This window comes from Ambystoma mexicanum, chromosome 6q, assembly GCF_040938575.1.
Source record: "Ambystoma mexicanum isolate Mex_15411 chromosome 6q, UKY_AmexF1_1, whole genome shotgun sequence".
Taxonomy (NCBI): domain Eukaryota; kingdom Metazoa; phylum Chordata; class Amphibia; order Caudata; family Ambystomatidae; genus Ambystoma; species Ambystoma mexicanum.
This window is the reverse complement of record NC_090937.1, coordinates 823,547,540-823,691,718: the sequence shown is the minus strand read 5'-3', so window position 1 is coordinate 823,691,718 and position 144,179 is coordinate 823,547,540.

Here is a 144,179-nt window from a genome sequence, read left to right as displayed (position 1 = left end):
ATTGATAATATTTACAGTAATTACCTGCTTGTTTTTGTCAATAGCTGTTAAGATTTTTTCCAAGAAAGAGAACAATTCAGTCTTATTTTCATCATAACGGAGAAAATCCTGGCAATTTTTAGGAAATGCGGTTCTTGGTTCAATGTGTTTCTGAACACCCTTCCCCTTTTACTGCGTATAAGCTGTCAGGCCTGTACACATCCCAGATGATATCTAGTCTTGCAACATATTGAAGCTAAGATTTGATGTTGGGTATGAACACGGTACTGGCATAATCGCTGTATGTTTTTGCAAATCCTGGTTGCAGCAAGTTGATAATTGTAGTGCCGTCAAGGATGGTAATTTGGACTATTGGTTTGGAAGTAGTGTTTTTTCTGGGTATGAGTTCTTCAAGGCAAATCAATAATTCAAAATTTGTTCCGATTCTGAGTCTCTCTAACTTCGACAGTGCTAGAGGATGGGCTTGTGACGCAACTTAGATTTTTCAAAATAGTTAGCCGTCATTCCTCAGCGATGTCAGTTTGAACTGTTTACTTGACTTTCAATGAACAGAAGGATGGCAGAAGAGTTGGCGGTTTTTCTGCTTAATAGGATCTGCAATACGTTTAGTTTGATTAATAAGTGTGTCGCTGACATTCAACTCATACTGGTCCATTCCAATTTTTTAAATATTTTGCAATGTGTCTGAAACTGCTGGATGTACTATAATTCTGCTGTCAAGTACGGTTACCAGACATTTGGTCGAAAAAATGTGGTCGACTGGACAAATGGTCGAACCAATTTGGTCAAAAGCCAAATGGTCGAATTTTTATTTTTTATTTTCACCCCTTTTTTTGTGGGGGGTGCCCCCAACCCCCTTTTTTTTCTAAAAAACCCTTTTTTCCCCTAAACGAAAACCAAAAAAATACATATATAAATAAATTAAAAAATTCGACCATTTGGTTTTCCACCAAATTACATCGACTATTGGTCTTTCGACCAATTTACAGTCGACCACTTGTCTGGACAGCATCAAGTACCATTAGATCACATCTGATTTCACTAAATTAGTGTGCCATAAGTGCATGAGCATGAGACTTGATATTGTTTGCAAAAGCCACCTGTGAATGCTTGTTGGCGTTGTGGTGATGCTCATCTTTTTCCCCATCTCTTTGTCTCTGTACAATTAAATTCTTCAACTAAGTGGACCATCTCAGGACCTGAGACAATCCAGCGATGCAGAGCTGTTCTGTTTTCTGTCAGGCCTAAAGCCCCTCCATCACCTTTGACTGATGTGTTATGTTGTTCATGGGCCTGATCAATGGCAATAGCAGAATACGCAAGCTTTGACTTTGCTTTCATGAATTCTGAATAGGTGTTAGGGTAATGCTTTTTTAAGTAAAATCATATCAGATAAGTGGACAGGAATCCATCTTTCATAGTGAGTATGGTCCATTGAAAAGAACCAGGGAACAATCCTGTGTGCCTCTAAATAGAGCTGAAAACCTGCTTCTCATAGTGCTCTTACAAAAGTCATCAAAAGGAGTTCTAGTTTTACAATAATGTAACAGAATCCAAATTGGGACATACATCACTTCTTTCTTTTTACCAGTCTTCATATTAATTAACTTGATTGCTTTCCTCTATATCTTGGCTGTAGTTATTGCAGCACTGCTGAAGAAGTAAAAAGAGACTACTGGTTGTAATTTTATGGCCCTAGATTTACCAGTCACATTAGACCTTTTTATAAACAAATCTGCTTTTCCAGCTGTGATAATATCAGCCTGAACACATGCTCCCGTCCACCAATTTTCATTCAAAAGATTTCACATGTTTTGTTCAGTGCAGATCCAATATCATTATTAAATGTGAGCACTACATGACAGCCTTGCTTATGTGCTTCCATGTTGGAAAGTAAGCACACATCCTGCTTTTCAGTTTTGTGGAATGTTTGCGTCCTGAAAGATCACTGCCAAGTTGCTTCACTCTCATGATGTACAGATTGAATAGGTTTACTGGTCTAAATATGGGTGCAATTTCATTGTCCGTTCCAGCATCTTCGATGTATGATATACGTTCTGCAAATGCAATAACATGGTTAATTTGGCCCATCTCAGTTTCTTGAGTTGTTTATTTTGTCTCTTTCTCTATTATATAATAATTCAAGGCAATGTATATAGTACATGGCATCTTGTGGAATAAGATTGCACTCAATTTAGCAAGCAGCTGTTTGTTTGTCTTCTAGTTTAAGGGCACATTGATGAACGTGAGTATCAAGGCAGAATGTAGATGTTGTACACAATGATCTTCAAGCTGGGTCAGCCGTGTCACAAGTAAAGCATATTGTTTCTGTATTCACTGAGCATTTTTCTTGAACACTCTGGTGAATTTCATAGACCTATCAGCATTATCCACTCTTGATATCTTCGTTTTCTCTTTGCAGTTTTGTTCTATTGAACTGCAATCTACATGATTTGTGAAACAGAGCTTTACGTCGTACCAATGTTGCCTCAATACCTCCACCTTCACCCAGGCGTGATAGATTAATTGTCCTTGGCAACAACCGAACACTACCAAATCCCACAAGCAAATTGGATAGTGTTTTATAACCATATCTCTTTCTATCACGTTTAGTCTCTGCTGAACAGCGAAGAAACTTCAAATTGCCTTCTTGCCAGATGTACCACTTGTTCTGCTCTGTTTCTGTGATTTGTCTAGAAGGATCAGGCTTGAAAAGATTAATTAGCTTGTGTACTTTTTCCATATTTGTATCTTCTTTTTCTTGTTCTTAAATTGTCAAACAAACTTCTTCATCTGTGAACATAACAATGATAACATTACACTACTCTTTTTTCACACCCTTGTTTTGTGTATATATTTCTATTAACTATTGGATAGAAGTAATACCATGAAATAACATATGAAAGAGCAGATTAACAATTTTCTGAGCTTGAGATTTTGAATGGCTGCCATTACTGTTAGGGGGAAATTCTATGATGGCCTCTTAGCCAAAATAAAACCTTCCCACATGTAGTATATGTGCCAAAGGTTTCACGCTTCTATCATAAATAGCACAATTCTTCCAAATATTTCATCTATCTGCTGTGATACTACATCCAATAAAGGATAGGAAATGACTTTAATACAATTATCATGCTCGATGGAAGAGAGTCGGGTGGTGAACTAAATGATGGAGAGGAGCTACAGAGACAACCAGCAGCAGCCTCTGGCCTAAGTGAGATAAAATAACCATACACCCTAACAAGAGTAATAGCCACTGTAACGACTCGTCTTAGAGAGGATGTCCATCCTACAGATGGCTCTGGTGATGCGGCTGCTCAGCATTCCATCACAAATATAAGCAACCCCTTTCAAAATGCTGGAATTTAGTTAATCCTTGACCTAGAGGGTTCCTTCAGAATGTTTCAGGGGCTTGTGGCAGGGGGTGACATGTGTGAAGTCAATGGGCCTGATTCATAGAGTGTTTTCCAATGGAATTTCACCCTAATTGCAAATTTCTGTGAATAAGGCCCAATGTATGACAACCAGGCAGATGAAAGAAAGTTCAGAAAACCTCTGGATTTAGGTACTGACATAGGTTGCTGACATAGTACGAATGCAGAGACCAATGAATCTAGGTCTCAAGGACAGTTTTCTCAGTCTATCATCAGATGACAGATATGCATATGCATATCTATTCCACTCAAGCCAAAACAGTGTGGACAATGTTCAGACAATGTCCTATCCTATTGATAAGTACACGTAGCCAGTGGTTGAATACCAAATCTAAACTTAAGAAAAAACATACGTGCTAGTTTGGGTCTCATATAATCTAAGTATTGTTTATATCCTATTTTGAATTTATGGTCCCAGTAACTTTTGAGTAGTTAGTAGCTCAAACTTTTATCAACAGCACATCCCATGCCAGAATTGTACTTGATTTATTGATTTTAAATTAGATTTGATGGTTACTGGTTTAGTGCAATATTTAGCATGACCAAGGTAGAAGAAAATATCTTTAACATGTTTGGACCATGGCAAACATTTTCTCCCATCGTGGCTTAATACATCCTGTAGTGCTTTCCTATAATTATCAAGAGACGGTACACTCCAAATCTGCATCCAGTTAAGTAAGGGATTGAGTGCGAGAGCAACACAACCAAAATAACTGGTCGCTTAATGTACAGGAACTGTTGGAGCATGCCTGGGCAAGTACAGATTTATTTTTTAAAGGTGTTCTCTGTTCTCTGTAAACACCAACATTTTATCAGTGCAGTGGCCCAATGCTCTAAGCCATGAATCATAGCCTGGAGAGCTTGAAGTTTGTACATTTTAGAGCAGGCCCCAAAACTCCATTGCCATGTTCCATAGCAAACATCTAAGTCACTGTACATTGTCTATATAATGACAAATTATAATTTTCCAGTTGGTATATCAAACTACCTGAGTCCATACACCTTATGCTCAGGTAATCGAAAGATCTTAATTGCTCAATGGAGGAACCATCAATCTGGAAACTTGGCATGATTAACTGAAAGGTCATGTTTATCGCAAAATCAACAAACAATTCAAGTGGCTTTCTGGTGGGGTAAAGGAAATCAATACTGCATCAATACTGCATGATGGATATTTATCCTTATCTATGGAAAGAGCATCAATGGTGGTAGATAACACAGTTTGACGAGTCAGGAATGAGAGATGGACACAAGGTTATCTTATTTTGAAAATCAGACATTTTATTTAACAAAAGTGGATTGGAATAAACGCCTCTCTAAACCTATTCTCCAGGGGAATTTCCCTGCCTAGAAACTAAAACTAAAGATCTGAATGTGTCAAGTAGTCCTTGTGTCCAAACATTCTAAGCTGACCCTCACACCCTCACACTAGAAACAACAAAGGGTGCAAGGAAATGCCTTATGGCTTGGTATTAGCAAAAAGTGTTCTCAATCAATATATATGGACGATTTCAACAAAAATTGTTTCCAAGGAATGACCCTTGGATCCAGAGGGTGGTTCCCTTCTCTGGACTCTTAGGTAGGATGGCAAAAGTGTTTATTCTTCCAACAGTTCTTTTTGGCCTTTACACTGGACTCACAAAGTTCTTGTTCAAATAATAAATTCCCTATTAGTCTTTCTTTAACTTGCACAAACAAAAAATCCCAGGACATTCTATCTTTAGGTCTTCAGGTAACTTTTACGGTTTGCCTAGTATACTCCCCTTCCTGGAATTCTTCTATGGGCTGCTCAGATCCCCTTGTATACTGTTCATTTCACTATATGACAGTAGCATATATCTTGAGGTGCTTAATATATTTACCTATAGTAACATTTGTTTTAGTTTTCCCCCACATTGGCATCTCATGCACCTGTACTTCCTTGTGGTTTGTTGTTGCACTTTATCTCGTCGGCCTTCAAATATTCTGCTTCCTGGATATTTTAAACAGTATTGGGTTTTGTCTGTATTCATCATCATCATATTAACTTTATTCGGCAGTAAGGCCATCACAGTACAACATATCACATAACACAAAGCTCATCAATAATGACAGCAATTCAAATTACAAACCATCCTACCAGAGGGGGAAGACAGTAACAAACTCCTAGATATGTTGTTAGCGTGTCCAGTCCTTATATCAATTAGGATCACATTTGTTGGCCAACTTAGTGAGCTCTTCACTTCCCTTGGTAAATCCTCAGAACCTTTTCCCCAGAGGGAATGCATTGGCTCCTAATAACAATGTGTGTTAGGACCTAATTTCCAAGGGATAAGAGCTGGTAAAGTGGGGATAGGCACCAATTCCAATCGTACGTCGTAGTGATGGGCAGCGTCGCCTGGGAATACCAAGTATTTCATTAACAACTATTTTCTCCCTTAATTCTATTCATATATAGTCATACTTGCACCCCAAATTAAATTGTAATGAAGTCTAGTACAATTCATGATGTCCTCTAGAAACCAGTGAGTACAATTATTCCCTGGATTATGTGTAGTCGGAGGAGATTTTTTTAGATGCACTCTGTGAAGAAATATCAAACCCCCTTTCGACCCTCTCAAGTATTTGCCTTTGGAGCACCATGTCCAGGCTGCTGTCTGCGGGCGCTAAAACTAGTGCCATTAGTATCTGAACTGGGATCTCCACTCGCTAATCCTCTGCCCAAACTGCCACCAGTTTGCAAATATATAGACCCCAGGTTAGCTTCCCCGCATATGGCCACCAATGCTGGCTGAGGAGCAGTGTTTTGAATGTTTAGGGTTGCAGCACAGGCCCTGGATCAGCTGATGTTGAAGGCCCTCCGCTGGAAAACATGGACTCCCTCTGGGCAAATTAGACAATTTAGGTCAGTCACCAAGTTACAATGAGCTTCCTCCTGTGATGACTGGGACTGGGAGGCCCCTGTGCCAGCCTCTGTTGTAGGTTGGTGCACCCCCACTGCAGCTATTTTGCTTTGCTTTGTAATAAGAGACAAAAGTAGTTGTTTTTTTATAGCTGCTGGTTCAGCTAGCACAAGATTACACTTGCATCCTGTTACCCTTGGGGGGTTCCTCCTCATCTTGATGAATGGGAGAGGTTAAAGACATTCCATGGCAGGCAGGGGACCAGGGAGGATTAGCCCACAAACAGGGGTCATGATGAGTCTGCATAGCCCCCTCCTCATCGATGAAGTCTCTTACAACAGTTAGAGAGCTGGGCCTAGGTAACAACATCCTTCCCCCATGCAGTTCTTTTAATATAATACATGATTCAAGGGTCTGAGCTGCATTGATTTCAGTCATGGCAGATTTTTTTGGGACAGGTTGACGAGCAATATCAATGTCAATACCAATGTCATCTGTACAGGTCCCCTGCATCTTGTTTGCAGTAGAGTTGGTGAAATTTGCAGTTCTAAAAGTGGAAACAGTAGGCTTGTGACTCTTGACGTCATCTTTGCTCGGGTTACACCACAATGGAGAACTTAAATGAACCTCGTACAGCATTCTACTGGTTCTACTAGTTGAATCATAATGACAGGTATGTCAGAATTATCAGTTGTTCCCCCGATGGACTATTGGTGGGCCCTTTGTGGATGCTGCTAATTGATCAGGCGAACACAGCATTTTCTGCAGTGTCAATGCCTTCAGCCCCATAACTCTCCATAGTGCCCTGGGTGCCCCCCAGAAATTGGTTGATTTCCTTAATTAACATGTATGCCTTGCCAGTAATCATACTAGGCTTCACTTTGATATTCCTAAGGACTGTGTCTCCGTCTTGATCTGGTGCAGGCAATTTGCAACACAACGTAACTATCTTTCACTTCAAATGGGTAGACGCCACAGAACTTTGTTTTATGGAGGGTTGGGACCCTGGCACCTCCCTAGTGGCTGTTGGTTGCAGTTATCCCACAAATAACTGGACAAGATTGTGTGAGTAGGAGAGCGCAATTAGCAAAGCAAGAAAGTCACAAGTGACTAGACACAGGGCACAGGGTACGGTTTCCTTAACAGCAGTCTGGCCAGCCAACTACTCAGATGGTTATCAGGATACAGTTCATGGCAGCAGCTCCTCTCCTTCTGCGAGCAACACCTGCACTCTTGGTCCCTGAGGGCTTTGGCCCCCAGCATTTCCTGCAGCTCTGCAATCACTCGCCGGCTTTCTCCTGTTAAATGGATCGAGAACACTGTTTCTCGGTACCTCCAGTAACTCTGCTACGGCTCCCAATGCTTCTGCAGTCCTTCAGGTGTGCCTGCGGCACCTCTCCTCCTTTCCCACCATGCCGCTATGTGTACCTCACGTTAGCGTGCCGCCACAACTATTTGAACATCCTCTTGCTCAATGCTTTCTCCTGCACGATCCTCTCTCACTGCCTATGCCATTTTTAAAGGTCCTGTGTACTTTAGGTCTAGTAAAACTAGCCTGCACATCAGGCTTCAGGCTTCTCTTGATCTGCATAGACTCCTTCCTCCTCTTCTTCGTCTCAGTACCTGAGAATTTATGGGCTTGGAAGTCCATAGATGGTAATGGATTTCTTAGATGTTGTTCAAGAGTCTCACATAAAAATACATCAAAACCAGAAGATGTTATGTATGAATTGTGAATGGCTGAGTCATGAATGGGGGCATGACTAGCATTATTCAGAGGAAAGGTTTTCTGACTTTTACCATAGGGTGGAACTGTTAAGTGACAACTATCCATTAAGGACTTAGGTCTTAACTATTTCTTAGTTTTAGTTTCCTAGTCTGGGAACCTCTTTCTTTAGGATAGGGCTAGAGAGGTGATATTGAAACCCATTTTTTGTTAAATAAAATGTCTGACTCTGAAAATATTACAACTTTGTGTCCGCCTCTCAATTCTGACCCCCCTACATGACTCATACCGCACCTACAACTCTGTTGTATTGTGAGCTTAGGCTTAAACTTGGCGCATGGAGGTGTCGTTGTTTGGAACGTGTTGGTGTCATGTTGGTAGTGGAACGTGGGAGTGTTGTATTCCTTGGGTGACGGTTGGGTTTAGCAGTTAGAGAGAGTGTGAGTGGGGTGTGGGGCAAGCCCAGTGTTTCTCCTTCCTGTCTTGTCCATCATGTCCCCTACAATCCTAATGTATTGGTGAAGGTACAAGACATGGACAATAAACCATCTGTAACCTACTTGGAGTTGCCTGATCCTTACTTCACCACACTGGCAATGAGGATGGGATCCTGAGGGGACCGCTGTCTTGCAGGTTTATGCTGCTGGGGGGGTATTCAGCACCTGGAACACCAGAGAACATTGCCCCTGACTGTCTGCCCCACACCTCAAGCAGGGCTTAAGTTGAGTTGGCTCTTCGGAGATTTGCAGACACCATAGCCAGGTCTTCCACGTTTTGATGGCCTTCACCAGAGTAGCGTTGTCCGCAATTGAGGTGGAGTCAGCCCTCGGCTCTCAGAACGGTTTGTGGTAGTACCAGCATGACCGTGGTCTGAGGTGTAGCCGTGTTGGAGGACCGGCCCCTCCGGCGAGTTGTGGTATTGTGTGAAGCGGTCTGCTGTTCTTGAAGTCCAGGGCAGTTGGGCCGAAGCAGTGAGCTGTGTGGGGAGTGGGCAGGTCTGGCCATGGAGCATCAGCCTGAGACCTGCCACATTTCAGTTATGGGTGCCCGGGTTCCCCCCATGTGGCTGCTCTGTGGTTGGGGAGACACGTGTTGGCCACTTGTGGGAGCCTGTAGAAGACGGCTCGGATGCAGCTAGGAACGCTGTGGTGGGCACAGAGCCCGAAGGAAGAATGATGACGTCTTTGGCTGGTGGATTTCTGTGGGCCAATTACCGCCAAGGCTGTTGTTGTTCCTGCGGGCCATGCCTCGCCCACAGTGCCGTTGAGGTGAAAGCAAACAAAATGAGGCAAAGTCAGCCTCAGGTCTCGAGCAACAGGGGTCGTGTGCGATGGAGACACAACGGTGTGGGAAGTGCCTGTGTGGTCCGGTACCAGTTCTTCTGGAGAGCATTGTGGAGGTCGTGGGCTGTCCTGGTCCTGAAAGGGGTCATCAGCAGAGGGCAGTGGATCCCACATAGAGTGTTCCATTTACCAGTGCTGCAAGTCCATATGGGTTCCTGATGGGGCGCTGGGGTGTTTAACGGACCCTGTTGGACTGGAGCCAGGTTAGACGGTGGCTCTTATCAGGTTAGTGTCTCAGGCCAGTGGTGTTGTTGTGTTGTGGCTCACATGCAAGGGGTGCAGGTTGTTGATCCCGGGTGGTATAGGGGTTGATGTCCGTTAAGGCCATTGTCTTTTTCCTGTGAAGTGTTTAGTTGTGGCCTTTTTCACCGGATAGGTCCCTTGTTAAGCTCATACTTTAAGGTGCTCACTGGATCTGGGGATTTGAGGGCTGGGCCTGTTTGGTCTTGGGGGTGGTTTTTCCAAGGACTTGAGGGCCTGTTTGGATTTGAGGGTGGTGTGGTGTTTCCAAATCTTCATGGGAAAGGGTTTGATTTTCTCAATTGGGACTTGAGGGCCTGTTGGACTTGAGGTTGGAGGTTTCTATGTAATGCAACTTTTTGTGGTGTTTTTGTGTTTTGTGTAGGTGTGTGGCATTGAGGTGTTAGTGTGCTTGCCATTTTTTATTGCGGGTGTGTCAATGGATGAGAGTGCGTGTTTGTGTGGGTGAGAGTACGTGTAACGCTCACCTGATTCCCGTAGAGGCGCCGGTCTTGACTGGGCGTATACCGTATCTTCAAAGGTGATGTGCAACACACGGCTGGCTCTTTGGGCTGGACCTCTGTGCACTGTATGTCTGACTTGAAGGGTAAGATGTCTTAGGTAAGTGAACGCCGTGCTCTCCATCTGCCTCGGGGCAGGGTGCTGTAACCAGTTTCTTCACTGGATAAGGGGAGCAGGCCTCTTGACTTCAGAGGACTGCTGTCCGTTGTTTACTGCACGAACGGTAAGTTTCGAGTAACTCTAATGTCTTTAAAGTCTTTAGTAATGATGTTTCTTGTTTTGCAGGATTCCGGTGATGGCGGATGACGGGCTGAAGTGAGTTGAAGATGGAGCCCGTGTGATGAATAGAAGCGCCTAGAAGCACTAAGTAAGCGCTTGTTGCCTGCTTCACGATGCGCTCTAACTGTCTTTTTATTTTGCAGGTACAAGTTCGGAGCGGCTGCCGGAATACCCACTGGGTTAGATGTGGAAAGGAGTAATGGCACGTGAGTATTAAAGTTCCCCAATGTCTTTAAACGCACCTTGTTTTGTCTTTCAGATGCGGGATGCAGCGCCGAAGGCCTCCGGAGCGTGCGAAGAGTTGGTAAGCTTTTGTCTTTCAGATGCCGGAATGCAGTGTGAAGACCTCCGGAGCGCACGAAGAGTAGGTAAGCCTTTGTCTTTCAGATGCCGGAATGCACCGCGAGGCGTTGGTGACAGCCGATGGACCAGGTAAGTGAAGAGCTGTCACTGAAGACCGTAATGCTAACCTGTTCTTTCTTGTCTTTATAGGTGTTGCTGAAGACTGGATTCAGGATGGTAAGCCTTTTTCCTTAGGCCCAGGATCAGATGCAGAAGACACGATGAGCGTTCTGCTGCAGAGGATGCAGAATAACGCAAAGCAAGATTCATCCATCGGGTGTGGTTTAAATAGCCTCCTGTAGTGCTTAGGTGTCTCCTTCCACAGCCACGCCTAGGTAAGAAAAGAGTTCCTGCTTTCCAGAAGAGTTCCAGTGTTCTGAATCTAGGGAGTGGCTCCTGCCCCACCCAACAGGAAAAGTAGTTCCAAACAGAAGAGGATCAGAGGCTCAACTGGCAGGCAAGTAAGCAGCATGGTCTGCTGCAGGTAAGTCCACCCAAGCATTATGAGCCCGGCGCTTCTAGCGCTGGGACTGGGCATATTTATGAGCCTGGTGCCACTGGCGCCAGGACTGGGTCCAAAAGGTCCCAATTGGGACTGGTTGGCACTCGGAACCTGGGTTATGGATCTGCTTCCAAGGGAGTTGGGAAAACCCTGACCTTTTGGAAGCAGAGATCATGACAGTACCCCCCCTCAAGGCCCCTCCCAAACCGGGCTCCTCCGGGGGTTTTGGCTTGTCAGGAAATGTTCGGTGAAATCTTTTGATTAGGCGAGGAGCGTGGACATATTCAGCAGGTTCCCAGGATCTCTCTTGGGGGCCGTAGCCTTTCCAGTCAATTAGGTAAAATAGTTTAGATTTGGAGATCTTGGAGTCCAGAATGCTTTTGACTTCAAACTCGAGTTCTCCATCAACTAGGATAGGTCTAGGAGATTTAGTTAGTCAGGTTTGAGGTTGCACGGGTTTTAATAGAGAGACGTGGAAGACCGGATGTATCTTCATGTGCGGGGGCAAGTCCAACTGGACCGCTACTGGGTTTACTATGGTAGTGATGGAATAGGGACCAAGGTATCTTGGGTTGAATGTGCGTGGCCCTTTTAGAGGTAGATATTTGGTGGATAACCAGACTTGATCCCCTACTTGATATTGAGTGGCTTCCTTCCGATGTTGATCTGCTCCTTTCTTGTATTGTTCTTTAGCCCTTTGAAGGTGAGAAACAGCTTCCTTAAAGGCTTGGGTGATTGTAGAATGCAGGTAGTCTACTGCTGGTGTTTCAAGATCTTGGAGGGGATCCAACTCCGAGGTTCGAGGGTGACTGCCGTACAAAAGAAAAAACGGGGTTTTCCCAGTTCCCGAATGGACAGAGTTATTGTAGGCATATTCGGCTATCCAAAGGATGTCTTTCCAAGTTTTTTCAGTTTGTTGCAGCATGCAGCGTCAATACTGTTCCAGAGTTTGATTGGTCCTCTCGGTTTGTCCGTCGGTCTGAGGGTGGTGACTGGTCGATAGTCTCACATCAATTTGAGCCGACCGACAGCAACTTTGCCAAAAATGAGAAATAAATTGACTACCTCGATCCGAAATTAGAACCGAAGGAAAACCGTGCAGTCGGACGATGTATTCGAGAAATTCTCGGGCCAGAGTTGCTGCTGTTGGCAAGCCTTTGAGCGGAATGAAATGCGCCATCTTGGAGAATAAGTCCACGATTACTAGAATCGTATTGTATCCGGAGCATGGAGGTAGATCGGTGATGAAGTCCATAGAAAGCGTATGCCAAGGGCGAGGTGGGATGTCAATAGGGCGTAAGAGGCCTGCTGGTCTTTCCTTTTGACTCTTGTTTTGGGCGCATACTCCACAGGACATTATAAAGTCTCTGATATCTTTTTTCCAAGACGGCCACCAGAAGTAGCGCTTGATCTTTTCTGAGGTCTTGGCCATACCGGGATGTCCTTCCATTAAAGAATCGTGATAACAAGCGATTACTTTTTTCTGTAAATCTGTGCTGGGTAGGTATAATCGTTCTTGGAAATACAATAAGTTGTCCTTTACTGCAAAGTCCTTTCCCTGCAGATGCCAATTCTGTATGTCTGCTGGAGTTACAAGTTGCCTGGCTTTATCCTTAACTTCCTCTATGGATTCTGTGGCGATTACACCCAGAATTCTTTGTTCGGGAATGATTGGTACAGGTTTAGGGTTGATCAAGTGTTCTTCCACTCCCATCCGAGAAAGGGCATCAGCTTTACCGTTCTTTGTACCAGGTCGATAGGTAATTATGAAGTCAAACTCGGCAAAGAATAATGCCCAACGGAGTTGTCTAGAGGATTGGGCTTTTGCGGTTTTCAAATATTGCAGGTTTCGGTGATCCGTAATCACAGTAACGGTGTGTCGGGCCCCCAGCAGATAATGCCGCCAAGCCTTAAAGGCAGACTTGATAGCCAGAAGTTCCTTGTCAGTAATCGTGTAATTGATTTCAGGAGGCGAGAATTTGCGGGACCAAAATGCCACGGGATGCAACTGATTGGTTACCGGGTTCTTTTGTGATAGAACTGCCCCCATGGCAAGGCTTGAAGCATCAGTTTCCACGATGTAGGGGAGTTCGGGGCGAGGGTGTTTTAAGATTGGTGCAGAGATAAATTTAGTCTTCAAATCCTGGAAAGATTGTTCCGCCTCGGAAGACCATTCAAAACGTTTGTTTTTCTTTAACAAGGCAGTGATGGGCTGGACTATTCGAGAGAATTCGGGGATAAACCTGCGGTAAAAGTTAGCGAAGCCCAACATGCTTTGCACACCTTTTACGGAGGATGGTGATGGCCATTTGAGAACTGCATCGACCTTCTTTGAATCCATACGCACTCCGCCAGGTGATAATATGAATCCCAAGAATTCAACTTCAGTCACGTTGAAAACACATTTTTCCAACTTAGCGAAAAGTTTGTGTTGACGCAATCTTTCGAGGACCATTTTCACGTGTTTCCGATGTTCAGATTCCGATGAAGAATAAACGAGGATGTCGTCAATGTAAACAACAACACACACATCTATGAGCTCTTTGAGGACATCGTTCATAAAATATTGAAAGGCGGCCGGGGCATTGCAAAGTCCGAAGGGCATGACCTGATATTCAAATAGCCCATACTTGGTGCGGAAGGCCGTCTTCCATTCATCGCCCTCTTTTACTCGTACCAAGTGGTAAGCTCCTCTAAGATCCAGCTTTGTATATATGCATGCTTTTCTGACTTGGTCCAGGAGTTCAGGGATCAAAGGTAACGGATATCTATTCTTACCGGTGATCTGGTTCAGGGAGCGATAATCTATACAAGTTCTAAGGTCTCCTTCCTTTTTTGGAACGAAGAACAAAGCTGAAGAAGCAGGGGACTTGGAAGGACGAATAAACCCATTTGCCAGGTATTGATCCAGGTATTGTCGAAGGTGAAGGTTCTCAGGCTCGGTGAGGGCATAAATTCTACTACAAGGAGGAGTAGATCCAGGTATCAGGTCTATCTGGCAGTCATAAGACCTATGAGGAGGTAGAGAGTTAGCCTGATCCTTCCGGAAAACATCTTGGTATTCTAGGTATTCGGGAGGTAACTGGGGAGTCTCTGAAGAAATTGCTGCCAGTGCAACACCAGGTGGAGGGTGACAAGTAGAGACACATTCTGGAAACTGGACCGTTCTTGCTCGCCAATCGATCAGAGGATTGTGTTTCTCTAACCAAGGTATTCCTAGAATAATCTGAAAATGAGGGGCCTTGATCACATCGAACACGAACTTCTCATGGTGTCCATCTTGACTTACTAGCGTCACCTCTTGAGTGGTATGCGTTACTGGCCCGGAGGCTATCTCCGTACCATCCACCGTAGTAATGACGTCCTTTACAGCCTTGGGACAAAGAGTTAGATTCATCCTCAAAACCATTTCATGATCCACATAATTGCCGATGGCACCGCTGTCGACGTAAGCTTCAATTGCATGTAATCGATCCGGATTATCAGGGCTAATGAGGACCATGGGTATCACGAAATGCGAGGTCACGGAACTGGTTTTCACGCTCGGCAAGAGGACCTCTATTCTTGTCGGGCGAGGTCGTTTCCCTGCTCAGAGTTTGTAACTTTGGTAACTGCAGCTCCTACTGCCTTCTTGGCAGGTTTCACCGGACAGTCTCGAAGAAAGTGCCCTGAGTTTCCGCAATAGAGGCATAATTGCAACTGTTTTCTCCTTTCCCGCTCCTTTTGTGTTAGAGGACCTTTCAGACCCCCTATTTGCATGGGTTCCCCGGAGTCTACTCCTTTGGAAGGAGTTGGCGGTTTGGAAAATACTCGAGCATCAAACTTGGAACGATCGCCCTTCCTATTCTGCAGTCTGTGATCTATTTGAACGACTAAGTCTATATAGTCCGAACAATCTTGTGGGGGATTCACTACTTGGGCTAACACATCTTTGAGCTCTCCACGTAGACCTCTATAAAACAGCGTAATCCTTTTGTCCTCAGGCCATTGAGTTTCCACTATAAGTCTGTTGAAAGACGCAATATAAGCCAAAAGGTCTTGATTACCTTGTCGCAACGAAAGAAGCTCATTGTCCAAGGCCTGCCCCTGTGAATGTCTTGCGAACAGTTTTTCCATACTGAGCTGAAAAGCTTGAAAATCATGGAGGACCGGATCATCTTGATTTACTAGAGAGATCGACCAGTCTGCCGCATTGCCACTAAGGTACGAAAGCACGAAAGCTACTTTAGCTTGATCAGTTGGAAAGGCTGCTGGCCGGCATAAGAAATGCAACCGGCACTGATTGATAAATACTGCAAACCTCTTTGGGTCACCAGAAAATCGTTCTGGCGGAGCCAGAGGTACATTCCCAGGTAGGTTGATCTGCACTGGATTCATAGAGGATGTAGAAGGTAGATTTCCCCCAGATGCGGGTAACGGGGTCTGTCCGGCTTGTGACTGTAGCAATTGTCTAGCGAGATCATCTGTTCGCTCCTTGGAAATAATCAGTTCCCTTCTTAGAGCGTTCGTTTCCTGACGGGCTGCATGCACTTCTGCCCTTAGTTCCCCAAGTAACTGGGCTAGCTGGTCGGTATCCGAGGTTTCCATAGCGCCTGGACGGGAGTTTTGTCGTTGGCTTTGCGTTCTGTAACGCTCACCTGATTCCCGTAGAGGCGCCGGTCTTGACTGGGCGTATACCGTATCTTCAAAGGTGATGTGCAACACACGGCTGGCTCTTTGGGCTGGACCTCTGTGCACTGTATGTCTGACTTGAAGGGTAAGATGTCTTAGGTAAGTGAACGCCGTGCTCTCCATCTGCCTCGGGGCAGGGTGCTGTAACCAGTTTCTTCACTGGATAAGGGGAGCAGGCCTCTTGACTTCAGAGGACTGCTGTCCGTCGTTTACTGCACGAACGGTAAGTTTCGAGTAACTCTAATGTCTTTAAAGTCTTTAGTAATGATGTTTCTTGTTTGGCAGGATTCCGGCGATGGCGGATGACGGGCTGAAGTGAGTTGAAGATGGAGCCCGTGTGATGAATAGAAGCGCCTGGAAGCACTAAGTAAGCGCTTGTTGCCTGCTTCACGATGCGCTCTAACTGTCTTTTTATTTTGCAGGTACAAGTTCGGAGCGGCTGCAGGGTGCCGGAATACCCACTGGGTTAGATGTGGAAAAGAGTAATGGCACGTGAGTATTAAAGTTCCCCAATGTCTTTAAACGCACCTTGTTTTGTCTTTGAGATGTGGGATGCAGCGCCGAAGGCCTCCGGAGCGTGCAAAGAGTTGGTAAGCTTTTGTCTTTCAGATGCCGGAATGCAGTGTGAAGACCTCCGGAGCGCACGAAGAGTACGTAAGCCTTTGTCTTTCAGATGCCGGAATGCACCGCGAGGCGTTGGTGACAGCCGATGGACCAGGTAAGTGAAGAGCTGTCACTGAAGACCGTAATGCTAACCTGTTCTTTCTTGTCTTTATAGGTGTTGCTGAAGACTGGATTCAGGATGGTAAGCCTTTTTCCTTAGGCCCAGAATCAGATGCAGAAGACACGATGAGCGTTCTGCTGCAGAGGATGCAGAATAACGCAAAGCAAGATTCATCCATCGGGTGTGGTTTAAATAGCCTCCTGTAGTGCTTAGGTGTCTCCTTCCACAGCCACGCCTAGGTAAGAAAAGAGTTCCTGCTTTCCAGAAGAGTTCCAGTGTTCTGAATCTAGGGAGTGGCTCCTGCCCCACCCAACAGGAAAAGTAGTTCCAAACAGAAGAGGATCAGAGGCTCAACTGGCAGGCAAGTAAGCAGCATGGTCTGCTGCAGGTAAGTCCACCCAAGCATTATGAGCCCGGCGCTTCTAGCGCTGGGACTGGGCATATTTATGAGCCTGGTGCCACTGGCGCCAGGACTGGGTCCAAAAGGTCCCAATTGGGACTGGTTGGCACTCGGAACCTGGGTTATGGATCTGCTTCCAAGGGAGTTGGGAAAACCCTGACCTTTTGGAAGCAGAGATCATGACAGTACCCCCCCTCAAGGCCCCTCCCAAACCGGGCTCCTCCGGGGGTTTTGGCTTGTCAGGAAATGTTCGGTGAAATCTTTTGATTAGGCGAGGAGCGTGGACATATTCAGCAGGTTCCCAGGATCTCTCTTGGGGGCCGTAGCCTTTCCAGTCAATTAGGTAAAATAGTTTAGATTTGGAGATCTTGGAGTCCAGAATGCTTTTGACTTCAAACTCGAGTTCTCCATCAACTAGGATAGGTCTAGGAGATTTAGTTAGTCAGGTTTGAGGTTGCACGGGTTTTAATAGAGAGACGTGGAAGACCGGATGTATCTTCATGTGCGGGGGCAAGTCCAACTGGACCGCTACTGGGTTTACTATGGTAGTGATGGAATAGGGACCAAGGTATCTTGGGTTGAATGTGCGTGGCCCTTTTAGAGGTAGATATTTGGTGGATAACCAGACTTGATCCCCTACTTGATATTGAGTGGCTTCCTTCCGATGTTGATCTGCTCCTTTCTTGTATTGTTCTTTAGCCCTTTGAAGGTGAGAAACAGCTTCCTTAAAGGCTTGGGTGATTGTAGAATGCAGGTAGTCTACTGCTGGTGTTTCAAGATCTTGGAGGGGATCCAACTCCGAGGTTCGAGGGTGACTGCCGTACAAAAGAAAAAACGGGGTTTTCCCAGTTCCCGAATGGACAGAGTTATTGTAGGCATATTCGGCTATCCAAAGGATGTCTTTCCAAGTTTTTTCAGTTTGTTGCAGCATGCAGCGTAAATACTGTTCCAGAGTTTGATTGGTCCTCTCGGTTTGTCCGTCGGTCTGAGGGTGGTGACTGGTCGATAGTCTCACATCAATTTGAGCCGACCGACAGCAACTTTGCCAAAAATGAGAAATAAATTGACTACCTCGATCCGAAATTAGAACCGAAGGAAAACCGTGCAGTCGGACGATGTATTCGAGAAATTCTCGGGCCAGAGTTGCTGCTGTTGGCAAGCCTTTGAGCGGAATGAAATGCGCCATCTTGGAGAATAAGTCCACGATTACTAGAATCGTATTGTATCCGGAGCATGGAGGTAGATCGGTGATGAAGTCCATAGAAAGCGTATGCCAAGGGCGAGGTGGGATGTCAATAGGGCGTAAGAGGCCTGCTGGTCTTTCCTTTTGACTCTTGTTTTGGGCGCATACTCCACAGGACATTATAAAGTCTCTGATATCTTTTTTCCAAGACGGCCACCAGAAGTAGCGCTTGATCTTTTCTGAGGTCTTGGCCATACCGGGATGTCCTTCCATTAAAGAATCGTGATAACAAGCGATTACTTTTTTCTGTAAATCTGTGCTGGGTAGGTATAATCGTTCTTGGAAATACAATAAGTTGTCCTTTACTGCAAAGTCCTTTCCCTGCAGATGCCAATTCTGTATGTCTGCTGGAGTTACAAGTTGCCTGGCTTTATCCTTAACTTCCTCTATGGATTCTGTGGCGATTACACCCAGAATTCTTTGTTCGGGAATGATTGGTACAGGTTTAGGGTTGATCAAGTGTTCTTCCACTCCCATCCGAGAAAGGGCATCAGCTTTACCGTTCTTTGTACCAGGTCGATAGGTAATTATGAAGTCAAACTCGGCAAAGAATAATGCCCAACGGAGTTGTCTAGAGGATTGGGCTTTTGCGGTTTTCAAATATTGCAGGTTTCGGTGATCCGTAATCACAGTAACGGTGTGTCGGGCCCCCAGCAGATAATGCCGCCAAGCCTTAAAGGCAGACTTGATAGCCAGAAGTTCCTTGTCAGTAATCGTGTAATTGATTTCAGGAGGCGAGAATTTGCGGGACCAAAATGCCACGGGATGCAACTGATTGGTTACCGGGTTCTTTTGTGATAGAACTGCCCCCATGGCAAGGCTTGAAGCATCAGTTTCCACGATGTAGGGGAGTTCGGGGCGAGGGTGTTTTAAGATTGGTGCAGAGATAAATTTAGTCTTCAAATCCTGGAAAGATTGTTCCGCCTCGGAAGACCATTCAAAACGTTTGTTTTTCTTTAACAAGGCAGTGATGGGCTGGACTATTCGAGAGAATTCGGGGATAAACCTGCGGTAAAAGTTAGCGAAGCCCAACATGCTTTGCACACCTTTTACGGAGGATGGTGATGGCCATTTGAGAACTGCATCGACCTTCTTTGAATCCATACGCACTCCGCCAGGTGATAATATGAATCCCAAGAATTCAACTTCAGTCACGTTGAAAACACATTTTTCCAACTTAGCGAAAAGTTTGTGTTGACGCAATCTTTCGAGGACCATTTTCACGTGTTTCCGATGTTCAGATTCCGATGAAGAATAAACGAGGATGTCGTCAATGTAAACAACAACACACACATCTATGAGCTCTTTGAGGACATCGTTCATAAAATATTGAAAGGCGGCCGGGGCATTGCAAAGTCCGAAGGGCATGACCTGATATTCAAATAGCCCATACTTGGTGCGGAAGGCCGTCTTCCATTCATCGCCCTCTTTTACTCGTACCAAGTGGTAAGCTCCTCTAAGATCCAGCTTTGTATATATGCATGCTTTTCTGACTTGGTCCAGGAGTTCAGGGATCAAAGGTAACGGATATCTATTCTTAACGGTGATCTGGTTCAGGGAGCGATAATCTATACAAGTTCTAAGGTCTCCTTCCTTTTTTGGAACGAAGAACAAAGCTGAAGAAGCAGGGGACTTGGAAGGACGAATAAACCCATTTGCCAGGTATTGATCCAGGTATTGTCGAAGGTGAAGGTTCTCAGGCTCGGTGAGGGCATAAATTCTACTACAAGGAGGAGTAGATCCAGGTATCAGGTCTATCTGGCAGTCATAAGACCTATGAGGAGGTAGAGAGTTAGCCTGATCCTTCCGGAAAACATCTTGGTATTCTAGGTATTCGGGAGGTAACTGGGGAGTCTCTGAAGAAATTGCTGCCAGTGCAACACCAGGTGGAGGGTGACAAGTAGAGACACATTCTGGAAACTGGACCGTTCTTGCTCGCCAATCGATCAGAGGATTGTGTTTCTCTAACCAAGGTATTCCTAGAATAATCTGAAAATGAGGGGCCTTGATCACATCGAACACGAACTTCTCATGGTGTCCATCTTGACTTACTAGCGTCACCTCTTGAGTGGTATGCGTTACTGGCCCGGAGGCTATCTCCGTACCATCCACCGTAGTAATGACGTCCTTTACAGCCTTGGGACAAAGAGTTAGATTCATCCTCAAAACCATTTCATGATCCACATAATTGCCGATGGCACCGCTGTCGACGTAAGCTTCAATTGCATGTAATCGATCCGGATTATCAGGGCTAATGAGGACCATGGGTATCACGAAATGCGAGGTCACGGAACTGGTTTTCACGCTCGGCAAGAGGACCTCTATTCTTGTCGGGCGAGGTCGTTTCCCTGCTCAGAGTTTGTAACTTTGGTAACTGCAGCTCCTACTGCCTTCTTGGCAGGTTTCACCGGACAGTCTCGAAGAAAGTGCCCTGAGTTTCCGCAATAGAGGCATAATTGCAACTGTTTTCTCCTTTCCCGCTCCTTTTGTGTTAGAGGACCTTTCAGACCCCCTATTTGCATGGGTTCCCCGGAGTCTACTCCTTTGGAAGGAGTTGGCGGTTTGGAAAATACTCGAGCATCAAACTTGGAACAATCGCCCTTCCTATTCTGCAGTCTGTGATCTATTTGAACGACTAAGTCTATATAGTCCGAACAATCTTGTGGGGGATTCACTACTTGGGCTAACACATCTTTGAGCTCTCCACGTAGACCTCTATAAAACAGCGTAATCCTTTTGTCCTCAGGCCATTGAGTTTCCACTATAAGTCTGTTGAAAGACGCAATATAAGCCAAAAGGTCTTGATTACCTTGTCGCAACGAAAGAAGCTCATTGTCCAAGGCCTGCCCCTGTGAATGTCTTGCGAACAGTTTTTCCATACTGAGCTGAAAAGCTTGAAAATCATGGAGGACCGGATCATCTTGATTTACTAGAGAGATCGACCAGTCTGCCGCATTGCCACTAAGGTACGAAAGCACGAAAGCTACTTTAGCTTGATCAGTTGGAAAGGCTGCTGGCCGGCATAAGAAATGCAACCGGCACTGATTGATAAATACTGCAAACCTCTTTGGGTCACCAGAAAATCGTTCTGGCGGAGCCAGAGGTACATTCCCAGGTAGGTTGATCTGCACTGGATTCATAGAGGATGTAGAAGGAAGATTTCCCCCAGATGCGGGTAACGGGGTCTGTCCGGCTTGTGACTGTAGCAATTGTCTAGCGAGATCATCTGTTCGCTCCTTGGAAATAATCAGTTCCCTTCTTAGAGCGTTCGTTTCCTGACGGGCTGCATGCACTTCTGCCCTTAGTTCCCCAAGTAACTGGGCTAGCTGGTCGGTATCCGAGGTTTCCATAGCGCCTGGACGGGAGTTTTGTCGTTGGCTTTGCGTTCTGTAACGCTCACCTGATTCCCGTAGAGGCGCCGGTCTTGACTGGGCGTATACCGTATCTTCAAAGGTGATGTGCAACACACGGCTGGCTCTTTGGGCTGGACCTCTGTGCACTGTATGTCTGACTTGAAGGGTAAGATGTCTTAGGTAAGTGAACGCCGTGCTCTCCATCTGCCTCGGGGCAGGGTGCTGTAACCAGTTTCTTCACTGGATAAGGGGAGCAGGCCTCTTGACTTCAGAGGACTGCTGTCCGTCGTTTACTGCACGAACGGTAAGTTTCGAGTAACTCTAATGTCTTTAAAGTCTTTAGTAATGATGTTTCTTGTTTGGCAGGATTCCGGCGATGGCGGATGACGGGCTGAAGTGAGTTGAAGATGGAGCCCGTGTGATGAATAGAAGCGCCTGGAAGCACTAAGTAAGCGCTTGTTGCCTGCTTCACGATGCGCTCTAACTGTCTTTTTATTTTGCAGGTACAAGTTCGGAGCGGCTGCAGGGTGCCGGAATACCCACTGGGTTAGATGTGGAAAAGAGTAATGGCACGTGAGTATTAAAGTTCCCCAATGTCTTTAAACGCACCTTGTTTTGTCTTTGAGATGTGGGATGCAGCGCCGAAGGCCTCCGGAGCGTGCAAAGAGTTGGTAAGCTTTTGTCTTTCAGATGCCGGAATGCAGTGTGAAGACCTCCGGAGCGCACGAAGAGTACGTAAGCCTTTGTCTTTCAGATGCCGGAATGCACCGCGAGGCGTTGGTGACAGCCGATGGACCAGGTAAGTGAAGAGCTGTCACTGAAGACCGTAATGCTAACCTGTTCTTTCTTGTCTTTATAGGTGTTGCTGAAGACTGGATTCAGGATGGTAAGCCTTTTTCCTTAGGCCCAGGATCAGATGCAGAAGACACGATGAGCGTTCTGCTGCAGAGGATGCAGAATAACGCAAAGCAAGATTCATCCATCGGGTGTGGTTTAAATAGCCTCCTGTAGTGCTTAGGTGTCTCCTTCCACAGCCACGCCTAGGTAAGAAAAGAGTTCCTGCTTTCCAGAAGAGTTCCAGTGTTCTGAATCTAGGGAGTGGCTCCTGCCCCACCCAACAGGAAAAGTAGTTCCAAACAGAAGAGGATCAGAGGCTCAACTGGCAGGCAAGTAAGCAGCATGGTCTGCTGCAGGTAAGTCCACCCAAGCATTATGAGCCCGGCGCTTCTAGCGCTGGGACTGGGCATATTTATGAGCCTGGTGCCACTGGCGCCAGGACATGGTCCAAAAGGTCCCAATTGGGACTGGTTGGCACTCGGAACCTGGGTTATGGATCTGCTTCCAAGGGAGTTGGGAAAACCCTGACCTTTTGGAAGCAGAGATCATGACAGTACGTGTATGCTGACATTTCGGTTCCAATGTTAGTGTTTTGATTTGCAGGGGTTGTCTTGCGGTGTGTTGGTGGTTGTGTATTGCGTGGATGGCCGGATGGGTCCATGTAGCATGCCAACAGTCGTTGGTTTGTCACTATCAGGGATTTTAATGGTGGTGGTTTGTGGTTTGTGTACACTGTGGATGGCCGGGCAGGTCCATGTGTTCTGCTTTTAGAATGCAGCATGTTAGTTGACTCTCAGGTTTTAGTTGACTCTCAGGTTTGCGTTTCTGGATTTCAGTGGTTTGTCTACACTGTGAATGGATGGCCGGGCGGGTCCACGTGTTCTGCTGTTAGAGTCAGTGTGTGTTAGTGGACACTCAGTTTCCGGTGGGATTTCTTGAGTAGTCTTGATTTCAGCAATAGGTGTGTTGGTGTTTACGTATAGTGTGGATGGCAGGGTGGGTCCACATTTCATGCAGCAGCTATTTGCTTGCTAGTCTGGTGTGTAGGGAGTAAGCTGCGTGTAGGGTGTGAAGCATAAGGGGCATCTAGTCTCGCCAGCTGTGTGCTGTGTGTGTGGGTTTTTATTAGGTGCAGTCAAGTAGAGCCAGTGGTTGCTCTGTGTGTTGAGAGCTAGCGGTTGCTCTATGTGTGTGGGTTGTGTACAGGTGCACGGGCGTGTTGCGCGTAGAGAGGGCGGCGTTTTGTTTCCACTGTTATGAGGCGGGCAACGTGAGCAATGTTGGCGTTTTGTTTTTCTGTTATGAGACGGTCAACGCTCAGAGTTGTTGCTCCCTACTAGTGTAGGTCTTCCTGTTGATCTTTTCTTCTGATCATTGATACTTTCTCTAATCCTTTATTTCTTCCTTTCTCTTAGTAGACTTGGAACAGGGACCTGTGTTCGATCTATCAAAATCAACTGTCTTGCACCACTGCACATACTGCCCAAAGAGATCACATGTATTTGAGAGTATACCTCCCATCTCAACTAGGCAGTGCCTATACGTATTAATATTCACTTGTTAATTATCTGCTGAAATGTTTTTCATTGAGAAATGAGGGACGAGTAATCTTCTTCCTCTGAGCCACAGGGTGCAAGCTGGGGGAATTGGACATGTGGGGAATCAAACATGAAAGAGGGATGGAAGTCGTTGGTGCCAAGGGGCCGGTGGGGTTCAGGAGATAGAGATGGGTGGGGTCGTGAGGGGTGAAGGAACTGACAAGTGCTGGTGGGCCCAGGGGAAGGAAGTGCCAAAGGGAGCCAGGGAGGAGGCCTCAGTCTAAGTGCTAGGGCAGATGAAACCCGGGTTGGAATGTGCAGCTGCCAGACATGGAGCCCATGAGGTCAGTGCTGTGGGGGTGGAGGGTGGTGGTGTTAACTGGGTAGAGGGCCTGGAATTCCAAGTGTTTCATGAGGACCAGGCTGCCAGTCTCAGCAGCGGTGGAGTGATTAGCAAGGAAGGGAGGAAGGGAAAGAGATAGCAAAAAGCAGAGTTTTAAGAAGTTTCTGGAAGTTAAGGAGGTCTGGCTCAAGTCTGTGAGGGGCAGGGAGGCTCTTCCAAAGGGAGGCACCAGCCAAAGAGAGAGACCTGCCCCCTACTCTCTACTTGAGGAAGCATTTGACCAGCTGAAAGTTGGAATTCGAGGCGCAGAGGGCTCTAGCAGTGAAGTATTTAGGGAGGGAGAATTGGAGATAACATGGTTCCAGGCCCTTGAGAGCCGTGCAGATGATGTAAAGCTTTTTGAATTTGATCCTTGCGGACACCGGGAGCCAGTGGAGACATTTTAGGCCTGGAGAGATACGGACCCTGGCCTTGAGGTACATGGGTGGGGGCTAAAGACTGACTCTCCTGACTGACCTCTGCAATCAATATTTTAAAGGTGAGACCAGGCATCCACACATTGATCTCCAATAGTTGTCCACATTTTCACTGATGTGGTGCACTCTGTGAACACGATTTTTCAGAAGCCTCCTGTATGCCTGATGTTTTGAGACCATCTGCCACATACAGGATGCCGTGTGTCAGGAAAGCAGGCAGGAAAGTATCAGTTTGGGCAACTCTCCTAGCACCTCCTTCTCCGGTTCCTTATTGAACTGGAGAGCTTTTTGAAGGGCCTACGTCAGAGTATTTGGGCAAATAACAACATGCATGCTCTCCTGCAGCAGAACACTTGCAGAACGTTTCAGAAGAAAGTGCAAGACAGAGAGAACCAGGGGGAACGTGTGTGAGAGAGGGAGCGAGAGGAATAGAAAGAGGGAGAGAGAGAAAAAAAGAAATGGCATAGAGGCCGTGAAAGACAGGCATGTTCTGTGATTGGCATTGTGTGCGGTAATACTCCACAGAACTTACTCTGTTCAATTCCGAGCCCCTTATTCTTCCTTGCTACTTTATCAGGTTTGGCAGACATCATTTTGGTGCACTTGGGCATCAGGGCCCATTGGTACTTCAGGGGCAGGAGTCTGCTCAGCCCTAGATGATCAAAGTGGAGTTTGCATAGCAGGGTAATGGGCATTTTAAACGTTTTTTGCTTCCATGGTTGGTGATCATTCGAATGACAAAAAGAACGATGATACAGTGAAATATTGGCTGGAATTTTAAACTCACTTTGGCCTTTGTCCAGGCCAGGGGCCATTTGTATGCTAAGTAAGGCACTCACTGCAGGTGGGAAAGGCCATAGGTGAGGTGCAGATAGCTGGGGTAATGGGATGTCAAAGCGAGGAATGCCTGTAGCGTGAGCTTTCTTTGTATTTGTTGGTGGGCCAGTGAAGACAGTGGCTGTCTATTCTTACAGAATCCTTTCTGTTCTGTCATGTCTATGTGAGTGAGGGGATGCATTGCATTATTATGTGCTGTAGCTGCTCACCTAATTAATCACAGACATGCCCCCAGTATGATAATGCAGCTGGAATGAATCTTTAACCTCCAACAATCTTTCTTATAGTCAGTTTGGACTAAGAGCAGGGATTCAAGCCCAGTACCTCATGTATGAATGAGACAGTAATCATAGCAATACAAGTTGAGGTCTGCAATCTGAATCTGAATGTTTTGCACTACATCTCCCATGAACCCTCACTATTGACCATGCTGGCTAGTGCTGATAGGCGCTGTATATGTAGAGAGCCAACGATTGTAGATTCATCAGTACTGCACAGGCAAGAGGGTCCCCACTAATGCTACAGTATGATTTTGATGAGTTTAGGTACGCTTTTGCAATCTGTGAATGCTGCTGTGTGATGACTCTGAATAATGTTTTTTTTCTGCTCTGTGGCAACCACAAATCTGCCATTAGACATGATCATCTAATCTTGTCCATTGGCAAACAGAAGCTGTGTGCCCAAGAACTCAGCTTGCCTTAATCACGGACTTTGGGGTTTTCAACTTTTAGTATTACAAAGACCCGTGCACAAATAAAATGCTATCGTACATAATAGTTCACAGTTTAATGCTACAGTGAACATGCATCACGTGTTTTGCCTGACTACTCCCATCCAACTCACTTTGTGAACACAGGAGCTGGCTTGAGCTGCTGCCAAACACAAATTAGAGAGTTGATAGGAGCTGATTGGCAATCATAGCAACTTCAATGTCATTGAGGAAAGAGGCTGAGGGGCACAGCAGTGGCAGAAATGTGAATGCCCCATCTCATGGGACATCAAAGCAAAGGTGCCAGAGGAGAGGAGCAAGTTCTATGGCACCTTGTACTCAATCGTCCACTAACTAGGGTCTTACTAGAGGGCCAATATCAAGTCGATGGCAGAGCAGCAGCACAAAGCCAGGGGTGAATGTGCTGCTATGCTTTAGGAGCAGTCAGAGATGCAAGAGAATTCAAGAGCATGTGGACACGAGGAGGTGGGGGGTGGCAAGAAAGAAGACACAAAACATGTGTTGCGCCTCCTCAGCCGCATCGTAATTACGTATAACATGAAGCACTGAAGTGATTGGCACTTTGCAGATGACAGCATTGTCAGTGTGTAGCAGAGTACATTGTTCTGCATGGGATGTGGTTAAAACTCATCTGAGCTTCTCCAGTGTTCATTGTCACAGAGCTGGTTGTGAAGCGGCGAGAGCGTTCACTTCCGGGTGGCATGGAACACCTTTTTGGAATGGGTCCTTTTTAAGAAACAGTTGTCTCTTTTGTTTAGGTGTCGACAAACAACTACAATGCCGAAAACAGTAAGAGAATAATAATCGCTATATTAATGTTGCTGGCAAGCAACGGCTGGAGGAGGGGAGGTGAGAGTGGGGGAAAGCAGCTCGAGCTAAACACTGCTAATGAGAAATGCATAGTGATGTATTTGAGGAGGGGGCCCATTGAGAAGTCTACTGCACAGTCCACTGCTTCTGCTTGGAATTCAGAAATGAAAATCAATATCATATATCCATGCTTAGTCACGGTGCAAAATGCACAAACAAATCAACACCTGTTTTACATGTATTTGTTCTGCTTTTGTTTTGATGTAATTGGGATATTAAATACAATAAGCAAGAAGACAATGACAATCTCTACAACAAAACACATTTAAAAGGCATGGGGGCAAATTAAAGCATAATTCAAGACATACTTAATAAACGCTGCTGGTGTAAAACGTACAAATCCATGAATACAATTGCAATGTAGAGGTACTCAGGTGGAGTCCTGGGATCTGGTTGATTGTGGGGTCACCCAATTGATGAAGAATTCACCCTATTGGTGAGGCTGACACCAAGGGCGATCCAAGCTGTCCAATTCATCACAGGGACACAAGTTAGGCATTGAAACCCAGCGTCCTCGTTGCTTCGGAGAGCAATGGGTGCCTGGACGCCTTTGTGCTTGAGTGGATTCATATGTAAAACTTTCCTCTCACTCTCAGCGTGCCTGTGGCCAGGAACAGTGCATGAAAGAGCGGATGCTACCCCCCCTGATGACAGGGAACCACTGAATGGTGAAATAACGCAGAGCGTCTGGAAAGGTTGTGCGCAATCAATGAAGATACGTTTGCGCCATACCAGTGATGAGATCTGATAAGTAGAGAATGCGCTGACAAGTTTGCCCTTAGTGCGGCCGTCCGCACTAGTACAAACTAAGTACTATGTCATGATGACTGGAACAATCAAGGACAGAATGGTTAGAGGTGTCCTCGCAAAATGGTAGAAAATTATATTTGTGTTTTCTTTCAGTTTCAAAACAAAGCTATGTTATGTGATCCACTGTGCGGTAGGAAAATGGTGACGAAGTTTAAAAAGCAATGAAGTCAATAGGAAACTATAGTTCCTGTAGCCATTATGGGGCTGATTCATGGAATTTGTGTGCCGAAAAACGGGGATTTGTCTGCCATCCTGCCCGCAAATCCCCATTTGTTAAACAGGGATTTGCGGGCAGAATGGCGCACAAATCCCCGTTTTTTGGCGTACAAAATCCATAAATCAGCCACTATAGTTACTGCAGGTTTGGAATGTGACATATACAATATCTGTTTCATGATTTTAATGCACTACTTGCCCTTCCACTCATCTCTGCGGATTTCCCTATATTCTGCTGTAAAACAAATTGGGTGTTAAATTGAATTCTGTGCTAGTCATTCAAGCAGCGATCAAACATTTCAATTATGTGTAATTTGACAGTTATATTTGCTTGCCATCATGTCTTATTAAATGCTCATTTCGAATTTATATTACGCTTTTTAGTATTATATCTTTTCCAGATAAAAGTGAAGATCATGGGTGGTTATTTAAATCCATGTCGTCGGGAATGTCAAGTACTTTTTACATTCAAATTTCTTAACTCGGTTTTGCTGGACGATTCGGATGTGGCGCTCCCCATCTGCTGTGCCATTCTTCTCAGCACGAGTGAAGTAAGTACATAGGGGCAGATTCATGGAATTGCTTCTGCAGAAAAAAGGGTACTTGCGCCCAATCTGTGAACGCAACAATGCGTGTTGATTCATGGAATCAAATGCGCAGCACTTTTCCTGGACTTGCGTGGATTTCGCGCTGGCCTGGCATGTCTGTGCGAGCCGTCGAGGGCCTTGCGCATAGCTCCAAGCAGAGGGTGGCCGTGGCCTGCACAGAGGGCTGAGAAGGGGGTGGAACGCCAGAAATGGGCACTAACTTTCGAAGAAGTGGGCGCTCCGAGGGACGGTCTGCAGGCAGTCCCTCACACGCAGACTATTGCACAGCAAGAAACGTATTCATGGAATCGAACGCGCAACAGCTCGGCTGTGAAATGCCCATGCCAGTCCTTCATAGGATCCGCCAACCGAAGATTGGCGTAAGTACACTTGCGCATAGGATTTTCAGAGCGCAGGTGGGATTACATGTCGTATTTCAGGTTGTGTGTACTCAAACAGGGTTCCGATGTAACGCAGGGGTGCTCGTACGATGTGTTTTACGTGGGTTTGCATGCACATTTACTGAGTTATTGCTGAGTTAAGATTTTTCATATGCATGTTGTCGGGGTGCAGGATAAAGTTACGGGGGACCTGGTGCATGCTCCCTGAGTCACAGACCTGTGTACGGGTGACCCCACGCACTTTTTGAATGGTGCGTGTATTCGCTTAAGGGGTACCGCGCAAAAGTAGCTGTTCTGGCAGTTTGCTGCTTTACATGTGGGCATGCCGGGGGCTTTCCAGCCGTGACTTGCAAATACGGCTACTTTGCACAAAAAATTCCATCAATACACATTATGTGCTGTTGGGAGGAACTCCCAAGTATGCCAGAACAATGCTGGAAGTCTGCGGACTTGGAGAGCCCAACTCCCTTCCCCAGTATACATGGAGGAAGCAGTCAATGGCAAGTTCAAACTAAACTACAGTTTGTTACAAATAAAACCAACAGGATCATTACTTGGGCTGCCCTCCAAAAACATACTGATGTGTGGGATTGGCTGTCAGGAGTCTAATAACCTATATTGTCACCTATATGTGTTATTCTACTGACTCTTACAAGTCAGATGGCTGGCCTGTCCCATCCCCAATTCACTATCTATAACATTTTGCAGAGTAGCAGGATTGCCATTGGTTCTTGCCCATTCCTACCCACCCCTGGAGTGCTAAACTGTGATTGGCTAGAGCTGATTCCCTGAGATCTGGGACTCGATTAAGTTCTCAACTCATAGGTTACCTCTTCAAAGCAATGTGAACAATTATGTGTCTGTAGTGTAACTTGTGTAGACCACCTTTGCCTTATACGAATATTCTCTGAACGGTAGCAACACTTGTAGGAATCTGCGACTGGCTGCTGGCACTGGCTTCTAATTCCACCCCTGAAGATTGTCCATTGTTCCATTCGGCTGTACCATGTTTTTGGAGACCACAAAACTGAGATCTGCAGCTCCTAATTATGAGGATTTATTCTGTTTTCCTGCAGCTGGTCCCATTGTCGTCTGGGGATTGGAATGTCTTTGCATCTCTTGGCCTTGGCTTTGGACCCTGTCTCTCACGTCCTGCTCTGTGCCCAGCCTGAATCAGCTCAGCTCAGCTCCTGCTCAATGCGTGAGGCCTGCTGTCATTTTTCTAAACCTTATTATGGGGTTTCTACATTGTCCATGTTATAATACATTCCCTATGGGTCAGCTATACGAGGTTTGATCAGGCTCCATACATACTCCTGTATGTCCATGCAGTTATTCGCTTTAAGCATCAGCAAGCTCGCTCAGGATCTCTTGTGCCATGCGGTTTTTGTGTGACTGCATTTGGCTAATGACAAAATAATAAAAGCAATGACAGTATGTATATGCATCTGTCCTTTAATTATATAAATGCGCATTCATGTTCTTCATGTATTCGAGTGTATATTTTGTGTGGTGCAGTGCAGACTGCACATATACTTCATGTCTAACGCTGCTGTGTCGTGATGTCTCTAAAGATGTCAGCAACATGGCTTCTTGGTGCGAAGTCCAGGCTGTCCATATAGGTGTCTCTGAAAATGGTTGTCAGCTCTTCACTTATGCATTGATAGATTTGTAATGTGCTTGGTCTGTATGGCTGGCTCAGAGGGTACCTCTAGGTGTATTTGTCAATCATTGGTGCATTCAGGATATGTCCAAAATAGAATGGGCGGTTGTAGGCTTTTCTGGCCTTCTGTATTGTCATGAAATTGATGTGATGGTGGTGGTCCTAGGATCCGGACTCCCTCTTCAGTCCCCCCACTGTTCGACCTGTCGACCATATCCTTGTACGTCAATCATTTAGCTCTTGGTTGCCATATCTTTGTTATTCCTCTGAGGTGTCAATATTAATTCACTTGATCATCGAAAGTCCAGTTCATATAGCAGCACACTCCTTCAGGGTTGCACCACACCCACTTTCCTTCATGATACTTTGCAACAAATGGGTTGTTCAACCTCATTGCTGCAAGCGGGAACAATTCACATGCCACTATTCTCTCTCTCAGCTTGTTTCTTTCTGTCACCATTTCATTCTTTGCTCCTCCTATGTTCCCATCCATCAGGACCTGCATCCTGATAGTCTCCTCTACCAACTTATTGAACTTGGTGAGGCAGATTTTTATCCCGCACATTGACACTCCTGCCAGTACCAGTGCTCCCATAATTACCTTTAGTTTATCGGACAGCCGTGCCAGCACCCATGACCATTTATACACTATCCAGCTCTGGTCCTTTCCCGTCCCCTTTGCTTCTTCTTCCATTTTAGCATGCATCTGGGACAGCTGTACTATCGCTTCTGACAGGGTACCGTTGTCTTCGTCATTGGCAGGTATGAACGTGCAACAGGAACTCCACATTTTTGCCCAAACTCCTCCTTCCATTGCTATGAGCAGATCCAGAACGTATCTAATCTGCAGCACCAACAACTTTACTGCTTGGAGCTCTTCTTTTATTGTGTTGAACCCATTCACAGTGGTGTTGATCATCACCATCAGCTCCAAACGGGTAATCTGCAGCCACTTCACATTTGCCTATGCCTGCACAGATGGTATGATTGCTGCGAAGAATATATGTGCCCTACTGAACAACTTGTGTTCTGCCGGAACTTCATCTAGTGCTATATCTGATGCTTTCTTCATGGCTGCATGCTTCTCTATGCTCCTGCATCCAACATGCTCGCCAACTTCAACTTCACCATTATTCCAATAACACAGTGCTGGTGTCTTCATGGGTATTATTGGCATTGGTGCCACTTCATTTTCCACCCATGTCAGTAACTTTGCTCTCACATCCCATTCCTTCAGGCACACATTTTCTTCCTGTACCTTGTTCGCTGGTGATTGTGCTAGTGTCAACGCTTTTCTTCCCACCACTCCATCCTTCCATCTGTCCTCTGTGTATACTTGGCCACAGAAAAGCATCTATGGTCTTTCCAAGCATCCACTTTCTCCTCCTGTTTCTTTCACTCTCGTCCATGGACATGGCAATTCCTTCAGCGTTATAGTCTTGGTTTCTCCCTTCTCAGGCCCATCAGTCATGTACTGTAAAGCTTCATCTCATTGGCAATAATTGTTCATCATGTCTAACTTCTTTATATAATTAACTTCATATGGCAACGTTTCTCTGGACATCCATCTCAATGTTGCTGTCTTCCTTGTAACCTTCCTCGAGTTGTCACCATCCAGAGGTACATCAAACATTGTGCTCTGGCTGCTGGTATTTCAGTTGCTATGAATGCACTGTAGGCACTCATGGCATAGGGAATTAATGCACAGACATAGCGGCTCTCACCAGTTGTTTTCCTTACCTAATTTGGTTATGTGTGTGTACCACAAGTTATTAGACACTCGAGCAGTGTCGGTGAGAAACATGTTTGTCCCTTTCATGTCTTTGTCGACACTGCGTTTAACTCTCCTTACCGTGTCTGCAGTGGTCTCCTGTCCACCTGCCATGGTCGTTCAATTTGCTTGGGTTTGGGGAATGTTAGTAGAGGGCACTGCGGTAGCACTTGTGGTAGCACTTGCAACAAAGGAAATACTCCAAAATATAAACACAACAATTCTGCTAGGAATAATGATAAACAACACAAAGATGACATTCTTTATTATTTCACTAATTTTTACCTGTGCTGCTAATCCTCCTACAGCCTTGAGATATAGTTGCCCGCCTGAAATGCGTGAAGAAATGCGTTATTGTATTAGTATTCTTTACTGCTTTAAGTTGTCTAGAGTGGTGATTGCGGCAATCATGCCTTGGATTTGTCCTTCAGGGATGATGGCCACGGGGTCTGGTGTAGTGAATGCCTCTTCTCCCTCAGTCATGCGAGACAGGGCGTCCCCTTTTCCATTGTGTAATCCAAGTCTATAGGTGATGACAAAGTCGTATTCCGCAAAGAAGAGAACCCAGTTACTTTACTCCTTAAGCCCTGCACACTAAATAGTCATTTATAGCAAAGACGAACACATCTTCCCATACTGCCTTTACCGAAGGGTCTCTCAGTGTGGCGAGAATAGGAGGATTTCTGTGTTTGAGTGTGGGTATGTTTTTGCCAAATATTCTATGAGGGCAAGATAATATACTCCAGGAGATTGTGCTCAGAACCTACTGGGTCTTCTCACTGTGTTGACAAACTGATTTCAGAATGTATCAGGGTGGTGGGCCGCAGGCAGCATGAACAATCATAAACAATTACATTGGCTTTCTCGTTGAAGGTGTGTAGAGGATAAAAGAACAAACAGACAGTGGGCCTCATTACGCGTGTGCTGGTCCGGTAACAACGGTGCCAGTAAGCCTGCCTGCACCGTTGTTACCGGACCGGCACACTACGAGTCTACCTGTCAGAGCTGCTGTGCCCAGCAAGTCTGCCCTGCTGGGCACATCGACTACAGTAAGCAGACTGTAACAGAGGCACCGGCACCATTATTTACGGTGCCTGTGCCTCGGTGTTCCCCATTCCCATTAAGTCCTATGGGACTCAAATGGGAACGGGGAATACCATTTTTCCTGCACCTGACTTCCTGGACCGGCAGGGTTAGAATCCCCTGCCGTTACCGGCAAGCCAGGCGCTGGAAAAATTCAGTAATGAGGCCCAGGGTCTCCTTACTCTAAATTGATGGTCAGTCTAGTACCTAACTCAGCTGCTCATGAGTGAGTAACCATTGGGTGTTCTTCACTCAGCAGTGTAAGTTGCCAGGCGAGGCCGCTGCTTTGTAGGGCTTGATGTCCGAGAGGTGGTTCCAGACAGTCTTTCCCTTGAGCTTGACCCTGTCTGCCACCTTCTCCACAGTGTGAGGACCAGTGAACCTTGGTGAGTTCCAGTGGCGTATGAAGTTCCGCAATAGCACTAGGTCCCCCACATTCCCTTGCCTCTGGAGTTCTGAGTCTCTTGGTGTGTTTTCGCATTTGCTCGCTCCACTGTCTTCTGGTCCCTTCCGGTGGCATTGTATCTGGCGAGAGATAAAAGAGGCACTAGCAATCAAGGAAATAATGTATTCGTACATCTCTTGTGCTAATACATCTGCACTACTCTCACAGTCTTTCAGTGCTCTTGTGGGAGAAGAAGTGGGAGTTGCATGCGCCCTCCTGTTACCAACTCATTGGGTGTTAAATGGTGGTCGGACCCAGGATTATTGTGCAATGCAAACAAAGCAAGAGGTAAGCAGTGCAGCCACCTTTTCTTTGTGCTCTGCTGTGTCTTGGCTATGGCTTCCTTCAGGAGGCCGTTCAGGAATTCACACATTCCTTTTGCTTGCAGGTGGTATACACAGGCACATTTGTGTTGAATGCCCATCAACATGGTGATGTGCTGGAACATTTCATTAGTGAAGTAAGGACCATTGTCAGACCGTAGGACCTCACACACACACCCCATCTTGGAAACACTTACCTGACCAAAAATGTGGCTGATCTGAGGGCATCGGCATGTGAACAGGGGACAACCTTAATCCAGTGAATAGGCACACAACCACTATCATGTAGCAGTATCCTTGACACGCTTGAATCATTTAAACATAGTCCAGATGTAAATGCTGGAATGGGCCCACTGGACGAGGTATGGATCCTCTCACAACTCTCAATGTATGCCCTGCTGTATATTGCTTGCAAGTCAGGCAATTACTTACAAATTCATCCACGTGTTCTGCCAAATTAGGACAGGACCATGTTTCTCCAATGCAGGCAGCAATAACCGCCTTTCCAGTATGTGTTGGGTGGTGCAATTATGTCAGTGCATTGTTCAGTAATGCTAGTGGCATGACCACTTTCCCTGTGTTATTCTGCTGCTATAGGGCCTCTGTTGGAGATACTGTACATTATCTTTTGGTCCATAACTCCTTCCTGTGTGCAGCTCCCTGCAACTCCATAATCTGTGTTTCTGGCAATGCATTGTACCCTTCCTTCAATACCATGTTCCTGGCACAATTCTGAGCATTTGAAGATGTCTCCATTTCCAATAGTTCCCCAAAGTATGCTGTGCATTTTGCCTCAAAATCTGCTGCTTCGGTTCCCCTTGAGATGGGGTCTTCCCCACTAGTGTGTGTTTGGCACTTCACTATTGCTAACCGCGTGGGGTACTCAATAAGGTCAATCAATCTGCCCAATAGTAGTACATGTTTTACTGGTGTCCCATCTGCCCTTCTGAAGCCTCTCCTTGCCCATAGTGCCAGCCCTGAGTGTACTGTTGATGTCACATAAGCAGAGTCAGAGATACTGTCACTTCCTTGTTTCTGCTCGGTTGCAATGCTAGCATTAGGGCCACTAGTTCTGCTGCACTTAATAATGGGATGGTAGTCGCCCACTTGCCACTACCTCACTCATCTCATCTTCTTTCAACCTTACTACTGCAGTTCTTGTATGCCTGACCCCATCTGTCTGATCAATAGTTGACAATGGGATGGTAGTCGGCCACTTGCCACTAAATCACTTGTCCCATCTACTTTCAACCTTACTACTGCAGTTCATGTATGCCTGACCCATCTGTCTGATCAATAGTCAACAACCCGTCAATGTGCAGAACATCTCTGCCATCAAGTGTGTCCTCCTGTACTTTGCGAGTGTCACTGAATGCCTGTATGTGTTCTGTGCAATCATGTGCATAGTCTCCTTCTTGTAGAACATCTGCTAGGGAAATTGCAGGGGTGACAAATCTCCACCTCAGTATCTTCAGTGAAGCGTTGCATACCATGACTTTGTACCTGGATGCTCTTTGTTTCGTCAGTGTGCTGTTTGGCTTCTGCAGTATTGCGAAGAAGGTGTGCTCCACGTACAGTGTGGTAGTCCCCATGGTGCTTGCTGCTGACTTCTCGACTGCGAATGCGGCAGCTGCCAAAGCTTGTTCACACTGATAATGCCCTCTCATTTATGGATCAATCTTCCCACTCTAGTAGGCAATGGGTGTGTGTCCCAAGCTTGTCTTCTGTGTCAGTACTGCTTTCATCACCACACTGTCAGTGTGGGAGAATAGGAAAAAATCATTTTTGTTGTCTGGGATCCCTAACATGGGTGCTGTGCATATTTCCTCCTTAAGCATGTCAAATGGGTCAGTCATCTCTGTGGTCCATGTCAGTGTCTTGTGTCCCTTTTGTGCTTCCTTCAGTGCACCCGAGAGAGGCCTTGTGCATGTACTGAAGTAGTAGACCCATGCTCTGCAGTACTTGCACAAACTAAGAATTGCTGCATTTCTCTCACTGTCGTGGGCTTGGCTGTCTTGCTTATTGTCTCTGCCATTTCTGGGGTAATCTGTAGGCCATTTTGTGAGATTGTCTGTCTAATGTACAGCACTTCCTTCTGACAGTACTGTAGCCTGCCCTTGTCCACCTTGTATCCCTTGTCAGCTAACACTGTCAACAGGTGCACTGAGTCCTTCCTACACTGGACTTCTGTCTTGCTGTAAATCAAAATGTCATCTACATACTGTAACACTTTGCTTTCCATCTCCACTTGCACAAGTCCATCTGTATCACTCTGTTAAAGATAGATGTTGACTCGCAGTTCCCTTGAGGAAGCCTTGTATGTTTCCATTTCCGGTTTCTATACATAAAGGAAGTCAAGTATTGTAAGTCTGGGTGTAGTGGTACCGAACAAAATGCATTTTTCAAGTCAATAACCATGAAGCATGCAGCTTACGCCGGAATGCTGCATAGGATTGGTGCTGGAATTGCACCCAGATGATACTCAGCTTCTACAATGTAGTTAAGAGGCCTTCAATCCTGGATAAAACACCACAACTACCATTTGCCTTTCTCACTGGGTACATTGACGTGTTCCATGGGGACTCTGATGTTGCAAAAATGCCTCTCTCTATCAGTGCTGAAATTGTCTCATAAATGCCCTCATCTGCCTCATTTGTGATTGGGTACTGCTTCACTCTTGGTAAAATCGCTCCTGGTTTCAGTTTTATCTTCACTCCCCCATGCTCTTTAAGAGCCCCACTTCATAGGGGCTTGTTGTCTAGAGGGTGCCGGGCCCTTTGGCCAGACACTCCTCACAGAATGGGGGTGGCGCTTCAGGCGTCATTGCCATCCTCTGTGGTACCTTCCTGTAGTATATTCTCAACTAGTAGGTTACACTCATCTCGAACACCCTCTCTGTCTCTAGCCTCTCTACCCTGAATAGTTCCTCATCTGCTGCCCTATGCTACTGCAATATCTGCTCTTTATGCCCATCCTGTGTCATCCATCCCATGCACTGCTATTCAGTCCTCTCTTGCTACCACTGCCTTGATTTCTATGGGCACTATTGTTCCCTCTTCCGCGTCTAATGGCATCTCAGGCCTGAATAGGTTCTCTTTGGAACCCGCCACATTTTTCCTGCGATGCCTGGGAGCCATGCAATAGCAGTGTCAGTTCTTTACTGGAACATCTCCTCATCCGCTGGCAGAACCCTTTGTGCCCTTTGTCCACAATAAGCCTGAACAATCTCTCTTACATTGAGCTTGTGTATTCCTGGTGTGGAGCACATTATCCATGTGTCTGTGAATGAAATTGTCATGTTAAGTGTGCTCATAATGTTGCATCCGAGCATATTCACAGGTGTCTGTCGAGAGTAGAGCAAAGGCAGAGATAGATTGTGTTCTCCTATAGAAAGTGAGATATTGTCTGTGAAAGGAACCCCATCCCGAGCCACAGAGAATCCTTAAGTGTTCATGGCATTGCCTGGCAATTTAAATGCTCCTTCATAAATACAGAACCTAGTCGCCCCTGTATCTACTAGAAAGGAAAACAAGTCTTATCACCAATACCACCCATATGCAAGGTTCCTCCGCAGGGTTGGATGTGCTCGACAGGATGTGACACATCAAGTTCATCTGTCGGTTGTCCAATTGAGGGTAAAAGGACATCCCATTCCCTGTAAAGGGGTTGTTCCCCACCATGGTAACTCCTTCCAGTTGTCTAAAAGGAACCGTTGCATTGGAGTTCATGTGTGCTGCTGCATCATTGCATTATATCTGTGTCAATTGTTGTGTGTTCCCGCGAGCCTGCAGTGCTTCTTGCAAATACTGTGGTACTGGGACTTGCATCTGTTGTGTTTGTGCTTGTGGCATCTGCTGGTGTGTGCCCTGTATCTGTCCTTGCTGCTGTTGGTAGTGTGCAGAGTAGTCCTCCTGGTCCCCTTGATATGGCTGCTAGCCCTGTGCTCCCCAGCTAGGCTGCATCCCCCTGCTCCTACACACTCTTGAAATGTGTCCTATTTCCTACACGTACAAAATTGTGGTTGTTCCCTGACTTGTCCTGCGTAACCCTGCAAAAAAGCCCTGCTGCACCTGCTGCCCATTATCCCCGAAACTCTTCTGGAAATCCCCTTGATTGTGATGCATCTGTGGTCCGAACCCAAAATCCTTTTAGTTGCCCGCTCATCCTCAAAACCCTTGCTGTGTGTTGCACGGACGCATGAATGTCCATCCATGGGCGGTATGAACTGCTGCGGTTGTTGCTGCTGTTGCTGCTGTCCCTGTTGGGCTGGTTAGTACCCCCCCTTCCATTACATACTTCATCAATTTCTTCTGTATTAGTTTTGCCTCATGTATCTTTCTATCTTCCGCCTTCTTTTTGAGTGTCTCCTGCCATGGCCTACAATGATGAACTATCGTAAAATGTATTTCTTGCCACCCCTTTGCTTCCATGGCTACCAACTTCCTCAGGTGTCTTTGAACAGGCTCTGGCAGCTCCTGAACTAGTATGTGATAGAATATTGCTACTGTTTTATCCCAAAGCTATTGAGTTTCAAGGCTCCAAAGCTCTTGAATCTCTTGAATATACTGTAGGTGATCTTCTTCTTCCCAGATTTTCTGTGACATAATTGCTCCAATGTCTGATGTGTCTGGGTATTGTGTCCTTAGTGCTCGGCATACTGCTGCTCTGCAGTTCACAAACAGTGAGCCATTGTGTGCCATGTTTTGGGTTGTCACTCTAAGGAACCTCACCCTCTTCCATAAGTCATGGCAGCATCTCTGAGGATCGCTCGGTGTGGTCCCTTTATGTCACCCACTGCCTGGCTATTTCCCGCTGTCATCCTCTCTATTCCGTAAATTCATTTCCCAGCACCCATGCTCAATGATGGCAGCCTACACTTCACATTCTCCTTGTCAGCGTGTTTCAATGGTCTATACTGAGGTCGCCCACCCATTTCCAGTAGGGACAACTGTGTAAACCCTGCCCCCCCCTGTGCACTCCTAGTCAGTCTAATCTGTTCTAGCTTTCGATACCTGTGTACACATCTATCGGTTCTGTTATGGGCATTTGGATACTGTCGTCAAGTACCCCCATTAACCCTCCCCTCGAGCACACAATGGCTGTTTCCCCCTTCCTTATCCTGGAAGGTCTCTAAGCCTGTCCGCATATGTAGTGATGTCATTGAGGGCGCGTGCGTCAGTGGCCAGCCATGCCTGCTCGTCCAATCCCTCTCCTCCTGATCCCCCTGTATGTGTCATGTGCTCCAATGTCACCCTCTTTTCTGTCCCTGTTCCTGTGGGCTGGAGCCTGTGGAGCTCCCCCCTCTCGTCCCCACTGTTCCGCCGCTCGTTGTCAGAGCCTGAGCCCATGTTACTACAAAACACATCTACAAAGCGCAGCCTTCACGTTGTCATGTCTGTGTTGGGCTTCATGTTACTGTCGATATTCAGCAAGTCATATCTGCTGCCTCCCCCAGGCACCTAGGCCTTGTCTGTATCCTCTTGTGGTACCTGTGTCTTATAAGGTTGTGCTATCTGGCTCTGCTCGCCTACCCTCCTCGAGTTTGTCGTATTCCTGATCCTCTGTCCATTGTGTCCTCACAGTCCTTATTGGCTGCTTGTCGGCCTCCTTGCCCATGCGTTCCCTTGCCAGTTTGTCCACCTGCAACTTCCTATGTTCCCATCAGCCAACTTGTGTTTTTCTCGCTCTACTACTTCCCTCCACCTCTCAAGCTCTTCTACCTCCCTTGTCCTTTTGTCCTGCTGCTCCTTTTATGCTCCTTTCCTCTCTGCAATCCCGTTCAATCCTCTCTTCTCTTTCCCTATACATCTGCTCCTTCTCCTTCCTTCGTTCCCTGTCTTTTCTTTGTAACCTCTCTTCTTTTCTCCTCTCCCTGTCCTCTCGTCCTAGTTTCTTTTCTCGTTCCCTCTCCCTACTATCTGTCTCATCCATTATTTCAGCACAGTCTGATGCTTCTTTGCTTCCCTTCAGACCTTCCATCGCCTTATCTACCCCCTCTGTCTTTCCATCTGTTTTCCCTTCCAGTTTCAGGAGTATCTGTCCTCCTATCCACTCGTTTGTGGCAATTTTCCCTAGTCCCTGCTTCAAGCCCTTCTGTGCCTCACCACTCATCTCATGTAGAGTAGCTGACTACCCTACACACATCGGCCCCTCTTCCTTTGTATATGGTGGTGGCTTATATGTCGGGTTCCTATACCCCGGGCTGCTGTCAATTCACCGTAAGGGTCTTACTTCTTGTAATGGGTACATCCCTTGCTCGTCATCTGTGTCATCGATGCTACACTTGGAGGGACATGTGGGGGCGTGGAAGGCGGGGTCACTAACCCCAGTACCTCCTGCTGCCTCTCCATCCATTGATGCTTTGCTGCATCCCCCTCGCCCTCCTGGAACGTGCGCCACAACTCAAATATAGCCATGCAGCTTGTGAGCTTCTTTCCCTTCTAGGCACCCTGTATGTGTGTCAGTAGTGATTGCTGCACGTCCTTGACTTCCACAAGATGGCCATGGCTTAGTTAACTTTCCCTCTGTGCTTTTGGACCATTCTATGCTATATTTACGTACCTTTTCCCTGTAGGGTGGGAGTGTCTAACACAGGTGCTGGAGGGGCGTGTCACCCCTGCACTTCCCCTGATACATTCTCCTTGCCTTTACCTGACCTCAAGTCGAGGGTTTCAACAATCCGCTGTTTAGGGAGAAAGGTACAATGTAATAACACTACTTTTCAAGTTACTACGAGACAACTTTGGCTGCACAACTTATCAGGCGTTCTCCATGCACCACCCCTTTACAAACTTGCTGTCACTACCTCCACAGGCACACCCACAATTCTGCGTATGCGCCTTCCGCTTACTGCCACTGGTTCACCTCACCTGCCAATCCCAAGTTTCCAAATCTAGCTCCTCAATGTCTCGTGCTCTCTGTGTCCTATGTGCAAACCTATAGGTGAAGTCACCAATTTACTAACCAAGTTAGTGCTGAAAAATCAAATACTGTGTGCACACATTTATAGCTTGTTACTCCAAAATCACACAAAACAACACATCTGTCTTCCCGCCTCCAAGCAGAATATAACAATATTGTCTTGTGATCAAACTGTACCTGCTGCGTCGCCTAGCATGCAAAATGTCTCACTTCAGGATACTTAAAAAATTGACTCACATTCCGCAATCTAGGCCAGTTTCCCTTGCTAACCCTTATGGGGATACTGTCATCTATGACCATAGCTAAAATTCCCAACCAACAGGAAATCCACTATTTACATAATTTCTGTCATCTGCGCCCTTGAGTCAATAGTCTAGTTTATTCACCAGAACCGTTTACCTCTAAACTTCGAATGTGCCCTAGACATAGAAAAGGGACATCTATCTCTGATCCTGTCTCTACTCACTCTGACAATGATAGACAATAGATTGACAATACTCAACAATACTAAACAGCACTCCACAATATTCAATACCCTCCCTCACACCCACAGTTGCCGTTTGACTGGGTCAATACTTACACTCTGTGGTCTGCTGGTGCTCCTCGGCTGTCGTGTCCCCCAGAAGGTGTTCACTTGCCCACCCTGGTCTGCCTGAACTCCTTGCTGACTTTGGGCAGGGAGATTTTGAAGCTAGCTTCCTGACGGCCTTTCCACAGGTATGTGTCCCCATCTTCTCTAAATATGCAAGGGTCCTGCAGCCTCTCAGTTTCCACGGCAGGGCAGATGACCTTGTGCCAGGCAGATGCAGCGAACCATCAACTCTACTACGAACTTGTTGGGATGAACTCCCAGGTATGCCAGAGCGATGCTGGAAGTCCAGGGACTTGGAGAACACAACTCTCTACCCCAGTATACAAGGAGGACTAAGTCAACGGCAATGTCAAACTGCGGTTCTTACAAATAATACCAACAGGGATCGAAACAAGAACACAGGTGGATTCCAGTACGTCTTGGCTTCTCCTTCCAGTTTTAGTGTAAAATTGTGTCACTACTCTGTCATTACTTGGGCTGCTCTCCAAAAACATATTGATGTGTTGGATTGGCCGTCAGGAGTCTAATAACCTATTTTGTCACCTATATGTGTTATTCTACGGGCTCTTACATGTCAGGTGGCTGGCCTGTCCCATCCTCAGTTCACCATCTATAACTTTGTTGCAGAGTGGTGGGCTTACCATTGGTTCTTGCCCGTTGCTGCCCACCTCTGGAGTGTTAAACTGTGATTAGCTAGAGTGGATTCCCCCAGACCTGGGACCCGATCGAGTTCTCAGCTCACAGTGTAACTCTTCAAGGTAATGTGAACGATTATGTGTCTGTATTGTGACTTGTGTACACCACCTTTACCTTATGAGAATATTCTCTGAACAGTAGAAACACTTGTAGCAATCTGTGGCTTGCTGCTGGGACTGGCTTCTTCTTCCCACTCAGGAAGATTGTCCATTGTTCCATTTGGCTGTACCACATTTTTGGAGACCACAAAATCTAGCTCTGCAGCTCTTAATTATGAGGATTTATTCTGCTTTACTGCAGCTGGTCCCTTTGTCGTCTGGTGATTGGAATGTCTTTCTCTTGACCTTGGCTGTGGGCCCTGTCTCATATGACTTTTTCTCTGTCCAGCCTGAATCTGCTCAGCTCGTCTCCTGCTCAATGATTTGAGGTTTGCTGTAATTTTCCTAAACCTTATAATACGGTTCCTACATTGTCTGTGTTATATTACATTCTCTATCAGTTAGCTATATGTGGTTTATCAGGCTCCGTATGTACTCCTGTACGTCCACGTGATTATTGGTTTCTGCGTTACTGCATTTGGCTAATGACACAAACATTAAAGCAACGGCAGTATGTTTATGTATCTGTCCTCTAACTATAGAAGTGTGCATTCATGTTCTTCATGTATTTGAGTGTGTGTTTTGTGTGGTGCAGTGTGGACTGCACATTTACTTAATGCCTATCGCTGCTGTGTTGTGTTGTCCCTAATGACGTCAGCAACATGACTTCTTGGTGCGAAGTCCAGGCTGTCCACATAGGTGTCTGTGACCATGGTTGTCGGCTCTTCACTCACGCATGTATAGATTTGTACCGCACTTGGTCTATATGGCTGGCTGAGAGCGTACCTCTCAGTTTATTTGTAGATCATTGGTGCATTCGGGATTTGTCCGAAATAGAATGGACGGTTGCAAGCTTTTCTGGCCTTCCGTCTTGTCATGAACTTGGGTCGGGGGGTTGGTCCTAGGATCCCGACTCCCTCTTCAGTGCATTTTACTTTCTGTACGTAGGATCACATAATGTCCTTCGCAGCGCGTGGCACTTGCACAATTTCTGCATGAAATTCCATGAATCGGCCCGATATTTCCTATGTTCTCTTAAAGCTATGCAGTACCCAATGCCTGTGTTACCTTGGGTGCCGCCGTGGGCCTGATTTACAAAGTGTTTCACAATGGCACAATACCTTCAAAAACACTGTGTAAATCAGGCCCATGTGTGTTTCATTTAAATGTAAATTATCTTTCATCTTCACAGAATACCAATGAGTGGGGCTAAACCTGTATTGAGAGATGCGCTCATGTTACACAATTCATTATCTTAAAAATGTTGTTGGGAGATAACCCCTACAAGCCCTCCTTGATTGTTTCAGCTTCCACTAATATAGGTCTCTCCTGCTTATTCATGGGAAGCATTCAAGACCCTCTGAATAGAATATATACCACCAGTGCTTAATTTGTAAAACATAAGTGCCAGGGCCCAAATATTTTCTAGCACTCCTGTGACATTGCGGGGGAGGGGGGGAGGCACCACTGCTGCCACCACCCAAAGGTTCTCCCCACGGTGTCAACATATTTGGGGTTACACTACATCTCACGCCTGTTTTAGTGGTTGATGGATACGATGACTATCACCACATAACTAAAGTGTGTTTGAGACAGTGAGGGTCAGGGCTCCAAAATAAGTGCCAGGGCTGAGCCCTGATAAGCACCCCCACCAACGAAGCACTGCTAACCACCACTGCATTTGCATTACTGTTGTGCGGCTGAAGGGAAAACAGTACCTCTCCTAACAAAGCAGGTTCCTTCCAGGGGGTCTGGAAGACATATATGCACATCTCAAGGGAGCCTGCACAACCTGTATGCATGTTAGAACTCCTGCAGTAGTCTCTGTGATTTTGTGATGGCAGCACCTGAGCTACAAAACAATGCAACTGTATGCTCCTTTGTATCCGACAAAAACGAATATGTTTTGTTACACATCTTGACATTTTTATTGCATTAGTATTAAGTATTCAGTCAGTTTGCAATAAATACACTGACCCCAAAGCGAAAATCAAAAGTCGGCACCCAGGAACTTTTTTATTAGAAGAACAAAACCCGCTCTTCTGTAGATATGTCGCTGAAGATGTGCAGTTACCTTTCTGATGTGAGTTACTCCAGTGCCTCTCACATAATGACAATGCCTTTCTTTTAGTGGAAGATCGCATTTTCGGTCCAACTCTAGCAGTCACATTTCTCAGCTAATACCCCTTAAGTGTGACCTTTGGTCCATTAAGCAGCACCATAAAATCTGAAATTCTCCTGATGACCAAAGGACAGGTAAATTATTTCGATGGCCATTGCCAGGAATTGAGCGTCTCTACCTATGAATTTTTCCCAACTGCAGATGTTCGAAGCACTCAGATCGTTTCCGAGTTCTGTGCAGATTCAAGATTTTGCATCATTTATGTGGCAATTAAGTTTGCAGAATGAAAATTGCAGCATGATGGTGCATTCAAGTCTTGATCATGATCAAATAGCCTGTGTCTGCTTGTTACCCTGGAGAATGTAGGAAAAGTGGCATGTGCATGGCTCTGCTACATCACATATCACATTCATGATGAAATAGAGAGTGGGTATTATTGGTGGAGTCCCTGGTTAATCTCAGGATGCAGAGTGGAGTTTATGAGATGTATTGCATCACCAGAATAAAGATTTCATCCATCTATGAGGTGAAAGAGATCACATTCTTTCAGCGCATGAGACACATCTCAAATCCCGCGTAGAATGGAGGCGACACTGCAGCCTAGAAAGTGGCGACCATTTAGGGTCACCGAGAGTGCCTTTGGCATCGCTTCAGCGTGGACATTGTGGGCATTGAGGCTCTCATTAGCCTAGGAAATAGCATCATTGGCGGAAGGGGTGCAACATTTTGGGTACACCATTACACGGGCTTGAAGAGCCAGTGAGCTGCCTCTTTTTGCCGTCTTGCCGCATCTCACAGCAAAGGATGTTTGTCAATTTTGACTATTTACATTAGTATGGTGAATATTGTGCTGCACTGTATGATATTTGCCAAGTGATATTTACTACTAATGCTATGTAAATGTTTACCAGTGTATTCGTCCAATGAAGGATGGAGATATTGTGATGTGTACTGAGATGTGGCAAACTGAGGTTTACAACCAATACTATGGAAATGTTTGCCAGTTTATTGATCTGATGGAAGTATTGTAATTGCTGCTTTTATGGTCTGTTTTGCACGTGCTTATGGGGACCCAAACATTTTGGATTACGTCATAGTGGTATAATTGTGCTGGATTTATAATCTTGATGATTGTGGGTGAGGGTGTGGTCAACTGTCCTGGAGGACAATCGGCAGGACAGCGAGCTGGTACCCTGGGTTGCTCCTGAAGTTGGGGGCATGTTCTGGGGCGCTGGGAACCACCCTCACATGTCAAAGTATTTTGGGGTCTCATATCTGAACAGTATAAGATCTGTCCCCATTAGACCTGCAGGATTTTCAGGGCATAGTAAATCTGTCTGGGTCATGGCAAATACTTCCGGGTCAGGGCCAATGTTTGAGGATGACCTCTGAGGTGGTCACCATCAATGCTACAGAAATTGCATGATTGTGATGGAAAATATAATTCAGATTTTCAACACATTCGTTCCAGAAAGTCATAAGTCTATTAAAGACACGTAGGCAAAGGATTATGCTTCTCGTTCGGTTTTACTACTTCAGCAGCAAAGTACAACCAATAATATAAAGGAGGACAAAGCTAAAAAAACTACAGTAACCATTGAAATAGGGTCTTTGGTAGTCCTGATATTATTGCTCTTCAAACTGATCACGTGACAAACTTAACCAATCAGTAGAGTCCATGTTCATGACCACACTGTCTCTTCTCCTCCACTTCCTCTTTCGTTGCTCGGTCGAAATTGCATCCACTGATATTCAAAATCTCGTCGTGCATACGAAAAACCTTCCTCAATTCCCTGTTTGTTTGGTATCCACCACCGAACCTATTAGAAAACAAATATATACGCTGACTGCAAGTCAAAAGAGGGTGGGGCAATCGTAAAACTACCACATTTTCCATTTGTTATAACGTTATGCATAAAAAACATGGAATACTTTTATCATATTCATCATCGAACCCACTTGAGCATTTAAAGATCAGTACAATACATATTCATCAAATTCACTGATATTACAATTGACAGGGCGGGAGACTCCTTCACCTCTGTGTTTTTAATAGAATTATGACTTTCTGGAAGCAATGTGTTGAAAATCTGAATTCTATGTCAAGACCAGAGGCTCAGATTATGCTTGTTCAAAGCGTACTCACCACTAACGATGCCACACTCTCCTTTGGTGTAAAAGAAAATGTTTTAAAAGTTGATACATTCGACCAATCTGCTGATTTCATAATGTCTTCCACTCGGCCTCCTATGTTAAATGCCTTGGTAGCCATCACTCCCCTCGCTGAGTGAGCACCATATTTTACTACGCCAAAGCCTGCCTGATCCATCACCCATCTAAGCCTTCTGCCATAGTAGCCGGTGTTATGGCCTTGAATGGTTTTCAGACATCTGACCGGGCATAATTTATGTTGACCCAGAAAAGAATGTTTGATATGATATGATATGGCATTTATAACACATCTATACACAAGTGTTTCAAGGCACGACGAGGCAAGGGAGTGGGAACAGAGGGTAGACAGACAAAGATCTTACTAGGACAGGTGACATTGAGATTGCGCAAGTGCAGGGCAACGGGAAGGGTAAAAGTGCAGAGGGGAGGGGTGATGGGGATTACATGGGAGTGCATTACATGGGATCGACCAAAAAATAAATAGAATACATAAAACAATAAATAAAAGGTGTGGCCAGCTGGTGGCAAGTGCAAGGGTAAGTGCAGAAATCAGGTGCCAAGTGCTAGTAGGGGACTGCAGGGATACAGAAAACAGTCCTCAAGTGTGGTGGTTGCCAGGGAGGCAGTGCAGGTGTGCAATTGGTGTTGGACAGAACCTGGGCTTGAAATAGGAGGGTAGCCAGGTGACCAGTGCAGTATCAGTAACGGCCAGGATTTCAGTGGAGGAGAAGAGGAGAGAGAGCAGAAGCAAAGAGGAAGGTTTTGAGGTGCTTCCGGAACTGGAGATGGTTCTCCTCAAGTTTCAGAGAGGCAATGAGGCTGTTCCAGAGGGAGGCCCCAGCAGAGGAAAGAGATCTACCACCAACTCGATGCTTGGAGAAGTGACTAACCCTTAGGGAGTTGGAGGCAGAAAAGCAAAGAGCTTGAGAAGGAAGATATTTAGGAAGAGAGAGTTGAAGGTGTTGAGGTCACAGGCCCCAGAAAGCCTTGTAGACAATGCAGAGGGTTTTGAAACTAATCCTCGCCGCCACTGGGAGCCAGTGCAGAGATTTCAGTCCTGGAGAGATACAATCCCTGGGCTTGAGGCCAAGGACAAGTCTTGCAGTCTGTTTTGGATTATTTGCAATGGGTGGAGAGTAGAGGCAGGAATATTTTGAAAGAGGCTGTTGCAGTAGTCCAGCCTAGAGAGAACCAGAGCTCTGAAGACAGTGAGCTTCTGGGGTCAGGAGAGGAAAGGAAGAAAACCTCTGAGGAGGTGCAGCTGGTAGTCTGACTTCTCAGAGATGTCAGAGATATGAGGAGAGAAGCAAAGTGTGGAATCGAAGCATGGATAGTTTGCCTGAAATGGCTTTACTGAATACATCCTGGTAATCTGGCCATGATAGAACAAGTTTCAATACTGTGTCCACATCCCATAATTGAGTATATTTCTCTCTTGGGGGTAACTAAGCGCAGGCTGTTCACTCTCACCTGTGGAGTTCTGTTGATGCTCTTTGTGCCACCAGCCTCTTCCCCTTCCTCTGCCACTTGAGAGGAAGAAAGGGTCTGCCTTTGGTCTTCTTGGATTCGCCACTGCATCCTATCATTTAGGATCTATTGAATGGGAATCGAGCAGCAGAGCCACCCCTACCCCTACTGGCCCTCCTGAAAGTCTGCCTTCCAAACCTTCTCTTGAGTGGTACTTGTGCTTTATCCAGTGCTGCATAAGAGTTTGCAAACTGTGTTAACTCTTTGATAAGGGAATCTCTGAAGAGCTTCCCCTTCGCTGTCGATGCTGAATCTGATGAAGCTAGTTTGCTTAGTTTTGTATCTATCTTCACTAGTAGTGATCTTCTTCTTTCTGTGGTAATCGCATGATCTGCTTTACTGAGCATACAGATTGCTTTCTGGGCCCACCCGATCAAAATAATTGGGTCCACAGGTTCCCCCTTCTCTCTGGCTTCTCCGTCTATCTGCAATATCTTGGTGAGTGGTCCCACCATATCCAGCATCCTGTCCTGGCATGTTCGCCAGGACCTATCCAGACCTTTCCTTACATCTTTGATATATTTGCTCATGAAAGTGATCATCTTCTCATCAATCTCAGGTGTCTCAGCAGCACCCTTTGGGAGGTGAGGTCTTGGACATTTTGCCCTCATCTTACTCCTAGCCTCTTTTGCTAGGAGTGCTCTCATGCATTTTCTTAGATAGACCGCTATCTTTTTTGGTGGCTCCCATTCGGAAGATCGGGGGTGGATCAGTGCTTCTGGGTCAAAGTAGTCCCTTGCACTGTCCTCCTCTGTATCCTCGTTCTGCTTTTTATTTGGCGCTTTATGGCCTTCTTCCTATGAGGATGAAATTGAGTATACCTTCTCCTCTGAATAGTCATCCCCCATTCCTCATCTCCTTCATCCAAGGTATCAGAGGATTTATCTTGCCACTTGCTAGGCCCCGCCTTGGATCTCACTCTCCGCTTACCACCCTTCTTCATAGGTGGTGTGCCCAGCAGGGTATGGGCTTCATCTGCCCTGCAGGCTGTCTTTCTGCCCCCTTTCACTCTCAGCTGTGCTGTCAGCCCTTTAATCTCTTCAAGACCCTGTGAGAACCTGAGCCAATCCTCCCTCAGAGCTATTTGTTTTTGTCCTTGCCTGAATGAGGATCCCAGGGCTTTTTGAAGGACCTGAGTTATCTCCAAGTGGCTCCTCTGTTGGCTAATACTAGACTTGCCCTCATCACTGGAGGAGCTCATGTCAGCACAGAACACTGGGGATTATATTGTGCCAGGAATATTTACAGTTAATCTCTTGGAGACTGTATACATATATATATTCAGTGAAAAAACTTTGTTAAAAAGACATTATGGTTCAGTTGTCCTAAAAAAAAAAAATTGAATTTAGTGCAAAAACTTCAAGTGATGGTATAGTTACTTTGCACTAATAACAACGTATCCATATTATGGTTATTACAAGTAAAACCAAAAACCCACAGCAATTCACCAGCTATGGTAAGCTAACCAACCATAACTCGCGCCACCACCGTGCACTGCTAAGACTAACACCCATGACATGAAAGATTATTTATATATATATTTATTTATTTATTACATTTGTAAAGAGCACAAACAGCCCGTGGGCATCGAGGCGCTGTTGCTTGCAGGGAGCTTAGTTACAGTGTGGCAATCACAAGATGACATCACAAATATAATTGATGACATCATTGTGGAACGAGGACATGCCAACGTCTCTCAAAAAGGCACAAACAGCCTTGTTGACATTGCACCTCGTTTCCTCCATTTGTAGACCAAATGAAGAAGACCGCAGCCGCATCTGTCTCTGGGCAATGTGAGAGAAAATGACTCGGGAGTTTGGAAACATGTCCATGACTTTCCCAAGTTCATCCTTCATCGCAAACTGCAATGAGATTCTGGTAACATGTCCTAAACTGTTCCCTTCACAATGAACGATAATAATGTCTGGATGATGCTGTGTCACCAAAGTGGCACAAAGAGGAGGCAAATCCATCCACCTCATTCCACACACTCCATACTAGTGCACATCCACATGAGAAATCCAAGAGGTGCAGCCACTCCACAGTGCTCTGCATGCACCTCCAACCAATGTATCCAGGAGTCCCCCAAAATCCATACACTCTGCCTCCTGAAAGACACAGCCGTAGCCATGGCCATCTGCTCTCCTCTCAGCAAACAGGCCTCTACCACACTCTCTCCTTGCACACAAGACCCAGGAAACCTTATTAACCAATCTCCTGGCCTCTACAGTCCCGTTTCCATGCTTGCATCCTCAAAAGCACTGGATATGACAAGTGCGGTCCGCAAACTACAGCAGTGTGCGTGTACATATCACACAATGCACGGGGTGGGGAAAGAAATTTCAACCAGGGTAGGAGATTTCCTCTTTAGTGGTGGCTCTTAAAAAAGCTTTTTAATGTTTTTAATTGTTTTAAATGTGCTTAAAAAACACCATTTTTTTATCTTCCTTTTCTCCTTATATCAACCTCTCAACCTCTCAACAGCATCCCTCAGATTCCGGAAAAAAATGAGCATTCCCCAGAATGGACAAAGAAACTCCATCGGCCCTAAAATACAGCACACTGAGGGAGTGAATATTTTCATTGGAGAAAACAAACTTATTCACCCGCCGCAGAGCTACACCCATGCCTTTATTCACAAAACGCCTTGCTGCATTTCGCTGGGGATTAAACACATTTGGTTGGTTCCATTGTGCTCTTGGTGAAATTGGAGAAAACACCACTTTTGCAAATGGGATTATTTTCATTAGTCTCTCCACGAAGGACTGCAACACAGGAATCAAACTTGGGCCACTGATGTACCACAAATACTCTCCTCCACAGTGCACAAACAAGATATCAGAACTACCAAAAGTAAACATGTTTGTACAAAAAGAAACCAGCTCCTCCAAATTGTGTTCACACTCACTCCACAACAAAACCTCCATGCCCGGAAACCCACAATCTGTAGAAACACCTCTTGATTTTGCATATCTCTCCAGATTAGCAACAAACCTATCTCCAAGCACCCAGACACAAATTCCTGCCATCTTCACCAAACAACCAACACAGCAATGACAAAAAGTATAACCTTCCCTTCCTATAAAGCACACCCTTAACACCTGATTGGATAATCCCCACAGTACATTCCCATTTCCATGCCAAGCATGCTGACAAGCCCCGGATGTGGGATGTGCGATCCGCGAACTACTGCGGTGTCCGCGGACCCCAGGGGCTGCCTTTCTTCCCTTTCCACTTCACTCTTTGCAGCACTCCATCATTGGCTATTGTTAAGCAGTCACACACCCATCCACTAATCACATCCAATATCTCTACATCTAACTCTGTCATCTCAGTTCAACACTGCAGATTTACTGTTCAACACTCAGAGTACACATCTCCTGTGAAACTCACTCATCTGCAACCAAAAGTACTGTAAAACTCTCCAAGATTTCTACTTCCAGATTCATCCACATCTACACCCATCAACACAAACTACAGGCACGCATATATTGTATGATGCACACAGAAAACAAAAACTGCATGTATGTTACCAAAGCATAGCAAGTACATAGATTGCATGCATTTGAACAGGCCGCCTAACCTAATCAATAATCATACCGTCATTTGTCCTATCTCCTGGCATCAAGTGGCAGTTACCTACAATGCTGTGTGCTTTCAAAGGTTTCTGTTAATGCCCACTTGCATAACAGCTGCACACCACATGTTTTAATTTTACCAGCACCCTCTGATTTGTTTGTAAAAAAAACACATTGGCAACATTTGCACAGCAAGTTCACATGCCAGATCCTATGTGAAACTTCAATATATTACCACAAACATGCATGCTTGTCCATAGCACCCATTGCAATGTGCAAATTGTTTTCTTCTTTTCATTTTGATGCCTAAGATCAACCCTCATTACCTGAGTAACCCTGACACTTCTTTCAAAGTGACTCTCAACCGCCCACCAAACTGAGCCTATTTGTTTATTGTTTGTTTGTCCTTGTGAGCGCTCTTCGGCCTTCTTTGAGTGATGCACTATACAAACATTCATTTATTTAGTTAGGTAGTCCGTCTGTCACTTTTACAATCACTTCTCCCACTAACACACCTACTGTAAAATGCCCAGAATGCACACAAAAAAGGAAAACTGCATGTATATTAGAAAACACGCCAAGCACATGCATTGCACAATTGACAATATGCACCTTTGGAAAGAAAGCAAAGAAATGCATATGTACACTGGAAACACTGCTATCTGTAAATTTGCATACATTAATGCAATAACTGAATCTAATTTCTGCATTCATATAGAAAGCATCTATGTGTCAGAAACTTAACACAATTCCTCACACAGTAACATTCTCCTTTCCAATGTCTACATCTTTCTGCCCTTTTTCTCACTCTACTATGACTTCCACTAATCCATTTCCAAAACAAATAGTGTAAAAACATCTCGCACACTTCAATAATGCAGCCCCATAGGCCACAGTTATCACTGCAGCACTGGCTCCCATGCCAAAAATGTGAATACTCCCAAGTGCCCTGTCATATGCAGTGCTGTACAATTGCACACACACTACCTCTTCCTGGCAACACATCCTCCTACAATCTAAAGCAATGTGTTCTACTACTGCAGTTAGTGTACCATTAACACACATACCAACTAACTTCCTTCTTTTTGCAATTGCAGTTAGGAAATGCCTGCTGAAAGCCAGTGACGTCTCTGCTAGAAGATACAACCCAGAAGAAACCTACTCTTCACATCCAAACAAGTAAGTGCAGTACTGTTGTAGTGTTCTGCCTGTTACTCAGACAGTGCAATGTTGTTGTAGACTATGTTATGTAAGCCCACAACAGTCGTTTCACCCTTACTCATTGCACCTTGGCATGTGCACTGTTTCTATTGTCATACGAACACCATGCACACTGAAGCAAACCTTTCCTACAAGAACACACAGCACTACAACCTTCCCAACCAAAACTAACAACCTTATGCACAATTACACTCTTCTATATATATTTATCCTCATATTCAAACACTCATCCACAGTACACACTTTCCTTTTTTCTCCAACAGGCACAAGACAATACCTACCAAAAAGCAACTCTGAAGAAAACAACGCAGAAATAGAGTAGATAAAACTCAAGCCATGCAAAATGCCCATCCACCTCTAACAGACCTTGTACAAAAAGTTCAAACAAAACAGCTAATACAGTCACTAAGCAAAACGGAACCAGGTAGCAGAACAAAATGGTGACTTTGCTTTCAAAATCTAAAAATAAAACTAAACTTATTACCAAGAATGTAACTACCAGTAGTGCAAATGCTACATCTAACAACAGAAACATAGCCACAAGTAAGAATTCCCAAAAATTAATTTTAAAAATAATTGTCCACCATAGAATCCTTCAGAACCTTATAAAAACAGAGGAGAAATCATGCTCCACACTTAAAACTTACCACAGGAAACTGATCCTGGAAGCTTGCATAGACAGTGCAATGTTCCTCAAAAGGAAAATATTTATATTAGTTTTAAACAGAATTTAACCACTAATAAAATGAATTAGTAAACTACAAAAAAATACTTCGCAACAGAGGCAATATCATCATAGATACCTTTGCAAACATCTGTGCAGGTGAGTGGATTGACACCACCAACACTGAGCCACATTTAAATGAAGAGGCATACAAACAATAGCAAACAAACCCAATTGCTATACATAGCACTGGGCAAGGGTATGAAAACGTAGAAAATACCATTATGGAAAAAGCAATGCTGCTTGCAAGAATATGCCCAGCAAACTTACAATTAACTCTCCATTCCACTGAACCAATACTTCCCATCTACAAATGGACGTGCGCATCAATGTGTATCATGTGCAAACAATCCTTCAAATCTTTGCAGCAGTTCCTCAATCAGAATGCGAAAGCCAAGGACAAATTAAAAATTAAAATATTACAAACTATGGACTCCTGTACAGTGCGCAAATACACAGGACTATGAGGACATTCATTAGCCTGCATTTCTGGACCTGCTTGCAAAAGCACCATCCACCACATCAAAATGTTAGCAACACACCATTCTACTCTACAAAATCTCATTCACTGACTGTACTATCCAAAAAGTCCTGCTTTAGCACTAGAGCATTAATGACATTCTCCTACATGGTGCAGCCAAAGAACTGCTTGCAGAAATAGCCCAGATCCAAAACAAATATTTTAGAACCGAAGAGCTCTTACAAAATCCAGTAACTTTAGAAAAGAGTACTGACAACCTTGCAGGTGTCAACCTTCTGTTACATATGTACAAAAAAGAAACAGCAAAGTTTAAAAGCACATCTGCTGATGTACCAAACCAAATCTGTGTGTGTTACCACAGAACTGTTTAGATGAAGAGCACCAAAACTGCAGATATAACATACAAAATGGAAGGCAATTAGCAATCCCAATGGTTCAAATTAGCTCTCTATCTTATAGCAGAAAACAAATACAACAGGATTAACCCCTCAATACTTTGCACATACTGCACTGAAAAACTTGACGATAACCAAATGCCTTCACGGCTATCACTCACAACTTGGAAATATTCCCACTGTCAAAACCGCTCCAACAGGTTAATTTGTATGAGAGCATTATAATCCAAACAGTGCACCCATTTCAAGCGATAATATGCCTTCAACCAAAAACAGCGAAACTGACTCCCTCTGAATTACTGAAAGGCATTTGTGGCAAAGTAGTTTATTTGCCATTAGATCTCAAAGAAAATATAAACACTAAGAGTGCAATGGCCAATAGATCAATCTTTGATTTTCCTAGTGAATGGTGTACCTTCAAAAGACAAAAGAAATTGAAGCAACTAGTAGACAAAAATGAATACTACAGAGAAATAAACATTGAAGAAAACCTGAGAGAAACCAGCAAAATAATTCAGGATTCCTCATCAACTGGCCAATTCGAAACTTCAAGATCATACTACAGCCTCAAATAATTTATACCAGTATACAATTCACCCACTTCTCTCCAAAAACACTATAGACGATGCACTAGAAACATCAAATGCGGCAAGACAAAGGATCTCCAATCAGCATATGAGAAAAAAGTGTAGAAGCAAGCCCCTTTCCTCTTCTCTTTCCTACTGGAAAAGGTGGAAGATACGATGAAAGATGCACACAAAATAGCACCAGAAAACCGCTCTTTACGAATGTATTCTGAAGACCCCAGATTCAACCAAATCGTGGAATATGTATTCCACTGCCTCTTTGAAAGCAAACTAGCAACTCTACGTTACGGAGTTGCACACACATTGAAAACAGGCTCCAATTTTCTAAACATGTCTGCTACACAGCTACTTCAAAAGGTACAAGAGAAAGATGAAGTTTTACAGTCCAGTACTCCAAATTTCTTGGCAAACATGCAAGATAATAAAGAATATTGGTTAAGACGTTACGCAGACGTATGGTGTATGCTACGTAACCTTAGCCCACCCACATGGTATGTCACTTTAAGTTGTACAGAATATGCATGGGAACACTTGAACGATTTCCTACACTTAGCAAATGAAAACAAAGCAGGGATAGACATGAAAATACCAGTAGAACTCTGCTCTCTTGACCCTGTAAATGTGCCAAGGTACTTCCATCATTGCTTTATTGCCATGCTGCACTTCATTTGTAATAAAACAATTCATCCCCTCAGTGAAGTGGAACACTTCTTTTGGAGAAAATAATATCAAGCCATAGGAGCACCACACATCCACATGCTTTTGTGGATTAAAGATGCTCCTAAATTTGGTCAGGAGAGTGATGCCAATGTTTTTCATTTCATTCATAAATATGCCACTTGCAAAATCCCTTCAGAAAGTACACATAGTGCCCTACATGCGCACATTTTGCAGTTTCAAAGACACAAGTGTGGCAAGTATTGTCGGCGCAAATATAAAAAGAAAGGCAAATACTACACCAAATGCCACTTTGGTTTCCCTAGACCTGTTTCAGAAAAAGGACAAGTAAACAGCTTCATTGCAAATTGCCTATTAACACACACTACATAAAAAGCACCAAAGCATCAAAGTACATCAATGATTACAATGCAATGATTGCCCTCCTATGGAATGCAAACATAGATGTGCAGTACATTGCAGCCAATTCCACTGCAGTTACACGGTATATCACAGCCTACTTAACATATCAACTGACAAAACACTGTGACAGAAAATTGTACAGCTTTGGCATAAACATGCTCTCCCATAGAGAATGTGGCTGCTATGAAACTGCAAACCGTTTAATCGGCACTGCCTTGTTGGAAAATCTGAAAACATAGCCTGGCTAAGCCTTGGTCCTGCTGCATCCAGAAAAAGAGTTATGAAATCATAGCAAGACATAGAAACAATAGCCAAAAATGATCCCAACAGTCAGGACATTTTGAAAACTAACTTAGTGGACACAAACTACCCAAACAGGAGCACTGCTTTGAAAACAATGTGCCTATACCACAAAGCCCAAAACTGCTCATACAAAAATAATATTAAACCAGATGAGAAAAAAGGTAAATACATAGTCAAAGGTTGTGATGACAGCCTGGTTAAACTTACCAAATGCAGCTGATTAATCATATGAAGCTATCATTAACAACTCCTCAACATAGAGAACTGTACTACATGTCCCTGCTGCAACTTTTTAAACCATGGAGAACAGAAGAAGATTTATTGGACGTCCATGTCTCCTATGAAGATGCTTTCAATGCAACTGAAAGCACTATAACAGATAAAAACTTTACACAGTACAAACACATGTTGGACAACGAACGCCAACAAGAAGAAGAACTTCAAGCACAACTAAATGGAGACACTCCTGAGAGCAGTCAGCTTTCTCTTACAGGAAGCCAAGTACAAAATGGACAGCCACTCATAGCAAATGAGGCAGAATTAGCCATAAGTGAAGTAGAAAACACCATGTGCCATTATGAGAAATCTGCAGAAAAATTGCTATACTGAAATCGCAACTGAACAATGAGCAGCATAGCATGTTCCTAGAAGTAACTAAAGAAATTGAACATGGTGTGCAACACAAAACTAAAACTTGTACCTGTCAAACTATACATCTATACTCATTTATGTATGTGGTCAAGCTGGTTCAGGCAAAACATTCTTGATAAAAATGATCAGCAAATTCCTCCAACAATTGACAAACAACAAGCTTTCAGCTGTTGTAACTGCCCCCACAGGTTTAGCTGCCTACAACATGGGTGGTGTTACTTTACACCGATTGCTACTCCTTTCAGTAGAACACCGAAACAAATGAGACTACTACAAACGTTCGGCAGAAGCTGCTATGGAGCTACACAGAGTTTTGAAACAAATGAAAATGCTCCTAATAGATGAGGTGAGCATGGTCTCCAACCTAATGTTGGCTTTAATTCACCTTAGATTGCAAGAGGTCCTTTAAACAGACTACAAAGAACTCTTTGAAGGAAAACACATTACTGTTTTTGGCGATCTTCTTCAATTAACACCAGTGAAAGGTGAACCTATGTTTAAAACCATAGGACATAAATGGTGCCGTAAAACACTTGCCGCTGCATAGGAAATGTAAATCTCTGGCAAGATTTCCAAAACGAGAACTAACTAAAAACATGGGTCAGTCTACAGACCTCACATGTGCCAACATTTTTAGAAGCATTTGCATTGATGTGCTTTCTAAGGAAGCACAGTCTATCAGAAATACCAGAGGCATCCATGAGGTATATGTGCATAACACATGTGCTACTGATATCATGGAACAATTAGCACACACAAATGTAAACTGTACGTCATTAATGCCAAGCTGTGCACAATTCAATGAAACAATGTTGAAAAAATAAATACAACCACTAGTGCAAATTTACTCCACAGACAAACTGGACGTGCACGATATAACAGTACCAATATGTCCACACTTTCCTTCTCAGCCCACATCTCTGAGGTCTCTAAAAGGTCAAACCTCCTACTGCACCTCCTCAGAGGTACTCTGCCTTTCCTCTCCTTCCCCCAGAAGCTCATGGTATCCCAAGCTCTGGTTCTCTCTAGGTTGGACTATTGTAATAGCCTCTTTCTAAATCTACCTGTCTCTACTCTTCACCCTCTGCAACTAATCCAGAACAGGATTGCAAGACTTGTCTTTGGCCTCAAGCCCTGGGATCGTATCCCTCCAGCTCTGAAATCTCTCCATTGGCTCCCAGTGGATGCAAGGATTAAATTCAAAACCGAAACAAGCTGGGGGTAGATCTCTGTCTTAGGCTGGGGCCTCCCTCTGGAACAGCCTCCCTGCAACTCTAAAACCTGAGGAGAACCATCTCTGGAAGCACCTCAAGACCTTCCTCTTTTCTTCTGTCTTTGTTCCCCCTCTCCCCTGCTGATCTGTTCTCTCTTGGCACTGTGCACCTGCCCACACTCTGTCCTCTGGGCTCAGGTACCTACTCAAGCACTGCCTCCATGCCACCCCTTCCACTGGGGTCTGTATCTGTACCCATACAGCCCCCCTTTTTCTTCCTGCACTTATCAGACCTACCCTGTCTGCTGCCTTAAACCTAGCAAGTGCAAATTGCTGGCTGCACTACCACTGTTTGTTGCCTTTATTATTTATTTATGTATTATTATTTATCCGTTTCTCCTCTGCTTCGCACTTTCCACTTCTCCCCCCTTCCATGCACTTTTCCCCTCCCCCTCTCCCATGCACGTGCGCGTTCTCAATGTCACTGGGCCTAGTAAGATCGCTGTTTCGTCCTCCCCTGTTCGCCTCCCTTGCCTTGTTGCACTCTGAAACACTTGTGTACGACCACGATAGAAATAAAATATCAATATCAATATCAACAAGCCACAGCATGACTAAATACTTCAGAGAAATATATCTCTAACACAGCTGCTTTGGAAAAATGTTAACATTGTGTTTAAACTGTAGAGTAATGCTAAAGCGTAACCTTGACTTGGAACAAGGTTTGGTTAATGGAGCACTTGTTACCGTTGTTGGCTTCCAGACATACCCACATGACAACAGCATTCAGTTTATCAATATTCATTTTGACAGACGTTTAGAAGTTAAAAGGATAGGACACTCAAAACCCTTATTCCTTCTTTTCAAAGACATGTATGTACGCAGAGAACAGTTTTCTCTGTCTCTAGCATACATATCCACTATTCATAAATCACAAGTTGTAACCCTATATCAAGCATTGATTGACATTGGCAGCACAGTCTTTAAAGAAGGCATGAGTTACGTAGCACTGTCATGCCTACGTACACATAAAGGACTATTTCTAGTCAATTTTGATGCAAGTAAAGTCAAAGCTGACATTCCTTGCATCGTAGAGTACAACATACTACATGCACTCTACACACCCCATCTCAAAATGTACCCTGTTCCTCCATAAGGTAAACTTTGTAAAAGGATACTAGAGCAAACACAACTTATGCATGTTCTCCCAAATGCACCACCAAAGAAATTAAAAACAGCTGGTACTCCATCAATTACCACAACCACTGAAGAATGTAGTGAAAAAGCAAATGCATACGCAACTGCACAATCAAAGAGAACTACCTCTACAAACAAACCACATAGACCTCCATCAAATGAGCCAGACACAGAAGTGTCCGGTCCATTCAAATTTTCCAATAGAACTGGTGTAAATTGCTATGCAAATGTAGCAATCAATGTTCTGTTCCAATTGCCACCAATTGTTTGAAAACATTTACTTAAACGGCACAGACCAGTTGTTTATTCAAATGTTACTCCTTCACAGAAATGCAACAAACGATTCTGAGGACCGTTAGGCAGAATCATATGCAGTACCCTTTGGGAACACCAAACACAATTAAGACTACAAGTGACAGTACAAATTCACCTTTGGTACAAGCCTGTACTACACAGTAAAGTGGTAGCAATGACTGAGCAGCCAGACTTATCTCAAAAGTAAAGTGAGCAGTATCAATAGTTACACAAAGGACAGCAATTACTATGGTTCAAACAAACACTGAATCAAGGTTTCTGAGTAAAAGAATATACATTTATTTACACATCAGTTGTAAACCAATTCACTAAAGTAAAGTAGTAGAAAAAACACACTCTTAATACACTACACCCCACCCAATAGATTCTGGACAAGTTAAGCTCAAAATGAAGTGTGAGCAAAATGGCACTCCAGCAATTTAAAAGGGAGGGAAAGATAAGGTTAGACAAAAATTGAGCAGCGCCAACAGGTAAGTAAGCAGGGAAATCTAGAGAAGGCTACTACGGTGAGAGAATCAAATCAAGAGGACTGAGCCAAAGTCAATGGACCAGAGTCTTTGCAGAGGATCACACAGTTCAGAGTATTTCGTGGTTAAGTCTTTGCCAAGAGTTCAGAACGAAGTTGGTCAGAAGAAAAGTAACTTTAAATATTAGAGAAGGACAAGCCCTCAGATTGGCAAAAGATTTCAAACACTTTCACCGCGGTCAGACGTAACGAACAACCGGATTAGAACAGTACCTTAAATGAAGATGAAGGTTGTAAATGAGGCAGACGTTCCTGGCAGGTCCTGCAGGCTCACGGTTCCTGAAGCATCTGTTGGACTGACACGAAGTAGGAAGACTGGAGGGTCCTGCACTGCCCAGGGAAGAAACCAGCAGCAGAGCAAAGCAACAAATAAAAGGTGCGCTGCTTAAAACCCCAAGCAGGGTCCGGTCCTCCTGACTATCCGCTTCACTGTAGCTGTGCACAGCAAATTCGACCAGAGGAGGGAGGCCTGGCTTGCAGTTTGGTGAACTGGCTGGTCCCACCAGCTCAAGGGGAGAAGATTCCTTGCAGATCTTCCCTGTCATCGAAGTTTGGAGAATTGGACCCGCAGCAGGGCTTCACCGGGCGGTTCAGTCGTGGTAGAGGCCCTCTTCTGTCAGCTTCTCCTCGGTTCTCTCAATCCAATGGCGACTCTCCTTCTCAGTCCCAGAGTCCTGCTTTTTATGCAGTTTTCCCCCATTCAAACAGCCTGGCTGTCATTCACACAGCACGGTGGCTCTGCCAGAGGGACAGTCACCACAGCCAATCATACATAGTGCGACATGGGTCAACAAGGAGACCCTGTGCAGGGAGTCTCAAACCCCTCCCTCACATCCTGTCCCCCTCAGACATTCAAGCACCTAAGGAGGGTTTCTGTGCAGACGCCTGCCAAAGAACGGTGAACAAAGGAAACAAACCTGGTTTGGTGCGCAGAGTAACACACGAGAAAGACCTTTACAAAAATGAAATGGTGAATAAATCCAGCTGGAACCAAATAAAAGTAAATGGGGCCAGCGGATTTAAGTTCAAAGCTACTAACTTAGCCTAAAACAGTACCAAGGCTACTTAAATAGATCATGGTAGGAAAAATAGGGTAGATACCACTGCAACCAGCCAAATCTTAAAGAAAGGGGAACAAAATAATGTTCCACGAGAAACAGACAAAAAGGGATAACTATAAACCTTTCCAGAATTCTATGTAAAATAGCTTGTACTGAGTCTGTGAATTGAAAAGGGCTAATAAAGTCAATGGTAACTTTACATGTTCTGGGAGACAGTAGTCAGTCCCAGAAAATGGAGTTGAAAGTGGGAAGTGTGAAAAAGACAACCCTGTGTCACTGCACTAAAGGTGCTGTGTAACACACAGTAAACAGATGATGCCTATGGAGTAGGTGAGGCTCCACAGTCTATGAACACAAAAATGTTAAACAAACACAGCTAAACACATGTAAGAGTTGGAAAAAAAGGCTCACACTCTTACCAGGTGAAACAATAAATCCTAGAAATCCAGCAAAGCTGCTGAGGGACACAGTAGGTGAGGGAAATTATCGATTCTGGAGAATTCTCCCTAACAAGGACAGTTACAGTGTCTCAGGAATAAGGCAGGAATTGGACTACTGTGCAGGAATGGTGAGATTCACCATAAACACACAAGAAGACCCACAATGTACTTACTGCAAGTACTGGAAAGCAAAAACATACCTATACATGAAATGTTCCAGATTTCATACATGTGGAAACATACATGCAGTCTCTGAAGCCATGTGTTGCAGGAACAAATCCCTAAAAAGCACTTTGTGTATGGATCAATACCTAACTGTGAATCCATTCCAGTTCAGCAGCTTGCACAAAATGCAAACCATGGCATATTATGTACTACTTTGTCAAGGATTCCAATCAGGCATCACACACCGGACCAGGACCCTTGGTCTCAGCCTAGGATGTAGCGCTCAATGAGAATACTTTTTCTTTATTTTCTATGAATTCAAATTGAGCCGATACCCAAACCGTCTCACACTCCCTTTTACAAATACCCCGGGTCACAATGGACCATGAACCAGACTGGTGGTTGGTAATACAATATTTATTTATTTTATTTTTAAAGGAAATCACAATTTGTTTTTATATTGGGCAGCAATCACCAATGGGGTGATAATTACAATGAAAACCACTGAAATACACTTGGGTAACCTTCTAAAATAACATATCCAAAGCACACATGAATAGGAACACTTTGTCTATTCGGGTAAATAGCACCAGACTTAAGGTTTCCCCCTACAATGTTCCCTCACACCCCAAGTAATCAAATTATGAGTGGATAGAAAGAAGCAGTAGGGAGCCAGGGATTTGAGGCAGCAAACCGAATCAAAATCCGACCTTCCCTCACAAAATAAGAGGCAAACACAGATTGTAAAACCCTTTGCAATGGCAAAAAATGACACTTCAAATTTGAAAAATAATTAATTATCAGGCCGATTCATGGAATAAATGTGCGCCGAAAATTCCGGCGCAGAGGGGCCAATACATGGAAGTCCGTGCGCAAGAAAAGCAGAGGACGTGCGCTGAAAAAGCGCGCGGCGCAGGCCGGCGCACAGGTCAACCAACGTCGTGCGCCACGGCCACTGCGCTATCACTCCGAGCGCAGCGCACAGCTCTAAAGTAGGCGGAACACAGGGCGGGACACTCGGAATGGGGAATAAAATGGGGCACAACACTCGGAATGGGGAAGAATGTGGGCGGCACGGGGAAAGTATAGGAGGCAAGTGCGCGGAACGCCCACACGCTCGCATACAACACATATTCATGGAATAGAATAGGGCAAAAAAGCGCACGCTCAAAGCAGCGCACAGGCACAAACAGGCACAAACACGACCGCCACAAGAAAGCAGGCGGTAGCGTCTCTGCGCCTGCAAGAAATGTGCGCTAAAAGGTGCGCCAACAAATAGCACCTATATACAGACATGATCAATGTCCAATACTGTGGCCCTCCAGGACAAATGACGTACAAAGGGGTACCCACAAACACAGACACGCGCTGAGAGAAAAAATAAACGTGTGCGTGCATACCGGGGTGCGCGGGAAGTTGCACACGCGATATGGCCGGGTACGTGGATTACAGGGGTGCGCGGGAAGTTCCACACGCGATTAGTCAGGGTACGTGGATTGCAGGGGTGCGCGGGAAGTTCCACACGCGATATGGCCGGGTACGTGGATTTCAGGGGTGCGCGGGAAGTTCCACACGCGATATGTCCGGGTACGTGGATTTCAGGGGTGCGCGGGAAGTTCCACACGCGATATGGCCGGGTACGTGGATTGCAGGGGTGCGCGGGAAGTTCCACACGCGATATGGCCGGGTACGTGGATTGCAGGGGTGCGCGGGAAGTTCCACACGCGATATGGCAGGGTACGTGGATTTCAGGGGTGCGCGGGAAGTTCCACACGCGATATGGCCGTGTACGTGGATTTCAGGGGTGCGCGGGAAGTTCCACACGTGATATGGCCGGGTACGTGGATTGCAGGGGTGCGCGGGAAGTTCCACACGCGATTAGTCAGGGTACGTGGATTTCAGGGGTGCGCGGGAAGTACCACACGCGATATGGCAGGGTACGTGGATTTCAGGGGTGCGCGGGAAGTCCCACACGCGATATGGCCGGGTACGTTGATTTCAGGGGTGCGCGGGAAGTCCCACACGCGATATGGCCGGGTACGTGGATTTCAGGGGTGCGCGGGAAGTTCCACGCGCGATATGGCCGTGTACGTGGATTTCAGGGGTGCGCGGGAAGTTCCACACGCGATATGGCCGGGTACGTGGATTTCAGGGGTGCGCGGGAAGTTCCACACGCGATATGGCCGTGTACGTGGATTTCAGGGGTGCGCGGGAAGTTCCACACGCGATATGGCCGGGTACGTGGATTGCAGGGGTGCGCGGGAAGTTCCACACGCGATTAGTCAGGGTACGTGGATTTCAGGGGTGCGCGGGAAGTACCACACGCGATATGGCAGGGTACGTGGATTTCAGGGGTGCGCGGGAAGTCCCACACGCGACATGGCCGGGTACGTGGATTTCAGGGGTGCGCGGGAAGTTCCACACGCGATATGGCTGTGTGCTCCCAGGCATTACCTGTACACCCTCCACGGCCCCTGCAGGCAGCACACACCACAGGGAACTACCCTGCACACCTGCTCATGTCTCCCACCACCCCCACCCCCCATCCACCAGGGACACCCTCCACCAGGCCCCCACCCATGTCTCCCACCACCCCCACCCCCCATCCACCAGGGACACCCTCCACCAGGCCCCCACCCATGTCTCCCACCACCCCCAGCACTGTGGGGAACCTGCCAGCAGGCCCCCACCCATGTCCAACCCATGTCTCCCACCACCCCCACCCCCCATCCACCAGGGACACCCTCCACCAGGCCCCCACCCATGTCTCCCACCACCCCCAGCACTGTGGGGAACCTGCCAGCAGGCCCCCACCCATGTCCAACCCATGTCTCCCACCACCCCCACCCCCAGCACTGTGGGGAACCTGCCAGCAGGCCCCCACCCATGTCCAACCCATGTCTCCCACCACCCCCACCCCCCATCCACCAGGGACACCCTCCACCAGGCCCCCACCCATGTCTCCCACCATCCCCACCCCCCATCCACCAGGGACACCCTCCACCAGGCCCCCACCCATGTCTCCCACCACCCCCAGCACTGTGGGGAACCTGCCAGCAGGCCCCCACCCATGTCCAACCCATGTCTCCCACCACCCCCACCCCCAGCACTGTGGGGAACCTGCCAGCAGGCCCCCACCCATGTCCAACCCATGTCTCCCACCACCCCCACCCCCAGCACTGTGGGGAACCTGCCAGCAGGCCCCCACCCATGTCCAACCCATGTCTCCCACCACCCCCACCCCCCATCCACCAGGGACACCCTCCACCAGGCCCCCACCCATGTCTCCCACCACCCCCAGCACTGTGGGGAACCTGCCAGCAGGCCCCCACCCATGTCCAACCCATGTCTCCCACCACCCCCACCCCCCATCCACCAGGGACACCCTCCACCAGGCCCCCACCCATGTCTCCCACCACCCCCAGCACTGTGGGGAACCTGCCAGCAGGCCCCCACCCATGTCCCCCTGGCCCCAGGTCCTGACGATACACAATCATGGCAGTAATGGCCAGCATACCCAGCACAAACACCCAGGCAAGGATTGCATGCACCCACATAGTGAATGCAATCACATGACACAACCCCAAAGGCAAGTATGCAAAAGAACACATGTCTGTCACACACACATACACAATGGGTGCAAGTGAATGTCAAAACCCATATCATGACATGTAAGAAACCAAAGAGAAAATAACACAAGTGTAAGATAATATAAAAATGTATTAAAAACACAAATCAAGTAAACCAATAAAACATACAACTATGTGGCAAAGTAAATAAAAGGTCCATGTCCGAGAACAAAAATGATAAACCAAAAAACAAAGGATTAAAAAATCAATATAATTTGTCCAAAGCAAAACCATGTAGTAGGAAATCAAAGAAAAACCATTACGTCATGGTGTAAACAATAAAAAAATTAAAAAATGTATCTCCCAAAATATAACAATATATACAGGAATGTTCCAGGGTCCATGAGCCCAACAGCACAAATGAAACCTAATACTAACTAATAAAATAAATATGTACAAAAAAGTGGCCATTGTCCGAGCGGTCCAAAATAATAAAAATAAATAAAGGAAACCTAGCACTAACTAACTAAAAAACTATATACAAAGGCAGCGGGCTAGTCCTGCGGCTCACTTGGTGATGCTGGCCAGGGCATCCTCGAACTCCATGTCAATGTCCTGGAGGCGGGACTCTGTCCTGGCCCCGAGGTCTCGCAGGGACAACCCCATGTGCTCACCAAAATCCTTGCGAGCCTCCTCGAGGCACTCAGCCCGCCTCAATGCCCGATGCATGGAGATCTCCGCCCTGGCCATGGCGAGCCGCTCCTCTTCCGCCCGCTGCCGCTCCGCACCTATCCGCTGGCCAAACTCCTCCCACACGGAACACACCGCCATGCCAGGGTTGCCCTGCCCTCCGGCCGATGCCTGCCCCTCTGATCTTGATGGCCCTGAGCCATGATGCCTCCCACGTCGAGCCCGCTGCTGCCTCCGACGCCACTGCCTCTGCCAGCACGACGGCATCCAGGCTGATGGTAACCACCGACGCCGTCGTGCACGTGCCCTGCCCGATGATGCCGGCACATCTTCCATCTGCTGGGGTCCACTTGCTGTGTCGTCCACCCCTGCTGGACCTCCGACTCCCAACTGTGGCAGGGATGGGATCCCCACCGAGCTGGCTGCATTGGTCGGGGCAGGTCCACAGGGGGCCATGGTGGCATCTGGGCCGGAAGACGGCAAGGAGAACGACCGTTGGATAGCCTGCACAGAGGAGGAGAGGGCCGTCAGATTGGCCAACACATGCAGGAACCCCCCGAACATGGCCGATCCCAATTGGGCCACGTCGGCACGGTGCACTTCGTGATGACGTGCGTGCTCCTCCCGGGAAGCACGCACGTCATCACGAATCACAGCCGTGCGCATCGCGACCCCAATCAGGACCTGCTCCACGCGGCCAGGGGTTCCCACGGCCGCAGGTGGAGGGGAGTCAGTTGACATGGACATCCCCACTACCTGCGGACGGGCCTGGGACGGGGCATCCCTGCTGGTGCATGGTGGTGCACTCACAGGGTCAGGGACAGCGACATGCACAGGCACCTCCACTGTGACCTGTGCTGCCTCCTGCCCCTGGCCCTGGACTGCACCACTTGCACCAGCAGGGATGCTCCCACCAGGCCCCATGTGTGCACCAGTGTCGGCCTCCTCCTCCTCTGTGCAAACCACCAACCTGGATGGCTCCTCACCGTCTCCCGCCGTAGCAGGCCCCTGTGGGGGCTCACCCACCCCTTCCGCTGCAGCCGTGGGGGCATCCCCGCCGCCTTGCTCCACAGCGCCGTCTCCGCCCTCTTCTTCACTAGCCGCTGCGTAGAGGGAGACAAAGGACACAAGCATCAGGCTACTGTAAAATGGTCCCCTAGACAGGAAGCAATAGCAGATGAGCACCCCTGTCAAAGTACACTTCCATCATGTCCCTCCACAACACATGGGTCAGTCCAGGCAAAACACACACAGTAACAGGCATGGTGCATGCCATGCACATTTCTATGCATGTCCAATTGACTCTTGAAACATTCAATGATATGTGACTCACATGCATCATGGCTCATGCATATCACATGCACACACTTCACCTCAGTCACATCCATCTGGCCCCAAACACAACGAACACAGGCGAAACAAGGGTTAGTTGGGTGCGTCACAGAATCTGTGCATTGTCACACACATGTGTCATGCATCCATGGCATGCACAAGTCACAGACACGCAGGTCAGGCACACAGACATGGCTACCATATATGTACCTGGCATCAGCACCCATCCTTCACCCCCATCCATGTCCAGGTACAGAGACTGGCATGCTCTCATGTCCTAAATCTGCATAGGGCTCCCCATGCCACATTTCAACACATGCAACAACCATGTGGGTCACACATCACTGGTCGCACATGCATTACCATGATGTCCCTGCACACATACATGCATACATGGCCCATGGCACACATACAGGCAAGTATCATAGAACCAGCACACCGCAACATGCCCTGTCTCACACAGTAATGCTTGCACACTTACCGCTCAACTCCAGACGGGCCTCCCTCTCAAGGACCTGGGCGTGGAGCGCTGGGCGTACGCGTTCCAGGACCCTCTTCTGGATGGAACGCATGCGGCCCCGGCCCCCCTCCACGAGGCGCCGGGCCTTCACAAGGGTCCTGGACCTCAAGTCCTCCCAGCGCTTCTTGATCTTCTGGACGTTGCGGGTTGCCACCCCCTCCGCGTTGATGGCAACCACACAGTCGGCCCAGATCCTCTCCCGTCCTTCCTTGCTGGCGCGGGACGATCCAAAGAGGGCATCATACTGCCCCAGGACATGCTCCACCAGGACACCAACTTCGGTGGCAGTGAAGCTGGTGCCCCTCTGCCCCTCTGGCCTGGGGTTGCCACTGGTGCCAGATGTCGAAGTGCCCGACATGGCAACCCCAGAGGCAGGTGTGGGTGGGCAACTGGGTCCTGGGGCTGGGCTGTGGAGCGATGTAATCCCAGTTGGGAGTCTTCAGTACCAGCAGGGGTGGACACAGCAACTGGACCCCTGCAGATGGCTGATGTGCAGGCACCAAATGGCAGGGCACGGTGGCAGCAGGCAGGCAGGCAGCAGCAGATAGCACGTGGGAGGCTGCTCAGGGCACTGGGGGGGCAGTAACTCGGCCTTCTGGGCAGGAGCGTGGTGTTCCGTGTGTTTTCGGGTGGCCAGCTTGATACGGAGTGATTTGGCACGTGAAATTCCTGCACGTCAGCGTGAAATCCGAGGAAAGGGCCCTAGCGCGTAAGTGCATCAGCACGCATACGCGATTCTATTGGACCAGAGTCCCTCACCGCGTAAGCGCGTCTGACGTGATCCGCACGGGCGTTCCCCACTCAGCACGTGATGACGGAGCACACGTGGAAATACTGCACGTCAGAGTGTCATTGCGTGTAATTGGCCAAAAGTGCGCGTACACGTGATTGGCCAATGTACGTGTATTACATCGCGTGTAATTGGCCAAAAGTGCGCGTACACGCGATTGGCCAATGTACGTGTATTACATCGCGTGTAATTGGCCAAAAGTGCGCGTACACGCCATTGGCCTATGTACGTGTATTACATCGCGTGTAATTGGCCAAAAGTGCGCGTACACGCCATTGGCCTATGTACGTGTATTACAGGGGTGCGCGGGCACTTACACACGCAAGTACGTCAGCGCACCTGTATGCCTGCTGCGTGGGAATTTCCACACGCTATTGGAGTGGGAACTAGATTCCAGGGGTGCGAGGGTCACACGCTCCCCTAGAACACGCGCAAGGCATTAATTTGCGCACTTATCAATAAACAAGCCAGATGCCAGGATGAACATACCGTTCCTAGCAGCAGTGGCAGTGGGCTACCAAAGGAGGAGGAGGAGGAGAGTCAGGGCCAGAATATTCACACCCAGAACCAGCCTATTCGGGATGCCTGATGACCAGGTGTATGGGAGGTACAGGTTTCCAGCACACATCATACTGGACCTGGTCAGTGAGTGGGAGGATGACCTCACATCACCCACCCTGTGCTCCCAAGCACTCAGCCCCCTGCAGAAGGTCCTGAATGTACTGCACTTCTTGGCCACTGGATCCTTTCAGCGGACAAGTGCCATAGTGGGTGGTGTGTCACAGGCCACGCAGTCACGCTGCCTACACCAGGTCTTGAACATCATCACTGCACGGCCATCAGTCCGCAGGCACATATATCTCCCCAGGACTCATGCAGAAAGGCGGACGTGCATCCAGGAATTCTATGGTGTGGCTCAATTCCCCAAAGTGCTTGGTGCAATTGACTGCACACATGTGGCTCTACGTCCACCCAGGGCAACAGAGCACATCTATAGAAACCGCAAGCACTGGCATTCCATCAACGTGCAAGTTGTATGCAATGCCAAGGGAATAATCACATCAGTATATGCCAACTATCCCGGGTCCACCCACGACAGCTTCATCTACAGAATGTCTACACTATGCCGGGACCTGGAGGCTGGCCAGCATGGAGATACATGGCTGCTTGGTGAGCATGAATGCCACTGCACATGCATGCATGTCAGATACTGGGTCATGACACAACACCACTAATGATACCCATCACCACCTCCGCAGGGGACAGTGCCTACCCTATCAGCCCCCACATGATGACCCCAATCCGGAGAACCCCACCACGCCACCCGAGGTAAGGTACAACACAGCCCACATTGCAATACGGGGCATAGTGGAGCGCACATTCGGAGTGCTGAAGTCACGCTTTCGCTCCCTTGACCGTTCTGGCGGGCAGCTGTTATATGCTCCCCGAATAGTGTGCAGGATCATAGTGGCAGCATGTGTCCTGCACAACGTTGCAACACGCCGGGGCCTGCCCGTGGACATGGTGGTGCCCCCACATCCACAACCACATGCACGCCCGCTGCGCATGGGAGGGGAAAGGGCACGGGGGGTGGCAGCCCGTACGCAACTGGTGGCCAACTTCTTCACCTAGGAATCACAGTGCTGGCTAGTGCACACTGCTCTGGCACATACCATTTGACAATCAATGATGACACTACCTGACAATGTCACAAAATTACTTGACAATAAACTGTCAGATACACATCAGCCTGAGATTGTTAACATGGAAGTGTCACTATGTGTGCACCCCTACCTACACATACACCAGCAATGCATCACAACGAGAAGACACAACTCCATCAATCAAATATGCATTGCCACAGGCGATTCACTACATGACAACATTGCCATGTCACCCATTCCCTTCACAGTCCCGCCACTGAGGACACCATGTCATGGTATGTGAGAGCAAACAAACTGGCCATCACAACATGACACCGGTGTCACAAATAGCAGTGCCCCAAATGGAACATAGCCGCACTTGAACAGCTAACCGCGCTGGAGCCACTACTACACACCTGTGTAAGAGTAATTTCAATCAAATTACACACCAACCCACCCTGAAGCCCACCCAAACAAGACACAATGCATGTAATCAATGGTAGTCTCATTACCTGATTCTGCTGGTATGTCCTCACCGTCCAGATGTACAGTGATGGCGCCACGCAAAAGTGTCAGTGCACATCTACCGACATGTAGTCTGACTCCAGAGAGTATGCCCGTGTGAAGAACTGTGTGAAATACCTGCAAAACATGAGCAACATATGTAAGTAGAGGCACATATCAAACCATCATGCATAGTTAGGTGCAACAACAATGTACACTATGAATGTCTACACAGTATTGACTATGGACTGGCCAACAGCTCATGGGAGTCCAATGTCACCGTGTAATTTGCTGTCACTTGGGCACACCCTTTGCAAGCCCATGGAAACGGAAGCAGGAGGGGTGTGGATGTCTGCTACCCAAGCATCTAAACCAAACTCAGGACAAGCCTGCATGTGCCCAGCCACAATACAGTGTATGCCCAGGTACCCACACAAGGCAACACTCTTGGAAAAGAAAAAAGAAAATTGAGAAAAAATGGCCATGAAAGGGCCGGCGGGGGGGGGGGCACCTATGAGGTCCGAGGACAGGATGCACGCCACAATCCACCTGTGTGGATCATGGGAAACTAAAACACCCCATAGGCTCGTGGCCCACACGGCTACTCTGTTGTGGGAGATGAGTCGCTATCGCTCTGGCCAGACCCTGCAGCTGACTCAGGAGGTGGGGGAGCTGCCTCAGAAGATGGTGTGACAATGGGAGGCAGCCCACGCAAAGCACGAGTTTGCTCCTCCATGGCTGCAAGCAGGCGGGTCTGGTAGTTCTGGTTCTGGGTTATAATCATGCGGAGGTCCCCATGCAGTAACTCCCGGGATGACCTGACCTCCGCACGAGTTGCCTGCATCTCGGCCGAGAGCGTCCGTGTCAGACGCTCCAGCTGCTCCTCTGTCCTTCTATGGGATGAAGCCTCAAGCTCTAACAGGGTCGACCTGAGGTGATGGAATTCTTCCCTCAGGCCTTCCCTGTGGTGCTGGGACTCCATGGAAAGTGATTCCCGCAGAGTCGCCAGTGCCGCCCGCCTGTCCTTGTTGGACGCCAACATATCCTCCCTGTGTGCCTGGCAGATGGACTCTGTAGCCTGCTCCAGTCGCTCCATCAGCCTTTCTGGGGGGACAATGGAAGTGGCCACCCTATCCATGGCCTGTGCAATCATCTCGGATGATGCTGCCTGTTGGTTGGCCATACCGTAGATGGATTGCTCCCAAGCGGTATTGCCAGGTGGCATACGGCCACCACGTTGACGGGCACCACACCTGCCTGGAGCAAGGTGGACTGCGCCTTGCTGTGCCGGCAAGGCCTCAGGTTGCAGGACTGCATTCCCTCTCTGATCTGCAGCCCCAGGAACAGGATCAGAGATTGTGTGGTGTGGCCCTGCATCCGTAACCACTGGAGGCTGAGCTGCCGACACTGACATCCCCATTGAGGGCAATGGCCCGGCTGCAGGTGGGTCGGACAGAGGAGATTCTCTCCCAAGAACACTCACCTGCGACTGCACATAGGTGTCATCCTCCGAGTCTACACCTGAATACTGCTCGGGGGAGGAACCCCCAGAGACACCCCTCGACAGCACGACCTGCAGCACTTGTGGGTTTTCACCCACAAACACACCACGTCCCTCACTTGTGGAAGGTCGGCCCGGGTTGCCCTCCTGGGACGGCTCAACCACCACATCCCCAGCATCAACAAGTGCTTCGTCCCCTGCAAAGACATGAAAGAGAAAAATGGAAACAGGCATTAGCACCATGGCATGCAACAAGGGCTGATGAACAACAGAGGCAGTAGTTCTACGACACATGTCCCACATGACTGGGAGACCTCCTATGCATTCACCATCACTGGGTCTGTAGGGGAGGCTCAGGGCATACAATGTACAGATTGGAGAGCAACGCCTGCTCACCATGCTGCCTAGCACTGCCATCACACATTGGCCGGTGATTGCCATGTCAAAGGCACATGCCATCACACACATGGCATGTGACATAGCCACCAAGTGAAGAGGGAGAGGAGGGCAACTTTTTAGGATTTCTACCACTCTGGTCCTGACATTGCATCATCACATCAATAAGTTGACATGTTGTACATGGATCTGCTAGTCCAAATTGGCCACGATGCACAGTGCCTTGTCTACATCAACTAAATGCAGTAAACAATGAGATTCCACCTCCCCATCACCTGTAAAGGAATCATATAGCATTCGTGAAGCACCGGTCCAGAAATGTATGAAGGTACAGCGGAGCACTGAGGGGTGGTGGGGCAGTAGGGGATGCCAGTCAACAATCCTACTGGTGCTGGTGTCATTCATGTCACGCAAGTGCAGGGGTGGGTGGCACAATGAAGTGCAAGGGGAAGTGGCGGCTGGAAGTGCTGTACAAGGTAAGTAGGACTTAACGTCAAGGGCAGATGGTGTTAGGTGCAGACAAGTGCTGGGGGGGGTGGCCTATAGGGGTACAGAGACAATCATGCAGTGCTGTGGGCTCGGAGGGGACAGGGGAGGTACACACTGCATCTGGCTCGGCAAGGTCCTTGCAGATTTCTATGTGTCCTGCAGAGTTGTCACATGCCGCAGATATGTGCCCTTGGATTGGGGATCTCATCTTGGTGAAAAGGGTGAGGCGCTATTGCCTTTGGAGCATGTGGCAGGCCAGTTTGCCAGAGGATGAGCATGATGCAGGACATTCCCTCTCTGCCACCCGGCACCTGTGGTCTGGGTTCACAAGATCCGAGTCATGCCAGGACTCTGCATTGGCATGGGGCTTCAGACAGGTGGTCATGACCGTGGCAAAGACATCCAGTGTACCTGAGATAGAGTGGAGCATGGAGTGGGCCCTGTCAGGATGGGAGTGAGCCTAAGGGGGAGCTGGATGGGGGGGAGATTTTGGCAGCATGAGACTCGACTGACACACACTTCATGGGTTGGAATACCAAGAAGGTGTGTGACAGTGGTGAGGGTGGCTTTGCCTGTGGTGTGGTGAGGGTGAGCTGGGAGGGGAGGAGAATGTGATCACTCCAGGAGAGAGGAGTGCAGAGATGGACGGAGAGGGGAAAGTCAGATGAGATCAGAGCATCAAGAGTGTGCCCTGCAGAATGAGTAGGGACAGACGGGAGTCTAGAGGGTGAGAGGGAGTTGCTGAGGTCACAGAAAGGTCACGTGGGGGGGTCAACAAGCATGCAGGTGGATGCGTACAGCAACAAGGAAGAGGATTTCTGTGTCTGGGGACATGAGTGAGGAGGAGAGGTGAGGACACTCAGAAAGGAAGTAGTACATTTGACCAGTTTTCCCAGACACAGTACGCACAGTTTGTGAATGTCAAGGTGTGGTAGAGAGAGACGTCACACAAGCCATTCCAGAGTGGAGTAGGTCTAAGTAGGAGTGACAGTGGCAGGAATACCCTCAGGGAAGCCAAGGGCACACCCCCCCTGCACAGTAGTGGCGGGCCAAGGAGAGGGTCTCCTGAACATCAGGTAGGAGTGTGTGAAGGATGCAGACAGAGCTGGCCGTCAGACATGTTTCCATGAGACCAAGGATGTCAAGGTGCATAACCTCATGTAAGTGACAGATATCGGAGGAATGCCTGATGCAGCCGCAGTGAAAGGAGTGTAATTGTGGAGGAGGTTGACAGCCTTGGAGGACTTACGGGGAGTGCTAGAGATCAGAGGTGCAGCATGTGTAGGAGTTGGAGTGGGAGGCGGAGAAGGATCATGGGAGGGTGCAGGGAGGCAGTGCAGGATTGATGAGGAGAGAGGAGGGGGGACAGCAGGAGAGGAAAGGAAGTTGATGAGATGTGGCTAGCATTTCTCAAGGAGAATGAGGTTGGCCTAAGGGCCTTGGACTGAGATGCTCCCATTACCATGCACATCAATTGTGGCCTCTGAGGATTGGAAGGAGGCCAGGAGTACACCCCAACGGGTCCCACCATTGATGGTGGAAGAGGAGCAAGGAGAGAGGACAGGGACCATGTGAAGGGTCTATGGGACAGGCAAAGGCATGTATGAGCAGATGTCAGTGAGAGTTGGCTTTGAGTAGGCTCAGATGCACTTGTCAGCAATAGGGTGGGTCGCATTGGAGGGCAGGGTGCCCTCATTTGACTGTTAGCAAGCAGGTGTCGTGAGTAGGGCACGATGGTCTGAACTGTAGAAGTCAGGGAAGATAGACCATGAAGAGCAGCATGGAGTGTGAGGGAATGGGGCTCGAAACCAGACGGTACCAAAGCACACAGGTAGGAGGTGGATGTCAAGGCAACATCCACAGTATGACAGCATGTTGGTTGGCATTTATATACAGAGGACGCATTAGCATGTGGTATCATTGCATGTCAGGCATGTGAAGATGTAACTTGATTGGCTGGGGGAAAGTATAGGAATGGTATGTAAGACATCAGATGAATAGACAGGGGAGTATGAGCAACAATGTAGTGACAAAATGACAATTCAAGGGCAACTTCCATGGTGTAGGGCCATATGTGCACTGTTGCCAGTTGGGATAGTGCTGTGGGCAGATGGTGTTGCACTGAACATACTGGATGAGGCACATGGGTGCCACTATCTACTCTGCCACACACCCCCTTGACAGGCACCCAACATGAATGCTTCACACACACACCATGCACATGGATAATACACACATGCATGTGCACTCACCGGATGATGCCTCGTAATCAGGGAGATCTCCCACACCTTGGAGTTGTCCCTCGGTGACGTAGGATCCAGCTACGGACTCGTGTGGTGTGAGTTCTATTTCCTGTGCTGGGGACCCACCTCCAGTCACCAAGGTTGCGGCATGACTTGAGGCCAGCTTATCCTTTGCCCTGCGCTTAAGGTCATTCCAGCGCTTCTGGCAATCACTAGCTGTGCGCCTCACTACTCCAAGGGCACTTATTCTGTCAGCAATGGTCTGCCAGTGTGCCTGGCGTCTGGCATGTGTGGTCTTGGACCCTGCAACGATGACCATTTCCCTATCATGATCTGACACATACTGAACAAGTGCATTCAGTTCGGCGTCTGTGAAGCTTGGCTTCCTTGATGGGCCGGACTGTGCAGCCGTGCCTGGGGAATCAGCCTGTGCCGGACGTGCACTCTTCCTCTTGCGCTTGGAAGGGGGTGGGGATCCAGAGTGTCCTACGCCGCTGTGGACACTAGGGGCAGGAGCCGTGGTGGACTCAGTACTGGGTGTGTGGGATTGCACACTCAGCATGGGAGTAGGTGCAGGCATTGGGGGTAGTGGGATGGGGTCAGGCCTGATCTGAGGTGCATGAACTAGGACCGACACAGTCTTGGCAGGGTGTATGAGAGGTGGGGTGGATGGAGCCACACCCTGGCTACGGGGGCCAGCAGATGACCTATCTGGCATAGATGCGCGTGCCCTGATGACACCAATGTGCACCGGTGCACGTGCAGTGGACCTGCTGACCTGGATGTCAGCGATGGGATCACCCTCGGACAGGTCTGCTGCCACAATGGGCTGGTCCAACAAGGGCTGATCAGGGTTGGTATCAGCCACATGACCCTCAACTGGGGGGGGGGCATGGGTGTCCCTGACTGGTCCTCCAGACTGGGGGGGACAGGGGCACCCTGCAAGTCACAACCACGTCCCCTAGTGGATCCTCCACGGCCACCACGTGTGGCTCGGCCACCTTTGCCACCCTTACGGCTTGCACCCCTCCCAACCATGGCACTGATGTTATTGTGCGTATGGGAGTCGGTGTGCACAATTGTCCTGGGCAATTGGGTGTCAAAGGGGTTGGGTACCAGATGGTATTCGTACCCTAGTGCAGTGGCAAGGCTATATGACACCCCTGGGGAAAGATGACGGGTCACGCAACGCACAGGCACCCCAGAAAAGTTAAGGAACGTGCACAATACCCCTCCTAGACCACGTGTGCTGATGGAAAACCCTGCACTACGCTGTGGCATCCAGTAACACAATGAACGTATGCGTGTCACACGCAGCCTAGAATGACCTCTGAAGGGGTAGGCTACACACGGGGCAAGCACAGAAGTTAGATACGTGCGTGACTCACCGTCTGCCAGGTAAAAGAGCGTGAAAAATGAGCGCGTTTGGTTGGCAACACCCCCGCCAAAAGAAGATGTGTACGCTGTCTGAGGAGACAGGACAACAGTAGAAGGGGACACTGTTTGAGGGAACAGGCCCAGGTAAACCAGTACAAGAGGAAAAAGAGAAAAAGCTGTCAGAGGTAACAGGGAGTACGAACTGGAAACGCCGTGAAGTAAATCGCGTGTGAAACGACAAGAAGAACAGAATTCACCCACTCGCTCTCCACGAAAAGCACGTACAAGGAAATGGTGTTCAACACTACCTTATATACAGGCCCACACGTACAGCGTCACTTACGGCGTGTACGTGCTTGGCCCATGTTCACCAATCACACGCTTTGTCACTTCTGCGTGTGGATCCTTTTTCACCAATCACACGCTTTGACACTACTGCGTGTAGCTCACTTTTCACCAATCACACGCTTTGTCACTCCTGCGTGTAGATCCATTTTCACCAATCACACGCTTTGTCACTCCTGCGTGTAGATCCATTTTCACCAATCACACGCTTTGACACTGCACGTGCAGGTAACTATAGACGCACATATGCTGGTGACGGGTTTTCGCGCGATTCGCTGAGTGTGGGGTTTTCACGTGCAAAATCACTCCCTATCAGGCTGTCCACGCGTTCAAACACGAAAGACCACGCTCCTGGCCAGGAGGCCAAATTACAGTCCCCCAGAGCCCTGAGCACGCTCCCACCTGCCATCTGCTGCTGCCTTACTGCCTGCTGGCCACGTGCCCCACAGTGCTGGTGGGTGGGGGTGGTGGGAGACATGGGTGGGGGCCTGGTGGAGGGTGCCCCTGGTGGATGGGGGGTGGGGGTGGTGGGAGACATGGGTGGGGGCCTGATGGCAGGTGCCCCTGCACTGCTGGGGGGTGGGGGTGGTGGGAGACATGGGTGGGGGCCTGGTGGAGGGTGCCCCTGGTGGATGGGGGTGCAGGGGGACATGATCAGGTGTGCAGGGTAGTCCCCTGTTTTGTGGGCTGCCTGCAGGGGCCGTGGAGGGTGTACAGGGTACACCTGTGAGGGCCCACCCAGCCTATTCGCGTGTGATAATTCCCACGCACCCCTGTGATACACGTACCCTGGCCAATCGCGTGTTGAACTTCCCGCTACCCCTGTAATACACGCACCCTGGCTGTTCGCGTGTGATAATTCCCGCGTACCCCTGTGATACACGTTCCCTGGCCTATCGCGTGTTCTACTTCACGCGTACCCCTGTAATACACGTTCCCTGGCCAATCGCGTGTTGAACTTCCCGCTACCCCTGTAATACACGCACCCTGGCTGTTCGCGTGTGATAATTCCCGCGTACCCCTGTAATACACGTTCCCTGGCCTATCGCGTGTTCTACTTCACGCGTACCCCTGTAATACACGTACCCTGGCCAATCGCGTGTTGAACTTCCCGCTACCCCTGTAATACACGCACCCTGGCTGTTCGCGTGTGATGATTCCCGCGTACCCCTGTAATACACGTTCCCTGGCCTATCGCGTGTTCTACTTCACGCGTACCCCTGTAATACACGTTCCCTGGCCTATCGCGTGTTCTACTTCACGCGTACCCCTGTAATACGCGTTCCCTGGCTGTTCGCGTGTGATAATTCCCGCGTACCCCTGTAATTCACGTTCCCTGCCTAGTCGCGTGTAGTACTTCCCGCGTACTCATGATTTGAAGATTGCCCGCTTTGCTTTCCTTGTTTGCCTGCCCTGTGAAGTGGTCCAGGGTTAGCGCAGCCCTTAGCGATGATTTAGCGATTTTGATGGCTTTTCCTTGCGCGAGGGCGTTCTTGGGGGCGTTACTGGCGCTGCTGCAGGCTCGCTGCGATTCTCTGCGCCACGGCTGGTTTGGGAGCATGAAATCCATGAATACGCTGTGCGCGGAAATCAGTTTTAGCGCACGTGCCTGGCGCAGACTATCGCAGGCGCACGCTGTGCGCCAGCCGCGTGCGCTACTTGTGCGCTGGATTCTATGAATTACCCTGTATATGTGTGATTAAATAATGATGTACATATGTTTTATCACAGTATCAGGGATGTTATATCACTAGAAACTATAAGGTAAGGTATGACAAAAGGCATATAGTTCAAAACCAACTTAAAATGGAGAACATAGTGCAGTCAAAATCACACGTGGAAAAGTTGCAATTCACACTTTTTGCAGTTTTTAATGGCAAAATGTTTATTTTTAAAATGGGTGAAATATACAGAATCGGAATGCAGTTTTTAGGCTGGGAAATAGATGCACATCACTGGGACAATATAGAAGTGAAGGAGTGACTATTGCTGAATACTTGGATGAGATTTTCAAGTAGATGAAACAGGTTAAACGGCCATTTTAACGCTGCGTGTCTCTTTATGTGGAAATGTATTAAATTATTAAAAATATTTCAAAGGAGTTACAAAATGGGGGGATGAAAGGATGGCGCTAACACTAGGAAATCAAGGACAGGATGCACAGAGAATTCTAACAGTTTTAAACAATTTACCAGGGTATGAACAAGATTACTTAGAACATAGGATAAAGGCAAAGGGTCAAGGTGGGCTAGGCTATGTATTGCTATGGGATGGGGAAATACTCACAATCCGCATTTGAGTTTGGAATTTGGGACAGCCAACCGGGTTCTGGACTCAAAGGGCTCTAGTCATAGCATGGCAGGCACTCCTTACAGCAAACAGCTGGGCATGTCTGGTCACTGGATGGCAAGGGTACAGCGGGCAAGCAGGTAGAGGGCAAAAAGCTGGCTGGTCACAGGATACTCCCAAAAGGATACCACAATGTTTTCCCCTTTGTTATTGGGATTTTTAGTGGGGTTTCTGGATCAATGGCCTTGCTGGGATAGGATTAGCTATGCTTTGGCCTGGCAGTAGAGTCTGGAATCTTGCAAAGGTGGCTCTGGAATGTCTGGATACGCAGGCGCTGGAAATTCAGGAGAGAGTGTCCTGTCCCTGTGAGCTCCCACCCCTTATATAAAGCGGATGACATCACCGGGTTTATTGTTGGGCAGAACTAAGCTAGACCTACCCTCAAGAACCAGATAGATCAGCCTAAGTTGGTCACCTCCTCTAGGAGGGGACTCAGTTTATGGGTTTATATTTTATGAGGTGCAAAGCCATTCCCCAGTCCTTTTTTGCCAAAAATCAATCTTAACATAAATCACACATTTAGACAGTTGTGGCACTTTGGCTAATTAAAAAGCAGATTGCATATTTCACACCGAGCATGGCAGTCCAATTCTCATGTTTGTAGGACTTTGTTTTGTCCGTCTAATAATTTTTCGTCATTTTCAATGAAATTATTTTACCGACAATTCTATAACTTTATACATGTGTATATATTATCATAAGGCATGCGAGTATTGAATTTCAAAGTGGCATCATATACACTTTCCTCAGAATATCCACTTCTCTGCCATTTCTGTCCCCAATATGCCAGTGAACGTTACCATGTCTTAAATTAAAGCCACCAAAATGGCATCTAAATTGTGAAACATTCGCATTACTGCGTTGTCCAATTTCAGAGATAAAAAGTCTTTAAATGCATTAATAAAATAGTTGGCTTTGAAGCTCCCCAGTAGAAGATGAGGGGAGGTGATTTGACAAAAGTCACACATAGGCGTCCCAGAATCTATTGTGTCAACCTGGAACACAGACAGAAGTCTGACGAGCATGTGATATTCTGCCTCCTGGTCCATTCAGAGTTTCAAAGGGCACAATTAACACAGAGGTGTCCCAGAAATCCCTTGTGGCTTTCTTTGGGGGTAGGCAACTCCTGCTATCAACACCCACATGTCCCTTGAGCCGTGGCAGAAAACCTGTTTGGGCTGATTTCCCAGTACAGCCAATACATTTATTTCTTTATTTTATTTTATTTTGTTCTGAATCAAAAGAAAGCCTGTTGAAATAAAACATCCCATATATGTTTCCCAGCAAAACCCCCTTTACATTGCTAGGCAAGGACAGGGCCTTATTCAACATTACACTTTTAAAACAAAAAATTTTCTTATTGGAAAAGCACATTTTAACACGTTGTAAAGTCTGCTGGGATGTCCCTTTTAAAAGGTTTTCTCTTCCATCTCAATTCCCAACATTATTTTGAAGCCCTAGTCAGTGGGCCTCATTACAAGTAGGGCACAAAGGGATACCGGGCAGCAGTAATGACACCGGTGCCGGTAATCCCTTTGTGCCCTACTACGAGTTCCCTTTGTGGGTCCTACCGCAATTTGCGGTACCATTATTGTCGCCTCCCCCCTTCCCATTGAGCCCTATGGGGGCTCAAATGGGAATGGGGAATGGCCCTGGTGAATGGCGAATTACCGGTCCCTTCGACCACGGAATGGACCTGTAATTACTTCATTCACCAGGCCGGAGTCGGAACGATTTTGGAGGCAGCCATGCCACAAATAGCGGCGTGGTTACCTCCAAAGTCGGAAGGAGGGTCAGTTTCTCTTATACAGCAGTTTGTTCAAGACACAGGCCCACTGAAATTGACATATGCTCAGAGAGCTAGGGTTTCTTTTGAAGCATTGATTTTTGACAATTTGAATCCCAAAAGTCAAGCGTTTTCTGTGCGGCTGAAAGCAAAGTTTCTGTGGATTTCCCAGATCTGGTCTGACACAGCCTGTCATTCAGGGATAATGCTCTCTTGTGCTAGAGCACAATCTGAATATGGATGGGCAGGGCAGGGTCTCACTGATAAAAGCAGTCTGATGTTTGACAGATGAAAAGAGCGTCAGGGAAGCATCCTTTTCAATATAAAATATTCCCTATTCAATGGGCACTTTTGAGCAAGCGGCAGAGCAGCGCTGCTTTTCAATTAGCTTCTTTGGTGCGCACAAGAACACACACTGGCAGCTTTTCGCTGTGTACTCCCTCTTCCAAATTGCCCTGCAGGGGCTTGGCAAGACAGTATTTTGTAGCTGCAAAGAGCCATTTTGATGCAAGGCAATGGTGCTCCAAGGAGCCAGAGCAGCCATTTTGCTGTTAACTGCTGAAGTGCAGCTTGGTTATGGATGGGAATTCTGCTGAGTGGGTCAATCTATCCCACAAATCCCCCGACTGTTCTTAAACTTCTTGTCGAGGGAGAGTAGGGCAAAGCGGGGTTCATCAGTAGGGCAAAGTGGGGTTTATCAGCAAGGGCAAAGTGGGGTTCATCGGGTAGAGTCCTTCCTCCATAAGGGAGCGGTATGCCACCATACTCTGGTTGTCTCTCACTGGAGTGTGGAGCAACTCCCCCAGATTTTTCTTTGATCTTTCCTTTCCAGGTCCCCTTTGGAGGTCCTCCTTGGTCTCTGAAGAGGCGGAACTAGTATGAATCTAGTGAATAAATAAGAACCAGTTACTACATTTTCCCACTGACTGCCTTCCCGGAAGGTTGACAGCAGTGGGACACACATTCATTGTGATCATTAAAGTACTTAGAAGATAAAAAGCAAATAATAACTAACAAAACACATAACTATTGATTTTACAAAAACTTTTGGGGATCCCTTTCATACTGACAATGAAGAAAAATATTCCCTGTTAAATAATTATACATATAAACCTACCTGTTCCTTCCTGGTTCTTCTTTTGATTGTTCTTATTCTTCAGATGTCCCCTCTCTTTGACTTTCTTTTGGCTCCCCAATCTGCTGCAAAGTATGTCTGGGGTGACAACTCTTTAACTGATTATTATGGACCCATTTCTCTTCTGTCAACTATCCTTTGGGGATGATGGCAGGTGAAATTTTATCTACAATTTCAAAAGTACTGCACCAGCTGGGAAGAAATGTCTGCTCCTTGGTCTGTTTCCTTTGGGAATTGTACAAGTAGACCCCTTGGTATTCCTTTTTTGGTTGTTTTTAAGTCATATTGAATCTTCATCCCCTCTACAGATTTTTCCAGATTCCGCTGAGCGTAAGCAAAAGCATTTTAAGGTGTTTTCTTAGATTCTCAACATACTCATGAGTTGTGGAGGCGTTTATCAGTGTCTGCTCTTGTGTTCTGTAGAGAAGATGCTGAGGTAGCACCATCTTTCATCCATTCATTAGCTCAAATGGAGACATCTTGGTTGCAGAAGAAGGTGTAGATCTGATGGCCATCAGGATATGCAGTAATCGGATGTCCCAACTTGGCCCAGAATCTGCCACACACTTTTTTAGAATGCTCACAATGGTTTTATTGTACCTCTCCCTCCCCCAGTAGAGGACTGGCGGTATGCAATGTGAAGTTTCCTTTTTAATTTTACCCCGAGTATCTCCCTCATCTTTGTCATCACTTCACTGGTGAAGTGACTACCTCAGTCTGACTCAATCCTTTGGGGTAGGTCAAAACGCGAGAAGATGTGGTTGATCATCAGGGCAGCTGCTGTTTCTGCCTTGCAATTTGGAGCCGGGAGACATTCCACCCATTTGGTAAACAAGCATGTTACGGTTAACAAGTACTTGTTCCGCCTAGAGGAGCAAATTACGGGCCCGATGAAATCTACTTGTAAATCTGACCAAGGCAGTGTCATCCCCCTCTTCTGGAGGGCAGCTTGGTGTGTGAGTGAAGTTGGCTGAGATTGTGCACACACAAGACACTCCTTCAAATATTGGTCGAGGTCCTGCCCCATGTGTGGCCAGTATGCAACCTGCCGCAAGATTTCTAGAGTAGTGTGAAACCCCCGATGACCGGCTGTGGCCACGTCATGGGCGTGACTATGCATCAGGCTTCGGAATGAGGTAGACTGGTCAAAGCCAGATATGGATCTCCTTATCAACTAACCGCTTTGCATTCAAAACATTTTTGGACACTTCATCAACACCCTGAGTTCCTCTTTCCCAATGTAATCATTATCCGTCAGAGGAAAGTTCTCAGGTCCTCAATGTGTTGATAACATTTTCCAATAATCGGATCCTCTTTATGTTCCATGATTAAATCAGCATCTAGGGTCTCCTTACTCCACTTGGCAGTTGGAGTTCATTGTGAGCATTTGTCTGGGACCTAGTGACAGCAGTGACATGGATTTCCCCCAACAGGGACTCTACCTCAAGGAGATCCCCCTGGATGGCTCTGGTTTTGGCCATCTGATCAGGTAGGCCATTTCCAGTTTTGTCTGGCTCCTCTATTCTGGAATGACCCTTAATCTTCTTCCAATAGATGGTCATCCCATTAGAGGTGACCAGATCATCAATATTTTAGATTAGTTTGCCATGTTTAAGCGGTTTGTTTAGCACATAGCATGACTCTGGTTTTCCAATTAACCAGGTGCTCCACAAACCGTTCCAGACATAATCTGAGTTGATGATTATGACCAGTTCATGGAGTTGGTGTTGTACAGCATTGAGGATGGCCTGATGAACTGCCATCAACTCTGCCACCTGCCTACTACGGGGACCGATTGTGTACCCAGCGGATGGCTCCGGGGCATCATTCACCCAGGAATTCCCAACGCTGGCCACAAGTTCCTTTTCCCCGTTGTCAACATGGTAGGAGATCCTGTCCACATAAATTGTGGGCATTTCCTGACACTTGTCTTCTTCATAGACTTTGTGGGGGGAATTCAGGTACGCCTCCATGTTGTCCTGGGTTTTGAGACTTTCGTCCTCTAGACAGTTTCTCTGGCACAATCATGCAAGTCAGCCAGACCATGCCCGAGGGGACCCTTCTTGTTTTGGCCATATCTGATCCCCACAGGAAAGCCTTGCATGGACAGAATCCAGGAAGTAATTCTGGAATTACTCACATATCTGGCCTGGATTCTGTCACTTTGGAGGTATTGCAAAGGCTGGTGTGGAGTCTCCATTACAACGTGTTCCGCCTGGATGAACGGGCGGTAATTCTTCAATGCCCACACCGTTGCCAGGAGTGCCTTCTCACAATCACATTGGTTGCTGAGTGTTTTCTTGCATCCAATCAGGGACCAGCAGGCTTTAGCCGTCCCTCTCAGCAAGGCCCCCTGGCTGGAACTGGTTTCTTTCATCTGCTTTTCACTGAGAGTAGGGTCCTGTTTCCACCCTCCTGGCCATCTGTTGTTTTCCTGCACATGTGGAGTTTATGGCTGGCTGATTGTCATTCCTTTAGGTAGGTAGACTTTCTGTGCATTACTGCACCTCCAGGGGAATTATTGAACCTGAGAAATAAAAAAAATTGAAAGAAAAAAAAGAAGAAAAAAAACAACAACATTTGCATAAAGTTGTTGGAAAGGACTGTTTTATTTGGCATTTTCATTGTGCTGCCATTTTGTGAGCTTTTTAATACCTGGAGCTACCTTGCTATTTTGAAAGCACAAGTTTTCCGACTATTGCCTGCTTATTTGACTGATTTTTTGCCCTTCCAAGAATGCCGCCATGGTTTTCTTTGTTGTGTAGGCGGGCTGGGCTGACCAACTCTCTCTGTGCAGCACTCCCATTGTTTGCTGAGTGTTTTCTTGCATCCAGTCAGGGACGGGCAGGCTTTAGCCAGCCCTCTCAGCAACCACTTCTAAGGCCCCTGTCTGCTCCCTGTCCACATCGGAAACGCTAATTAGGGTCCTTCCTGCACCTTAACCACAATGATGCTGCCACCTCACTCCTCTAAGAAATCTGGACTGCCTTGAATTTGCCTGCTCCAGAACTATGGGTTAGTTCCCTCCTTATAGACTCACTCCTACCACCTTTGACTATCACCTTTTCTTTCTGTTTGTTACTCCCATGTTGTCATCCTGATGCGCAGTGCTTCCTAAAACCTTTTGCTAACATCTGAATCCAAGATTGAAAAGTCAAATCTTGCTGTGTTTGCTTTGTGCTAAAAAGTCAAATCTTGCTGGTTTTGCTTTGTGCTAAAAAGTCAAATCTTGTGTTTGCTTTCTGCTAAAAAGTCAAATCTTGCTGTGTTTGCTTTCTGCTAAAAAGTCAAATCTTGCTGTTTTTGCTTTGTGCTAAAAAGTCGAATTTTGCTGGTTTTGCTTTGTGCTAAAAAGTCAAATCTTGCTGTGTTTGCGTTGTGCTAAAAGTCAAATCTTGCTGTTTTTGCTTTGTGCTAAAACGTCAGCTCTTGCTGTTTTTGTTTTGTGCTAAAAAGTCAAATCTGCTGTTTTTGCTTTGTGCTAAAAAGTCAAATCTTGCTGCCCATTGCAAAATTCTCTGTATTTTGCTTGTATACTGAAGCGTCTCTGTAACTTGCCAGCCCAGTGACCTCACCACTCTCTTTTGTCTGACACCTACCTGCCTTAGCCCTCCCAGTTTTGCCATCATCTCCTCACTTCCACCGCCATTGCGCTTTCTGTTTCTCCCATCTTTACCAACTGCTTCTCCATTGACTATCCTTCCCTTCTCACTAAGTCTGGTAGGAAGAAGTTCAAAAAGGATATCTTGGCCTCTAACCCTGGTCTTCCTATCGCCGACACCTACTCCAATGTATTCCTCCAGACAGACCCTCACTGACATCCTCTTTGTTGTTCCTTCGCCAGATCTATGACCTCCCCATATGATCTCTGTGCTCTGTCCTATCTCCTCCTTTCCCATTAATGGTGGTACTCGCTGGGAAGTTCTCATGGCTTCCTTCAACTCCTCTAAAGTCATCATTAATGTCTACCTAAATGTCACTGTCATGATCCACTCCTCCTCTTTGATAGGCGCTTCCCTCGCCTCATCAATTTCCTCTCATCTCCCGCTCACCCCTCCACACCCCCTTTGGCTACCTTGCCCTCTCTCTCCTCCTCCTCTGCACCTCCTAGGGCTCTTTCTCCTACGCAGGGCATACCTCTGATCTGTACCCCTCCCCAGAAGTTCTTTAAGGCTAGCAAACTTCTTCATATTGCCACTCTCAACTCTCGCTCTGCTGTCAAACACTCCTCTGACATCTGCCACCTCCTTGAAGAACTAGACCTTGATGTCCTTGGACTTACTGAGACATGGTTTATGGCCAGCTCTGTCACAAGCTTTGACACTCTCCTCCATGATGGCTACAAGATCCTCTCCACACCCAGATCCTCCCGGTCCGGAGGGGGGTAGCCCTGATCTTTCCTGAGTGGATTCCTGCCTCTGTCATTCCCACTCAGACCTACTCCTCTTTTGAATGCCTTGTCTGTAGGCTTTCTCTCTCGCCTACCCATTCTCTTACTGTTGCTACCATCTACCGGCCCCCTGGTCAAATTACCTAATTTCTCTCTGAGTGGGCGGACCTCTCCTCCTCCCTCCTGGCCTCTACAACTCAACTCCTCCTCCTTGGTGACCTTAATATACATTTAGACTCTCCTTGTTCCTTCTCTGTGCTCTTCCGTGACTTCTGCAACTCCCTCTCCCTGTCCATACTCCCCTCTGGCCCGACTCACTCTGCAGAGCACACACTTGATGCCTTGATCTCCTCTGACCTCCCCCTCTCTATCCCTCTGACCACTCCACTCTCCTGGAGCGATCACTCCCTTCTCTCCTCTCATCTCTCCCTCTCTTCACCGCAAGCCAAGCCTAACCCAACACTGCCACCTTCTTGGACATACGGCCCGTGAAGCGTGTGTCAGTTGAGGCTTTTGCTGCAAATTTCTCCCCCCCTCCACCTCTGGCTGTCTCACATCCTGACACAGCCCTGTCTCTGCTCTACTCTTCAAATTCTGATACTCTTGATGCTCTTGCCCCTGTCATGAAGATCCATTTGAAGTCCAAAGTCAAGTGCAATTCCTGGTATGACTCTGACCTAGCTACTTTTAAACGTAAGTGTAGGTCGGCTGAGAGGAAATAGAGGGCTTCCTGTTCATCCATTGACAAACTGGCCTGTTGCCTGCTACAAAGGCGGAAGAGAGTCCACATTCAAGCTCGTGTCTCTGTGGCGTCTAGCAACTCGGCCAAACTCTTTAAAATCTGCAAAGAGCTGGCCAACTCTGCTGCAGTCTTTACCCCTCCTGTTGCCTCCCAGCCTCTTTGCAATGCCCTTGCCTCTACTTCATTTAAAAAACCCAGGACATCCAGTCCACCCTTTCCACTGCCACCCCTCTACTTCCCTCTCCATCTGTGCTTGCTGACCCTCCTTTAGCCACCCCCCACCATCCTTCTCGTCTTTTCCTCTTTACCCCCCCTGACAAGGTCACTAGACAAGTCCGATCTATGAAAGCCTCATCAAAACAGGTTCATCCCTGTTCCTCTAAAACCATCAAGGACCACATTGACATCCTCGCTCCGGCCCTTGCTGATTTTTGCAACCACTCCTTTGCATCAGGATACTTCCCCTCCCTTCTGAAGCACTCCCTTGTGCATCCTCTTCTCAAGAAACACACAGCTTAACCTTCTTCTCCAGTTAACTATTGCTCAAATTCCATTACTCACTTTCTGGGCAAACTCCTGGAAAAGTTTCAACTGTGAAGATTCTACTTTCTCTGCACAGTTACCACCGCCGAAACTCACTTTCTTGATCATAGGATATTGGAGGCTCTTCACTAACACGCCTCACCCACTTTGGGTTTCGAACCCTGCCCCTTGTGCTTTATTTGCTAAGGACACGCAGTAGTGGCATTTATTACTTTGGGTTCTTAAAACTCCCCTCTGATGCGTTGGCAGACCCAATCCCAGCTTCCTAATATTTTCAACCTGGGATTTCATTTTCAAAGGAATATGTATTCTAGAAAAACTGAATGCCCATATATGAGTAGGAACTTTTGTTTTTGTTAAGTAATATTGTAAGCCTAAAAACAATTTAGGAACTCCTGCTTATGTCCGGCTTTGGTCCGGAATTTTCCTTTTTCTTTTTGCTTTGTATTTTTACTCTTTGGCCTTGTTTGGTTAAAAGTGTTGATTTGACAGTTAATATATGGTTTCAATGATTTCACCTATTGTTATATATGTGTAATATATGGCTTCAACCAGTTAATATATGGTTTCAATGATTTCACTTATTGTTATGTATGTGTATTACATGTTTGACTTAATTGTATGTCCAAATATTTCGTATTAAATATGTTTTTTATTTACACAAAATCCAATTGTAATGTGAGGTTATGACTTTGAAATATACAAATGGGTGTAGTGTTTTATATAACCAATGAGGTTATTTCGGGAATAGGACCCATATAGGACTTAACTCCCTAAGAGTTTTCATGGGCCCTCCCCTGCGTTACCAGTACCCTTTTTGTTGTGTATATAAGTCCTGGAAAAGTTGGCCATCTCTGGGCTGTCTCCATGACCACCAGTCTGGCTTCAGAGCTACCAGAAGCACGGAAACTGCTCTCCTGAACATCCGTGAAGATCTGCTCTCCAACCTTGACTCTAACATTCCCTCTGTCTTCATCCTCTGTGATCTCTCTTCTGCCTTCGACACAGTCAACCATACCATCCTGCTCAACCGTCTCCGTGAAAACCTGGGTATCAATGATCAGGCTCTGGCCTGGATGACCTCTTTCCTCTCTGATCGACCCTCCCAGGTCCAACTTGGGTCCTTCCTATCATCTATCTTCCTGTCTACCTGTGGTGTTCCCCAGGGTATAACCTCTCACCCTGGCTTTTCAACCAATACCTGGCAACTCTCGCCCACTGCATTGGATTTTCTGCTCAAATTTCCAGCGCTACACTGATGACACTCAACTCATTTTCAGGCTGCCTTCGGCCACCTCCTCGCCCTCTCTCATCTCTGATTGCCTAACTGCCATTCAAGTTTTGTGTGCTGCCAATGATCTTTGTCTGAATGCCAGCAAGACTGAGATCCTCCTCATCGGCACACCTTCACCATCCTTTCCCCTCACTCTCTGGCCGGCTTCCCTTGGCCCTCCTCCTACCTCCACCTGCGAGGCTAAGAACCTCGGGGTCATCTTTGACTCCACCCTTTCCTTCTCCGCCCACATCTCTGAGGTCTCTAAAAAGTCAAACTTCCTACTGTACCTCCTCAGAGGTACTCGGCCTTTCCTCTCCTTCCCCCAGAAGCTCATGGTATCCCAAGCTCTGGTTCTCTCAAGGTTGGACTATTGTAACAGCCTTTTTCTAAATCTACCTGCCTATACTCTCTACCCTCTGCAACTAATCCAGAACAGGACTGCAAGACTTGTCTTTGGCCACAAGCCCTGGATTCGTATCTCTCCAGCTCTGGCATCTCTCCATTGGCTCCCAGTGGATGCAAGGATTAAATTCAAAACCCTCTGCATTGTCCACAAGGCTTTCTGTATGCCCTTAACAATGCTCTTGACACGTGCTTGGACCCTATCATCTTAGCTGACACGTATAACCAGTCAGTGCTTGCAGCCATCAACTCTATTGCCCCGCTTAAACTCAGGAGATCCAAACAGCGCGCTCACCTCAACTCGTGGTTCACTAACCAACTCAGAGTACTACGTAAAGAGAAACGTACTGCAGAGTCACGCTGGAAAAGCCACCCTTCTGACACCCATAAGGACGGGCTTCTGCTAGCCACCCTTAACTATAAAGAAGCCATACTCCAGGCTAAAAAGGACTCCTACAACAACCGTATTGCCTCAGCCAAGTCCAACACCAAGGAACTATTCAAAATTCTTAAGGAACTTGAGACTCCTGCACCCCCCCTGACCTGTGTACCAAAGATAGTACCTGGTGCACGAACATCCAGACAGCACTCCTGGGTAAAATTGCCACCCTCCAAACCAAAATCAGCGACAAACAAAAATCCCTACAGTCTGACCAACCACTGACCACACCGATACTCAATACGCCACAAGCCAATCCCTTTCATAAACCTTGCTCCTTCTCCCCGCTCACCACCTCTGAAGTAGAAGATATCATAAATAACCTTAAACCGTCCAATTGCCAAGGTGACCCTTGCCCGGCACCTATCATTAAGGAAGCATCTCATGACTTAGCCCCGTTCATCACAGCATTCATAAATGCTTCCTTCAAGTCGGGTATAGTCCCGGACAACCTAAAGGATGCATGGGTTATCCCACTTCTCAAAAAACCCTCCCTTGACCCTAGCATCCCAACTAACTTTAGACCTATCACAACGGTCCCGTTCCTGCTCAAGATCCTGGACCATGCAGCCTACCTGCAGATTCAAGACTACCTTGAATCCAACAATCTCAAGGGGTTAAGACAATCAGGATTCCGTCCTAAACATGGCACCTAATCAGCCCTGATCGATCTGAAAACTCAGATGGAGACACTTAAGGATAATGGGAAGTTAGACTTACTCCTTCTCCTTGACCTTTCAGCGGCCTTCAATTTGGTCAACCACCAACTACTCTGCTAACATCTTAAATCTGCGGCCCACTTCTCTGATTCTGCCAATACCTGGATACATTCGTTCCTGAGCAACAGATGTATGAGGGTTTTCTCACTCACAGCATCTGCTGATCCCTCCCCCATTCAATGTGGTTTCCCCAAGGCTCCTGTGTGTCCCCTACGTTGTACAAAGTATTCACCAAGCCCCTTTTTGATGTGCTTGACTATCTGGGTGTCTCCTACACAAACTACGCGGACGACACCCAGATACTCATTCCTATCACGGGCGATCACACCACAGACACCAAAGCATTAAATGATGTCTACCTGGTCATCCAGGCCTAGATGGCATAGAACAAACTTTGCCTCAGCGATGATAAGACCGAGCTCTTACTACAATTTCAAGGTCTCTAAAGATACCAAAACTTTAGGCGTTTAGGTTGATTCCACATTCTCATTGAACAGACAAACTAATGCAGTAAGGTCGGCATCTGCCTATACTTGCAAACTTATCACCGTCTGCAGACCATCTCTAAACACCATCAACTGCATCACCCTCGCCAGAACACTGATTATGGCCAAAATCGACCACTGTAGCGCTCCCTACCTGGGGACTAGTCAGTCCAACCTTAATAAATTGCAAACCTTTCAAAATAATGCCATAAGGGCTGCCTTAAACATCTCGAGACGTTCACATATCTCCTCCATCAGATCTAACCTACATTGGCTCCCGATAAAACAAAGAAATGCCCTGAAAACCCTAGCCTTGACCCACAAATGCCTGAACAATAATGCCCCACCCTACCTCTCCTCCTGCCTCACACTCCACACCTCCTCTCGACCCACAAGATCGCCCCAAATTCACAGCCTTACCCTGCCTAGATTCAAACTCCAAAAAGCGGGTGGCGTGAGCTTTCCAGTCTTAGCTTTCAAACTCTGGAACACTCTACCCACACCTATCAGAGCTGAACCGTCGTTACAAACCTTCAAGAACAACGCCAAAATGTGGCTGTTCTCTCATGTTCAGTGAGGCGCCTCTCTCAGACCTGCCTGCCACATGTAATATACCTCTTATTGTATCTGTATCTCAATTTGTTAATGGTATTTCTTTCTGTACTTTCTGTATATTTGTAAATTTACCTTGCATTTACTGTTTACTGTAACCTTTTTGCAAGATTATGCACCCGGTTGCCCTTGGGCCTGGTTTGCGCTTTATAACTAAACAAAATATCAAATATCACAAGACTTTCTGGGGTATGGGTTCAAAATACCTTCTACTATCCCTCCACAAATACCTCCCCTCTCGAACTCTTCGCTCCTCTACCTTTAACTCTGAGATCTCTGTCTTTGTCTGGGGCCTCCCTCTGGAACAGCGACCCTGCCACTCTAAAACTTGAGAACCATCTCCGGTTCCGGAAGCACCTCAAGACCTTCCTCTTTTCTTCTGTCTTCGCTCCCCCTCTCCTGATCTGTTCTCTCGTTGCAGCTGGCCAACCTCTGTCCTCTGGGCCCAGGTACCTGCTCACCCTGCCACCCTCCTTCACTGCCTCCAGGCCACCCCTTGCATTGGGGTCTGTATCTGTACCCATATAGCTCCCCTTTTTTTTGTCCTGCACTTATCAGACCTACCTTGTCTGCAGCCTTAAACCTAGCACTTGCAAATTGCTCGCTCCACTACCACTGTTTGTTGCCTTTAGTATGTATCAATTTATTATTATTTATCTGTTTCTCCTCTGCTTCACACTTTCCACTTCTCCCCCCTTCCATGCACTTTTCCCTTCCCCCTCTCCCATGCACCTGCGCCTTCTCAATGTCACTGGGCCTAGTAAGATCGCTGTTTTGTTCTCCCATGTTCCCCTCCCTTGCCTTGTCACGCTCTGAAAGACTTGTGAACAAGCGCAATAGTAATACAATATCAATGTCAATATCAATCGTTGAATTTTTCCTCCACCGAGGATAAAGTGTTGCTTGCATAGGAGATGACTTTAATGACCTTGTTATGCTTTTGATATAATACTGCTGTCAAGCATATATTCGAGAACCCTGTCTCCAAGAAGAACTCCTTGTTTTTGAGAGTGTAAGCTAGACAAAGCGTTTGTGAGAGACTTATTTTGAGTTGTTCTACTGCCTCGGCTTGTTCTGGACCCCACTCCCACTTGACCCCCCACTTCAACAGATGGATCAGGGGTCTTGTGACCTCTGCGTAATCCTCAATGAACTTCCTACTGTAATTAGTCAGTCCAAGGAGGCTCCTTAGCTCACGCACAGTTGTGGGATCTTTTAGTTTGAGGAGTACTTCCACTTTCTTCTGCTGGGGACATATACCCTCAGGAGTTATTTCATGTCCCAAAAAGTTGACACAGGTCCTGTACCACTGTGCCTTTTGGAAGGACAGTTTTGCTCCAGCAACCCTCATCTGGGTCAGAACATAACGGATTTCTGTTATGTGTTCTTCCACAGTTGAGCTTTTTATCAGGACATCATCCACATAGTCCAGGTTGCCACTTTCACCCAAGTCGGCAATGGCCTTGTGTAGGAAGATGTTGAATTTGTTACCCGAGATTATGTACCCGAAGGGAGTCCGGGTCCACATGTACTGCTGCCCCCGAAAGTAAAGGCCAGCTTGTATTGGTCCTCCCTACTGACAGGCACAGTCCAGCACCGGATTATTAAAGGTGCTGTGGACTGGGCGAATTATCCCACGGGACTCAAGGTTTTTGATGATTTCTGTCAGGGACTCCATGGATGCGAGAGGCAAGCGATATTGCTTCACAAGCACAGGAGTCATTCCAGGGTCCGTGGGAATTGTTGTAGTATGGATCTTAGTGTGACCACAGTCATACAAGTCCACAGCAAAGATATCTTGGAAATCTAAGAACACCTGCTTTAACCTGCTTTAACTTTTGCTTTTGCTCTGGCGTCTCACAGGCATCAGCTAGGTTGACCTGCTCTTCAACCATTTGCCTGAAGCCTGGAAATACTTCGGGTTTTGATATCCCAGCGGCATCCTCCAATTGGATGGAGAGGACTCTGGTTAGAGTATTGACCTGGACAGAGGGTTTCAGGTAGGAGAGTCAGTCATTGCGGACCTGGAAAATCACCTCATCCTGCCTGATTTCACAAGTCACCTCTTCCTCCTCATAAGGGAGAGAAGAATACACCAGGAAATTCCCCCCTTGCCGGGTGAAGATCCTGTCTGGTGGTATGTCATTGTCACTGTCAAACCAGTCATGGGGTATTGGTCCTATCAGTTCGTTTCCTAGATCCATGGAAAAATGTCGGTCATCAACCGCCATTCTGATAATGGTGCCTGTGCCCATGGTGATACTGCTGTGGTCGCTGTTATCCATCAATATTGAATTGGTGTTGTGCTCTACATTGACTAATGGTGTTGGGTTTAACCCCAACCCCTGTTGTTGGAGATGGGCATTGAAGTGTAAATATGCATCAGGATTTTGCAGTTTCTGTCCTCTTTTAATTCTTAATTTAAGTGGGAATAGTCATGTCCGTCCTGGCATGGTGACCTCCTCTCCAATTTAAACTTCCACTGTATACAGCAGCAATTGGGAAGTCTGAAATGCTTTTTCAGAATCATCAAAGCCCATGGGATGGTCCCCTAGTCGGGACCAGGCTTTGTAATTTATCAGGTCCAAATTAATTGCAAACAGACTGAGAATGTCACTGCCTAAATAGAAGCAGTCTCACACGTCCCAACCATTATGCTCTATACTTAAGTTACCTATAGTCATTTTGAGCATACACCTGCTAGGCAGGAGATGATTAGAATTGGGAGTTTCCAGGCCCATTTCCCACTTATTGATCAATTTAAATGTGGGAATGGCTGGAACTTTTCAGAGTTTTCTGAACATGGCTCTGCTGATGAAGCTCTTTCTGTTGTCTTCGCACACTCGGGCGAGAACAGACTCCTTCCCCTCATTTAACTTAATAGGGCGGAACAACTGTTAACTAATTTTCTGAATGTCAGCTAGACTTTGAGCTGGTTTCTCATCACTTTTGACTATCGGATTGGTATTTTCAGATTGTGAATCAGTATAGAATTTCAAAATATTTCCTTCCAGTGTGGAATCCCACTTAAAACTGGAAGGAAGGTTGATTTTCAGGAATGGAGAGGAGTTCCCACCACTAGTTTGCTGTCCTACAGCAATTACAGTAACGTCAGGTATGTGATTTTTCTGGAAATGAAACTCAATATGATCAGATTTTCGTTCAACCATGTGGCATATGCCATTTAAACTAACATGGTTGACACTCTGTTTTAACTTTATTGGCCAGTTAGTCTGAGTCAGTTAGTCTGAGTCCAGAGGACCTTGTTCACACATTCTGTTAGGGGAGACAACCTGCAGAGGATGTCATTCCCTAATAGGCAGAGGGTTCCCTCTGGAGTCATGAATACAACCGGGTGTTTCACCTTTTGTCGCCCACTTTTTATTTCCAAATCGGCAGTCCCCTCGAGAGGAATTTAATTCCCATCAACGTTCTGGAGTTGTCCAAGAAGAGGGGTGAGAGGAATATGGTGTCTCTCCCCCCTTCCTGAATTCAGCTGCTCAAAAGTCCTTCTTTGACAGAACAGTGGCTTGGGACCCAGTGTGCACCAGTGCTGAAATTGCATGCTACCCTTGCACTTGGACAGGGGCATAACATCTCCCCACCTTCTTTTCAAGTAGGCAAAGGAAATGGGCATTTTGGGCAAGCAGGGTGGTCAATTTCTTTATTTTGGACTCCGACACAGTGGCGTTTGGGACAATTTTCTGTGCCAGAGTCTGGGAATCTGTAATAAAATGTTGACATCCTGAAATATATAGGATTACAGAATTCCCTTTTTCCCCTAGTTCTGTGCTGCCCCCTTTTACCTGGAGGCAGTCAATAGGACCAGTTTGTGGGGAGGATCCCTCCTTTACAATTTCTTTCTCAGAATGGCAATTCTGGGCTTCAGGGATGGGTGATTATGAATCAGTCCCCACACCCACCCAGTCTTCATTCAGATCTCTTGGGACCCATTTTTCTTTGGGAGGAACTTCGCCATCCCTGAAGGAGAAGATTATTTCCCCAGAATCCTCTGAGGATTCTTCCCCTTCAAATTCGAGGACACTAATTTCCTCCACAAAATGGGCCTTTTTGGCTCTCTTACCCACCCTCTGTTCCCTGGTTTGTAGATTTTCGGGGGCAAGAGATTTTAGTTCCGGTTCCGGGGTGTCCAGGGGCTTTTCACAGGTGAGAAAGGAAGCTTCAGCTTCAGCTTTACACCCCCTTACCGCTGTGCCTCCTCCTCGGTAACCAGTGAATTATCGGGGTTCTCTCCCCATCATTGTTCTGGGGTACCACACCCAGGGTTTGCGGGGTTCTGAGCCGCTATGTTCATCTGAGGGTTCTGAGCACTATATTCATCTGAGGGTCCTGCTGAGCCCTCAACATGTTACCCAGATCCTGTGTGAGGTTCTGGACCTGGCGCTCCAGTTGGGACACCCGTTCCAGCTGGTACATGGGTCTTTGTTCGTACCTTGGGGTTTCACAGGAAGGGTAACTATCCCTTCTCCCAGCTTACCCTGGGTACTGGGGATTTTGGTAACCCTTGGCCTCCCCTCTCTCAGATTGGTTTGTTCGGGCTCCTGAAACATGGGAAAGAAAGGAGGGTTGTCCTGCAGGTTGGGTTTTTGTGGATACTGGGTAAAGAAACTCAGGCCAGGATTAGGGGATTACTGCCCTCCTGAGGGAAGTTAGGAGGGAAGTTTCCTTGCGGAGTATTTACCTGGTGGGACCCCCCCTTGGGTCAGGGGAGTCAATACATACCCCAAAATAGGTTGGTTGCCCTTGTATCTGGGACTTACATAATCAGGGGAGTTAGGGGTCCCATTGGTGGGATTACCTCCCTGACTGCCCCCTGTTACCGATTGGCCAGAAGGCCTTCTTGGCCTCTGATTTTGCTGGTTTTGGGTAGGTACATTTTTAGGCCCCCCCATTTCTAGGTCCAAAATGGGGGCAACCTTCAACTCTGTCACCTTAGCAACAGCAGGGGTGTTGGCTGGTTTGGTGTTTTTTATCTGGTTTATATTTTCTGCAGGTTTTTGGACCTCATAAATGGGCGTAGCCTGCTCTATTACCCAGTCCAGGGATCTTTTATCATGAAAATCCCTCACCAGCTGGGTCATGATATATTTTGGGAGCGCATGAAAATAGGTAGTTATAAACTCTCTGCTATCCGTGCAAACCCTCCTAGTGGTTTGTGCAAAGGTGTGCTTTAGCTCCAGCACAAATTCTCATGGGGCCTGATCTTCTCCGCATTGCGTATTATAGGCCACTTTGCGATCCTCTTGCGTGTTTCTGTGGGTGGAAAAATGTTTCAAGATGGCCACCTGTAAGTGGACCATCTTGAATGTTTTTGGTCTTCCAGCCCAGCAAAGAAGTTGGAGTACTCTGGAGAGAACATCAATTTAGCATACTCTAAGCAGTTCTGGCTGTCTTTAAGGTGAAAAGTGTCCATCATTTGTTCATAGAGTTCCAAATGCTCCCAAACAGAATATTTTGCGTTTTTGTGGTAGAGGTTTATGACATTCCTAATGGCCTTGATCTGCCTAATAGGGTCTTTCACCATAACTCTCTTTAGTTTATTTGCCTTCTTTGGCCGCGTCACCTGAGCCCACTCACACTCAGACTCAGAGGCACTACTGCTTGAGGACCCCACATGACCTGCTGGGCGCTCTCTGATTCTGTGAGCTTGGGAGGGGCTCGCAGAATGGTGGGGCCTTGTTTCATCTCCCCTGTGGCGCACACAAGAGTAGTCTTCTGACTCCTCCCTGCTTCCAGGGTTGGCAGAGGACCCCCCAACTGCCCTGACTGGGTGGAGGTCTTCAGAATGCTCTTTTTGGGCCTCTTCTCATTCTGTTTTCTACAAATTTAAACAACTGGTCTCTTTGGAGGTAGTACTTCTGCAGATCTAATTCCCTGACTTTCTCCTCATAGGAGACTTCCTTGTCAGAGACATCAGCCTTAATATTTTTGTATCTATACAGGGAAGCCTGTCCATCCATTTCTGGGGGGGGAGGCGCTGACCTGTCAGATCCATCATGCTAGGCCTATTTAATTCTGACAGCCTCATGGTTTCTGTCTCATGTGAACCAGTAGACATGAAGTCAGCAGTGCACAAAGTATTAAATGGGTTTGAGTCCCTTAGTACAGAGGTCATCAGACTCTGATCAAGGGTTGCCCTGTCCCTCACTACTTGTTTGGGGGCACTCCAGTTTGGATTAAATCTAGCACCCTCTTTCTCCAACCTCAATAGTTTCTCCTTCCTAGCCCCTACCTCCTAGCCCCTACCTCCTGATAATAGGCAAAGATTTGAGCCTTTTGCTCCTCTATCAGGGCTTTACTGACCTCTATGACCCACTCTTGAGCTTCCACCTGCTGGTGGAGCCCCTCTTTCTCCTCACTGAGGGCCTCATTGTCTCTTTGCGCTTGCCTGTATGGTTTGGGAACAATGAGACAATTTCTGTTGCAGGAGGTAAACCTCCTTTTTCTGTACATTTAGCGCTTCTATTGTCTGCTCTAACTCAAGTTCCTTTTGTCTCCTATTTCCCATTAATTTATCACATTCTTCTTTTCTGCCAGTCAGTACCTGAAGGTCTGATTCCATTCTCTCCAGGTTGGTTTTAAACTGCACATTTCTTGGTATAGGGCATCTTTCTCCTGATACAGAGCACCCCTTTGTTCAGCCAGGTCATCCCTTTGTTGTGTTATGGTGCCTAATTTCTTCATCAAAATTCTGTTTGAGATTGGAGTTCTCTCATAATTCATTTATTATTTTCCTCTTCCACTTTCTCAATCTGCTTTTGTAACACGGTTATTTGTTCTGAGCAAACTTTATTATATTTTAGTTGTTGGTTTAGTTTCTGTTGACTCTCTTCCAGAGAGTCAGCCTTTTCCTGAGGCATTTAATTGGGCCTCCTTGTCTGAATTATTTTGTTGTTGTAGGGCCAAGTCCTCTTTTAGCTGTTTAATGTAATTTCCAGATTTTGCCTCAGAATCTTCGCTCTTTTGCAATTTTTGTTCCGCTAATGTTAGTTCAGTCTGGTTTTTAGTTACAAGTTCAGATTTTTCACAAGAGTTGTATTTTCTTCATGCTTTTCCTGCATCACACCCATATGGCGATACATGTAGGCCATGATTCTGACAATTTTAATCTACTAATTTTCGGAGTCATGTACAACTCGCTCAAAGCTTGATGTAATGGGCCACCGTCCTGCCACTTGTCCATGTCCATGGCAGTGACCTGTAACATCATTTTTTCTAGCCAGACTTTTTCATTTTGCTCTGGCCATTCCCCCCTGACAAATAATTTGTGCAGAAAGTACTCTCTACCCATATTGATCTCTACTGTGACCAGTTTGGAAAGTGTCCTTTCTTTATTAATTTATTTATGTAAGGGTAATCTGTATTCTGTTGGTTTCTGTCTATTTTTGGTGTTGATTTAACTTTAATTTTATACACAGGCCTGATATGTAGGATTGTTGTTTTGGGGAGGCGCTTCTACAGCTTAACACAGTGTTCCAACCACACAAAGTATCACTACCTTGAAGGTCAGCCTGCTGTGTTAAGCTGTCACGGGTGAATAAACAAACCCAAATCCCGAACGAGCCCCCAGTTTGTGAAGGATTCCAATTGAGCGTCACACACTGGACCAGGACCCTGGGTCTTAGCCTAGGATGTAGCACTCAATGAGAATACTTTTTCTTTATTTTTTACAAATTCAAATTGAGTCGAGACGCAACCCGTCTCACATACCCTTTTACAAATATCCCGGGTCACAATGGACCATGAACCAGGCCGGTGGGTGGTGATACAATATTTATTTATTTTATTTTCAAATGATATCACACATTTTTTTATATTGGGCAGCAATCACCAATGGGGTGATAATTACAATGAAAACCACTGAAATTCCGTCTGCAAGAACATATCCAAAGCACACATGCATAGGAGCACTTTTTCTATTCAGGTAGATAGCACCTGAGTTAAGGTTCCCCCCTGCAATGCTCCTTCAAACCCCAATCAATTGAATTCTGAGTGGATAGAAGGAAGCAGTAGCGAGCCAGGGATATGAGGCAGCAATCAGCATCAAATCCGACCCTCACAAATTAAGAGGCATAAACAGATTTTAAAACCCTTTGCAATGGACTAAAATGACACTAAGAATTTGACAAAAAATGTATTATATATGTGATTAAATAATGATGTACATATGATTTTTCACAGTATCATGTATGTTATATCACTAACAACTATAAGGTAAGGTATCATAAAAGGCATATAGTTCAAAAGCAACTTGAAATGGAGAACATAGTTCAGTCAAAATCACATGTGGAGAAGTTGCAATTTACACTTTTTGCAGTTTAAAATGTCAAAACGTTTTTTTTCTTTTAAACGGGTGAAATATAAAGAATCGGAATGCAGTTTTTAGAACTAGATCATAAAGATTCAAAATATTGCTAAGGAGTTACAAGATGGGGTGAATGAAAGGATGGCACTAACACTAGGAAATCAAGGACAGGATTCACAGAGAATTCTAACAGTTTAAAACAAGCTACCAGGGTATGCTTACGATTACTTAGACCATAGGAGCAAGAAAAAAGGTCAAGATGGGATAGGCTGTGTGTTGCTTTGGGATAGGGAAATACTCACAATCTGCACTTGAGTTTGGGATTTGGAACAGCCAACCAGGTTCTGGGCTTAAAGGGCTCTGGTCACAGCACGGCAGGTATCCTTTACAGCAAACATCTGGGCAACTCTGATAACTAGATGGCAAGAGTACAGCGGGCATGCAGGTAGTGGGCACACATTTGGTCTGTTCACAAAGCTTTTTCCCCTTTGTATTGGGATTTCTAGTGGGGTTTCTGGATCAGTGGCCTTGCTGGGATCGGATCATCTATGCTTTGGCCTGGCAGTATAGTCTGGAATCTTGCAAAGTTGGATCTGAAATATCTGCATATGCAGGTTCTGGAAATGCAGTAGAGAGTGTCCTGTCCCTGTGAACTCCCACCCCTTAAAGAAAGCGGGTGACATCACTGGGTTTATTGTTGGGCAGAACTAAGCTAGACCTACCCCCAAGAACCAGATAGATCACCCTAAATTGGTCGCCTCCTCCAGGAGGGGACTCAGTTTATGGGTTTGTATTTCATGAGGTGCAAGCCATCCCACAGTCCTTTTTGCCAAAAATCAATCTTAACATAAATCACACATTTAGACAGTTGTGGCACTTTGGCAAATCACATAAACAGATTACATATTTCACACAGAGCATGGAAGTCTAATTCTCACGTTTGTAGGACTTTCTTTCATCCATCTAATCACTTTTCATCATTTTCAATGAAATTATTTTCCTAAAATTCTATAACTTTATACATGTGTATATATTATCATAAGTCATGTCAGTATTGAATTTTAAAGTGGCATCATATACACTTTCCTCAGAATATCCACTTCTTTTAAATTAAAGCCACCAAAATTGCATCTAAATTGTGACACTTTCACATTACTGCGTTTTCCAATTTCGGAGATAAACATTCTTGAAATGTATTAATAAAACAGCCTTTGGAGCCAGATGGCCAGCATTGTCTAACAAATAAAGGCATTCCTTCCAAGGCTGCTCTGGAGTTGACTCTGAAGCGCCCTAGTAGAAGTTGAGGTGATTTTCCAAAAAGTCACGCGTAGGTGTCCCAGAATCTATTGTGTTAACCTGGAGCACAGACAGAATCCTGACGAGTGTGTGATATTCTGCCTCCTGGTCCATTCAGAGTTTCAAAGGGCGCAATTAACACGTATGTGTCAGTGAAATCCCTTGTGGCTTCCTTTGGGGGTAGGCAACTCCTGTTGTCAATACCCACGTGTCCCTTGAGCCATGGCAGAAAACCTGTTTGGGCTGATTTCCCAGTACAGCCAATACATTTATTTATTTCTTTATTTTATTTTGTTCTGAATCAAAAGCAAGCCTGTAGAAATAAAATATCCCATTTATGTTTCCCAGCAAAACCCCCTTTACATTGCTAGGCAAGGACAGGCCCATATTCATCATTACACTTTTAAAACAGGTATTTTTCTCATTTACAAAAAGCACATTTTAACACATGCTGAAGTCTGCTGGGATGTCCCTTTCAAAAGGTTTTCTCTTCCATCTGAAATCTCAACATTATTTTGTAGCCCTAGTCAGTTTCTCTTATACAGCAGTCTGTTCAAGACCCAGATCCACTGAAATTGACATTTGCCCATAGAGCTAGGGTTTCTTTTGAAGCATTGATTTTTGATATTTTCTAGCCCAAAAGTCAAGCGTTTTCTTTGCTGCTGAAAGCTTCTGTGGATTTCCCAGATCTAGTCTGACACAGCCTGTCATTCAGGGATAATGTTCTCTTCTGCTGGAGCACAATCTGAATATGGATGGGCAGGGCAGGGTCTCACTGATAAAAGCAGTGTGATGTTGGACAGATGAAAAGAGCGCCAGTGCAGCATCCTTTTCAATGTAAAATATGCCCTTTTCAATGGGAACTTTTTTAGCTAGCAGCAGAGCAGCGCTGCTTTTCAGTTCGCTTCTTTGGTGCGCACAAGAACACACACTGGCAGCCTTTCTCAGTGTGATCCCTGTTCTAACTTGCCCTACAGTATTTTGTAGCTGCAAAATGCTGTTTTGATGTGAGGCAATGGTGCTCTAAGGAGCCAGCGCAGCCATTTTGCTGTTAACTGTTGAAGTGCAGCTTGGTTATGGATGGGAATTCTGCTGAGTGGGTCAATGTATCCCACAACTTGCAATTCCGACAATGGTTCCACCTTACAGCTACAATCACATAGCCAATACGTAATAGTAATGCTTTTATGATACAATGCAGGTGGAACCAAAAACAACTGCAAGCTTACTAGCTTCACACATCGACATGTATCACTTGGTAAGAAAACCTTCACAACAGTAGGCATAATCTACCACACAGGCGCCACAACCAGTGCAGGTCACTATACTGCATAAATTAAAAATAAACAGGGATCATTTGAATGCAATGATACTTCTATTACTCTGAAGCAGTGATTACCAGCAAATCTTGCAAATGCCTACTTGATATTCTTAAAACCAAAAATTTACTCACTGATCTAATGCCCAATACCCATAATCACATATGAGAATCTGTAAACAGTTAGAATGTGCCAATTGGTATCTAACTACAACCATAGTACTACAATATTACTTCCCATTAATCCACCAGTAAAAATGAAAGTTCTTCTGAGGAAACCTTTCAACACTTATTAATTATAAACAACCAGCAAACAACAACTGGTATCTTACTGCACCCGCAGTTCTACAATATTACTTCCAGCTGTCAAACTGGCAAAATAAACCTTCAGCATCCACAGTGCTACAAACATATCCTCAACACCTTTCAATTTACCAACAGTTAGAATACGCCAGCATGTATCCAACTGACCCCAAAATCCTGCAATATTATTCTGCATTACCACAGTACCTAGAAAACATCAACAGCAAGCACATGCATAAACAAATACTGCTAAAAAGAGAAAACAAATAAACAGTTTGAATACGCCAACTGGTGTCTAACTGCAACCATAGTACCACCATTTCTGAAAGGAAAATCATACACCATTTCAATTCCTCCTACTGCAACAGTGCCTATAACCAGAATACCACATAGATATGCACCTTAAACATTACTGTAAGCAGTGCACACGTCACTGAAACAGAGTATTCCACATAACAACACAATAATGTCCTGCATGGATTTATTTTCCCACAGACCCAATGATTATGCGACAAAAACACAGGAGCTGAGCACATTGAACAGTGCACTTGTTTAAAGCATAGTACTTGTGAACTCATATTTTTCAGGGTCCACAAAGTGCACAAATGTCTGCAATGCAATGCAATACTACATTACGAAGTGCCTACTTTAACATGTTATATTTTCTTTTATCACAGACAATGAAACAATGATTTCACCTGCATTTCCACATACCACATTAGTGAAATCTGCAATTGTCGCTTGAACAGTATTCTGCAGTGCATGCAAAAAAGGTGCACAGGGCCTCAACAATACATACAGTGAGTATACAATTATTGGTGTCATACTTCTTTTTAATCTGTAAATTGCATTCTATACACATATTTATGCAATCCATATGCCGCTGTCAAAAAGTTGAGGGCATGGCTGTGTTATGCTGATGGTGGTTGTGGCTGGGGCCTAGACTCTTGAGTGCATGGCATAGGCCGTATGCACCCAAGATTCTAGGCCCTGGCCACATCCACTGCAGCATAATACAGCCATGCATGCAAACATATGCCCACTTACCACAACCCACACACATAACACAGCCACCTGAGGCCATATCCACTTCAGTTGACATACTATTACAGTACTTCCAGCCAATGGACAGACTATTGGATGGATGGCCTCTGCACTCAAAACTCCACTAACTGCCCACAACCAATGCAGCATAATACAATAAAGTACCCACAAATCTGCCCAGTGGCCACAACCCAAATACTTAAGGCATACACCTGAGGCCCTGTCCACTACTGTACACATAGTATTCCAGTAAGTGCAACCAGTCAGCACACTCTTGAGTCCAATAATCAAGCCGCCTGAGGCCCTGTCCACTTTTCTACACATACCATTACAGTACTTTAACCAGCAGGCACACTCTTGGACTCTTGAGTGCATCACCTCCCGTCATGCACCCACAACTCTAGTAGCTGGTCACAATCACCACAGCATAATACAGAGATGCACCCAACAATCTCTACACTGGTCACAACCCAAACACATAAGGCATCCACTTGAGGCCATGTCCACCTTTGTACACTTAGTATTCCAATATGTGCAACCAACCAATCAGCACACTCTTAAGTCCAATAGCCCAACCGCCTCAGGCCCTGTACACTTTCCGACACATACCGTTACAGTGCTTCAACCGGTGAGCACACACTTGGACTATTGAGTGCATCACCTCTGGCCATGCACCCAAGACTCTAGTACCTGGTCATAATCACTGCAGCATAATACAGCCATGCACCCAACAATCTGTGCACTGGCCACAACCCACAAACATAGGCCGTCCACCTGAGTTACTGTCCACTTCTAGTACACATAGTATTCCAGTACGTGCAACCAGTCAGAACACTCTTGGGTGAGTCTAGTAGCCGTGCACAAACACCACAACATAATACAGCCTATACAAACATCCTCATTTCATCTACATTCCACTCCTCTACCCTAATGAAGCCTGCCTGAAGTCACCACATAAGCGACTCACATGAGGACCTACCCACAAACTGCTGCTGTTTACTTGCAACCATTCACATTCCACTCCCTTACCCTAAACTGCCTGCAGCCCTATACACTTCTCTATACATACTATTACAGTACTTCAACCAGTGGGCAGACTCTTGGGTGGATGGCCGGCCATGCACCCAAGAGTCTAGCAGCTGGCCACAAACACCACAGCATAATACAGCCTATACAAACATATCATCTACATTCCACTCCCCTACTCTACCCTAATGAAGCCTACCTTCAGTCACCACATAAATTGCTTGATTTAGGACCTATCCTACCCTAATAAAGGCTGCCTGCAGTCACCACATAAGAGGCTCTCCTGAGGCTCTATCCGTGAACAGGTGCAGTGTTCGCGGATACCGCGAACACAACAGAGTGTTCTTTCACCTAAAAAATAAAATCATATGAACCATATTTCTCTCTCCTGCCCCACTTCTCAACATCAGACGCCCGAAAACATGTTTTCAAGCCCTGTTTGCCGCTGTGCTACCCGCAAATATCTGTCGATACAATATGGCAGGTGTTTTAGAAAAATATGACACTCATCACAATTCCGTCCAGCTGATCCGCGGGCACGTTGTATGTCCGTGAACATTACGCATGGCCAATCAGAGTCCTGTCCATGGAGCAAACAAGGAAAAGGGTCTGCGAAGCGGAGCCAGACATCACACATTTATTGGCACCTACATAATGCCTATTAAAAGAAATAGTAGACAGATTTTTACCAAATTTACAAAAGCATGCTTTTGGACCAAGCACCTGCTCCTGACGCAAATTTGGTGAAAATCCATTCAGCGGTTTGGGCTGTAGACGTGGGCAATGTTTTTTTCCATTCAGTCTATGGAAAAAAAAAAAAGGTTTGGGACCCCCCTATAACTTTGCCTGCCTTCACACTTCATGAAACCTCACCAAACTTGCCAAAAAATATTCTGAGCGAGCAATATTTTTTTTTGCAAAGTTTAGCGAGGATACATCCAGGGGGAGCAAAGTTATAAGTCACCCAAAAAGTGGTCTTCCTAGGGCTTCCTACACGGCCTGCGGTAGCGGCCATGTAGTTATGGTTAAGTTGCTAAATCCATAGATAGTGCACTTTTTGGGTGGCTTATAACTTCACTCCCCCTGGATGAATTCTCACCAAACTTTGCAAAAAAAGTATATGGCCCACTCTGAACTTTTTTTTGCCAAGTTTGGTGAGGTTTGGTCAAGGGGGGGCAAAGTTATAGGGGGGTCCAAAATGTCTTTTTTGCCATAGACATAATGTGAAAAAATGTTGCTCACGCCTACAGCCCAAACCGCTGGACAGATTTCCACCAAATTTGCCACAGGAGTGACGGCTTAGTCCCGAAATCGTGCTTTTGTTAATTTGCTGTAAATCCGTTCAGTATTTTTTTTTAAATGACCAAAACGTACGGCAAAAAAATGAGTGATATCTATGTCTGCTCCGCAGACACATTTCGCTGTTCGCTCCGCGGACGGGACGCCAATTGGTTAATTGGCTTGCGTCATGATCGCTCATTGGCTGAGGTGCGGTGTGAGGTATGTCACATTGTTTCGATTCCCCCGCCATCTTGGATCCGCGGACATCCGCGGACAGCGCAGTGGCACACAGAGGCAAATGTAATTTTGGGATGTGTGTTGGTGTCTAGGAGTGCTGGTTGGGGAGTAAGAGATAGGTAAAATACTGTATTTGTTTAGGTGGCAGGTGCCCCTAATGTGTTTGCTATGTCCGTGGTCATCGCGGCTGTCCGCGGACATAATAAATGGACTAGTAGCTGTTTTACTTTAGTATGATGTTGGTTTTGGGTTGTTAGTAGAGCAGTGATTGTAATTAATATCCCCTATAAGCAACCCACATACCAAAGTCAAAATGTTTGGTAGCATAGCTGAGTTATGCTGCAGTGGTTATGGCCAGGGCCTAAAGTCTTGGGTGCATGGCCGGCCCTCGGCTATGCACCCAAGACTCTAAGCCATGGCCACAACCACCACAGTATAGCACACCCATAGAATCAAACACTCATCAAATATCCACAACCCAAAAGTTTGTGTACTGTTTCATTTGTAGATTTTGTATGTGAAGTTTTGGCTAGGCTATGCAGTTAAGATTGTAGAGTTTGTACCAAGGACTGAGGCATAAGATTCCCATGGAAGTAAACATTTTGGATTGTGGTCTATTGTTAAATGTTTGCTTGAATGGGTGGGTTATGGAGAGGTGTTTGTGAGTCAATTTATTGTATACTTACTGGTTGAGTTTTTTGTGGTTGTATGCAGTTTTTTCATGACATGGGTAATTGGATCAGACATTCTTTTCGATCTATTTGATAAAAGAAAATATCATATGTTAGTGTAGGTAATTCATAATGAGGTATTGCATTGCATAAAAGACATTTCTGTATTTTTTACCCTCATATTTAGTACTTTACAAGTACGATAGTTCAAACCAGTGTACTACGCAATTTGCTCAGTTTCTGGGTTTGTTTTCTAAATCATTGTGTCGTTTTCTTGTTTCTTGCTAATCTTCTATATGTTGGCTTGTTGCAGATTTTTGGGGTAGTTGTATACCTCTTGGCGTATTCTAATGGTTTATTTTTACTTTTATGATGTTTTCTATCTGTTGGGTTGTTGCAGATTTTTTGGAGCATTTAGATACCTCTTGGCATATTCTATCTCTATATTTCTTGTTTGATTTTAGTGGTATTTATTTATCTGTTTGCTTGTTGCAGAATCTTGAGGCAGTCAGATACATATTTTAACTGTGCATAGTTTTGAAGTTGAAGTTGTGCTTATGTTCATACACAGATTACGTATTAAATTGTGGTTTTAAGAATATTAAGTAAGTGTTTACAAGATTTGCTGGTAATCTCTGCTTTAGAGTAATGGTACTATCATCACATTCGAAACATCCACAATTCTTTTTTATAAATAGAGTGTAGTGACCTGCATTGATTGTGGCTCCTTCGTGGTAGATTATACCCATTGTTGTGAAGCTTTTCTTACCAAGTGATACTTGACCATGTGTGAATCCAGTCAGTTTAAAGTTGTTTTTGGTACCATCTGCATTGTAAGATAAAAGCATTACTATTACATATTTACTATGTGTCTGTATTTGTAATGTGGAGCGATTATCTGAATTGCAGGCAGTACATAATCTGCCATGGTTTGGATTTTGTACAAGTTGCTGAAATGGAATGGATTCACAGTTAGGTATGGATACATACACAAAGTGTTCATTAGGGACATGTTCCTGTGCCACATGGCTGCAGAGAGTGCATTGATGTTTCCACATGTATGAAATCTGGAAGATTTCATGTATAGGTATGTTTTTGTTTTCCAGTACCTGTAGTAAGTATATTACAAATTCTTGTGGATGATCTTCTTGTGAGTTTATAGTGAATTTGACCATTCCAGCACAGTAATCAAATTCTTGTCTTATTCCATGAACACTGTAAGTGTTGTCGGGTGTTGGTTGCATTTCTATGAAGGACTAACATTTACAAACACAATTGGTCTGTACTGTGTAAGTAAATGTTGTCAATAATTGGTGACATTTAGAATAGAATATTTTTTGCTACATTTGCATAGCAATTTACACCAGTTGTATTTGAAAATTTTAATGGACCTGACAGTTCTGTGTTGAAGTAATTTGTTCGGAGTGTGTCTTGCTTCTTTGAAGAAGTAGTTGAGTTACTTTGACCAGTAGATTCTTCTTTGGTTGTGGAACTTGATGAAGTATTAGCTTCTTTTACTTTCTTTTTGAGAAATTACAGTGAGAGCCTGTATCATTTCAGTTTGAAGTAGTTTTCTTTTAGAACGTTTGCTTTTTGAGGAACAGGATAGGGTTTTAGATGGGGGTGTAGAGTGAGCACATTCTATTGTATTCTAGAATGAAAGGAATATCTGCATTTACTTTACTTGCATCAAAGTTGATTAGAAATAGCCCATTAAGTGTACATAAGCTTGATTGTGCTACATAGCTCAGGCCTTCTTTAAAGACTGTGCTACCAATATCTATCAATGCTTTATCTAGCGTAAGACCTTGTGATATAGTAATGGTAACTGAGTATGCTAGAGTATGCTAGAGTTAGTGAAAAATGTTCTCTGCATATATAAATGTCTTTGTTGAGCGTCCTATTCTTTTAACGTCTGATAGTTTGTCAAAGAGAATATTTACAAACTGAATGTTGTTGTCACATGGGCACGTTTGTACCAAGTGCTCCATTAACTAGTCCTTGCTCCACGTCAAGGTTACGTTTAAGCATTACTCTACATTTTGAAGATAATTTTAATATGTTCTCTAAACCAGCTGTTTTGGATATAGAGTTTTGTAAGGTATTTAGTGTTGTTGTTACTTGTTGACACATGGGTAGTGTCATAACATCTATGTCCAGTTTTTCTGTGGAGCAAATTTCAATTATTGGTTGCATTTCTTTTTTCAACATTGTTTAATTGAATTTGGAACAGCTTCCAAGAGTTGGCATCAAGGACATACAATTGAGATGTTTCTGTGCTAATTGTTCCATGACATCAGTAGCACATGAGTTATGGCCATAGAGTGCATGGATGTGCTGGGTTTTTAATATTGATTGTGCTTCTTGAGATAGTACACCAAGTCTAATACTTTTTAAAATGTTGGCGTATGTGAGGTCTGCAGACTGGCGCATGCTTTCTGTTAATTCTCTGTATTGGAAATGTTGCCAAAGGTTGACATTTCCTATGCTGCCAAGAGTTTTACGTGATAGTTTGTGCCCTAAGGTTTTAAAAATAGATTCACCTTTCACTGGTGTCAATTGAAGAAGATCTCTGAAAACAATAATGTGTTTTCCTCCAAAGATTTCTTCATAGTCTGTTTTGGGTCCCTCTTGATATCTGAGGTGAATCAAAGCCAACATTAGTTTGGAGACCATGCTCACCTCATCTATTATCAGTATTTTCATTTGTTTGAAAACTCTGCGTAGTTCCATTGCAGCTTCTGTGGAAAGTTTTTAATAGTCTAATTTGTTTTGATGTTCTACTAGAAGGAGTAATAATCAGTGTAAAGTGACACTGCCTATGTTGTAGGCAGCTAAACCTGTGGGGGCAGTTACAACAGCTGACAGTTTGTTGTTTGTCAATTGTTGGAGGAACTTGCTGATGATTTTGATTAAGAATGTTTTGCCTGAACCAGCTTGACCACTCACGTATAGCAGTATAGGCTTATAGTCTTGGCAGGTGCAGTTTTTATTTTCATGTTGCACACCATGTTAATTGTTTTTGATATTTCTTGGAAAATGCTATGCTGCTCATTGTTCAGTTGTGATTTCAGTACAGCAAAGTCTTCTGTAGATTGTTCATAATGACACATGGTGTTTTCTATTTTTGTCAAGACTATGTCTGCCTCATTTGCAATTAGTCGTTGTCCAAGTGGTTCTTGCCTTCCTGTTACAGAAGGTTGACTACTGTCAGGCGTGTCCACTTCCAGATGAGCCTGGAGTTCTTCTTCGTGTTGCTCTTCATTATGCAGCATTGTTTGGTACTGTGTAAAGTTTACGTCTGTTATAGTGCTTTCATTTGCTTCGAAAGCGTCTTCATAGGAGTCATATGTATCTAGTAACTCTTCTTCTTTTCTTCAAGGTTTATAAAGTTCTAGCAGAGACATGTAATACAGTTCTTTATGTTGAGGAGTTTTTAATGACAATTTGATATGATTAATTAAGCTACGTTTGGTAAGTTTCACTAAGCTGCCTTCACAATGTACTACTCTGTATCTACCTTAACTTTCATCTGGTTTAATATTATTTTTGTATGTGAAGTTATGGGCTACATGGTAAAGACACATGGTTTCCAAAGTGGTACTCCTGGTTGGATAGTATATGTCTAGTAAATTGTTTTTCAAAATGTCTTGGCAGTTGGGATCATTTTCTGGCTATTGTTTCTATGTCCTCATGTGATTTGAGAACTCTTTTTCTAGATTTAGTAGGACCAGGACTTAGCCATACTATATTGTCAGATTTTCCATACAAGGCAGTACCGGTAAAATGGTCTGCAGCTTTATAGCAGCCACATTCTCTATGAGAGAGCGTTTTTATGCCCAAGCTGTGCAATTTCTGTGGTATTTTATTGTCAGATAATAAGTCATCCCAGGGGTGCTGAAGCTCTGTTTTCTCTGCTTTGGTTAAGTAGGCTGTGACATATCGTGCAACTGCAGTGAAATTGTCTGCAATGTACTGCACATCTATGTTTGCATTCCATAGGAGGGCAATGATTGCATTGTAATCATTGATGTATTTTGATTCTTCTGTTCTTTTTATGTAATATGTGTTCTTAGGTGATTTACCTTTGACACTAGGTCTGACTGAAGACATGAAGTTGTTTACTTGACATGTTGGTGAAACTGGTCTAGGGAAACCAAAGCGGCATTTGGTGTAGTATTTCCCTTTTATAATATTTGCGACAAAAATATTTCCCACATTTTTGTCTTTGAAACTGTAAAATTTGTGCATGAAGGTCACTATGTGTTGGTTCTGAGGGGGATTTCACAAGTGACATATTTCTGGATGAACTGCAAAACTGTGGCATCACTGTCCTTGACTGTAATACCTCATATTTCTCTTGCACTTTTTGTAATAATTGCATAGCTGACATATTTTGAAAATGGGTACCTGATTTTAATGTGTGTGCAACTCCGTAGCATAGAGTTGCTAGTTCACTTTCAAAGAGAAGGCTATTCTTGTATTTGTGTGTTTCAGATGACAATATAAAGTATGCAGCTGGTAAGGGGAAGCACTAATACTATATCTAATGGTAGAGGGTTAATACATTTGTTTGTTCTACCATACTAAAATGTTAGTGTGTTTGAGTATCAGTTAGAATATTATGTTAGTATTGTACTTACTTTTTTGTATGGAAAGAGTAGGCTTCTTCTGAGTTCTTGTTCGTACCTCAGATGCTGCTGGTTTTCAGGAGAGTGGTCTTCACTGCAATTGTAAAAGAAAGAAGTTAGTGAATATGTGTGTTTATAGCACTTTGTTAATGTAGACATTGATTTTTTTTGTTTTTCTAATAGTAGTGTTTTCTTATAACTGAGCATAGTATGCACATGCACTTTCCTTTGCCTATGTGCATCCTGTATATTTTACTTAGAATCTGTTAGTTGAATATGTTTTACAAATGAGTATAATAGTAAACATATAGACCACACTTGCTTTTTTAAGGCTATGTTATTAGATGTTAAGAGATAGAAGAATTAATCATATGCATTTTTTGCTATTTTTAGGGGGTAAATGGCAGAGATTGCGGTAGCGGCCATGTAGTTATGGTTAAGTTGCTAAATCCATAGATAGTGCACTTTTTGGGTGGCTTATAACTTCACTCCCCCTGGATGAATTCTCACCAAACTTTGCAAAAAAAGTATATGGCCCACTCTGAACTTTTTTTTGCCAAGTTTGGTGAGGTTTGGTCAAGGGGGGGCAAAGTTATAGGGGGGTCCAAAATGTCTTTTTTCCCATAGACATAATGTGAAAAAATGTTGCTCACGCCTACAGCCCAAACCGCTGGACAGATTTCCACCAAATTTGCCACAGGAGTGACGGCTTAGTCCCGAAATCGTGCTTTTGTTAATTTGCTGTAAATCCGTTCAGTATATTTTTTTAAATGACCAAAACGTACGGCAAAAAAATGAGTGATATCTATGTCTGCTCCGCAGACACATTTCGCTGTTCGCTCCGCGGACGGGACACCAATTGGTTAATTGGCTTGCGTCATGATCGCTCATTGGCTGAGGTGCGGTGTGAGGTATGTCACATTGTTTCGATTCCCCCGCCATCTTGGATCCGCGGACATCCGCGGACAGCGCAGTGGCACACAGAGGCAAATGTAATTTTGGGATGTGTGTTGGTGTCTAGGAGTGCTGGTTGGGGAGTAAGAGATAGGTAAAATACTGTATTTGTTTAGGTGGCAGGTGCCCCTAATGTGTTTGCTATGTCCGTGGTCATCGCGGCTGTCCGCGGACATAATAAATGGACTAGTAGCTGTTTTACTTTAGTATGATGTTGGTTTTGGGTTGTTAGTAGAGCAGTGATTGTAATTAATATCCCCTATAAGCAACCCACATACCAAAGTCAAAATGTTTGGTAGCATAGCTGAGTTATGCTGCAGTGGTTATGGCCAGGGCCTAGAGTCTTGGGTGCATGGCCGGCCCTCGGCTATGCACCCAAGACTCTAAGCCATGGCCACAACCACCACAGCATAGCACACCCATAGAATCAAACACTCATCAAATATCCACAACCCAAAAGTTTGTGTACTGTTTCATTTGTAGATTTTGTACGTGAAGTTTTGGCTAGGCTATGCAGTTAAGATTGTAGAGTTTGTACCAAGGACTGAGGCATAAGATTCCCATGGAAGTAAACATTTTGGATTGTGGTCTATTGTTAAATGTTTGCTTGAATGGGTGTGTTATGCAGAGGTGTTTGTGAGTCAATTTATTGCATACTTACTGGTTGAGTTTTTTGTGGTTGTATGCAGTTTTTTCATGACATGGGTAATTGGATCAGACATTCTTTTCGATCTATTTGATAAAAGAAAATATCATATGTTAGTGTAGGTAATTCATAATGAGGTATTGCATTGCATAAAAGACATTTCTGTATTTTTTACCCTCATATTTAGTACTTTACAAGTACGATAGTTCAAACCAGTGTACTACGCAATTTGCTCAGTTTCTGGGTTTGTTTTCTAAATCATTGTGTCGTTTTCTTGTTTCTTGCTAATCTTCTATATGTTGGCTTGTTGCAGATTTTTGGGGTAGTTGTATACCTCTTGGCGTATTCTAATGGTTCATTTTTACTTTTATGATGTTTTCTATCTGTTGGGTTGTTGCAGATTTTTTGGAGCATTTAGATACCTCTTGGCATATTCTATCTCTATATTTCTTGTTTGATTTTAGTGGTATTTATTTATCTGTTTGCTTGTTGCAGAATCTTGAGGCAGTCAGATACATATTTTAACTGTGCATAGTTTTGAAGTTGAAGTTGTGCTTATGTTCATACACAGATTACGTATTAAATTGTGGTTTTAAGAATATTAAGTAAGTGTTTACAAGATTTGCTGGTAATCTCTGCTTTAGAGTAATGGTACTATCATCACATTCGAAACATCCACAATTCTTTTTTATAAATAGAGTGTAGTGACCTGCATTGATTGTGGCTCCTTCGTGGTAGATTATACCCATTGTTGTGAAGCTTTTCTTACCAAGTGATACTTGACCATGTGTGAATCCAGTCAGTTTAAAGTTGTTTTTGGTACCATCTGTATTGTAAGATAAAAGCATTACTATTACATATTTACTATGTGTCTGTATTTGTAATGTGGAGCGATTATCTGAATTGCAGGCAGTACATAATCTGCCATGGTTTGGATTTTGTACAAGTTGCTGAAATGGAATGGATTCACAGTTAGGTATGGATACATACACAAAGTGTTCATTAGGGACATGTTCCTGTGCCACATGGCTGCAGAGAGTGCATGGATGTTTCCACATGTATGAAATCTGGAAGATTTCATGTATAGGTATGTTTTTGTTTTCCAGTACCTGTAGTAAGTATATTACAAATTCTTGTGGATGATCTTCTTGTGAGCTTATAGTGAATTTGACCATTCCAGCACAGTAATCAAATTCTTGTCTTATTCCATGAACACTGTAAGTGTTGTCGGGTGTTGGTTGCATTTCTATGAAGGACTAACATTTACAAACACAATTGGTCTGTACTGTGTAAGTAAATGTTGTCAATAATTGGTGACATTTAGAATAGAATATTTTTTGCTACATTTGCATAGCAATTTACACCAGTTGTATTTGAAAATTTTAATGGACCTGACAGTTCTGTGTTGAAGTAATTTGTTCGGAGTGTGTCTTGCTTCTTTGAAGAAGTAGTTGAGTTACTTTGACCAGTAGATTCTTCTTTGGTTGTGGAACTTGATGAAGTATTAGCTTCTTTTACTTTCTTTTTGAGAAATTACAGTGAGAGCCTGTATCATTTCAGTTTGAAGTAGTTTTCTTTTAGAACGTTTGATTTTTGAGGAACAGGATAGGGTTTTAGATGGGGGTGTAGAGTGAGCACATTCTATTGTATTCTAGAATGAAAGGAATATCTGCATTTACTTTACTTGCATCAAAGTTGATTAGAAATAGCCCATTAAGTGTACATAAGCTTGATTGTGCTACATAGCTCAGGCCTTCTTTAAAGACTGTGCTACCAATATCTATCAATGCTTTATCTAGCGTAAGACCTTGTGATATAGTAATGGTAACTGAGTATGCTAGAGTATGCTAGAGTTAGTGAAAAATGTTCTCTGCATATATAAATGTCTTTGTTGAGCGTCCTATTCTTTTAACGTCTGATAGTTTGTCAAAGAGAATATTTACAAACTGAATGTTGTTGTCACATGGGCACGTTTGTACCAAGTGCTCCATTAACTAGTTCTTGCTCCACGTCAAGGTTACGTTTAAGCATTACTCTACATTTTGAAGATAATTTTAATATGTTCTCTAAACCAGCTGTTTTGGATATAGAGTTTTGTAAGGTATTTAGTGTTGTTGTTACTTGTTGACACATGGGTAGTGTCATAACATCTATGTCCAGTTTCTCTGTGGAGCAAATTTCAATTATTGGTTGCATTTCTTTTTTCAACATTGTTTAATTGAATTTGGAACAGCTTCCAAGAGTTGGCATCAAGGACATACAATTGAGATGTTTCTGTGCTAATTGTTCCATGACATCAGTAGCACATTGGTTATGGCCATAGAGTGCATGGATGTGCTGGGTTTTTAATATTGATTGTGCTTCTTGAGATAGTACACCAAGTCTAATACTTTTTAAAATGTTGGCGTATGTGAGGTCTGCAGACTGGCGCATGCTTTCTGTTAATTCTCTGTATTGGAAATGTTGCCAAAGGTTGACATTTCCTATGCTGCCAAGAGTTTTACGTGATAGTTTGTGCCCTAAGGTTTAAAAAATAGATTCACCTTTCACTGGTGTCAATTGAAGAAGATCTCTGAAAACAATAATGTGTTTTCCTCCAAAGATTTCTTCATAGTCTGTTTTGGGTCCCTCTTGATATCTGAGGTGAATCAAAGCCAACATTAGTTTGGAGACCATGCTCACCTCATCTATTATCAGTATTTTCATTTGTTTGAAAACTCTGCGTAGTTCCATTGCAGCTTCTGTGGAAAGTTTTTAATAGTCTAATTTGTTTTGATGTTCTACTAGAAGGAGTAATAATCAGTGTAAAGTGACACTGCCTATGTTGTAGGCAGCTAAACCTGTGGGGGCAGTTACAACAGCTGACAGTTTGTTGTTTGTCAATTGTTGGAGGAACTTGCTGATGATTTTGATTAAGAATGTTTTGCCTGAACCAGCTTGACCACTCATGTATAGCAGTATAGGCTTATAGTCTTGGCAGGTGCAGTTTTTATTTTCATGTTGCACACCATGTTAATTGTTTTTGATATTTCTTGGAAAATGCTATGCTGCTCATTGTTCAGTTGTGATTTCAGTACAGCAAAGTCTTCTGTAGATTGTTCATAATGACACATGGTGTTTTCTATTTTTGTCAAGACTATGTCTGCCTCATTTGCAATTAGTCGTTGTCCAAGTGGTTCTTGCCTTCCTGTTACAGAAGGTTGACTACTGTCAGGCGTGTCCACTTCCAGATGAGCCTGGAGTTCTTCTTCGTGTTGCTCTTCATTATGCAGCATTGTTTGGTACTGTGTAAAGTTTACGTCTGTTATAGTGCTTTCATTTGCTTCGAAAGCGTCTTCATAGGAGTCATATGTATCTAGTAACTCTTCTTCTTTTCTTCAAGGTTTATAAAGTTCTAGCAGAGACATGTAATACAGTTCTTTATGTTGAGGAGTTTTTAATGACAATTTGATATGATTAATTAAGCTACGTTTGGTAAGTTTCACTAAGCTGCCTTCACAATGTACTACTCTGTATCTACCTTAACTTTCATCTGGTTTAATATTATTTTTGTATGTGAAGTTATGGGCTACATGGTAAAGACACATGGTTTCCAAAGTGGTACTCCTGGTTGGATAGTATATGTCTAGTAAATTGTTTTTCAAAATGTCTTGGCAGTTGGGATCATTTTCTGGCTATTGTTTCTATGTCCTCATGTGATTTGAGAACTCTTTTTCTAGATTTAGTAGGACCAGGACTTAGCCATACTATATTGTCAGATTTTCCATACAAGGCAGTACCGGTAAAATGGTCTGCAGCTTTATAGCAGCCACATTCTCTATGAGAGAGCATTTTTATGCCCAAGCTGTGCAATTTCTGTGGTATTTTATTGTCAGATAATAAGTCATCCCAGGGGTGCTGAAGCTCTGTTTTCTCTGCTTTGGTTAAGTAGGCTGTGACATATTGTGCAACTGCAGTGAAATTGTCTGCAATGTACTGCACATCTATGTTTGCATTCCATAGGAGGGCAATGATTGCATTGTAATCATTGATGTATTTTGATTCTTCTGTTCTTTTTATGGAATATGTGTTCTTAGGTGATTTACCTTTGACACTATGTCTGACTGAAGACATGAAGTTGTTTACTTGACCTGTTGGTGAAACTGGTCTAGGGAAACCAAAGCGGCATTTGGTGTAGTATTTCCCTTTTATAATATTTGCGACGAAAATATTTCCCACATTTTTGTCTTTGAAACTGTAAAATTTGTGCATGAAGGTCACTATGTGTTGGTTCTAAGGGGGATTTCACAAGTGACATATTTCTGGATGAACTGCAAAACTGTGGCATCACTGTCCTTGACTGTAAAACCTCATATTTCTCTTGCACTTTTTGTAATAATTGCATAGCTGACATATTTTGAAAATGGGTACCTGATTTTAATGTGTGTGCAACTCCGTAGCATAGAGTTGCTAGTTCACTTTCAAAGAGAAGGCTATTCTTGTATTTGTGTGTTTCAGATGACAATATAAAGTATGCAGCTGGTAAGGGGAAGCACTAATACTATATCTAATGGTAGAGGGTTAATACATTTGTTTGTTCTACCATACTAAAATGTTAGTGTGTTTGAGTATCAGTTAGAATATTATGTTAGTATTGTACTTACTTTTTTGTATGGAAAGAGTAGGCTTCTTCTGAGTTCTTGTTCGTACCTCAGATGCTGCTGGTTTTCAGGAGAGTGGTCTTCACTGCAATTGTAAAAGAAAGAAGTTAGTGAATATGTGTGTTTATAGCACTTTGTTAATGTAGACATTGATTTTTTTTGTTTTTCTAATAGTAGTGTTTTCTTATAACTGAGCATAGTATGCACATGCACTTTCCTTTGCCTATGTGCATCCTGTATATTTTACTTAGAATCTGTTAGTTGAATATGTTTTACAAATGAGTATAATAGTAAACATATAGACCACACTTGCTTTTTTAAGGCTATGTTATTAGATGTTAAGAGATAGAAGAAATAATCATATGCATTTTTTGCTATTTTTAGGGGGTAAATGGCAGAGATTGCGGTAGCGGCCATGTAGTTATGGTTAAGTTGCTAAATCCATAGATAGTGCACTTTTTGGGTGGCTTATAACTTCACTCCCCCTGGATGAATTCTCACCAAACTTTGCAAAAAAAGTATATGGCCCACTCTGAACTTTTTTTTGCCAAGTTTGGTGAGGTTTGGTCAAGGGGGGGCAAAGTTATAGGGGGGTCCAAAATGTCTTTTTTCCCATAGACATAATGTGAAAAAATGTTGCTCACGCCTACAGCCCAAACCGCTGGACAGATTTCCACCAAATTTGCCACAGGAGTGACGGCTTAGTCCCGAAATCGTGCTTTTGTTAATTTGCTGTAAATCCGTTCAGTATTTTTTTTTAAATCACCAAAACGTACGGCAAAAAAATGAGTGATATCTATGTCTGCTCCGCAGACACATTTCGCTGTTCGCTCCGCGGACGGGACACGAATTGGTTAATTGGCTTGCGTCATGATCGCTCATTGGCTGAGGTGCGGTGTGAGGTATGTCACATTGTTTCGATTCCCCCGCCATCTTGGATCCGCGGACATCCGCGGACAGCACAGTGGCACACAGAGGCAAATGTAATTTTGGGATGTGTGTTGGTGTCTAGGAGTGCTGGTTGGGGAGTAAGAGATAGGTAAAATACTGTATTTGTTTAGGTGGCAGGTGCCCCTAATGTGTTTGCTATGTCCGTGGTCATCGCGGCTGTCCGCGGACATAATAAATGGACTAGTAGCTGTTTTACTTTAGTATGATGTTGGTTTTGGGTTGTTAGTAGAGCAGTGATTGTAATTAATATCCCCTATAAGCAACCCACATACCAAAGTCAAAATGTTTGGTAGCATAGCTGAGTTATGCTGCAGTGGTTATGGCCAGGGCCTAGAGTCTTGGGTGCATGGCCGGCCCTCGGCTATGCACCCAAGACTCTAAGCCATGGCCACAACCACCACAGCATAGCACACCCATGGAATCAAACACTCATCAAATATCCACAACCCAAAAGTTTGTGTACTGTTTCATTTGTAGATTTTGTATGTGAAGTTTTGGCTAGGCTATGCAGTTAAGATTGTAGAGTTTGTACCAAGGACTGAGGCATAAGATTCCCATGGAAGTAAACATTTTGGATTGTGGTCTATTGTTAAATGTTTGCTTGAATGGGTGTGTTATGCAGAGGTGTTTGTGAGTCAATTTATTGTATACTTACTGGTTGAGTTTTTTGTGGTTGTATGCAGTTTTTTCATGACATGGGTAATTGGATCAGACATTCTTTTCGATCTATTTGATAAAAGAAAATATCATATGTTAGTGTAGGTAATTCATAATGAGGTATTGCATTGCATAAAAGACATTTCTGTATTTTTTACCCTCATATTTAGTACTTTACAAGTACGATAGTTCAAACCAGTGTACTACGCAATTTGCTCAGTTTCTGGGTTTGTTTTCTAAATCATTGTGTCGTTTTCTTGTTTCTTGCTAATCTTCTATATGTTGGCTTGTTGCAGATTTTTGGGGTAGTTGTATACCTCTTGGCGTATTCTAATGGTTTATTTTTACTTTTATGATGTTTTCTATCTGTTGGGTTGTTGCAGATTTTTTGGAGCATTTAGATACCTCTTGGCATATTCTATCTCTATATTTCTTGTTTGATTTTAGTGGTATTTATTTATCTGTTTGCTTGTTGCAGAATCTTGAGGCAGTCAGATACATATTTTAACTGTGCATAGTTTTGAAGTTGAAGTTGTGCTTATGTTCATACACAGATTACGTATTAAATTGTGGTTTTAAGAATATTAAGTAAGTGTTTACAAGATTTGCTGGTAATCTCTGCTTTAGAGTAATGGTACTATCATCACATTCGAAACATCCACAATTCTTTTTTATAAATAGAGTGTAGTGACCTGCATTGATTGTGGCTCCTTCGTGGTAGATTATACTCATTGTTGTGAAGCTTTTCTTACCAAGTGATACTTGACCATGTGTGAATCCAGTCAGTTTAAAGTTGTTTTTGGTACCATCTGCATTGTAAGATAAAAGCATTACTATTACATATTTACTATGTGTCTGTATTTGTAATGTGGAGCGATTATCTGAATTGCAGGCAGTACATAATCTGCCATGGTTTGGATTTTGTACAAGTTGCTGAAATGGAATGGATTCACAGTTAGGTATGGATACATACACAAAGTGTTCATTAGGGACATGTTCCTGTGCCACATGGCTGCAGAGAGTGCATGGATGTTTCCACATGTATGAAATCTGGAAGATTTCATGTATAGGTATGTTTTTGTTTTCCAGTACCTGTAGTAAGTATATTACAAATTCTTGTGGATGATCTTCTTGTGAGTTTATAGTGAATTTGACGATTCCAGCACAGTAATCAAATTCTTGTCTTATTCCATGAACACTGTAAGTGTTGTCGGGTGTTGGTTGCATTTCTATGAAGGACTAACATTTACAAACACATTTGGTCTGTACTGTGTAAGTAAATGTTGTCAATAATTGGTGACATTTAGAATAGAATATTTTTTGCTACATTTGCATAGCAATTTACACCAGTTGTATTTGAAAATTTTAATGGACCTGACAGTTCTGTGTTGAAGTAATTTGTTCGGAGTGTGTCTTGCTTCTTTGAAGAAGTAGTTGAGTTACTTTGACCAGTAGATTCTTCTTTGGTTGTGGAACTTGATGAAGTATTAGCTTCTTTTACTTTCTTTTTGAGAAATTACAGTGAGAGCCTGTATCATTTCAGTTTGAAGTAGTTTTCTTTTAGAACGTTTGCTTTTTGAGGAACAGGATAGGGTTTTAGATGGGGGTGTAGAGTGAGCACATTCTATTGTATTCTAGAATGAAAGGAATATCTGCATTTACTTTACTTGCATCAAAGTTGATTAGAAATAGCCCATTAAGTGTACATAAGCTTGATTGTGCTACATAGCTCAGGCCTTCTTTAAAGACTGTGCTACCAATATCTATCAATGCTTTATCTAGCGTAAGACCTTGTGATATAGTAATGGTAACTGAGTATGCTAGAGTATGCTAGAGTTAGTGAAAAATGTTCTCTGCATATATAAATGTCTTTGTTGAGCGTCCTATTCTTTTAACGTCTGATAGTTTGTCAAAGAGAATATTTACAAACTGAATGTTGTTGTCACATGGGCACGTTTGTACCAAGTGCTCCATTAACTAGTCCTTGCTCCACGTCAAGGTTACGTTTAAGCATTACTCTACATTTTGAAGATAATTTTAATATGTTCTCTAAACCAGCTGTTTTGGATATAGAGTTTTGTAAGGTATTTAGTGTTGTTGTTACTTGTTGATACATGGGTAGTGTCATAACATCTATGTCCAGTTTTTCTGTGGAGCAAATTTCAATTATTGGTTGCATTTCTTTTTTCAACATTGTTTAATTGAATTTGGAACAGCTTCCAAGAGTTGGCATCAAGGACATACAATTGAGATGTTTCTGTGCTAATTGTTCCATGACATCAGTAGCACATGGGTTATGGCCATAGAGTGCATGGATGTGCTGGGTTTTTAATATTGATTGTGCTTCTTGAGATAGTACACCAAGTCTAATACTTTTTAAAATGTTGGCGTATGTGAGGTCTGCAGACTGGCGCATGCTTTCTGTTAATTCTCTGTATTGGAAATGTTGCCAAAGGTTGACATTTCCTATGCTGCCAAGAGTTTTACGTGATAGTTTGTGCCCTAAGGTTTTAAAAATAGATTCACCTTTCACTGGTGTCAATTGAAGAAGATCTCTGAAAACAATAATGTGTTTTCCTCCAAAGATTTCTTCATAGTCTGTTTTGGGTCCCTCTTGATATCTGAGGTGAATCAAAGCCAACATTAGTTTGGAGACCATGCTCACCTCATCTATTATCAGTATTTTCATTTGTTTGAAAACTCTGCGTAGTTCCATTGCAGCTTCTGTGGAAAGTTTTTAATAGTCTAATTTGTTTTGATGTTCTACTAGAAGGAGTAATAATCAGTGTAAAGTGACACTGCCTATGTTGTAGGCAGCTAAACCTGTGGGGGCAGTTACAACAGCTGACAGTTTGTTGTTTGTCAATTGTTGGAGGAACTTGCTGATGATTTTGATTAAGAATGTTTTGCCTGAACCAGCTTGACCACTCACGTATAGCAGTATAGGCTTATAGTCTTGGCAGGTGCAGTTTTTATTTTCATGTTGCACACCATGTTAATTGTTTTTGATATTTCTTGGAAAATGCTATGCTGCTCATTGTTCAGTTGTGATTTCAGTACAGCAAAGTCTTCTGTAGATTGTTCATAATGACACATGGTGTTTTCTATTTTTGTCAAGACTATGTCTGCCTCATTTGCAATTAGTCGTTGTCCAAGTGGTTCTTGCCTTCCTGTTACAGAAGGTTGACTACTGTCAGGCGTGTCCACTTCCAGATGAGCCTGGAGTTCTTCTTCGTGTTGCTCTTCATTATGCAGCATTGCTTGGTACTGTGTAAAGTTTATGTCTGTTATAGTGCTTTCATTTGCTTCGAAAGCGTCTTCATAGGAGTCATATGTATCTAGTAACTCTTCTTCTTTTCTTCAAGGTTTATAAAGTTCTAGCAGAGACATGTAATACAGTTCTTTATGTTGAGGAGTTTTTAATTACAATTTGATATGATTAATTAAGCTACGTTTGGTAAGTTTCACTAAGCTGCCTTCACAATGTACTACTCTGTATCTACCTTAACTTTCATCTGGTTTAATATTATTTTTGTATGTGAAGTTATGGGCTACATGGTAAAGACACATGGTTTCCAAAGTGGTACTCCTGGTTGGATAGTATATGTCTAGTAAATTGTTTTTCAAAATGTCTTGGCAGTTGGGATCATTTTCTGGCTATTGTTTCTATGTCCTCATGTGATTTGAGAACTCTTTTTCTAGATTTAGTAGGACCAGGACTTAGCCATACTATATTGTCAGATTTTCCATACAAGGCAGTACCGGTAAAATGGTCTGCAGCTTTATAGCAGCCACATTCTCTATGAGAGAGCATTTTTATGCCCAAGCTGTGCAATTTCTGTGGTATTTTATTGTCAGATAATAAGTCATCCCAGGGGTGCTGAAGCTCTGTTTTCTCTGCTTTGGTTAAGTAGGCTGTGACATATCATGCAACTGCAGTGAAATTGTCTGCAATGTACTGCACATCTATGTTTGCATTCCATAGGAGGGCAATGATTGCATTGTAATCATTGATGTATTTTGATTCTTCTGTTCTTTTTATGTAATATGTGTTCTTAGGTGATTTACCTTTGACACTATGTCTGACTGAAGACATGAAGTTGTTTACTTGACCTGTTGGTGAAACTGGTCTAGGGAAACCAAAGCGGCATTTGGTGTAGTATTTCCCTTTTATAATATTTGCGACGAAAATATTTCCCACATTTTTGTCTTTGAAATTGTAAAATTTGTGCATGAAGGTCACTATGTGTTGGTTCTGAGGGGGATTTCACAAGTGACATATTTCTGGATGAACTGCAAAACTGTGGCATCACTGTCCTGACCAGATTTAGGAGCATCTTTAATCCGTAATAGCATGTGGATGTGTGGTGCTCCTCTGGCTTGGTATTCTTTTCTCCAAAAGACGTATTGAACTTCTCCGAGGGGAGGAACAATCGTATTACAAATAAAGTGTAGCATAGCAATGAAATGATGATGCAAATATCTTCATACATTTACAGGATCTTGAGAGCAGAGTTCTTCTGGTGTTTTTATATCTATGTTTGTTTTGTTTTTGTTTGCTATGCATAGGAAATCGTGTAAATCTTCCCATGAATATTCTGCACAACTTAATGTAACAAACTAAGTTGTTGGGCCAAAGTTTCTTATCATACAGCGTACATCGCTGTGACTACTGAACTAGTATTCTTTTGTACCACGCATGTTTGCTAAAAGATTTGTAATACTTGACTGTAAAACCTCATATTTTTCTTGCACTTTTTGTAATAATTGCATAGCTGACATATTTTGAAAATGGGTACCTGATTTTAATGTGTGTGCAACTCCGTAGCATAGAGTTGCTAGTTCACTTTCAAAGAGAAGGCTATTCTTGTATTTGTGTGTTTCAGATGACAATATAAAGTATGCAGCTGGTAAGGGGAAGCACTAATACTATATCTAATGGTAGAGGGTTAATGCATTTGTTTGTTCTACCATACTAAAATGTTAGTGTGTTTGAGTATCAGTTAGAATATTATGTTAGTATTGTACTTACTTTTTTGTATGGAAAGAGTAGGCTTCTTCTGAGTTCTTGTTCGTACTTCAGATGCTGCTGGTTTTCAGGAGAGTGGTCTTCACTGCAATTGTAAAAGAAAGAAGTTAGTGAATATGTGTGTTTATAACACTTTGTTAATGTAGACATTGATTTTTTTTGTTTTTCTAATAGTAGTGTTTTCTTATAACTGAGCATAGTATGCACATGCACTTTCCTTTGCCTATGTGCATCCTGTATATTTTACTTAGAATCTGTTAGTTGAATATGTTTTACAAATGAGTATAATAGTAAACATATAGACCACACTTGCTTTTTTAAGGCTATGTTATTAGATGTTAAGAGATAGAAGAAATAATCATATGCATTTTTTGCTATTTTTAGGGGGTAAATGGCAGAGATTGTACAGAAAAGCATGCAATGTATGCATTAGTGATGGTGTGGGAAATAAAGCAGAAGGATTTAATATAGAGGCAGTGGTCCCATTTCAGCTGGGAGCTTTTCTAATTATATTGTCTGTGTGTGTGAATGAAGATACATGTACTCATCCTGGCTGCCTGTAATTTTATAACACTCTAGACAGCCTTTTACATAATTATACTGTTATTTCTGCCATCTTTTAATATGAAATAACATGTTTTAAGATAGATGTGTGTGTAAACAAAAATTTGGCGAGCAGACAGGTTTGCAAGTGACACTTCATCATAGCAAATGGGAGAAATGACAGTAAGTTCATTTTACAGTTAATACAGGGTAAGTGGCAGTTACTCTGTTTATATGTTTATTCCTAGAAGAGCTGTACATGTACTGTGTAGAAAATATTCATACCTGTAGTCTGTGTTCATGCATGTGGATGTGCATGAATCTGCAAGTAGACATTTTGGTGAGTTTTATAGTAGTTGTTGCTGTAGGTCCTTTGCAGTCACAGCCCAATTGTAATGAGAGTGATCAATAGTACATCTAAAGTGCTGATCTGTGATGATGAAGTTAGATGTAGAGTTCTTGGATGTGATTGGTGGATGATTGTGTGACCGCTTAACAGTATCACCCCCTCTCCCCTGCTGATCTGTTCTCTCTTGGCACCGTGCACCTGCCCACCCTCTGTCTTTTGGGCCCAGGTACATGATCATCCTGCCACCCTCCAGCACTGCCTCCGGGCCACCCCTTGCACTGGGGTCTGTATCTGTACCCATAAAGCCCCTCCTTTTTTTTCCTGCACTTATCAGACCTACCCTGTCTGCTGCCTTAAACCTAGCACTTGCAAATTGCTGGCTGTATTACCACTGTTTGTTGCCTTTATTATTTATTTATTGTTATTTATCTGTTTCTCCTCTGCTTCACACTATCCACCTCTCCCCCTTCCATGCACTTTTCCCCTCCCCCTCTCCCATGCACTTGCGCGTTCTCAATGTCACTGGGCCTAGTAAGATCGCTGTTTTGTTCTCCCCTGTTCCCCTCCCTTGCCTTGTCGCGCTCTGAAACACTTGTGTATGAGCACGATAGAAATAAAATATCAATCAATGAAGCCAATGAGGAAATGGTGCAGAAAGTGAAGTGGAAAGGGTATAACGGCTGCCCCAGTGTTACGTGCTCCATGGACACCGCGGCTGTCCGTGGACAGGGATTGCCACATCCGGGGTTTCTCAGCAAATCCAGCATGGAAAGGGGACTGTAGGGATCAGCCAATCAGATGTTGAGGTTGTGGTTTGTGTTGAAAGAGGCTGTGTGTAGTGAAGATGGCAGAGGTGGAGAAAGCCAGCGTGTTGGTTAGAGGAGATATGTTTGTGCATGGTTTGGAGCAGTATGCTAAATGCAGGAATGTGGCAAACAATTTTGATGTTAAAGGAGTGGTGGTGGTGCTGTGGAGCACTGTGCCTGCTTTCAATATGCAAGGAATTGTACACGTTTGTGGAGATATGTGCAGGGTGAGCAGTCCACATGTAGTTGTTTTGCACTGTGGTGCTTTGCATTTGGGCTATGTCAGTCCCCCTACTTTGTTGACAGATTTGGAACACTTGGTTCAGGCAGTAATGAAAATACTTCCAAATGCCAAGGTTATTTGTTCTGGTTTAGTACCTAGGGCAATATGGGACAATAGTTCTGTTTTTTGTCCTCAGCAAAATATTGCTAGGTGTGCAATCAACCGAGGCATGTTTGCTTTCATGCTTAGAGCTGGTATGTTCTTTTGTAATAATGAAAACATTGATTCTGGTAATGCTGTTTATTTCAAAGAAGATGGCATGTCTTTATCTTTTGTGGGAAATGCCATGCTGTTTTGGAACATAAGGGTTGCTTTGGAGAAGGTAATGTGAAGATTTTTGGAGGGAAATAAGAAAAAAACTAAACAAAATACAAAATAAAAGGTGTTTTTGAAGTATCTGCAAAAAAAAGGCTCTTTTCGGAGTCAACCTCAAAGGGGAAATGAGGCACACTATTTAAATTTTCATTCCCCACGCTCAGAATTTTTGATTTGTCTGTGGACACCATGGTTGTCCTCGGACAGCGCGTTTTACATACAGAGATTTGGGGGTTGAGAGGCATTCAAATGAGACTGAGCAGAGCAAGGGATTGGTCAATAAGGTTTACTGGGTGTGTTGTGTAGGGTGTTTGCCAGAGTGTCTTTTTTCCTGAGAGAAGAGCAGATAGCTATGGCTGTGTGTTTCAGAAAGCAGATTGTTTGGATTCTGGGAGATTCATGGATACATTGGTTGGAGGTGCATGCAGATCACTGTGGAGTGGAATGAAGTGGTTGGATTTGGTACCTCTCTGTGCTACTTTGGTAACACAGCATCATCCATACATTATTATTGTTCATTGTGAAGGGAACAGTTTAGGACATGTGTCTGGAATTTCTTTGCAATTTGCAATTAAAGAAGGACTTGGGAAAGTCCTGGACATGTATCCAAACTCCAGAGTAATTTTTTCCCACATTGCGCAGAGACATATGTGGCTGTGTTCTTTTTCATTTGGTCCATAAATGGAGAAAGCAAGGCACAATGTTAACAAGGCTGTTTGTGCCTTTTTGAGAGATGTTGGTATGTCTTCTTTTCAGAATGAAAACATTATGTTTTGTAATACACACATTTTCCGCAGATATGCAGTACATCTTACTTATGCCGGGAATCAGATTTTTCTGGGAAATATAGAAAATGCATTGCAACCTTTTTTGGAATTGCAGTAATCCATTTTGCAGTAGGTATTAACCATTTGAAGTTTTTGAAACACAAAAAAACACCACCAAAAGGCTCTTTTCAGAGCCACCACTTCTTTCCAGAGAAAAGTGCAATGGTGCTGATAGGGCAGTTCTTCAAAAGAATTTAACTGTCCGAGGACTTCTAAAAAATGCACAGGGCCCTGCACTATTTATTTGTCACTTCTATTTTTAAACTGTGAAAGGTGGCTCTGAAAAGAGCTTTTATTGTTTTTATTTTTAGGTTTTTAAACACGACACACAAGGAAAGGAGGGGAAAGGATGGTAAGGAAGGGACACCAACCATGGGGATAAGAAAGGGCAGGTGGAGAGAGGAAGAGAGGAAGATGTAGGGTGGGCCTTATTGAGGTAGGTCGCAGGCCTTCTCATGCCGCTTGACCACAGTCTCGAAAGCACTCCGGAGGTTCTCCCCCCTGCAGAGTACTTTGTCGCAGTACATGCACAATATTGTGACCCTCGAAGGTAAGGGTCAACAACATCATGAATGGCCTGCGAGGCAGCTGGAGGGATGCGCTATCCCACAGGAGTGTCACTTGTGATGACAGGCACGGAAATGGAGGATACTGCAGAGGAACTCAACCTACTACGTTTATCGCAAGGTACAACGTTATGAATAACCCCACCGTGGTGTCGCTTCATTGATGTCATTATTGATATTTGTGATGTCATCTTTGATGTCCTGGGTGTTAGTGCACGGTGGTGGCGCAAGTTATGGTTGCTTAGCTTACCATAACTGGCGAATTTCAGGGGTTTTCCGATTTTACTTGTAACCATAACGTCCTTTTAACAATGTTTTTTACTGACTTTCATAGGTTTTTAATAGCGCACTTAACCATGACGTCCCTTTAACAATGTTTTTTCATTGAATTTCATAGATTTTATTAGTGCACCTTAACCATAACGTCCCTTCAACTAAGTATTTTCATTGAATTTCATAGGTTTTTATTACTGCAACTTAACCATAACGTCCCTTTTACAAAGTGTTTTCATTGAATTTCATGGGTTTTTACCAGTGTGTGCTATTTTTCCTACAACTTACTAATATCATACTTACCCAATATAGAAATTTGTGTCCAATTTACAAAGTGTCACATTAAAACTCTGCCATTTCCCATCTTCTAGAATCATGTTTAACACTTCTACACACTTTTTGCAACAATTTCAACTTGTTTTGCATCTGTGGATGTCTATGAACATCTGACTTCATTTCCGTACCTTCCTGACAGTGCCACAAGACCATACGCTGGCGCACGGCATGATGATGTTTCTGAGAACCCGTCCGCACTTCACGATAACATCCGTGCTTCGCGGACAGTTCGGAACTGCATTTTCTTCTGATCTAGAAACTTTCAACTTCAAAATTTCCCTTGCACACCTCCAACACCTATTCCTACTCATTATCCCTTAAGAATCTAGTACATACTTTTAGCAAAACTGCTATTTATCTTAAAATGGCATCAGCTGTTGCCATCCCTCCTCCCCAAGAGCCACCACCAATGCTTTAATCAAGGAGCATGAGAAACACTGCCCCCTACCTAAGAAATAACACACGCTCAGCATTTTCCCCTGTCCACCTACCCCTCCATATTAGTGTTTGTGCCTCTTATCTCATTTCCTTCCCACTTTTCATTATTAGTTATCCTGCCAAAAAAATAAATACATACAAAAACAACAAAAGAAATGTTCCTTTCAGAACCACCTTTCACAGTTAAAAAATAGAACTAAAAAAAAAAATGTATAGACTCCATAAACTTTATATTTCTCAGTAAAGTACATAGGGCCTCATTACGACCCTGGCGGTAAGTGAAAAACGATGCCGGTAAAGGATTACCGGCATCGCTTACTGCTAGGTCCGATTACGATCCGAGTAAGTGCAATTAGCGGCACCGTAGTTAACGGTGCCGCTAACAGCACCAAGGGCGCGGGCACGCAACCCCCCATGCTGGAAATAGCGGCATGGCGCAAATTGGGGAACATCACGAGTCAAGCGGAGTTGCTCTTAACGCCCTTGCGAAGGCCGTAAAGTACCTTACCGCCATGGTGCAAATACCGCCATCGCGGACCAACCGTAAATGGCCATGTGCAGTGTTCCCAACTGCCACAGATGCACACAATCAGCACAGGTGGAGGCAGTACTGACTCACCAAGTACGAAAAGAGCACAACCCACCCCTTCCCACACCCAGTCACACTCCACAATGATTCCAATAGGACTAGCAATGTTGGGGCTGGAGGACCTGATTGCAATGCAAGTGCTACAACAACAACAACAACAACAACAATAACAACAGCAGGCAGCACAGAGGAGACGCAGGAGGAGAAGGAGGGCAAGGCGGTTACAGCAAGCCCCACCAGCACAGCCAATGCCACCACGCAGGCAGCCCCCAATCCCACGCATCAGAGCCAGTCCATTCAACCTCACCGCTGAGCAGATCCACACCTTGTACCGTTTGGACCGGGACACCATCACCACCATCGTGGACAAGATACACAACAACATCGTCAGCATGATTGATACACCCACCGCCACCCGCCCCTACTGAAGGTAGTGTCCGTGCTCCACTTCCTGGCCACAGGCACCTACCAGCACACAGTGGGGCACTTGCATGGCATTTCACAACCATTATTCTCACGTACGCTGATCCAAGTGCTCAATGCCCTCCTCAAGCACACAGACGACCAGATTTCCTTACCACGGTCTGCCCAGGAGATCGCAAACACCAAAGTGGGTTTCCATGCACTAGCCGGCATACCTGGTTCCGTTGGTGCCATCGATTGCACCCATGTGGAATTGATGGTCCCACATGACATTGAGGGAGCGTACCGCAACCGTAAACTATAACACTCAATCAACGTGCAAATGGTTTGTGACTCCAACAGGATCATCACACATTGTTGTGCCCGATTCCCCGGATCATCCCATGATTCAATGGTCCTGCGTAAATCCACAATACCACGCTACATGGAGCGACATGCAGGGCCACGATCCTGGCTACTCGGTGAGTCTCATGTCATGGCCATGGAAATGTGAAGTGGGTAGGTGATTGATGTATCAATGCATACTTTACCTGGCTGAAAGGGGGGGGAGATGCATACTTTACCTGGCTGAAAGGGGGGAGGGATACATACTTTACCTGGCTGAAAGGCGGGGGAATGATGCATACTTTACCTGGCTGCGAGTACCAGAGGCAATGGAGCCAGCTCATACCCTAAAGCAGCCCAAACGTCAACTGACACCTGAACACATAATGCCCGATGTAAGCAGCCCTACCATGTGAATGAAGGTGTGTCCCAACCATGACACAAGCATCTGCAAGTGCACTGTACCGAATCGGACCACATCGACCTCAACAAAATGCACCTACATGCAATGACTTCAGCCAATACACGGCACCAAACACCATCAACTGAAAGGCCAGTCCCCCATAACTGCGCACAAAGGAGGCACATGACAGACAAAAACATCAATACACCACTGCACAGACACAGAGGCCCAAAAAAATTGCCTAGTAACATTAGTAGTGCTCAGTGGGGTCATCATGAGGCTGACAGCAATGTTGCCATGATGAGAGCATTGATATCACTGGACACCTGCCAGGTCAACAAAACAAATGCCATGGACTAACACAGTGGATGGGCACTCACAATGCACTGGACCCCCCTGCATACACTGGTTGATGGCATGCAAAACATTCCATGAGAGGAATACACATATACAGGTCACATAGTGTGACTCCATGTGTGCATGTAAATGTGGTACAAAGTAAGAGATGAATGCATGCCATGATGGCACATCATGATTTGAGATTTGATGTCATGACTGACACATACATTGTTGCCCACATACAGGTGATGCAGGCTATCCCCTGAAGAGGTGGCTCCTTACCCCAGTCCGGAACCCACAGAACCAGCACGAGGAGGACTTCAATCGTGCACATACACGAACCCGTGTGGTGATTGAGCAGACGTTTGGCCTATCCAAGGCACGGTTTCGCTGCCTCAGCAGGTCTGGTGGGGCACTCCTGTACCGCCATGAGAAGGTGGCAAAGATCGTCATGGCATGTGTCATGCTACACAATATGTGAATCAGACGGAATGTGCCCCTGCCCCACTGAACTGCAACCACCTGTCGATGAGGATGAGGAGGGTGGGATGGGGCAGCACCTCAGGGGGGCAGCGATGCACAGGAGGGACGTGACATGCGTCAGACTCTGATCAACCAATGTTTCTAGCACACACGGATGGGGGGCGTCACATGGAGATCGCAATTGGGGCACTGTGTGTGTCTGGGATATGCACACTGTGGACTGTTCACCAATAAAGCATACATATGCAATGAGCAATGTCCACACATGTGATTTGTGCTCAAGCAAAAATTGTATTGTAAATGTGAATTCAATTAATACACCCACTCCTCCCTCCCCCCTTCAGTGGGGGGACATTCTACGACATCATCATCATTCCCCACATCACTATCCGAGCAAGCTGCAATGGCAGCAGTCTCCCCAATCGTGCTGTTTCCTGAAGACACAGTCCCTTCAGTGGCCACCAGTTGTTGGATGTCTGTTGCTGGTGGTACCGTGCTGCTTGCCTTGGTGCTTATCGATGCCCTGGCCTGTGTTGTGGCCGTCGATTTTGGCTTCTGTGGGGGTTTGTTTTGTCCTACAGAGGTGGAGGGTTGGTGTGGTGTCACTTCGGGCCTGGCCTTCTTGGCATGTGTGGTGCCGGTGTCTTCCTCGCCAAGGTCCGAATGGGGGCCTGTGGTGGAGAAAAGGAGGGAAAGTGTTATTGATGGGTATGTGGACATTGAGCAGGCATTGTGATGACTGCCATCATTTTGATAACTAGATGGTGCACATTGGAGGCAGTGACATACAGGTTGTCTCCCTTTTGGGTGGGAGAAGCATGCAGGAATGTGGGTGCCTACAGTGAGAGTTTGCATACTGCATGTGTACAGGGTGTAGGTCAATAATGCCTGTAGGCAGTCTTCTGCTGATGTGTCGTGTTAACCCTATTAGGCAACATTGTCCTTCCCATGAAACGGGACTTCAGAGAGTTTTGCATGGCTTGATTTGAGGCACCTACCTGCATCACCTGATGTCGGGGCTCCGCTCTCCATTTCTCCGACCCCCTCGATGCTCTCGATGCCAATGGTTGTGGCACATATCTCCTCCCACGGCTGCAATTTTATCGGTGAGTCTGCTTCTCCACCAGTTGCCATGCCCAGGTTTCTGTTGGCAGACAGTATACTCCTTACGCGGAGCCGGATGTCGTCCCACCTTTTCCGGCACTGTCTTGTGGTGCGGGGTGTTGTTCCAACTGCACTGACCCACTGTGCGACTAGGTCCCATATGGCCTTCTTCCGGGCTATTGCCGGTCTGGTCATTTCAGTTGAGAATACAACGTCTGCGTTTTCCTGTAGGGTTTCCGCCAACATGGTGAGCTCTTCCCTAGTGAAGCGTTCCTGCCGCAGGCGATCACAACTTTTTTTAACAACTTTCGGCATTCTGACGATGGGTGGATGTGGGTGAAGTTTTGTGGCTGGTCTCGGGGTCAGATGTGCACTGGTTGTGGAGGATGGCAATGGATTGTGTTTTTAAAGATGGCCGCTGTGCTCTTTCCCGTTCCGGTGTGATGGCGCAACTTCCGGATCCGCTTGTTTACGGTCACCGCTAATAGCGGTCACCGCTATTTGCGGTGATCGCAAATATCAGTGGGTAGGCTGGCGGTAGTGCACCTTGCACGGCATACAATGCCGGTAGGTGCCGTTTTTGGCACATTACCGGCATGGCGCAGATTACATTTCCGCCATGGCGCAATGCTCATGCCCGAGAGGTCGTAATGTACCGCTTTTAACGGTTTTAACGGTTTCTGGCCAGCACGGACACGTTAGTTGCGCCATGCCGGTAATGTCCATTACTAACCGCCTGGGTCGTAATGAGGTCCATAGACTCAATACGTTTTTCCAACATTTCCATTTGCATTTTGTGTTATGCTAATGGGAATATTCTGGCGTTCATCCTCCGTTCCAGGGCTGGAACAGTGGATACCAGCCTGGCAGCCCAGGTTATCAGCCCAAGCGAAGCAAGGGTGGATAATGAGGTCCCTTGACCATTATCCCCCATTCCAGCCCCTGTAATGGCAGATGATGGCCATTAGCACCCTAGGTTCCCAAAGCGGGAACCCGGGTTGCTGAAAAAAAAGGATTTTTCTTCCTACACCGGGACACCTGCAGCGATGGCCACCATGGAAAGGGAAGGCGGGGTTCCATACAGGGCCCCTCTTTGCTTTCCACGGCAGCCTGCAGAAGGCAAAAAGAGAACTCTATGACCATATTACTACAAGCACATTTTTCTTCTTTTTCAAATATATCCCAATTTCGAATAACTGTACTACAAAGCCAGTCCCAGGTGGACATGGCCACTTTAACCCCATGTTTTGTCCCACATGGTCATGGCCAGTAGCCAGATTATCCGGATCATGACCTTATTCCATGACCCGTACAATCTGGCAAAAAATAAAACACGGGCACATTTGCAAAACCATACGTTCAGGTCCTTCTCAATGCTCCTTATACAAGTTTGCTGGAATCCACCCATGTTTTATTTTTTCAAAAGTGTCAAATGATGCACATGCAATCGTCATATAACCTAGCCCCCAATTGACAAAATCCATTCAGACTTTACGAAAACATTTATATCTAGATCTATAATCTTTTTTCAAACCTTTGTGTAGATTTGTGAAATGGCACCACATTTATAAGCCTTTACAATATTTTATGACCCCCCTCTAATTCTGCCCCCTCTTGACAAAATCGCACCAAACTTCGCGAAACATTTATATCTAGATCTATTATCCGTTTGCCAAATTAAGTGCAGATTTTTCAAATGACACCTCATTTATAAGCCTTTACATTATTTTGGGACCCCCCTCTAATTTTGCCCCCTCTTGACAAAATCCCACCAAACTTTGCAAAAACATTTATGTCTATTTGTATTATCAGTTTGCCAAATTAAGTGTGTATTCGTCAAATGGCACCTCATTTATAAGCCTTTACATTATTTTGGGACCCTCCCTCTAATTTTGCCCCACTTGACAGAATCCCACCAAACTTTGCAAACTCATCCGGGCTCAGGTCAGGAATATAATTGCAAAATGACATGCAGTTCCATTAAGTGGCACCAAAGCTATGATCCATCAAAGAACTGCTTTTCACCAAAACAGTAATGCAGAGGTGTCCGCAAACTTTCACAGAACTGTTCGCGAACATCGGAAATGTTTGCGTACTTTCGCGGTGAAAAACACCCATTTTATTGCTTCTTGTAGCCATATTCCATCCCATCCTCATCACCCCTCACCTCCCCAGGGATTATTTGATAAGTTTGACAAGTGCAATGTTGTGTTTTTTATATATTTTTACCGCAATGTCCACGGACACCAGCCGATGTCCGTGAATCCAAGATGGCGGGCGTTTCTAAAAATCTGATGCACCTCACGCTTCACGCCAACCAATCAGCGAACACATTGGGTATCCGCGGACATGACGCAAGTCAATTAGCCAATCGATGTCCTGTCTGCAGAGCGAACAGGGGAGTGTGTCTGCGGAGCGGACATAGATATCACACATTTTTTTGCTTTATGTTTTTGTTATTTAAAAAAAAAACTACTTGACGGATTTACACCAAATTAACAAAAGCACGCTTTCAGGACCAAGCCGTACAAGATGAAGGTATAATATTCGTAATGTTAATATGTTGAATAATGAAATGATAATTGTTTTCTTAATAGATTTTTGCGTATTGTGAAATATGTAATAAGTAGCTAATAAAACACATGTATTACATAATTGCATCACTATAGACAAAACACAAAGACACAAGAACACAAACCAATATGGGTATATACAGGGAAAGTGAAGTTAGCAAAAAAGCAGAAGTAGTAGCAGAAACAATTCATAACTCAACTGATTATTTTCATGCAAATAAATGATTGCTCTGTTTCGAAGCTGCTATTTACCCTATGTATATGTATCACTTGATGTGATTGGACCTTAAGGAAAGTAGTGAGAGTACAATGTATACAAATATGACCATATACAGGGAAAGTACAGCCATAAAGAAACAACAGAACTGTCAGAAAGTGCTCATACGTCTATTGATTATCTTTATGCACAAAAAGGATTGCTGTCTTTCAAGCTTGTGTCTTCCCGTATCTATATGTTTCATATGATGTGACTGGACTCTAAGGGAATTACTGTAAGAACCTACTTGAAGGATACGTCTACAAATAAAATAAAATGTTTAGTTTCTGACTTACTGAAGAAAACCATGTGGCCTAGATATGTCAGCAAAAGAATAAAGAGTGAGCCAGACATGTGATGTCATCAGTGATGTCATCAATGACATTTGTGATGTCATCTTTGATGTCGTGGGTGTTAGTTTTAGCAGTGCACGGTGGTGGCGTGAGTTATGGTTGCTTAGCTTACCATAACTGGCGAATTTCAAGTGTTTTTCGGTTTTACTTGGACCATAACGTCCCTTTTAGCAAAGTTTTTTCACTGAATTTCATAGGTTTTTAGTTGCACAACTTAACCATAACGTCCCTTTAACAACGTTTTTTCACTGAATTTCATAGGTTTTTAGTAGCACAACTTAACTATAACGTCCATTTAACAAAGTTTTTTCACTAAATTTCATAGGTTTTTAGTAGCGCAACTTAACCATAATGTCCCTTTAACAAAGTTTTTTTTCACTGAATATCATAGGTTTTTAGTAGCACAACTTAACCATAACACAGACATATTCGTACAACAGTACCACTACCTAAAAAGTCGGGGGGGGGCATGTTTCATTGTTATATTACAATATGATAACATTTAAAAAATTCACAAAGTAGTACACATACATATTATATGTAGTAATACCTAAGAAATGTAACCCATATATGTACCACACTAACCATTCATTTAAATACAATATATTCTAAAATGGAATATACCAAGAAAAGATAAATAGGCTTCCAACATAATTACCTGACAGACACTCCACAACTAAGACCAAGACCAGACCTACAGACTACTCAGTACATATCTTACCTGAAATAGTAAGTGTACATCATTTTACTCATATCTTTATAAACTTTCTGTATTAGATTAAAAAAAATATTATATATTTTTTTTTCTCACAGTAATGTCTAGTACTCTGGAATGGCTAGAGGAGCACTTCCCACATGACGAAATGTCAGAAAATAGTGAAGCTAATGGTACACACTTTACAATATAAACCATTTAAGTGTTATTATTTTATATATATTTAACATATATATTTCTTTTTGTACAGAGCATACCAAAATAGAAAATATGTCTGAAGAAACTGTTATGGAAAACACGCTTGACAGCTTAAAAGAAAAAATTGATTTATTATTGAGCAATTTTAATAATTTGAAAACTTTTGTTGAGGATCATTTTAAAACAAAAACCTCATACCATTGTCCCACATGTACTTGTCCCCCCTCAGCATATCCCAGTCAATTATCCCCAAACCCTCTCCATAATCCAAAACGTTTTGATGAGACTTCCATCCCTTCTTCACCTGACATGAATCATGTTGAAACCATTAATTCTCCTGTTTTTGTTTCTGTTTCTGCCTCACCTTCTCTGTCATGAATTGTTAATATATGTTAAATAAAGTTACATTTTTATGTTGTGTTGTAATTATTTCCCATTTTTTTATTTTTTTAAAAACAATGTAGATGTCCGCGGACAGCCCAGGTGTTCTGAAATGTTCGTAATTAAAAGAAAATGGAGGTGTCCTAATAAAGAACACTATACCTGTCCACACTGTTCGCTACCAAGTTAAAACTGTTCAAAGAACACAAGCAGTGTCCTGAAATGTTTGTAATTAAACGAAAATGGAGGTGTCCTAAAGAACACTATACCTGTCTGTACTGTTCGCTAGCAAGTTGAAACTGTTATAAGAACACAAGCGGTGTCCTGAAATGTTTGTAATTAAACAAAAATGGAGGTGTACTAAAGAACACTATACCTGTCCATACTTTTCGCTAGCAAGTTCAAACTGTTCTAAGAACCCAATTGGTGTCCAGAAATGTTCGTAATTAAACAAAAATTGAGGTGTCCTAAAGAACAATATACCTGTCCGTAATGTTCGCTAGCAAGTTAAATGCTCTAAGAACACAATTGATGTCCTGAAAAGTTAGTAATCAAACGAAAATGGAAGTGTCCTAAAGAACACTATATCTGTCCGTAGTGTTTGCTAGCAAGTTTAAACTGTTCTAGAACATACGCGATGTCCAGAAATGTTTGTTTGATGTGTGACACACTTTGAATTAATTCAGGACCCGAACACTATCCGTAGAACATCAACGCGCATGCGCAAACCAATGTCCGTGCATTTGGTGTCCTGCGGACAGGAGCTTCCTTTGCGGACCTGTTAGCGAAGGGATCATGTGACCGCACCCATGCTGATCGCGTGTTCTGAATGCGGACATTGTTCATGTCCCCGAACAATTTAAAAGTACATTTTCGAGTAATCCACAATATTTTTCCATAAAAACTCATCATGGCACAAGTCCCACATAGTAATCCTGAGTTTCTACATATCTTTGAAACCTTTTGAATTATTTTTTGTGTTCGATCTATCCGCGGAGAGTGTGCATGTCCGCGAACCATGTACAAGCACCCCTATAAAAGACCACACCCTAGAGCTTATTCTCATTGTGTTTCTGGCTATTCTTCAGAGCACAGCTATTTCTCCAGCAACTTGCTGATTCCACCTTCGAGATGGCATCCCCGGCTGCAGAACTGCCACCTGGTGCTGCACCTGCTTCAGCACCACCCCCACCCCCTCCACCATCACCACCTTCCCAAGGGTCTGATGAGGGGAACAGGAGTGAGGATGCAGAGGAGGAAGAAGAGGATGACGAGAATGAGGTAGAGGAAATCCCTACTACCTGCACTAGACGTGAGTCTTGGGTGTGGCGGTTATTTTCCATTTATGAGAATGATCCTAAGACCTGTGCGAACTGTGTTATCTGCAATGAGTGAGTCACGGGAAGCACGGTTCGTACAGCTTTGGGACCACGACCATGAAGCGACACCTAAGGTCATTTCACTCTGGGGCTATTCGCAAGGTTGTACCTTGCGACGAACGTGGTAGGTTGATTTCCTCTACTTCATCCTCTGTTTCTGATCCTGTCACCACAAGGACCACCTCTGTGGGACAGCGTCTTCCTCAAGCTGCCTCACAGGCCATACAGAATTCTGATGACCCTTACCTTTCGAGGGTCACAGTTGTATGTATGTACTGTGACACAGTACTCTGCAGGGGGGAGCGACTTCGGGGTGCTTTTGAGACTATCTTCTCAGAGCACGAGAAGACCTGCTTACTACCCAAATAAAATCCACTCTAATTCTTTCTCTCTCAGCTCGCCCTTTCTTATCCCTGTGGTTGGTGTTCCCCCTCTTTACCCTCCTTTCCCCTCCTCTCCTAGTGTGTCGTGTTTAAAAAACCACAAAATTTATAAAATTACAAAAATTTAAAAAAAGAAGGCTCTTTTCAGAGCCGCCTTTCACAGTTAAAAAATAGAAGTGAAGATAAATAAAGCAGGGCCCTTTGTATTTCTTAAAAGTCTGCGGACAGTTCGCGAACATTAAAAAAATTGGGGTGCTACCCTATTGTTACCATTGCATTTTTCTCTGGGAGGAAGTGGTGGCTCTGAAAAAAGCCTTTGGGAGGTGTTTGTATGTCAAAAATTATAAATACTTAACACCTACTTCAAAATGCATGCTCTATTTCTAAAAAAGGTCGCAGTGCATTTTGTACATTTCTCAGAAAAATCTGATTCCCAGCATAAGTAAGATGGACTATATCTCTGCGAAAAATGTATGTACTACGAAACATAATATTTTCATTGTGAAAAGAGGACATGCCAAAATCTCTTAGAAATGCACAAACAACCTTATTAACATTGCGCCTTGCTTTTTCCATTTGTGGACGAAGCCACATTTGCGCAATCCGTGAAAATATTACTCCAGAATTAGGAAACATGTCCATGACTTTCCCAAGTACTTCTTTCATAGCAAATTGCAAAGAAATTCCAGACACATGTCCTAAACTGTTCCCTCCACAATGAATTACAATTATGTCTGGATGTTGCTTTGTTTCCAAAGTAGCACAGAGAGGTAGAAAGTCCAACCACTTCATTCCACGTACTCCATGCCAGTGTACTTCCACATGTGGAAAACCAAGATCTACAGCTACTCCACAGCTTTCTGCATGCACCTTCAACCAATGTATCCATGAATCTCCCAAAATGCAAACAATCTGTTTTCTGAAACACACAGCCATAGCTATCTGTTGTTCTCTCAGCAAAAAGAGTATCTGAGAAACTCTTTCCTGGCACAACACACCCACAAAACTTTCCTGACCAATACCTTCCACTGCTCATTCTCATTTGCATGACTTCTGAACCCCAAAATCCCCGGATGTAACTCACGATGTCCGCGAAACTACCGCCATGTCCGCAAACATATCGTAACATGAACAGCCCTTCTACCATTTCCACTTCACTCTCTGTGCCATTCCCTCATTGGATGTAGCTAAGAAATCACATGACCATGCACCAATCACATTCAAGACCTCTACATCTAACTGCATAATCATAGATCAGCACTGCAAATGTACTGTGAATCTCTCTGAGTACAAGTGTCATATCATTGGCAAGCACCATCTACAATAAATACTGTACAAGTCTCCAAGATTTCTACTTGCAGCTCCATGCATATCCATATGCATGAACACAAACTACAGGTATGCATATTTTCTGTACAGTACATGAACACATTTTCAAATGGGCTTTTAGCTTGTGTAATCTGTAAAATGATATACTGTCTTTTTTCCAATTTCCTAAAATTAACTATCACTTATAAACCTTTATACTATTTACTTTCTTAATACACACACTATCAAATCATGTTAAACTAACATTTTTTAAATGAAATTTATAGACTACATATATTGAAACAAAATTGCATGCATGCACACTCTATGTTCCAATCTCAAAAAATAACACTTATACAATTACATTTATTTATTTATTTACTTGTTTATTTATTTATTTGATTACTTTAATTTAAGCATGACATTAAGGCACTATTACCTAAAACAGCTTAGTTACAGAAATGGTGGTATTCAGTGGTACATTATGAATTTCACAATACATACTAAAGATATGTTGTTTGTTACAGTTACTCATTGCAATACAATTTGTTCATTAAGAACATATCATATGTATTGAACTGGTGCGATGTATCTTATGTGATTAAGATAGTTTTAATGGTTTTAAGGAAGGCGCTGAGGATTTCAATTAAAAAAAAAAATTAGTTTCTTTTACAATTGCAGTGAAGACCATTCTCCTGAAAAGAAGCAGCCGAATTTCAAGAACAAAGAAGAACTAAGAATTAAACTGCTCATTTTAGAAAAAAAGTAAGTAGAATATCACCATAATATTTGTATTATTACTCAAACATACTGTAAAGTTAATTCATGCTATTTCTGTGTCTAAAAATAGAGATTGTGCACCATTCTGTCCAAAAATCCCCATGTCTTAAACAGCGATTTACAGCCAGAAAGGCGCACAAATTCCTACTTTTGGACACACAAATTACCCAACTCAACCGCTAGAATTTTCATATTATAGAACAAACAACTGTTTTCATTGTATACATTAGATTTACTATTTGTACTTCTCCACACCACTACCTTATTTTTTTCTGTCATCTAAACCTGAGTTTAGTAACATATTAATTGAAGAATACACATCCCTACTAGTTGTAGTTCCCAATGCACAATCAGACACCATTACATACATCATCTTACTCAAACACTCATGCACACAGCACACATACATTGCAGAACACCCCAACCCATACCTTCTTTATTTTTTTCAACAGACCCTAAAGAATGCCTACCAAAAGTCAAGTCCGTAGAAAGCAACACAGAAGTAGAGCAAATTAAAATAAAAGTGGCCAACATAAGCATCCATCTCTAGCAGAATTTGTAAAAAAAATTCAAACAATACAGCTAATACAGTCATTTAGTGAAACACAAGAAGTTTCAAGTACACAAACTTTGCCTTCTCTATCAAAATGTAAAACAAACCAAAGAACAATTAACAAAAAATCAGCTATCACCCCAGATAAAACTACTTCTTTAAATTTAAATATATTGCAAAGTAAGCATACCAAGAAAAGTATTTTAGACACAAAGTCCTTCAAAATCTTATAAAAACAGGAGATAAATCAGGTTCAGTGCTTAAAACCTATCTTAGGAAATTAAATTTAGAAGTCTTGATAGTTAGTGCAATTCTTCTCAAAAGAAAGTTATTTATTTTAGTGTTAAACAAAATGAAACCACTAACAAAATGAATAACTAAACTACAAAAACGACTTCTCAATAAACAAAATGTCAAGAGAAAGAACTTCTTAAGTATCTGCGGAGGTGAATGGAGTCACACTATGAGCACAGAACCATACTTTATTGAAGAAGCGTACAAACAAAAACAAATACAATTGCCATACATAGCAGTGGTCGAGGTTATGAAAAAGTTAATAATACCATAATGGAACAAGAAGTGCTCCTTACAAAAATATGTCCTGAAAACTTAGAATCACCCCTCCATTCAACTGAATCAGAACGTCTAGTGAACAAATGGCCATGCACGTCAATATGTAACATTCCTAAACAATTTTTCAAGTCTTTACACCAATTCTTCAATCAATATGTAAAAAGCAAAGACAAAATCAAAATTAAACTACTGCAAAATATGGATACCTGTCCAGTGCGCAAATACACAGGACTACACGGACATTCATTGGCCTGCATTACAGGACCTACTTGTAAAACCACCTTCCATGATATCAAAAGAATATCAACACATCATTCAACTATAAGAAATCTAGTCTATAAACTGGACTATGCTAAAAGTCCTTCTTTAGCACTACCAAATTT